Source organism: Cydia strobilella, chromosome 23 (assembly GCF_947568885.1).
Source record: "Cydia strobilella chromosome 23, ilCydStro3.1, whole genome shotgun sequence".
NCBI lineage: Eukaryota > Metazoa > Arthropoda > Insecta > Lepidoptera > Tortricidae > Cydia > Cydia strobilella.
In genome coordinates, this window is record NC_086063.1 from 9,717,682 (window position 1) to 9,825,286 (window position 107,605).

At 37.5% G+C, this 107,605-nt stretch overlaps 1 protein-coding gene across 2 annotated transcripts; it reads left to right on the forward strand.

Moving 5' to 3' along the window:
* Positions 1-19,504: 19,504 nt before the first annotated feature.
* LOC134751892 (neural/ectodermal development factor IMP-L2-like) lies at positions 19,505-104,418 on the forward strand. 2 transcript variants are annotated; one of them, XM_063687440.1, is made up of 7 exons: positions 19,505-19,772; positions 93,149-93,270; positions 94,143-94,303; positions 95,951-96,113; positions 96,891-97,087; positions 103,459-103,585; positions 104,277-104,418. In XM_063687440.1, exons 2-7 carry the CDS (start codon positions 93,165-93,167, stop codon positions 104,300-104,302), a joined length of 780 nt encoding a protein of 259 aa, XP_063543510.1. In that variant the 5' UTR covers positions 19,505-19,772; positions 93,149-93,164; the 3' UTR covers positions 104,303-104,418. The 2 variants fall into 2 exon arrangements, with proteins under 2 accessions (XP_063543510.1, XP_063543511.1); XM_063687441.1 differs by lacking the exon at positions 19,505-19,772 and adding an exon at positions 85,663-85,774.
* The last annotated feature ends 3,187 nt before the right edge of the window (positions 104,419-107,605 follow it).

The window sequence follows — 107,605 nt, forward strand, 5'->3', positions numbered from 1 at the left end:
AAAGGTAACAAAATAAATTTGCGATAGTCCCGATTGTTAATGTGTCTGTGTGGGTGTTGGTATATGTTTGTGCTGTCCTCTGTCCTCAGATGCAGACATCAAAATACTAGACATTGGCAAATTTGTGCCAACTTGGTTGGCCAGACCGCCAATAAATAAAAGAAGAAGAAGAATTAAATCATTTTACGGTTTAGACTCACTTGTTTTAGTCACTCGCGCGACATGTTTCGGAGAGCCTAGCTCTCTTTTCTCAAGCACTAATAGTGCGAGCAGCGTTCACGACGACCGTGTATTACGTACTGTACGCAAGTACGCTGTTGCGTAAGTACGCAATACACGGTCGTCGTGGACGCTGCTCGTACTATTAGTGCTTGAGAAAGGAGACCTAGGCTCTCCGAAACATGTCGCGCGAGTGACTAAAACAAGTGAGTCTAAACTGTAAAATGATTTTATGTTAGTATGTCTCACAACAGTTTAAATTCGAGAAGAAGAAGAAGATTGTAAATGTGATTTAATCTTACTTTAAACAACATAATCAGTTGTAGACAGGTACAATAGCCACCAATTATATTTAATAGGCGTAGGCCGAGTACTAGGAGTAATTTACTTAGAAAAAGTGCTACAAACCAGGCCCAAGCGGTAGGGCCTTGCGTTAACTTGGATTTAATCCAACTGGATTGTTACCACTGCAAGCTAGTTGGCGATGTGGTTGATCAGTTTCAGCTAGCTATTGCAATAGGGTGGTTCACATATTATAGTTATTTGTTATACAAGGGTGCAAAGTTGTATTTTACCCGCGAGTGTGGAATTGAAACATGAGCAAGCGAAAGGATTCTATAGTTGAATAGATTCTAAAATAGAATCCTGAGCGTAGCGAGTGTTTCAACACACGAGAAGTAAAATACATTTGCACCCGTGTGTAACACACAACTTTTCCCCTCACTATAGCGAGGAAAGTGCAACATCCACAGGCGTTAGATCATCTTCATCACTGGAATCACTAATTTTTTTACGATATTACAACAGAAAACACTAGAAATTCAGATTTTTACGTGAGTCGGTGAGAAGAACAGTAAAAATTTTGTTGACAATGTTGACATTTCTGTTCTGACGTATGAAATGTCAACGATGCGTTTTGAAATTGCATCGACTCAACTTGTGCGTTCAGAATTATATTTAACATCATTACAAAAAATCTAAAGTTTCTTATGGAATTTTAAGGTTTATGACTTAAATTTATTAAATAAAGCTAAATTTGGTATTTTTTATTAGATTCTCAAACCATTTATTTAATGATAATTAACATCGAACGAACCATTATCATGAGCGTTTTACGTTTTGTTATCTGTAAAGCTACTTAAACACGCTCCATCCAAGGTCAAATTACTTTCCCCACTAGTGGATAAAATGCGTTTTTCCCCGCTTGTTTTAAAGGATAATAGACGGCTTTCCGAGCTAGTGAGGGGAAAAATATATTAATAACGGGTCACTCACGTGTTTTAAGTCGAAAACGCTCGACATGTTTCACTCCGTACCGAGGAGCGTCATCAGGAGCTTGCGTCGACGGTGACGGACCGTTTTAATATGTCTATGTCTCACGGAAGTTTTGTTAGGGTGGTTCACGTTTGTATGGAATAAAAAAAAATGCAATCTTTTCTCCACAAGGCTCCCCTTTGTTCTATTATGAAGTAGTAATCTAGGTATGTGTCTTACACTAATTTGCTCATTATTTATTGGTCGTTAAACATTGCTTTCAAATTTGATATCTCATACAATAAATAAAAATCACTAATATAAAAAAAATGGGCGGTTTATGTTTTATTTAGTTGTAACAAAACAGGGAAAAATATTATTATATTTTATTACACCCTTAAAACGCCTCCAAGTATTTTTTTTCTTTGATCAAGTTCATTTCATACATTTCAGTATGGCAGAATTGCTTTATTTTGAGCGACCTCTAGATAATTTTTTTTTTTATTATTTACACAAAGGGTACATGCTTACAACTTACAAACAAAATTTATGCATCGCCAAACTGTAACCAGTTTCCTGGCGATTGAAGCGCTCAATAACAAAATGGAATCATGCACCTGAACAAAATAATTAACAGCTGAAACAGATTTGATTGTTCTCACAATTGGTTTACATATTTTTTTATAGACGGCGGCAAAAAATAAGTGCATTCCCGTTACCAGGGAGGTTCTGGGATTATACTGAGCAACTTTTACTATGGGACCAACCCCGAAATCGAAAAAATTTGGCTGTTTTCGTCCACTTGACGGATTATTAGCAAATAAAATATTTAAGTTTTAATTTGTCACTTTCGAAATATCATTTTTATGTAGCATATATTGTTTAGACGTTATCGTTAATGATTGCAATAATTCAATTTTCGTCAAGTGGACGAAAACTAGAGCTGGACGCAATGACCCTACTAGAAGTGCCTATAATATTTGAAGCGTTCCCTAGATTTCTCCAGTATCTAAAACATTTTTTTATTTTTTTGTTTGAAAGTTATCATGACAAATAAAAACATTGATTGATTGATTGATAACCCTATATGTATGCTATGACTTGATGACTAGATCCCACTATACTAAACCTATTGAGCTGTGGGAATTAATTTAGCGTTATAACTTTTTGAGTATTTCGCGCAGCCATACAACGCGATAATTACCTACTCCGAAGTAAGTTGCTATGTCATTTTATAGAATTAAAATATTTGTATGACCCAAATAAAAATTATTCAGAAAACTGATATACCTAATAGTAGTTCACAAGGGTGCTCCTTCAATTAGGAAAGACCCGACTGAGCATGGTGACCAGTGTCATAACAGGTCATGGACTATTTAACAAACATCTTTTTATAACAGGTGTCACAGACAGTCCCCTATGCAGAGGATGCATGGAGACAGAAGAAACAGCCTCTCACGTGGTGCTGGAGTGCAGCGGAGTGGCCCCATACAGGGCAAAACATCTCGGATCCCCGAGAGACCTCCCCGAGGTCCTACTCAACATCAAAGGTTTGATAGGTTTCCTCGAGGAGCTGGGCTGGCAGGACTAGCCCACCCCCATGTCACGCAAAATAGGCGCCAGTCGTCGAGTTGCGGAAAATCGCCCGAACTACAATACAATACAATATACCTAATAGTAACCTTATACTGCAACATTTGCAATATTACATAATAAAATGCCGTGTGATTCGACCTAATTCCCGTAGTTTATGTCTATATACAATCATAACCACACAATATAGATCCTATGTCCACAGTTGTAAGGCTCAAATTGGCTTGTTTATAAGGAGACGGTAAAGAATGGTATAATCTGGAAAAACCTGATGTACGGTTCAGGGATTTCTGACATTAAAGTGAACCACCCTGTATAATTTACAAGGTAGTTCACTTAGTGATAAGGAAAACAGGCAGGAATATTACGAAAAAAATCCCTATTTATAGTATGTTCAGAGGATTAGGTCATAAATAGGGAGATATACGATATATTCACACACCGATACCTCGTAACTACATAAAAGATTTTTCACCACACCCGCTTTTTAGGGTTCCGTACCCAAAGGGTAAAAACGGGACCCTATTACTAAGACTCCGCTGTCCGTCTGTCCGTCTGTCTGTCTGTCACCAGGCTGTATCTCATGAACCGTGATAGCTAGGCAGTTGAAATTTTCACAGATGTATTTCTGATGCCGCTATAACAACAAATACTAAAAAGTACGGAACCCTCGGTGCGCGAGTCCGACTCGCACTTGGCCGGTTTTTATCATTCATAATACGATGATATACAGAGGTGACTATATCGGGTGTCCCTAAAACCAACGCCAAGACTTAAAGGGCTTATGGAACGGCTGACGGGCTACAAGATTAAGCAAATTGTCGGCACTTGCCGGCAAAGTGTATACCTATTACCTAATAATGTATGTGTGTAATTATTTCCGGAATAAAATAATTTCATTTCATTTTATTTTCATTAGGGAATGCAAACCGTTATATTATTAACCGAAATTTCATACAAATAAAAACCGGTTTGCATTCCCTAATGCCTCTATTGTATAGTGTATACCCAGAATTCTTATGAAAGTGTCGATATCTCGAAAAAAATGAGATTTTCATTAAGGGTAATTTTTTTTTTTTTTTTTATTATAAACTGATCGGCGATTGGCCCTAGTCACACCTGATGGAAAGTGAAGACAGGGCCTAAGATGGAGCTCACCGGCCATCTTGTAGCCCATCAGCTGTTATAATAATAAGCTCTTTATGTCTTGACATTGGTCTCCCGCTAATCACGGTGTAAGGGTTCAAAACGTCGGGATTATGTTTATATTTCTTTTATTTCATTGTATTGATACTATAAAAATTTCTTTTTTTGAGAATCTAATTCTTGTATGTGTATGACTATATAAAATAAAAAAATAAAATAAATAAAAATAGTTCATTTACCAAAAAATTATACATTGTTTTATTAACCTATGATCTCCACACTAGGCTAGGCCTGTCTTGTGGAGTCAGTTGAGACAATTCCAATTTTTAATTAACATCTTCCTACGCTGAAGCTTTGACATTGTGCTAATACTAGGTGATACATATAGCTTAAAGTATTATATAAAAATAAAAACTAAAAATAAAAACTAAAAATAAAAACTAAAATAAAAACAAAATATGAGTGACAATAAATAATTATTCTATTCTATTCTTATTTTGGCTAGTCTATCGTCGTGCGTTACAAATATCACCCGAACTCTTTTGAGTCAAGGATAGTCTCGAACTTACAAATTCAAAATTTTAAAGTGCTAACCCGTGGGCTTGAACCAATGACAGTTAGTTGGCAGACCAAACCTTTGCCTTATGCCAACAATAGATATTGTTTTTGTTGAAGGGATCCAGATTTATGGCTTAAAATCTTAGCAGAATTTGATCTACGACATATAGCTGAAAGCGCTTTGAATATTTCATGCATGTCTTGTGAACAGGGGATACCTAAGTAGACGGCCTCGTCTTCATACGAACGTGTATCCCTTTTCTGTTAATAGGAGTTTGCAAAATTGTTACAAACTGTGATGTTACATATATACACAGACAGTGGTGGCGCGTCAATAATCTTTAGGAAATTGGCTTTCCTAATAATATCATTATTTATACGAACTCAAGTTGTTTATACTGTCAGCATTTTTTGTTTTGAAATCGGAGGCATCGCAGCCGATTTTTGGCTTTAATTCTTGCTTCAGATTTTGCTAATTTTGGTGGATACAGAATTACAGAATAGGGAACATTTTAACTGTATGTCCCAAAAAATCTTCCACTGAGTTACGAAAAAGTGTGATATTACATTTTTCGTAACTGAACGGAATGTTGTTTCGAAGTGTGATTTTGTATTTATACTACCCAGAACGAGAATGTGTAAAATTTTATCCATACCTTTAGTCTAATGAAAAACATAAAAAAACCGGCCAAGTGCGAGTAGGACTCGCGCACGAAGAGTTCCGTACCATTACGGATAAAAACAGCAAAAAAAACACGTTTGTTGTATGGGAGCCCCACTTAAATATTTATATTATTCTGTTTTTAGTATTTGTTGCTATAGCGGCAACAGAAATACATCATCTGTGAAAATTTCAACTGTCTAGCTATCACGGTTCATGAGATACAGCCTGGTGACAGACGGACAGACGGACAGCGGAGTCTTAGTAATAGGGTCCCGTTTTTACCCTTTGGGTACGTAACCCTAAAAAACAATGTTTTCAATGAAATAAAACTATGAAAACGGATTATATCGCGTATATTGAATTTATAATACATCCCGACGTTTCGAACTCTTTACAGCGTTCGTGGTCAAAGGTAAAGAGTTCGAAACGTCGGGATGTATTATAAATTCAATATACGCGATATAATCCGTTTTCATAGTTTTATTTCATGAGTAACTATCGCGGTAACCGAAGACAATATAATGTTTTCAATGTTTTTAAGAATAATAATAATAACTGCATCAATAAATTGCTCTGATATTTAGATTAAGGTAATATTTAAAACTTGACAATTTAAAAATGCTTGTTGCAAGGCTTATTTGAATAAAGAATATTTTGACTTTGACTTTGACTAACAGTCCATCTGCCCAGTTACTGGGCACATTACATTGTTAAATTTAACACACTTTTTACTCGACTACTGTAGTCAAGTAAAAAGTGTGTTAAAATAAAAACCATTTACCGACAAGTATAGATTTTTCTGGTTCATTACTGCCTACGCCTATCAATTAACTGATAACAACGTGTTGATCCCATTTACCCCCCTGTGGGGACAATTACCCGCCTGCAGGCTCAGCGGGGAGAAATTACCCCAATTGTGAACGAAATGCGTCAGTTTTTAGATAATTAGCGATGTAACACAATTACTGAGAATACTGAGTCATTCGACACTAGGATCAAATAAATAATGAAATTGTTATTTGATGCACACTGGTGGTGTATAGGTACACTTTTTTTGAATCCGAAACCAAAAAGTAGGATAGGTTGAAGAATTATTTGACATGATGCCAACGGCCGCTTTGTATCCCAGGTAGCAAAATGACGTCAAATGACGTCAGCGACGTCGTAATGACGTAATAATGCCGGCATTATGACGTAGCTGACGTTCTTTTTACGTCATTTTGCTACCTGGGTATCACCGCACCACTGCTCGCCGATGGTGTCGCCTAAATAGAGTTTTGAATGATTCACGGTTAGTTTCACTAGACTTATATTGACCCGGATATAGACCGTGATTACCCTAATAAATAGGCTGAGAACCGGGCATGGCCGCTGTAATTCGCTAACACACAAATGGGGTTGGAAAGATTTTCTCTCTGCGAGTGCGGTCAGGAAGAGCAGACCACTGATCACTGATCACATATTCCAACGCTGTCGCCTTCACTCGTATCCTGGACCAGTTGAAGATTTGGACTCAGTCACGTCTGAGCTGATTACCTGGCTTAGCGACCTCAAAGCTATACTCTGATTGTCCTTCTTTATGCATGCTATACGATTAAATAAATAAATTAAATACCGCTCGCCGATGTAGGATCGTACTTCCGATATCGAATCTCGGATCGGACGATGTGAAAACGCGGCCCAGCCATGTATTACTCATAGTGGGTTCATTCTGTATATCTTACATAAAATGTTTTTGTTGTTGTCTTCATCCATACTAATATTATATTAATTATATTATTATATTAATATTATAAATGCGAAAGTCTGTCTGTCTGTCTGTCTGTCTGTGTGTTCCCTCTTCACGCTTAAACCGCTGAATCGATTTAGATGAAATTTGGCATAGAGATAGGTTGAGTCCCTGAGAAGGACATAGGATAGTTTTTATCCCGAAAATCATCCCTTAAGAAAGTAAAAAGCGGGGTGGAATTGATATAATTAACGAAGTGCCTGCTAATTTGTGTGCATTATATGCTCAAATTGAGATTGCTATGAGAATTTTTCCAGGCGCTATACTTACTTTAGCTGCTGTTACCAAAGATAGATATAACTCCGTAATAGAAAAACGTGCCTCGAAAATCACGAAAATTTGATTCTCGATCAGAGGGCGCCACTAGTTTTGGCCTACACTCGTATAGAGGGCGTTGACGGTTTCGTTTGTTATTTATAATTTTAACGCATATCAGTGAAAGAACATGGGTCAAAATCATAAAAATAATTAATGCAAATAAAAAAAATCATTTATCCATATTTAAATACATTTTATCGTATTTTTATAAATATTTATTTTTAGTTTTAAAGTGTGTCGACAGATGGCAGTGAATTTACTGGGGTTACAAAATTTACTATGACAGTACCGCTCTAGTATAAGTTACTCTATGCTGTTACTAAGTCCACGCAGACGAAGTCGCGGGCAAAAGCTAGTTTAATAAATTACCCGATTTATGGCCCCTACGCATATAAAATAAGGATGATCTGAACATCTGGCCGTAACTTAAGTATTCAATGTGACATTTGAAAGTCTAATCTTATTTGTCTAGCCGTCTAAGATATGTCAGACTACATTTGGGACCTAGAATTACAATTGAACAATATTATTTTTCTTGTTATTGATAGGTACTACCAGAGTAGTAAATAAAAAGACTGACAGCCTTTATACGTGCTCAATGTGCGAAAAGAATTTCCGAAATTCCTATGAAAAGGTCTCCGTATTTTTTCTTAAAGTTTGTTACAAAACCTTACAGTAACATTTATTTATATAAAGAATAACAAAATATCATAAAAAGAAAAATAACTTATGAACTAAATATATCTATGAATAAAACTATATTGAATCTAAGAACCCTAGTTAATCTAAAATTAAACAGCAATATAAAATCTACTGAAAGAGGCCTCACCGCGCAACCTCCGGCGTAAAGGTGCCCATCACACTCGCAGTTAGTTTCGATTTCTATGACTTATGAAATATTAGACACAAACGAGTGACGTACCTAAATGAAGAAGTCGTCAACAGTTAAGAACATTGAGTAATAACGCAAACTTTCTATGTGGAAGCTTGCATGAGAATTTTCTCATGAAAGTTTCCAGAAATTGCGGAAATTTTGAGAATGTTATGCAACTTGCACATAGCCACACAACGCCGCGAGAATAGTCAATATAAATAAATAAATATAATAAGGACACTCTCTTACACAGATTGACTAAGTCCCACGGCGGTATAATATTCACGGTATATATTCGGTCAATATTGTAGATTACTTTACCACTTGTCATGATTTTTTAGTAATTATATGAAAAGTGTAAGCAAATATGAATTTTACTTGGCAATATTCTTAAAATACCTGAATGTAATATCAGGGTGATGGGTAATGTTTAACGACTTACCTGGCAACACTTGAGCACAGGGCGGACACGCTATACATCAAAACTCACTTGCGTTTCTATGTGTGAACGGCACGTCTGTACACGCGGCATGCGTCAGTGTGAGTGTGTTGCTTAAAAATAGTACTGAGCGGCCGGCAAACGGCCGTCAATCTGCCGTCGCGGGGCGAGGTAATTCGAGTCGGGGCGGGGCGGTGCGTGGCCGTTCTGTATGATAATACTATTACTTATTCTGTGACTTGAAATAGCAAGTGGTGTATAAGCGGGAGTTAAAGATACGGTTGTTCAGAGTCGCACTTGGGTTAAGGCCGTCAAAGAAGACGCATCGTAAAGGACTGGTTAGGTCAGAGTATGTTTATACCTGCAAGTACCTCCATTGTTGTGTTGGTTAGTTTAGAGTAACTATGCGAGAGGAAGCAGAACACACTCTTGTGCACAAAATGCAACTGGTGTGGTGAAAAATAATAAAACTACACGCGAGGAACGCGGTGATGGATGGAGGTTGTCAGTCTTAAATATTTCCTAGCTAAAGTTGTGTCGAAAACGTAAAATATGATATCAATTACATTTGAATATAAGTGCATCGCACTTGCTCAAATATGTAGGTGAAAATGCTACATTCGACATTTTATTCACATATAAATCAAATTGATTAATTTGGGTGTCAGAAAATGAATGTTTGATAAAAGTAAATCTTTTATGAATTGAGTCCACGTGTAGGCCTGTTTTTATGTGTTTTTCATGTTTTTTATCAAGCAGTTACGTCTGCAACCGATAAAACAATATTTTCCCTTTTATTTAAAAATTTGTTTTTCGTATATTATAATGTCATCTGCCTACGTAACTATTGTTTTAGTTTTGAGACCGACTAGCTTCTGCCCGCAAGTCGTCTGCGCGGAATCAAAGATTGATATAACTCCGTAATAGATGTTTACAGTCTAAGGAAAAAACGTGCCTCGAAAATCAAGAAAATTTGATTCTCGTTCAGAGGGCGCCACTAGTTTTAGCCCACTGTCGTATAGAGGGCGTTGACGGTTTCGTTTGTTATTTAACAATTTTAACGCATATCAGTAAAAGAACATGGGTCAAAATCATAAAAATAATTAATACATTTAAAAAAAATCATTTATCCATATTTAAATACATTTTATCGTATTTTTATAAATCTTAATTTTTAGTTTTAAAGTGTGTCGACAGATGGCAGTGAATTTACTGGGGTTACAAAATTTACTATGACAGTACCGCTCTATCTTATTATATCCTCTTTGATACAATCTATATGTTATTCCTCAGGCCTCAGACTTTATTCATACTAAATTTCATCTGCATCGGTTTTAGCTGATTTGTATTATGAAATAAAACTATGAAAACGGATTATATCGCGTATATTGAATTTATAATACATCCCGACGTTTCGAACCCTTTAAAATTCAATATACGCGATATAATCCGTTTTCATAGTTTTATTTCATGAGTAACTATCGCGGTAACCGAAGACAATATTATGATTTGTATTATGTTAAGAAAAATGTTATTACATAAGTAGGTAGGTATACTAAATACAAACTGGTTTTCGTCACAAAATTGAGCTAACATCAACGACCGGTCTGGCCTAGTGGGTAGTGACCCTGCCTGTGAAGCCGATGGTCCTGGGTTCGAATCCCGGTAAGGGCATTTATTTGTGTGATGAGCACAGATATTTGCACCTGAGTCATTATATATATCGTTGTCTGAGTGCCCATAACACAAGCCTCCTTGGGCTTACCGTGGGACTTAGTCAATCTGTGTAAGAATGTCCTATAATATTTATTTATATTTATATTTATTTATTTTTAAAAAATAATTTTCGAATTTGAAGTGCAAGGGAAATGCGGGGTATGTTTACATGTTTTAGTTTTTAAATCAAATTTTGAAATTAGAAATCTGCCGCAGGACACCTTGTATAACCACTAAATCACAATAACAAGACATTCTTTAAATATATCAAGAGATATTTTCTATAAATAGCACCAGTTTAACCAAGGGAAGGCTTAATTTCATTAGTTCGTCATTAAAGCTAATGAGGTTCGGATTACGAGGATGCGCAGATTATTCTAACTTTACTTACTGTCAAAGGCTAGTTCATAAAGAAGACTGATATCCCCGAACAACGCGGCGAGTCGTTTATTTTTCATAAAGAACAAGAATTACAATTAAATATTCTTAGCTCTAAATCTTATATTTTTAAGATTATATGGGCTAAGGGATATGGGGATGCAACCCCTGCTTACATTTTTAATTTTTTTTTTATTGCTCAAAATAAATAAAAGTACCTAACAGCATTCGGCCATCTTGAGCAAATGGGAGGCGATCGGGCGGTGAAAAAGCGTTCGAGTGAAAACCGACAGCACGCCGCCCGGTCGGGCGACCTAGGTATCGATGGGCGGATGTGGTGGACGCTGATCTGCGCGAGCTCCAGGTTCAAGACTGGTGAGAAACTGCACAGGACCGGGATCAGTGGCGAACTGTCGTGTTGGAGGCCAAGACACACTTTGGGTCGCTGCGCCGGAGAAGTAAGTAAGTAACACAGCATTACAGTAAAATCAAGGCACTGTGAAACTACAAAATTAAAGAAAAACAAGGAGATTAACATTAGATTTCTTTGTAATACGCTTGTATGAAATGTAGTTTATCATGAATAAATGAATTCTATTCTGTTCTATTCTAGATTTGGGCGACGACGTAACAGCGTGGCTCCGTTGCGTCTGATCTGACTCGGCGTAGGATTCGGCAGTTTATGCCGTTTATATTTGTATCTGTTAATTCGGCGGGTGTAGCTTTATAGGTCTACCGTTGAACTGAGTCGGTTGGTCTTCTCAGCCTGTAACAATAATAAGTTTTTTCGCAAAAATTAAATTTTTGGTACAGTCAACTACAAAAAGATGTATCCACTTTGGGACCTTATTCCAAAGCAATGAGGGCTAACGCTTATGAATTCGCCGCTAGGGGCGCTAGTGTAGATGGTGGTCTTTTCCATAGTTCGAAATGTCAAATGTCACTTGTCACTTCAATGACTGACAGCTTTTCTATAGTCTTTTGGACCACCATCAACAGAGGCGCCAACTAGTGAGCAAAAAAACGATAGCCCTCATTAGTTGAAAATATGGATACATCTTTTTGTAGTTGACTGTACATGCTTTTATCGCTGACTGTGTATTTTTCTTTCTACAAGCAACTAATACTCATCGAGACAATTCTAACAATCCGAAACACAATTAGTTTGAGTTGTTTTAACAGAGTTCCCATGGCCACCTGTTTCCATCATCAAATCAGCTCCATGTCATCATATTATTGCATTCGTCATCCGATTTACATATGTATGCAAAATTTCAGCTAAACCGGAAATCGGGAAGTCGGTCAAATTTAGCTTCCAGGATTTGAGTCATAACTAACTAAGCGCCACTTGCACGATCCCACTAACCCGAGGTAAAGCGTTAACCCAGTGTCAAATTGTACTGGTAACCATGGTAACTCCAGGTTTAACCGGTTAACCCCGGGTTAGTGGGATGGTGCAAGTGACAGGGCAAGTTAAATAAAAGCTTGTAACAAGGCCAACTTAATTTATCTTTTTATTACTACCTACAAGTTGTAGGTAGTAATAAAAAGATAAATTAAGTTCGCCTTGTACATTTTATTCATTTTGTTACGATTGTAATTTTAACTTGTCTTGTGTACACAGTGATAATAAGTATGTACCATATTTTGAAACGAAAAATTGAACTTACTGTCCGCGCGCGAATTCCGTGCACGGCTGAGGAATGTTAGGAATGTTGGGCGTCATGACAGAGTGGTGTCATTTTGTCACTTCCTCGACCTCCGAATGCACGGAATTGGCGCGCGGACAGTACCTGGGTGCGTAGCCAACATTACAGTCATTAACGCTCCGTACCGAACGAAACGCAACTGTCATTGTCGCACTAATATGGAAGAGTGATGATGATGATGATGATGTATTCCTGTTATCCCTCATTAGGGACATAGGGCTCGCAGAAGAATCCTCCATTTGTCACGATCTTGAGCGGCTACTTCCAGCTCTTTCCAGTCGAGTCCAGTTGAGCCAGCCTCTTTCTCAACTGATCGCCTCCATGTAGTACACGGCCTCCCCGACCGTCTACTGCCAGCCGAATTCCAGCGGAGACCCTGCTGTCCGGCCTACGGAGTACGTGTCCGATCTAACGCCGTCCTTTCAAGGATTTCACGTCCTATGGGTTTCTGCTCAGTCATCTGCCATAGTCTGACGTTTGAGATGGTTCGTGGCGTGGCGTGGTGGAAGAGTGATAGGTAGAGGTTATTGGCACGTTGGCTACGCAGCCTGAGTATCACGCGGTGTTTTTGGATGGTTGTCAGTCTACTCTATTTACTAAGCCTCTGTTGCTAACCAAATCCTTTAATAATATTACGTGAATTCAAGGGAATGGTACAATACGATTAAGAATCAGTTTGGGATTTGACATTTCTCGGTATAGGAGGTATGTTCACATTAAGATGTTACTATAGAGAAGCCACGCCAGTGCACGCCTCGAGGGCTAGTACGGCTACCATCAGTTTGGCACTGACATCAATTATGGATGGTATAGAAAGGATCGCAATCTCTTATGGCAGAATTGTTGTAAAAGTGACCGCGTTAAGCTTTAAATAATAGTTCCTAATCTCTCCGGTGGCGCTAGTTAGGCTCTGGGACATGAGTATAACATGAACCATATAAGGCAACAAATAACCCGACCGAATTACGTAGGTTGTTTTTGGTAGTATTTCGGTGTATGGTGGCGCCGCCTAATTACTGTTTTTTGATGGACACTTTTCATACATAGAGATTTGGCTCCTTTATACAGTCTCCATGACATCAATGCTAGCGTGAACGTTACTTACTTTCTATGCATCTCGCTCGTACTGACATATTAGTGTGAGCGAGATGTATAGAAAGTAAATTACGTAAACCATGGAGACTGTATAAAGGAGCCAAATCTCTATGTATGAAAAGTGTCCATCAAAAAACAGTAATTAGGCGGCGCCACCATACACCGAAATACTACCAAAAACAACCTACGTAATTTGGTCGGGTTATTTGTTGCCTTATATGGTTCATGTTATACTCATGTCCCAGAGCCTAACTAGCGCCACCGGAGAGATTAGGAACTATTATTTAAAGCTCAACGCGGTCACTTTTACAACAATTCTGCCATAAGAGATTGCGATCCTTTCTATACCATCCATATACGTAAACGTTAGAGTATATGTCAGTTTTGACACTGTCAGTGACTCGTGGTACGGGTACAGAGGTTTTCATCGATTTTTGACAAGTTTTGAATCGTATCTACTTTTGTACTACATATTAGAATTATACGACAAACCGATATCGGTTCTTCAATGTTTTATCTCAATTTATGTCTAAAGGATTTTAAAAGAAATTAATACTTAGGTATACATATTAAAACTACCGCTCATAACTATTTAAGCACTCGTATTTTTTTCCATACAATTTTATACAAAATCGACTTTCAGAATTATACCGCTAAGTCGCAGTCGGGTAACACTTACAGATAAAGGCTTACACATAAGGGCTTTTTAAATCGTTGCATAAAGTAAACTCGAAATTTTAAAGGATGTCTTTGGCAACAATTTGAGGCTCAATATATTTACCTAAATAAAAATTCAATCTAACATTACATGATTGTAAGAGTGTCATTTGCCCGCGATCGAAGAGTATGATTATAAAAATATTTTTTGTAAACAATTGTATGGTGAAAATGGTCCCTAAATAATTTTGAGCGCTAGTGTAACTGTTCGTATGTTAGAAACTATTATATTATGTGAGAATCTATCTATTTACATCTCAAATGAGATGTATCCCATGAGGTGGAAGTTGTTAGAAATGTGTAGCTCACAAGAAAAGGAATACAAAAGCCCTTTGGACTGAGTTGCGAAGTGTCTGTAAACTTTACGACAAGTTCCTATTTGCTTATGCAAAAGAAATTAGGGTTTTTTTTCCTAGTGGGTTACAAGTATTTATAGAACTTATTTCTTATAAGTAATATTAAGAGGACTATATATACTCAACAAAACTCTCTACACTGAACTTATTTGAAGACTTGGAGCACAAAATGTTTCGTTGCATGATAATTAACTGCAACAGCCCAAAAATAATTGCGAGCACCCAAAGGTAAGAACAAATTTCCTATCACAGATAAGTAATTTTAAAATTATATTATATTATGCGTAAATTGTATGAAAAAGTCGGCACGCTAGGTTTCAATACAAATCGTGGTATTTGCGTCATCTAGCGTATATATTAAATCTGTGACTTGGAGGCTAATTTAAACTTACATTTTGGTACCAAAATGTAAGTTCGTGACACTTCGTTTCTGTGATGGGTATTCGGTGGTCACGTGATGCTTCTAGAGAAAACGAAGTGTCGGACCCCTCCCGCCATAATTTTCATATTCTAGAAATCATAAAAAGTATAAAAATTATGCAATCCTTGTAATCAAAGAGCCGCCTGCTACAGATTTTTTGGAATTGCCGCGTTTTTTCAGGTTCAGTTCAACTTTCATTAGCCAGACTTTATCAAGTCGCCATCAGATATATCGAAGAGGCCAAGGCGCTCACAGATATCTGAACATTGTGACTTGTCTAGGCTCCCTGAATCGTAATCCTTAGCCTAACCTAACCTACAGCTATCAGTGAGACACAAGGGCCTGACACTCTTTGATAGAGAAAGATCATCTTATTGCGATTCCTATAAGAGGAAAGAGAAAATAGTGCTATGATTTGTCCTTATCAGCGACCGGGTGGCATCATAGGTAGGCGATGGCGAAATACCGAAATTTATAAGAGTGAAAGAGAAAAAATCCTATGCTGCCCAAATTTTATATGAATATTCATTCTCTTACCCCCGGTCGCTCGATGGCGCGTCTATAACTACTACTTGTATATACTATGTCTGAGTGAGACTGATTTGATAACGCTTCAAGTGCATTATTACGGGAGACACACCCACAGATAACAGGTTTAGTAGGGACGTTACTGTCGACATTGTGTCGATATCGACGTTTTTGTTTTAAATTTAATAAAAATCTACGAATATTAAATTTGTATTCGGCAGACTCAATGTTGTGAGGCATTATCTATCTGATCGATCAGTCATCCTTATAAGGGTCAATAACTTTTTATTATGATCGAGTTTAAGTATGCGTTTTTAATGTGAACATCAATGGATTTTAAAGGGTTTTTTCGGACCATTATAAGCATGGTGTTAACATAGTTCTTAAAAACTTTATGATTAAAATCTCTATATGTATGATGTTACTCTTAGTCGTTAACTTTTGTATTGTCCATAGGAAAGATGCCAGTTTTCCCGAACGTTTATGACCGATAATAACGGTCTCTCGAACAACTTGTATGACGAATCGGTACCTACATAATATTATATTTTGTTAAACTTAAATGTATTTGCACTGAATCATATTTGGTTTTAACATCCAGACTATCTAATTGGGTTTATGCAACCGGGAAAATACTAAGACGAAATGGAATTTAGGAACCTTGGTGACCAAACCAACTATGGCTAAGTATATAGCTAAAGAGTTTGTATCTTAAGTATCCAGGCAAAATAACAGATAACATTGTGTTCATGGGATACTAGGATACGTCACGTTTTTTCGAATAATGTCACTTTTGGGACTGACAGATCTGTATCATATTGGAAACAGACCGAATAACTAAAACTCTAATTGACCTGACTGTGTCAATGCATCAATAATTGAGAACAATACATTTACACATTCCAAATTAAACAAAATGATGAAATACGGAACTCAGTGTATTAATGTAATGCTAACATTTCATTCATCAAAGCATCGTATGACGAATTATGACGATCACCCCATTTTAATGGTACTGTTCTGTAACATAACATAGCCTGTAAGTTAAGACTAACAACTATGGACTGTAACTGTCTGAAAATAAATTATTTTTATTTTTATTATTATTTTTATTTTTTATTAATTCAATTGTATTATGTTGACGATAACACAGTTATTTTTAATTTTTTACCGTTATAATAATATAGATATTATCTAACAATGACTGTATAATGTTTAGTTTTTTAACCGCAAAAAGAAATTTGTTTCTCTACAGTCTACGTTGACATTTCTTAGCTATTTAGGCTTTCTACTTTTCGTGAATGTAAAGCTAAGTAAAGTAAATTCATTGAATCAAATTAGGTTTAGTGACTATTAATAGTTCTTATTGCATTGGTATAAGGTTTAAAATCGAATGCGCAACTTGCACAAGCATGTTGTATAATTATGTGCTGACGTATTTGCGTATGTGATCTTCACCAATTATTATTTACATTTTAAGTGTATTGACCCAGATTGAGTTTAGTTACGTTTTATATTTTATTGAGAACGCAAACGAGTACCTATACATTATATGTAAATTGCTGTTACATGACTTTATCACGTGACAAATACTGTCTAGGTATATATTTCTATTAATAGAACACACATCATATACCTAAACATACATTATTTACCAAAATCAACCTTTTCCTTATATTAATTACAGTATAAAACAGAAAAGTGACATTATGAATCAGAAATGAAGGCAAGCATGCCTATGGATACGGATTTCTTGATAGTAAGCGGATGGAACACCCTATGGATGCTTGCAACTGAGTTGCCGACGTTATATAAGTACACAACACAAGGACATCGCCAAAAGAACACATCCAGGCTCTTCCTTGCTGTTCCCGTGGCCCCGCTTACTTAAGATTTACACGAAATCTTTATCGTTTCAGGCGGTTCCCTGAGCGAGAAGGCGAAAAATCTCCTTATATGATCCTGTTTTTCTAAGAGGCGTTGATATTTGTAGACGTGGAAAAAATATATGTAGTTCTTGACTATATTATCTTTAATATCATAGCTTCCGATACACGAATTATGACACTTCGCTCGATACAATTAATACCCAAAGTAACCTCTAACTCGGACTTTTAATCCAACTTTACTCGGTTGTTTTATTACGTGATACTATAAACAAAAAAAGAAGAAAAAACAATCTTAACTTAAATAGTAATTTCATAGCTTTCGAATTTCGATATTGTAGGGTAACGTTTTTAAAATAAATAAAAATCGACAAAATTCGATCAAAATTGACACTTGGCGCGCATGATCTTTCCCGTTCTTTCTTGCGAAATGTGACAGAGACAGCGGCAAACCGATGGAACGGCCTTCAAGTCCTAAACTGAGCCAAGCCGCAGACGCACAGAGAAACAGAAAAACGGATGCTTCAAGGTCACAATAACTGGGATATTTTTATTCCTAAAGCGCGTATTAGATCTATACGGTCGCCGGGCACTTGCGAAAGGGGGCCGGTCAACGGGTTTTAAATATACTTAAAAATAAAAAATAATCTTCTTCCACGATCGACATTTATAGTTGAAATTAAGTGTAACGAAATATAAAACGTTAAATATTTTTGGCAATTCAAGATATTTTGTATTTCAAATCTTGTTACCGATGTTCTGATTGTAACGGAAAACTCAGCCCGGCCATCGCAAATCCATGGTACATCAGCCCGTCCGCCCGGCCCGCAGTGCCGTCGTGGTTGGTTTTCATTACGGTTATTCTAGGTACACATTTTTGCAGACTTTATATCTCGGCTAGGAATTAACTAATAAACTCTTTGGTTTACCTCTTCGACCTACTTTAGTTATATGCTCTGTGACTAAATTAGGTACCTACATCACTAGTTGCTACAGGACATATTAAACCGTTTAGTAGATAAAGCGACATCTAAGTGGGTAAATTAGACACATAAAATACCTAGAAGTGCAACGTGTAGGTCTGTGTTAACTAGGACATTTTGATGCCAGCACTACACTTCGCTGTATTTGGCAAATATTCGTGTTGCATCCCTTTTGTTTTGTATGTCAAAGGAAAAAGATGCAACACGAATATTTGCGAAATAAGGCGAAGTGTGGTGCCAGCATCACATGCACTTAAATATTGTAGTAATAGTTCGTTTATTTAAGCCCAAGCCTACTGAAAATGAATACATCGTAGTAAACTACGATGCGCGTTAGCGATAAGGCTTGAATTGAGGATTTTTTTCAGTCTTTCCCGTTAAAGGAAAAAAAAAGGTTCTTTAAAAAGTGCATAAAAAGATGATGTTATAGAGTTTTTTTTTTAAACCGTTGCCTTATAAAGGGGTAACAATATGTAAAACTACCATACGGAAAGTGTCAAGACATTTTGTGAGGATTCTCATAAGATAACAACGTAATTGCCATATAATTCTGGCAAGAGTTAAGGTTAGATACTCACCTTGGCAACTCATTAACTACTTACCATGGCTATTTTGGGTGCTATAGTGTACAAAAGGTTACTGATTAGTTTTATATACTACGAGGACAAGTAGTATTGTTTTGATCAAAAAGGATTATATAATGCTGAATATAGTGTTATAGTATCTCAAACAAAACATGAAAAATTTTTGAAACATTTTTTAATGACACTTTTTTCGCAATTAAACTTTTCGATAATTCGCACACAACAGCACTACCGGCAATAATGTTGACATAACCACCTTAACGTCACCTCACTGATATCGACTCATTGCCCACCGCGCCCTCGCTACAAAACGACGTGTCGCGTTTAAACCGAATAACCGTTAACGTTATCGATAACTGTTCGGCGCATCACTGTTTTTGGCGCGCGTTCCATTTTCGAAATTTGAACTTGACAGTTGCCGATGTGTGCGTGAGTTTATGAACAAAATGATAAATGTTTTTCAACGGACAGAGTATTTTTTGGATTTTGCTATAAAGTAGTTACGTTTGTTAACGAGTTGGTTGCGGTTTCTAGAAGTTATACAGGTAAGTCATATTGAATTTTTTTTTTCATATTGGTGTGTTTACTTTTGAACTTGATTTAGCCGACGGCCGAAGGAGGATTATGTTTTTCAAGGAGTGTACAGGTTTTTAAAGGGTCGGCAACGCGCATGTAATATCTCTGGTGTGGTGTTGCAGGCGTCCATAGGCTACGGTGTGTCGGTGACTGCTTAGCATCAAGCGGGCCGTATTCTTGTTTGCCACCGACGTGATATAAAAAATATACCTACGTCAAATTTTTTAGCACGGTTGACTGCCGAAAGCCATACCGTTTGACGGATTACATTGTATGAGATGTCATTAAGGTCAATATGGAGAAGACCGGCTAACATTTTGAGTTGGGGAAACCGCCATATGGCTAAACTTTCGTATATGTATACGTTCTTAGCTCAGATATAGCAGACAGGAAGAGCTTCACTCCCTTTGCTCTACCAACTTTCTGTAATGGAGTATGTGTACAAACGAAAGAGCTAACTACGAAAGTGTAAGAATGTCCCTGTAATATTTATTTAATATTGTATTGATTTATATTTATTGTGACTGTGACAAGGTACGAAAATACCCCACCGCCACTTCTGCACTCAACCGTTTTGGCAAGAACCCACCAGGGGCCCATTTCTCGAACGATATTAAGTCTAATATTATTAGTGTGTTGTCATGGCAACCCATATGATTTGATAGTTCGTGGACTAATAATATTAGTCTAATAGCGTTCGAGAAATGGGCCTATGGGGCCCGTTTCTCAAAAGCTTGTAACTTGTAATACAAGCGGATGTCACTTTTTGACAGCCTTTGTTAGAAAGGGACTTCCTCTTGTATTACAAGCTACAAGCTTTTGAGAAACGGACCCCAGTACTTATTGGAAGAATATAATCAGTTCACTAAGAATTGAAGTTTTATTTTATTCGTCGAAACCTGCACGGCAGCTACACACACACACACACACTTAATAGATATTAATCTACATAATTTATTATGTAAAGAAGTAATCTATAGTCCACGTGTGGTCTTGGTAGGTAGTATGTAGGTAGGTATCTACTAAATTATAAGTATATTCTGTTTTTTATTCCGTAGACTAAAATGACATTTCATGTGGTACTAAGAAATGTCATGTCTTACACATGAAACGTCATTTTAGTCTACGGAATAAAAAAACAGACCTTAGGTATATTTCTTTTAGAGATTGCAAACCGGATTGATTTTCAATCCGTCCGGATCCGGCCGGAATTTGGCCATAATATAATATATCTGTCATATCTGTCAGTGTCAAAATTGACGTTTCTGGTTAAAGATGTCGCTTTTGACACTGATAGATTATATTCATAAAAAAATTGATCACATTCATAACCTGTTATGACAATCAGAATATGCCTCAGTCTAGCGTTCTATAAATATAATAAGTAGGTACATTTGATTAAGTAACATTTTATTTTAGCACTTATTTACATACAAGATATATATACAGTGGTATTAGGTACTATTAAACTAAATTAATAACTAGCTTAAATCTAAAATAGGCCCTTGAGGCATTGTACCAAGGATGCTGGCGGCATTTCCTCGCTGTATCGCAATGCTGATACGTTGTGCGAGGAAGCCGCCAGCTCTTCGGTCACCAGTTCGGCAACAACTTGTGCGCGCTGGGACCCCATGGACCTAGAGTTTCAACATAACATAACAAAAACAAGTTTGGGAACAAATCAAATTATTTTATTAAATATTTTGATTTGTGTTTTTTACCATCCGGCCTTCACCACTGGCGGGCTTCGTCACTTTTTATTCTATTAGTTTTTAGCGGACAAATAATTACGTTTGTTGTATTGGAGCCCCACTTCAATAATTATTTTATTCTGTTTTTACTATTTGTTGTTATAGCGGCAACAGAAATACATCTGTGAAAATACAGTTCATGAGATACAGCCTGGTGACAGACAGACAGACCGACAGACAACAGTCTTAGTAATAGGGTCCCGTTTTTACCGTTTGGGTACGGAAACCTAAAAATAACGCTTGCACTGCGATGTGCTATCAAAATCGTTGCAGACTTGTCTTGGTCTGACTCCTGGGGCCCGTTTCTCAAAAGCTTGTAACTTGTAATACAAGTGGAAGTCCCTTTCTAGCAAAAGCTGTCTAAAAGTGATATCCGCTTGTATTACAACTATTACAAGTAACAAGCTTTTGAGAAACGGGCCCCTGGGGCCCATTTCTCGAATGGTATTAGACTAATATTATTAGTCCGCGAACTGTCAAATCGTATGGGTTACCATGACAACACACTAGTAATATTAGACTTCCCATGAACTGTATTGTTAAAATGAATTATTTTACCTAAATAAATAATTTTCATTTTTCATATTTTTTTTATTTTCGTTCGAGAAATAGGCCCCTGTACCTACAATACCTGTACATCCAATAAAGATCTGTAGGTATATGTAATAATTTATCGAGAGGTTGATGGAAGGTTGCCACGGATACGATTGCATGGCGATGACGATGCAACTGTCGGAGTCAACGTACGAGCGGCCGGCGGCCGAGAATCAGTTCAAGGTCACAATGGTGCTCTTGGTGCAGTTAGTGATTACTTTAGATTGAAATTTCGCTTCTATAAATGACTGACGAATTCGTCGTGCATTGACATGACACCGATATTTTAATGATATTGGAAAATTAGAATCATATTAAGAGTTTTGAATGATTTACGGTTAGTTTCACTAGACTTATATTGACCGGATTGGATTGTATTAAACGATACAAAAGGTAATCACGGTCTATATCCCGGTCAATATAAGTCTAGTGGAATCATATTAGTTCAGGCTGTTCCATCGGTTTGCCGCTGTCACTGTCACATTTCGCAAGAAAGAACGAGAAAGATCATGCGCGCCAAGCGTCAATTTTGACCGAATTTTGTCGATTTTTATTTATTTTAAAAACGTTACCTTACAATATCGAAATTCGAAAGCTATGAAATTACTATTTAAGTTAAGATTGTTTTTTCTTGTTTTTTTGTTTATAGTATCACATACTAAATAACCGAGTAAAGTTGGATTAAAAGTCAGAGTTAGAGGTTACTTTGGGAATTAATTGCATCGAGCGAAGTGTCATAATTCGTGTATCGGAAGCTATGATATTAAAGATAATATAGTCAAGAACTACATATATTTTTTCCACGTCTACGAATATCAACGCCTCTTAGAAAAACATGATCATATAAGGAGATTTTTCGCCTTCTGGCTCAGGGAACCGCCTTCATATCTGTCATTCGCGCGGGCGTGTCTGCGGGGTATGTAATTTTATTGTGGTTGGCCTTCACATTGGGGCCTGTTTAGTGTCTAGTTTACCTATTGATTAGTATTTATTGCGAGTTTAGAGCTAGACCAAGATAAGTCTGCAACGATTTGGATAGCACACGCAATGCAAGTGTTATTTAAAATGTCAAACTTCTATAAAATTGTGATGTATTAAAAAAACCGGATAAGTGCGAGTTGGACTCGCCTACCGTTACGTACTTTTTAGTATTTGTTGTTATAGCGGCTACAGAAATACATCATCTGTGAGAATTTCATCTGTCTAGCTATGACGGTAAATGATATACAGCCTGGTGACAGACAGAGAGACGGCTAGATGGACAGTGGAGTCTTAGTAATAGAGTCCCGTTTTTACTCTTTGGGTACGGAACCCTAATAACACTTGCACTGCGTATGTCTACTTATCTTATCTTATCTATCTTATTAGAGATTATTACTCAATGTTAAGTTAAGAAACTGTTGACGACTGTTTCATTTAAACATTTACGTCACTCATTGTCGTCTATTTCATTTTACATTTACGTCACTCATTGGCGTCAATTTTATTTTACATTTACGTCACTCATTGCTCATTGGCGTCTGTTCCATTTTACATTTGCGTCACTCATTTCTCATTGGCGTCTGTTCCATTTTACTTTTTCGTCACTCATTGCTCATTGGCGTCTGTTTCATTTTACACTTACGTCACTCATTGGCGTCTATTTCATTTTACATTTGCGTCACTCATTGCTCATTGGCGTCTGTTCCATTTTACATTTACGTCACTCATTGGCGTCATTTCAAGTGTCATAGAAATCGAGACTAACTGGCATTGGCAATAAACGTGCAGAATAAATCCGAGAACATTATTTCATGCTAACTTAGCAATTTTTGAAAATTCTCTGACACATTGCTGATGTGTAATTAAAGGTAATCTTACACGTGGACATGCAATTGACCGACAAAAATACGACCTTGCATTTACTCGGCCGTGACTCGTTACCGACAAAAATCACGTCAACTAATCTTAAGTAATCCTATCCTGTCCCTGTCTAGTTATCGCCTGATCATGCTGTTCCTAATGCGCTGGCGCCGATTCGGCGAGTCGAGTTAGACGTAGTAGAGATAGCAGGGTGACTACCGCGAACCGCGTTTGACGTGTTGCCCCTCTGTCGCACTTGTAAATTCGTACGTGAGTGTGCTGGAGGCAACACGTCGAATGTGGTTCGCGGTAGGCCCTCAGGCGTGGCTCACTTCGCGATCGCTAGGCATAGGTACGTCAAAAATTTGCTAAACATACAATACATGAATCCGATATGTAATATGTTAGTGTAAAAGTACCGTTTCTTCAAACAAAATCGTCACTGACACTGACATATCCGATCCATATCGTTATCTTAAGCACAGAATAAATAATAGTATTACCGTACAGAAAGGAAACTTCCTAGCTTCCTACAAAACCGAAGTTTGATAGCGGTTCAGGGTCGAATCATGCTATGCCTTTCTAATATAATTATGGCAACTATCCCTTTCGGCTATTTAGGGTTGTCAAAATTCAAGTCATTATCTTATTTGTGGTCGTGAACGCAAAGGGACGTCAAGTTGTGCCAACCCTAATTGCTTGAAGCAATGCTGAGCCGAACGGAGCAGAGTTTGCTCGAAGCGAAGAGTTTCGCACAGTCTTAAGCAAATTTTTGACATATTTAAAGTTCGAATCAGGCCGTATGTGATAACCATGGAGACTATATAAAGGAGCCAAATCTCAATGTATGAAAAGTGTCCATCAAAAAACAGTAATTAGGCGGCGCCACCATACACCGAAATACTACCAAAAACAACCTACGTAATTTGGTCGGGTTATTTGTTGCCTTATATGGTTCATGTTATACTCATGTCCCAGAGCCTAACTAGCGCCACCGGAGAGATTAGGAACTATTATTTAAAGCTGAAAGCGGTCACTTTTGCAACAATAATTCTGCCATAAGAGATTGCGATCCTTTCTATACCATCCATAGTGATAACTCTGGAATGTCATCTAAGGCGGAAGACAGGCATTCTGTGACAAGCGTTTCCCATCAAATGTGTGTCAAGCGGTGGTGTGATACTTGACAGTTAAATATCTGCTTTGACTTATTGAAGGGATTTTCCGGTCGAACTTCAAAATGGCAAAGGTTTCTTGAGAATATTTTTATTGTTTTTTTCCTCAATACTGTTGTTTAAAGTGTGTGTATTGATTGCTTTATGCAGTAAACTAATGTCACAGGGCGGACACGGAATACATCAAAAATCACTTGCGTTTCTGTGTGTGAACGGCACGCCTGTACGCGCGGCATGCGTCATTGTAGTTGCTAAAAACATTACTGAGCGGTCGGCAAAAGGTCGTCAATCTGCTGTCGCGGGGCGAGGTAATTAGAATCGGGGCGGGGCGGTGCGTGGCCGTTCTGTATATACAAGTTGCAGTCGGGTTGCAGTCCGTCTGTATCGGCCCTAAGGATTCACACAGAATGATTAAAAACGGAAATAGAGAATAAGTCAACTTCTCACTACTTATAAGACTGCAACGGAAGCAATTTGTTCAACAGTACAAACATACCGACATACTTTAATATGTGTTAGGTATGTTATCTTCTCAGGCAATCGCTTTGGCGTAGGGATAGAAAATAATAATTGATGGATTTAAAAAAATATGTATTACTTTTTTTTTACTTTATTGCACATAAAAAACTGCTGTGAACTTAATGCCTCTAGATTCTAGGTTTTATTAATGGATTCTGATATTGAAAACTTTATAAAAAAATATTTGAAAAATAACTACTTTTTGTTAACCAAAAAATGAAAAAACAATTATTCATTTTAATAAAGCTTACTACAAACATTGGTGCACTTTAATCAATTTTAATGTATAGCATAAAAGGCGGAAATCCTATCCTCAAAATTATTTATTACTAACGCAGCGTTCTACGTAGGCGAACAACAAGCGAACGCGAAGCGCCGCGCCGCCGCCGCGCCGCTTCGCGTTCACGTGTTGTTCGCCTACGTAGCACCTACGCTGCGTAAGCCGGCCTAGCCAAGGTGACAATCGCTATCGCTTCGACAACGAAACGCTTTGTGTCTCTCTATCACTCTTCCATATTAGTGCGACAGTGACAGTTGCGTTTCGATCGCTACGGAGCGTTAGCGATTGGCATGTTGGCTACGCGGCCTGGTTATGAATTAGATCAGATCCATAGCTAATCCAGATATAATTCATAACCTGTAATTAAATCAGAATATGCCTGTTAGTCGGTTATTAATAATAACTATTTTCACTTTATCTTTGGCATCACTGCCATTATTGACAATCAACGGACGTAACATATACAACACAACGGACATATTATATCTGAATGATATATAATTCCTTCCGCGTAGACAAGACTCTGTAATGAGGCAGTTCTAGGTATTCTAACATACGGAAGGTCTGGGATAGATTTGACCCTGCCAATGTTGAGATTGATATCATAATTTTATTGTCAATAAAGAACATTCTTAGTGTCTTTGATTGATACAAGCGCCACTTGCACCATCCCACTGACCCGGGGCTAACCGGTTAAACCGTTAACCCAGTGTCAAATTGTACTGGTAACCATGGTAACTCCAAGTTTAACCTGTAAGTTCAAATAAATAACAATTACTATACCGACGACAAGCGTGGCTCACTCCGCGATTTCGTCGCGTCGCTACAAGTACATGCGGCGCACACCAATTTTGGTGTCTAGCCATAGTGGTTGCCGCGCACCGTTACGGAACGGATGCCTGCTCGCGCTTGCGCCACCTAGCGGTCATATCTGTCGTAATAGACGCGTTTTGTTAGAGAGTGAATCTTCTGTACCTAAGTACTATTATTTATTATGTGCCGACGACGACTATTCTAGGATTATTCTGAGTTTGTGCAATAAAGAGAATTTGTATTTTATTGTATACCTATTTCAACGCAAATTGTGGAAAGTTTTCAAAAATATGTAGAAAGAAGGATTAACGAGAAATAATTGAGTCAAAGCTAACTTTGTACCGACTTTAAATAGAAGAACATCAACATCAACATCAAACATTTATTCAGCTAATAGGCCACAGGGGCGCTTTTACATGTTCCATGTACCAAGTTCGTGCAGCTTTAAGCATCGCTTAAAAAAGTGGCTCGTCGAACGCCCGTTCTACATCTATGGGGAATTCGTTGCACACAAGGTCAGTGCCTATCATTGTAGTCAAGAAAAAAAACTATAATTATAATAAATGTAATATATATATTTTTTGTGACATGTGAATTGACTTTTGTTTTTGATATTAATTTCTAATTTCGACCTTGATTTACTTTATTTTATTCTTTATTTTTGTTACACCTAAATATAAAACCTTAATATAATTTATATTTATTGTTTAGATATTAATTTTAAGTTTTATTTCAATTTATATTTTAACTGTATTGTAATTTTAAGTTTTTTGACATGTAAATTGGTTTTATGAATAAAATGATTATGATTATGATCATGTAAATTTTTACAAACAATAAAATTAACCCAAAATTACAAAAAAAAACAATTACATAACTATAAATGACAAATTACACAAAAAAAACTAATTAAAAAAAATATACAAACAACAGAAGTACTAAAATTGTTTAGAGATGTAAAAGTCTCTAGGTGTCAGAGATAAAATGTATATAATAATAAAAAAGATTATCAAATTATCCAGAGATGTAAAGGGTCTCCAAGACTTGAATTGTTATATAATTAATAAAAAGACAAGATATTAAATCAGACAAACAGACAAGAACCGAACGAAGTGCCTAACGTTAATGCCACTCAAAAGTAAAGTTACATAGGTAAAATGAAAGAAAGTAGGGGAGTGTAAAAATAAACGTCATAATTTCATAAAAAATTTACAACAGCATTTGCAATGACAAAGTGAGGACATGGTCACACTTTGTCATTGCAAATGACATGCAGAGTAAGCTTGGCCTGACTAGAAATTTCCCGTTTGAGAATGGGAAATTTCACTCACCTTCCCAAAATGTGTTTGCCATGCGGAAAATTTTGTAATGTTAGAACCTTTCCGTTGACTCATCAGCCGCAGTGCAACTGGCACATTCGGGTTCGCAAGCCGCAGATATGATAGGAGGTAGAGCTAGAGTTGTGCCAGCGAGAATGTTCTCGCTCTCGGGAATTCCTTCTTTTGGAAACTTCCGCACTTTCTCGATAACATTCTCTTGAATGAGAATTACCGAGAAAATAATTAGCACAAAAGTTAAAATGTTGATGTTCGTTTATCATTATTTGGGTAATTGATAGACATCCGCAAACATTCAAATGTAATAGTATATTATAACGGCGACTTTCTCTTCACTCTCGGGAAATTCCCGAGCATATTCTCGGGAATGTTCTCGACGAGAACATGCTCACGCACACTTCCTTATAACGCGTCCATAGTATTTTGAATACAAACTATTTACTAATGTAGATTTTCTTTGGCTTTGTGATTTTCGTGTCGTACATGTGTTTTTCAGATACTTGAGTTTTTACAAGCTTTTATTTAACTTGCCCTGTTAGTGTGTCAAATCTTGGAAGCTAAATTTGACCCAATTGCCGATTTAGAGCAAGCGTATGAAGCGTACCTATCCCTAGCGTGGAGGCCTCGTTCAAGAAAAACGAGATCACAAACCTTCAACTAGGGAGGACATCAAAAAGATTGCAGGCCTACTCTGGCGGAGAAAAGCAACAAATCGGGCTGGTTGGAGATTTTGGAGAGGTGTATGCCCAACAGTGGGCGCATTTCAAGATGCAGAAGAAGACCTTATTGGTCCGAGCGTTATAGATAGCTAGTATATCAATACGAGTGTCAGATTCTAAACGTCGAGTTCCGTCTCTAGTCGCATACCGATCTAACGATGTTATTATCGAATTGTCGATGACAGATGAATGATGCAAACTAGGAGCTTCCCGGTGTCTGATTGAGCTGAAATTTGGTATACTTCCGTAATTTCGGTGACAATGCATTATGGAGCAGTCGGAATATTACCAAAGGAAAACTCCCAACCACGTTGAATTAGGGCTCTAGGACTTAGGATTTTTTGAGAGAACCGTGATAAGGCCGTTTCCTGAGCCAGAAAGCGAAAAATCTCGGTATATGATCATATTTTTCTAAGAGACGTTGATATTCGTAGACGTGGAAAAAATATATGTAGTTCTGTGTTAAGTTAATGTAATTCTTGGTTATATTATCTTTAATAGCACATATTCCGATACACGAATTTACACTTCGCTCGATACAATTAATTCCCAAAGTAACCTCTAACTCGGACTTTTAATCAAACTTTAATCGGTTATTAATATGTGACACTATAAACGAAAAAAAGAAGAATAAACAATCTTAATTTAAATAGTAATTTCATAGCTTTCGAAATTCGATATTGTAAGGTAACGTTTTTAAAATAAATAAAAATCGACAAAATTCGATCAAAATTGACACATGGCGCGCATGATCTTTCCCGTTCTTTCTTGCGAAATTTGACAGTGACAGCGGCAAACCGATGGAACGGCCACGAACGGTCTTAACGGAAAATAAACTCTTTAGTTATTTTTTCTGCTAGTTCAATTTTTGAAAATTCTCTGCTAATTTAATTGTAATATATCTCTTAATTTTTTTTCTGCTAGTTCCAAGAAGGTAAGGCAAGTTCCCCAATTATGGTTCCTTGCAACAATCCTCGTTCCTTCCTGTTGAGGGCCTTCCCACGCTTGTTAACAAAGCAATACGTAAGGGAACATGAATTAGAAAGAATTGACCTATTTCCCTCTCACAACCGTCTTATAGAGCAAGCAGGACGGATGCGAAGTGCGCAGTTCTTTATACTTTATAGTAAACAAATTTACAATCATTACATCCGACGTGTACTACGCAATATCCTAAAATAGTAATTGATTTATTCATGAGTGCCAATTTGTCTAGTTAGAGCGTTTAATATATAGGTCGCGGTTTAATACATAGGTAGGTTTAATATGGTTTAATGAGGCAGTGGGCGGGCCACATTGCTCGCAGAACCAATGGCCAATGGGGCAGAAAGGTTCTTGAGTGGCGACCGCGAACCGGAAAACGCAGCAGGAAAAGATCCGCAACAAGATGGTCCGCAGGGAGCCGATGGATGAGAGCGGCGCAAGACCGGTTGTTGTGGAGATCCCTGGGGGAGGCCTATGTCCAGCAGTGGACGTCTTTCGGCTGATATACACTAAATTAAAACGGGGCTTTTATGGGATATGAGAACGATATATGCTCGGAACGGACCGGTACACATGTGATAAGAAGTATGTTGTTGTTGTTTGTCCTTCCTAAGGGCACCTCGGAGGTCCTTCCACAAGATCCTTTCTCGCCTTTCTGTCTTGAGCAACTGCACAGGTAAAGCTGGTTAGAAAACTGCGCAGTCGAATGCCACACACTACGCTTTACCTGTGCTTAGTGTGTATGGCCAGCTTCAGTTCTTTACGCTCGACCTCCAGCGGGCGCAGCATGGTTCCATTTTTATCGCCTGTCACTATGCCCGTCACTTTCGCACTTACGTACTTGTTAGAACGTGACAGGCATGGTGACAAGTGATAAAAATGCGACCGTGCTACCGCCGCAGGTGTGTACGGGGCGTTTGCGGACTCGCTTTCCGTCTTGAAGTCGACATTCAAATAAATAAATAGAGATAACTTTCTTATTTTGATCTGATTTTAAATTTCCTATTGATTTCCTGTTTTAATAAACGTGTGTTTTATGAAAACGTTCATCTAATGTCCCCTCAATCCCACATTACAAGTTAAAGAGCTAGTTAGTCGCCGGAGATCACGCGATAAAATCAAAACGGTACATCCCTCGCTCAATTGGTTGCTTGTCATGATCAGTTTGAACAAGGTTTGAACTGACTCGCACTGACTGACAGTTCCATAGCAATAAGAGACTGCTTCCAAAAGATACTGCATTTATAGCAATTTTTTTGACACCACAAAACAAAATAACTCAGATGAAAAACACAAACAATTCATTTCAAATAACGTAGTTTAGCGTAAAGGATCCATCCTCAAAAATTTGACATAGTCTGACGTTCATATTCATATTCATTTATTGCATCCATGGTACACAGGTGTTACATATATAATAGTTTCACATGGGCCCTGGTAGGGCAAGGCAATTATCTTAAATCTAAAGATTAATTTATATATGTACAATATATTTGACAGTGTCTTACGTTTGAGATGGCTCGTGGCCAGTAAATCCCTAGGATGCGTCTCAGGCATTTGTTTATGAACACCTGCAGACGATTGGTGACATCTTTCCTCACAAGAAAGTAAGAGGAAGAAGGCGATAAGTTCGCCTTTGTACTTCCATTACTGTAATTTATTTTTGTAAACCTGTGTTGTGTACAATAAAGTGACTATTACTACTACTACTACTACAAGCCATGTCAGCATGTCACAAATGTGTGGTAGTAGCCTTTAAACGTGGTGAGCGGTAACCGTCTTAATTTGCTCCATCTAGTGATTGGCGATCTGTGGAAACAAGACTGACAGTTATTTGAGAATCCGGAGGAAACCAAATATTATTGGATAAAGAATTTATAAGAACATTTAAGTATTAAGTGGTTATAGGTTGTTAAAGATGCAATTTTCTTCCTTCAAAATTAAAATCACATATGTAGATGTAAGTAAGTGATACAGATAGGTTATTTAACCAATTATTTTATTCCTTTTATTATTGTATTTCCTTTTCCTTTTATTTCATTTCATTTCATTTATTTAATGCAAAAACCATGGTTATAAAAGGTGTTACATAGAGATTTGGTACATGGTCACCCTGCAAGGGCGTAGCAATGTCTTAAAACTAGTTAAAGCTAAAAAGTTAATTTATACAAAACAAGATATGTTTAAATTGGTACTTTCAGTGGAAATATAATAATAATCAATTCGTAGTAAATATATAACATTGAATTGAGATAAAATTATTGAGTATCATATGTCATAAATTCTTGGTAGGAATAAAATGTTTTATTAAGTAGCCACGATTTTAGGTTATTTCGAAATATATTAAAGGTTTCGGCTTGTTTGATGGAGTCGGGGATTTTATTATATATTTTTATTGATTGGTAATAGGGCCCGTTTTTATATAATGTTAATTTAGGCGCTGGAAGAGCTAGCTGATTATTTCGACGCGCGCTTGTAACATACTGGAAGTCAGATATGTGTTTTCTTACAAATAGTCCAACCTCCAGTATGTATATGCATGGTAAGGTAAGAAGCTTCAGGTTAATAAAATGTGGTCGGCAGCTTTCTGGTTGTCGGATGTTAGCTATAACGCGTACGCATTTTTTTTGTGCTATAAATAAATCTTCGACGTCTGTGCTATTCCCCCATAAGACTACTCCGTACCGCAGCCATGCATAGGCATATGCGTAATATGCAGAAAGTGCACATTCTACGTTTGTGTTCCTTTTTAGAACACTTAACGCAAACAAAAAACGTGATAGTTTGTTCCTGACCTCTTCAATATGCGTTTTCCAATTTAAACTCGTGTCAATGTGTAGTCCTAATAGTTTGAATGAGCTAACCTCTTCGATGCCAAGTTGTTTTGACGTTGCGGATAAATCTAAGTCTTCTTTTTGGTACGGATGAAATTGAATTATTTTAGTTTTGCTCATATTCAGTTCTAAACTATGTTCATTTAGCCAATTCGTAATTTCTGCCAAAGTTTCGTTGATATCGCTCTGAAAGTTATGGTTTTTAGGACTTCTAAACAAGAGGGACACATCATCTGCGAACATGATGCAAGTGTGTTTAGTAATTTTAGGCAAATCATTGATATAAACTAAAAATAGGATACATCCTAAAACTGACCCCTGAGGTATAGAACAATTAGTTATTAGGGTGTCTGATTGTATGTTTGAGACTTCACCTGTTTTTTTGTCATGATGTTGGATCTGTACGCATTGCGCCCTGTCTTTTAAGTAGGATTGCAACCATTTGTGCGCACCGCCTCGAATACCTATTCCATAAAGTTTATTTAATAGGATAAAATGCGAAATTTTGTCATATGCTTTCGTCATATCTAACATTAAACCGATAGCATAATGTTTATCTCTTAGATAATTAAGAATTTCATTGACATATTTATATACTGTGCGCGTAGTGCAGTGTTTTTTTCGAAAACCATTCTGATTTACATCTAATAGGTGGAATTTTTCTAAAAACTTGTAGATGCGATTTGCCATTGTTTTTTCGAAAAGTTTGGATATTACAGGTAGTAAGGCTATGGGTCGATATTGGTTTGTATTTTGTGGGTCAGTTTTATTTTTAAGAATAGGTTTTATTATTGCAAATTTTAATTTATCTGGAAAAGTTGATTGCGTATAGGACTGGTTAATTAATTTAGTAATTATTTAATAATATTCTAACATAGTTCTTAAGTAAAGAGTTACTAACCATATTATGTAACCTATGTTTTCTGAATTAAATGATTTTTATTTATTTTATTTTATTAACTAAATGTGAAAGTTTGTACCTATGTATGTGAATGCATCTGCAAATACGATTTTATTTATTTAAAACTTTATTGCACATCATTATTTGCCAGTCAACCATTAAAATTACATTAAATTCGTCACGGTCCCTAGCTCGGCCGAATTTCACCTTCCCATACAAACGGAATTTTGTTTTCATTTTAAAACTTTGCACATACAATAACATGATTAATGTTACTTGGCAGAAATGTCGTTACATTTCGGCCAAGTAACATTATTCAATTCAATTCAATACATTTATTTCATGTAACCAAGACACATTTTATTAGTAACACTTACAAGACTAAGGGGTTAGTAGGTAGGTACAGCTAGACTTAAATTTAAAACAAAATAACACTAACGGGAGAATGCAATCCCTCGCAGTGTGACAAGTAGGGACAGTCAACCCTGTCCGCTATCAATCGCAGAATGCTGTTGGGTTGGGACTGCCGCGCACCCGGCGCACCAGGGATGCCGCGCGCGCGCGTGTACGCTTGGTAGTGTAGAAACAGTCCACGCGCGCCGCCGCGAACATCCCCGATGCGCTACAGAAACGAGGCAGCCCCATCAACACCCGAAACGCATTGTTGTACTGGACCCTAAGAGCCCCATATGCCCGTTGCGAATACTGAGCCCACAGATTATGCAATACAAAAATATGTTAAAAAACTTTCTGCAACACAATAGGGAACCAGCCCGCACACCTCCCTGAACGCGTTGTTGTATTGTACGCCCGCGCGCTGTATGCCCGCTATTATAAATTGTTATTATTTATTATGTACTTAATAATTCCATTAAATGCGAGCGAGATGTATTGTCAACCATAACAAGTACAATACTCATCATCTTCCTCGCGTTGTCCCGGCTTTTGCCTTGGCTCATTTGCCTGGGGTCCGCTTGGCAACTAATCCCGAGAATTGGCGTAGACACTAGTTTTTACGAAAGCGACTGCCATCTGACCTTCCAACCCAGAGGGGGAACTAGGCCTTATTGGGATTAGTCCGGTTTTCTCACGATGTTTTCCTTCACCGAAAAACTGTTAGTAAATATCAAATATTTCGTACATAAGTTCCGAAAAACTCATTGATACGAACCGGGGTTCGAACCCGCGACCTCCGGATTGAAAGTCGCACGCTCTTACCACTAGGCCATCAGCGCTTCACAAAGTAACATACTATCAAAACGAATCAAGATTTGAAAGTACGAACCGGCCTCTTGTATGTGTGCATGAAAGAGCAAAGTCCAAGTTCTGATTGCAGTCTCCACGCAGTCTCAGCGGTTGATTGGTTGCAATTGCATTAATACACATGATGTAATATTGACTGATGTTGCATTGCCAATAGTTTTGTAAAAAAAGGGCTTGACAACGACGGGTTGATTTTACCAGTGTATGCGTATGCACAATGCATATACAGGGTGATCAATCCAAATGGGTCAGTAGGGAGAAGTCAGTAACTATGAGATAGCGACATATGTTCGTAGGAACTATGGCTTCGATTTTAGATTTAATAATAATGGCATTCAAAAAAATAATGGTCAAATTTCATAGCAAAATTTGGTCTTTATACTTTCAGGATCAATTATACAAACAAATAATACACGCGATTACATAAAGAATATTGACCAGGTTCGATTCCCGGTTATGTATGAGAGTTTAAAAAAAAGTTTGAATGTCATTATTATTAAATCTAAAATTGATGCCATGGTTCCTAAGAACAGATAATAGTTACATACGTTTTTGTCCTGTGTTCCCGTTTAGCGTCAAAACTGCTGAGTAAAATTTGTTAACTGTCAAAATTATTTTCGTTGTCTTGTTCCTGACCACTGATCAAACAAATAAAATAGTTGAGTGCTATTGCATGTCTTTCTAGCTGTAGATTATAATTTTCTTGAGAAAAATTTAAAACAAAATTTCACTCCATACTAAAAGCTCCACTCCGTCACATTTTTTGGGGACAAAAAAACAAGACAACGAAAAGAATTTTTACCCAATGATGCAATGAGACTTACATTTACACAGTCAATATTACCGACACTGTGTCTGTGCGTGTGTGTGTGTTTGAGCAAATTGATATTTTAATTAAATGATTTATTTCAGGACACATATGTATGTAATATTAGTTACAAATTTTCTTAAAAACTATGTTAGTAACAACAATATTATTTTTACATTAAATTTAAGTATAAAAGTTATGAAATAAAACTATGAAAACGGATTATATCGCGTATATTGAATTTATAATACATCCCGACGTTTCGAACTCTTTACAGCGTTCGTGTCACCCGTTGACCACGAACGCTGTAAAGAGTTCGAAACGTCGGGATGTATTATAAATTCAATATACGCGATATAATCCGTTTTCATAGTTTTATTTCATGAGTAACTATCGCGGTAACCGAAGACAATATTATATAAAAGTTATATTAAGTAATAGTAATATATAAAAGTAAATAAATTGTTGTTAAATAATTACATTTTCTAAGTCAGAATCATTTTGTCTGTTTTTTTTTACTAACATAATGAAATCTTTATTTGTTGTTAAGGCGCGACAAAAAACATTTAGCCAATTTTTTGATTTATTTAGGTTAATGTATGTAAACGGATCTGCTTTATTTAAATAATTAGCGAAACAACGCAATAACTATTCACGTACAACAAGGGTGTCCTTTTTCACGCCCCGCTGCTAATTAATGTAAAAATAATGGTTCTGACCGTCATAAACCCGCACTTTCGTCGGTAAAAAGCATTGACAGCAACGTTTATGGTGTATGTAGGTATTTAGGTATACTTATACGAGGTGACTAAAAAATAAGTGCATTCCCATTACCAGGGAGGTTTTGGGATTATACTGAGCAACTTTTACTATCTATGGGACCAACCACGAAATCGCTAAAAAATTGGCTGTTTCATACATTTTGGCTGGTCCATTTTCTATGGGAGGGTTTTTTTTTGCGATTTCGTGGTTGGTCCCATAGTAAAAGTTGCTCAGTATAATCCCCAAAGCTCCCTGGCAACGGGAATGCACTTATTTTTTAGCCAGCCTGTATATATTTGTTAATTTTTGTTTAATTATACCTTAAATAAGTACATACTTATTATTTTCGATTTTCGTTCAGGTGCACGGCCGTCCAGTGTTTTAGGATGTTATTGACAGTAAACAGCGCCGGAATATCATTTTGCTGCGAGTTTTGCCATACGCTTGCCCAGGCCGAAGCCTAGTAAACATCACGTAGGTACATTTATAAATCAAATAAAGGAAAAACTCAACGACGTGTCGTATCAGGCTGTCAATGAGAAGGCAGAGGGCCGACACACATGGAAATTGCTTCACAGACAAGAGTCTTACTCTTAAATATTAGATAACTTTTTGTGAAATGTCCGAATCCGAACACGTGAAACGAAATTAGGTAAGGTGCATGGGATAAGATTGGAATGGTTTTTCATGAGGGGTAAGACAAAAAAATCATCAGTATGACGTCCGTAATTTTAAACAACATACATTTTGTGATCACTTTTCTGTCTGTCAGCAATTTGCTCCAAAACTACGGAACCTTGTCTTTATATTAGCAGGGTCCTAAGTATGCGGATCTTCGCGACCACACCACGCGGCGCACGTGTCAAATAAATTGCAATTGTCAATGAGAAACGTCAGAGGCAATCACCTTCAATGGTTTTATTGAGAATGATTTATACTGTTGCTAAGTGCGCGCTGTTCATTGATGAAGTTGTTGCTAGGCTAATTTACAGTGAAACAACTGGTAATAGCGTTTTCACATTGTCCGCGATATCGGATGTCGGAAGTAGAATGTAAGATATATCTGATATATGTGGTTCTCTGTATTTATTTATGCATTTTATAAATCATTATTACTAAAAAACCGGCCAAGTGCGAGTCGGACTCGCGCACGAAGGGTTCCGTACCATTACGGAAAAACAGCAAAAAAATCACGTTTGTTGTATGGGAGCCCCATTTAAATATTTATATTATTCTGTTTTTAGTATTTGTTGTTATAGCGGCAACAGATATACATCATCTGAGAAAATTTCAACTGTCTAGCTATGAGATACAGCCTCATGACGGCTCATGAGATACAGCCTGGTGACAGACAGACAAACGGACAGACGGACAGCGGAGTCTTAGTAATTGGGTCCCGTTTTTACCCTTTGGGTACGGAACCCTAAAAATGATAAATAACACAATAAAAGACTTAATGTGACCGTAGTTTTAATAACAAAACTTCCGTGAGACATAGACATATTAAATATATTAATAACGGGTCACTCACGTGTGTCACTTAAACACGTGAGTGACCCGTTATTAATATATTTAATGTGACCGTAGTTCTGTAGAAACCGAGCAACATTTTTTTTGTAGTGACACCACTTTAAAAAAAAATTCAAACATTTATTTCAAGAAGAAAAAGTGCTTAAAATCCATACATTTGTGTGCTAAATCTCTAACATGAGATTATGTGCGCGGTCACTAAACTCGCATTTTTTTAACTCAATGGCTGTGGTGTTGGTCGTTTTCTGCAATATCACTCTTCTGCAGCTGTTTTGTCATAGGCGCCTTCCGACATCCTATATCGGTAAGGCGCTTCCGATAAATTCAGCTATGTCAGAGCCCCCCGTCAGCTGTCGGACCGATAATATTTGTTTGTGTTCGTATGTGTAGGCATAATGCTTGTTGTTGTAGTGTACGTGACCACTAATAGACGGCTCCCGGACGCGCCCCCGCGGCCTGACTACGCGGATGTCGGATCCTACATCCGATATCGGATCGGACAATGTGAAAAAGCCTCTAAAGGTATCGTTCGGATTCAGACTAAGTACTTTAGAGCTACAGTATATGCCAGTATTGCAGTACGACATTGAAAGTGAAAGTTTGTTAAATGCATTGTAATATGCTTAAATCGAAGAATAAGGACTTCAAAAAAATATATATAGTTTGTCAAGGGACTGTCTCATTTCGGGCGTAGACGGAGAGAGTCATGCTATCTTTGTCTTACAATGGTGCTGGCGCCCAGAAGAAGGGGATGAGTGTAGTTTTTTTTGTTCTTATTTACTGACAAGATTTGCTTGACCAACTATAGTCAAAGATAGATATAACTCCGTAATAGATAGATACAGTCTAAGGAAAAAACGTGCCTCGAAAATCAAGAAAATTTGATTCTCGTTCAGAGGGCGCTACTAGTTTTGGCCTACAGTCGTATAGATGGCGTTGACGGTTTCGTTTGTTATTTAACAATTTTAACGCATATCAGTGAAAGAACATGGGTCAAAATCAAAAAAATAATTAATGCAAATAAAAAAAATCATTTATCTATATTTAAATACATTCTATCGTATTTTTATAAATCTTCATTTTTAGTTTTAAAGTGTGTCGACAGATGGCAGTGAATTTACTGGGGTTACAAAATTTACTATGACAGTACCGCTCTAGTATAAGTTACTCTATGCTATAGTATAGAAACAATCGCGAATTAAGTCCGTTATTATACCACATGCACGTGTTCAATGATATTGTTTAAATCAGAATGATAATCGTAACTGGTTGTGTCAATGATATTCGAGTACTACTTACTATTCAGAGTTGAGTACTTGCGCTACTATTAGCTTTTTGCTCTCATATTTATTTGCCACTGAAAGATAAGTTATAACATTTATAGAGGGGTGTCCAAAATTCCCTGACCGAGAAAGGAGACTTCGAGAAAAAGTAGGCACGGCTGTGACAATTTGTGTTGGCCGACTTGGCAGGGGCACTGCCGTGCCCATAAATCGCATACAATATGATAATTTTAATCTATAATTTTACTTAGGCACGGCGGGTGTCGGTGTAAAAGGTGTCACAAGTGCATTGCCGAGTTTTGCGCGATAAAGTCTGCTATCATACCACATGCACAATCAATGGTAATGTCTAAATGAGATGATAATATAAGTAGTATGAATTATCTCAGATGATTTTTTCGGGTTTGGGCCCTAATCTGTTAAACGAACCCCTTTGTTTATTTTAAGAGCGGTCTTCAGCACGTCTTTAAAAAGCAACTATCGTAATAGTATTAATGTTCAAATTTATGTGACAGCTCATTCAGAAAACACTCAGGGTGGTATTTTCTTTGGAGATAACAAAACGTATTACCTCCGAATGGGCTGTTTCATGAATTTGAACCATATGAATAGGATGACGGGCTTGTTCCTGTTACTTATGTCCGGGCTATTAGCAGTAAGCAGTGTAACCACTGCATAAAGTAAACAATACCTTTTGTTTAACAGATTAGGGCCGGAGCCCGAAAAAATCATCTGAGATAATTCATACTATACTTTAACGGACCGTGTCACTGATATTCGAGTAGGGTAGGAAACAGTGGCTCAGCTCGAACAGTGGCTCAGTCGCCCCAATATCGCCTCTATCATGTTGGAATTAGGTTGAGTGAGCCACTGTACCCGGCTATTTTTTTGCAAGCCACTGTTTCTTACCCTACCCTACACTATTCGGAGTTGAGTACTTGCGCTACTGGCTTTTTGCTGTCTAATATTTTATCTACCACTGATAATTCATGCTTAATATAATCAAAGATAGATATAACTCCGTAATAGATGGATACAGTCTAAGGAAAAAACGTGTCTCGAAAATCACGAAAATTTGATTCTCGATCAGATAGCGCCACTACCTTTGGCCTACTCTCGTATAGAGGGCGTTGCCGGTTTTGTTTGTTATTTAACAATTTTAACGCATATCAGCGAAATAACATGGGTCAAAATCATAAAAATAATTAATGCAAATAAACAAAATCATTTATCCATATTTAAACACATTTTATCGTAATTTTATAAATCTTCATTTTTAGTTTTAAAGTGTGTCAAGAGATGGCAGTGAATTTACTGTGGTTACAAAATTTACTATGAGAGTACCGCTCTATCCTATTATATCCTCTTTGTATTAAATGAAACAGTCGTCAACAGTTAAGAACATTTAGTATTAATCCCTAATCTGAATCTGAACGGGAACTTTCTTTGAGAATTTTCTCATGAGTTTCCAGAAATTGCGGAAAGAAGGGTGGGCTAATTGGCCCATGTGACCAATAAGGGCAAGCGGTATGTCACCGGTTATTCTAGGTTAGTCTAAGTTATAAAACTTTTACTAAGGCAGGTCCCAAATCTTTGTGTGAAAAATGTTATCGCCGAAAAAGTTGTGTGTTGAAACGTGACTAAGTATATAGTTTTTTCGATACTAATTGAGGTTTTTTAGGGTTCCGCACCCAAAGGGTAAAAACGGGACCCTATTACTAAGACTCCGCTGTCCGTCTGTCCGTCTGTCTGTCACCAGTCTTGAAGACAGAAGACAGAAGACAGAAGTCTTGATAGCTAGACAGTTGATTTTTTTTACAGATGATGTATTTCTGTTGCCGCTATAATAACAAATACAAAAAACAGAATAAAATAAATATTTAAGTGGGGCTCCCATACAACAAACGTGATTTTTTTGCCGTTTTTTGCGTAATTGGTCGGAACCCTTCGTGCGCGAGTCCGACTCGCACTTGGCCGGTTTTTTATTGTCGATGATTTAGCGTCATGATATTTTAGTTTTTTATTCGTTTTCTTATGTTTTTTTGTCATATTTTTTTAAACAAAGATTTGACAAGTCTCGCCGTACAAAAAACCGGACAAGTGCGACACGGACTCGCCCACCGAGGGTTCCGTACTTTTTAGTATTTGTTGTTATAGCGGCAACATAAATACATCATCTGTGAAAATTTAAACTGTCTAGCTATCACGGTTGATGAGATACGGCCTGGTGACAGACAGACGGACAGACGGACAAACGGACAGAGGAGTCTTAGTAATAGGGTCCCGTTTCTACCCTTTGGGTACGGAACCTTAAAAATGGAGTATATAAAAAAAACCTTTCCGATGTTATGTCGCTTATTCTTATTGGTTCATGGGCTAGTGACCATACAAATCTGCCTATCCTCCTTTAGAGAATGTTCTTGCCTGCATATTGCTACCTAGACCTAGATCTAAACTACCTATTAGTAGTATTTTTCTTCCTGCCCTTATCCCACGTTATGTGGGGTCGGCACAACATGTTTTTCTCTTCCATTCTCCTCTATCTTTCGTCACCTCAGCACTCACTCCTTTCTTTCTCATATCCTCTTTCACGCAATCCATCCATCGCTTTTTTGGTCTACCATTCGCTCTCCGTCCATCAACATTCATCCCTAAAATTCTTTTGCCTATATGGCATTCATCCCTCCTCATCACATGCCCATACCACGCTAACCTACTACTTATTACCAAAGATAGATATAACTCCGTAATAGATGAATACAGTCTAAGGAAAAAACGTGCCTCGAAAATCAAGAAAATTTAATTCTTGTTCAGAGGGCGCTACTAGTTTTGGCCTACAGTCGTATAGATGGCGTTGACGGTTTCGTTTGTTATTTAACAATTTTAACGCATATCAGTGAAAGAACATGGGTCAAAATCATATAAATATAATTATTGCATTAATATGCAAATAAAAAAAAACATTTATTTATATTTAAATACATTCTATCGTATTTCTATAAATCTTCATTTTTAGTTTTAAAGTGTGTCGACAGATGGCAGTGAATTTACTGGGGTTACAAAATTTACTATGACAGTACCGCTCTAGTATAAGTTACTCTATGTTATTACCTACCTATTAGTAGTATTAGTACCTAGGAACAAACTAGCTACAATCTAGAATCCAAGCTCCATAGTTTAAGCGCTGCAATTATACGATGCACGTGTCATATGACGTACATGCAAATGTGCATGTGTGTGCATGTAGATTTAGTCGCCAGGTGACCTATATATGCGTATGACGGTTTTGGATCAGTGTGTGCTTGGATAGTTTGGTTCCGTGATAAATAAAAACATCTGGGAGACCGAGCTTTGCTCGGAAAACATATAAACACTCAAAAATGCTCGTTCTCCCAGAGATAAGACCTAGCTAGATCGATTTTTCGCCTCCGAAAACCCCCGTATAGCAAGTTTCATCGAAATCATTAGAGCCGATTCCGAGATCCCCGAATAAGATATAATAAATATTTGGGGACAATCTTACAGAGATTGTACTAGCCCCATACTAAGCTAAGTTTTTAGTTTTTACTAAGGGCACGATATGCATACTTATACAGGTTTTGGGATTATACTGAGCAACTTTTACTATGGAAACGCGAAAAAAAAATTGACTGTTTCATACATTTTGGCTGGTCCATTTTCAATGGGAGGGTAAATGTTTTTTTCGCGATTTCGGTGTTGGTCCCATAGTAAACGTTGCTCAGTATAATCCCATAACCTCCCTGGCAACGGGAAGGCACTTATTTTTTAGCCTGTAAATACAAACATACTTAGATACATAGATAACATTCATAACTCAGGAACAAATAATCGTAATATACACACAAATATATGCCCTTACCGGGATTCGAACCCGGGACCTTCAGCTGCGTACTATCGAGTCGCCTAGAAGGCTGTTAATAGATAATCCATACCAAAGATATATGTAACTCCGTATAAGATAAAAACTCTCGTAAATTTAAGTTACACGGCCGCTTATACTTTTTTTAGGTCTTAATGCGTCTTTAGGACCTATATTAAGCCGTGACGGCCAAGGTCACAGGTGCACTATAGTGCATATAAAAAGGTATAGTCTATCCACAAGCGCAGTAGTTACAAGGTCAAAATAACCGGTCCCTAACTTAAGGATCAGTTGCTAAAGGGAGATCTATATAATAACACACACTTTGAATTAGAACTTTTTTTATGATATAGGAAGCAAACGAGCAGATGAATCGCCTGGTAAGCGATTACCGTCGCCCATGGACACCCAACACCAGAGGGGTTGTGCGTTGCCGGCCGTTTAGATGGGAGACTCAGAGCCTGGAATTCTCACGGCAAAATAAATGACTTTCGCAATCTTGCTAGAGTTAGAAACATTTTTTTATCGATATCGATAGTTGGGTAATAGAAGAAAAAACAGAAAATTTACGTAAGGTTTTATAAAATTACATTATATGTACAGGGTGACTTGAAATTGGTAATACAAAACACTTGATTGTGGCTCAGTTAATGCCCAATAGTGTACTACAGTAACTCCGTTGTTAAAATTAGCTGTATTTAATTATCGATAATTATCTGATAAAAAAAAGTGAAGTGTGGTTACACCACGTTAAATACCTAACTGTCATACCTGTCACTCGATGTTTTCAATGTTATAGAAACAGATGCAATTTCTTCTTCGAAATCTACGTCAGTACACACAACAGCACATGACATTATATTTGGTTTGTGATATTGATAGTAGATAATCATTAAATCAAAGATAGATATAACTCCGTAATAGATGGATACAGTCTAAGGAAAAAACGTGCCTCGAAAAACAAAGAAAATTTGATTCTTGTTCAGAGGGCGCTACTAGTTTTGGCCTACAGTCGTATAGATGGCGTTGACGGTTTCGTTTGTTATTTAACAATTTTAACGCATATCAGTGAAAGAACATGGGTCAAAATCATAAAAATAATTAATGCAAATAAAAAAAATCATTTATCTATATTTAAATACATTCTATCGTATTTTTATAAATCTTCATTTTTAGTTTTAAAGTGTGTGATGATCAGATGGCAGTGAATTTACTGGGGTTACAAAATTTACTATGACAGTAACGCTCTAGTATCAGTTACTCTATGATTAAATCTCTGGGAGTAAACATTGCAGTTTCGTTTATCACTATAAAGTCATTAATGTATACTATTACATTATGTATCTGTTTTTATATTATAATTTTATACAAACCTCACAATCAATTTTTTTGAGATTTTGTTTTTATTTGGTTGACTGTCTTTTTCTTCTATTACGCAACTATCGATATCGATCAAATAATGCTGTTTCTAACTCTAGCAAGATTACGACGGTATTTTGTTTTGCCGCGAATATTCCGGGCTCTGGGCAGTACACTATTTACATTTACACTAAAGTTTGACTTTTGAACCGAAACTGTCGAGATTTTTTTTTTATGAAATAGGAGGCAAACGAGCAGACGGATCACCTGATGGTAAGCGATTACCGCCGCCCATGGACACCCGCAACACCAGAGGGGAGATATGTCTCTATTTGGAAAAATACACTTAATGGCAGATCCTTTTGGTGTTATTTTTCAAGCTAGATACTAACTGTACTTACGATAATTAAGTCAAAATTTTGTCAAACACTGTATAATGATTTATGACACATCTCGTGTCAAATAGGACCCTTTATGACAACTAATTGCTGTTGATTATAACTTGGCTTATGATTAAAGCTTCCCATTAAACGCACAAAGTGTGGATCACCACCAATAGAGTCCGCGTTATGAAGTTGAAGGCCACAAGGTAATTACATTTTTAATTAGAGATGGGCCGAATATTCGGTAATTATTCGGTATTCGGCATATTTTTCAATGTTCGTATTCGGCCGAATAGTACGGTTCGAACTGACGAATATTTACCGAATAAACATTTTTTTTTTAGGTTAACGCGGATGCACTTCGCGATCAGGTATCAGACGTTTACGTTTCTTCCCGTTTTCGACATTCCCGGTCGTTCGGGAGGAGAAGGGTCAAAAACACGTTATGAGTGCAGAGGGGCTACCGCGAAAACCGAAATTCGCAAATTGCGGGGATCTTTCTCTTTTACTCCAATGTCTCCTACATTATTTTACAATTATATTATATTACAATTAGAGTGACAGAGAAAAATGACCGTAATTTGCGAACTTCGATTTTCGCGGTTATAGCCCAGACCGCGGACCTAAATGGTTTACTAAATGTTGAATACTTTTCGTCAACTATTGATGCGTTATCTTATCATGACAACTAAATTATCAGAAGACATTATCTAACTTGTTAACAAAGACAATATGGGATTAATGAATTTGGAAACCTTACATTAATATAATTTTCAAGTGTCAAAAGAAGGGCTTTAATAAATTATTTTATAATATTTAGATTTGTGTCATATTAAGTAAAAACGCTTTTTTATAACTTATAAACTAAAATTGATGTAATTTACGAAAAAAAAGTGGCAAAGCCAGAAATAAGAAGGTGAAGTCCTCTAATGGCCAAGGCTAGGATTGATTTCAGTTTAAAAAGATGAATCTAATGAAAATATATTTCCGCGCACACATCTTTGCCTACTTCCCGCCAAATCCATCTGGCAGCCAAATAATATATGTCAATGTATAGCGATAATCAAGTAAAGAAATGTACACACTCTGTGCTGGAGATCTTTCCACAGATTCATAATAATTATGAATCTGTGGAACGATCAAACGAACATAATTATTATGTCCCTCTGCCAAACAGATCTGACAATGTCAAAAATGTCATTTCTTCAACCAAAAAACGTCACTTTTGACACTGACAGATCGGTATCTTACCGCTGTGACTTCTTAAAGCAATGTTCGAATCGGGCCGATGGTGTAGTGCGGTGTGCGGTGCGTATTACAGTCTGGCCAAAAAGAGTAGAAATTAAAAAGTGGCAACACTGTATATATCGTCCCTTTTAAATCAATCTAAGAAAAACGGGACGACACTACAGTGTTGCCACTTGTTCGATGTACTCCTCAATTAAGCTTCTGATGAAGAATGAAGGAACTCCAGGATAGTAGTAATCTTCTTTTAATTAACTTAATAACTAATAGGTACGAGTAACGTTTAGGTGCTCGATAAATCTATATAAATAATTAATATGAGTAGCCGCTTCGGCTGTACGGTGCAGTCTAAATGTAGGTACGCGGAACGGTCTTCGCTGGTCAACTGGTCTTCGCTGGTACTTATGTTGCGCCAAACCACTTTTTAATTTCTACTCTTTTTTGCCAAACTGTACTTCATCTAGGAGGAAAGTAATCTGTGTCTCAAGGTCAGGGCCACTTGCAAGCTTACGTCATACCGGAGCTTTTTCTGTGGTTTTTTTGTTCGCCGTTCAGGTGAAATGCTTTTTTGTTCAATTAGTGGCTTCAATGTTTGTTCGCGGTTTAGTTTTGTGGTTCCGTGAATGATGGAAACAATTGTGGCGCCATTCATTTATACGTTACGATTTAGGGGGGGGGGGGGGGGGGGGGTCAATAATATCTTATTTTTTTACAAGGAGGAGGGAGGGGGTTATCATAGTCCTTACGTAAGATCATAAAGATGCGTTTTTTTTATTTCTACCACGCTCGCTGCTTCCATATTGAATGATAGGCAGACGTTGGATACATAATAAGTATTTAAAATAAATCATCATAACATTATAGCACAATAACACATACTTATTATTCATTTTTGTAACGCTGTGACACTTGACAGAACTCTAGTCAAGATTCATAATACATAACTAACCTGCCAGTATACAGGGTGGCCAAAAATATGTGCATTCCCGTTGCCAGGGAGATTTTGGGATTATACTGAGCAACTTTTACTATTGGACCAACACCGAAATCGCGAAGCCCTGTGTAAGGGCTATATTCAGTGTCCGCTACAGGGAATCCTGTCAACCCTTGTTCCCTAAGCTGAATATACTTACACTGCCCTGCCTTTACATATACGAGGTTTCACTATTTGTTAAGCAAAATCCAGACCTCTTTCCCACACCGGGGAACGTATCCAACAGGTCCATAAGACAATACCAAATGCCAATACCGCCACACAGTCTAGCAGTCAGAAAAAAGAGTGCATACATTTACAAATACAAGTACGTAAGTACCCCAGTCGTGGTCATACTAACTGTAGGTATGTAGTGGATACTGATGCTAGGAAATAGAATGTACCTACGTAGCTACCTACGGAAATAAACTGATGAACCCTCTAAGCCTACGGAACCCTGAAGCTAATAAAGCATCTACTTTCATCGTCGGCCTTCGGCGCGCGCGCACCTGCCCGCTTTTAGGGTTCCCAGGCGAATAAAAATCCCTTACGTCATTATTATCGTCTTATGTAAGGTGAATTTGTAAAAGATTTGAAGTATACTGACTGCATGGTATTGTAATTGTATCGTAGTACGGGCGGGTTTGCGTGACGGGGGTGGGGGATGGGGGGTAGGCTAGTCCAGCCAGCCCAATTCCTCAAGGCGCCATTAATTTATTACGTAAGACGATTAGGGGGGTGTGGGGGGGTCGAACTTGTTACTAGGAGTCGAAGTGGTCGCCATGGTCGAAATCGGCCGGAAGGATCATGTTTTCTTTCAAGGGAGTGGGAGGGGGTGTTCATAGTTCTTACGTAAGATCACAATTTTTTATAAAATTTCTCCCACACTATATGCTATCAAACATGGTGCAGAGTTAGCTTAGACAGGCTCCACTACCTTTGTAGGTACAAACGAAAGTTCAATTTTTTTTTATAAATAAATACTAATACAAACCAAACGTGTATTCACGTTTTACATTTAGATTTACGTAATAAAGGGGGAGGGGGTCGGCCTATTCTTATTTTTCTTACATAGGGGAGGGAGGCGGGTCAAAATTTGAGAAGATTTACCTATACTATACCTAATTTTGTATTTAATAAAGCTACGGACCCCTCCCGTCAGTCGTATCAACACTTTTTTACTTATTTGTCCGCCATATTTTGCGACTGACTCACGGCTTTCTTGAGCGTTGCGTAATCTTTATCTTTTATAATCGTTTTTGGGCTGTCATATGGAGCTTTTTGTAATTTCATCTTGCTTACTTTGTTAACAAAAGGTTTCGGATTTGCATACATTTGAGAATAAATGTCAAAGGTGTGAATACGTTATGAATAAATAAGAATGTGATTGCCTTTAAACTCATACCTATTGACTTATCATATTGCCTTTTTTACACACTTTTATTTAGCTTCACCGCGTATCACTACACTTTATGAAATAAAGTCCCCCCGCCTTTTCACCTAGTAATAGAGTGATTCTTGGGGAAAGTCTACGAGTATGTGTAAAGATAAAGACAGTTTATTATTCAAGTAGGCATATTACAATGCGCTTATGAACGTCAAATAAGGCTACGCCGCCTCTAACCCTACACCTCTGCCTCGAGAAGATTTAGATCCCCCCCTCAAGAGGAGGGTATCCCAATATGGTACCGGCAACAAACTCGGCTTCGGCTTTTCAAAACAATATATCTTATAATTAACATGTATTACGAGTAAATATAATTTGTTATACCTTTAAACGAGCAATTCTTGTATATATCTATCTATGTATATATATTTATATATTTCGGGGATCTCGAAAACGGCTCTAACGATTTTGACGAAATTTGCTATATGGGGATTTTCGGGGGCGAAATTAATTTGTTAAAGCTTTGTGTAAATCAGTGCGAAGTCGGGCCGGGTCGCTATTTCGCTATTTGTATAACATGTGCTTTAAGTCATGTTGCGGCCCGATTCGAACTTTAAGATACGTCAAATATTACGTCTAGATACGATATGGATTAGATATGTCAATGTAAACAAAAGTGACGTTTTTGTTTGAAGAAACGTCGCTTTTGACACGGACATATCTAATCCGTATCGTATCTACACGGAATATTTGATGTATCTTATTCGAATCGGGCCGTAAGTAACTTAAATTTGACCTCTTTCCGGTGTCCGATTGAGCTGATAGGGAATGCAATCTCGAACCAAGATTGGCGATTCGAGATCTCGCACGAAAAATCTGAATCGAGATTGGGTGTTTCGAGATCTCGACCGTCAGACTTTCGAGATGGAGATAAATCTCGACGAGATCGAGATTTGAGAAAGTAAATCAAAATGTATTATTTTGATTAAAAATCTCTGAGAATTCCGTATGTACTAGGTACTTACTTAGGATACGTCATGTTATATTTAAAATGAAAACAACAAATTAAATCAACATTTAACAAAAAAATTACACCAAGAAAAACAAGAAAGGTGTGTTAATAATTATTTTTAATTGTGGGTTCCCTAAGTTGGATTATAACACATACCTAGTTTGTAACGTATTTAAAAAGGAACCCGCTATTTCTTGAAAATTTAAAAAAAAACCGTAAACACGTAATTGTAATAAAACTAAAGCTTTACCGGAAGCGTAATTTTCCTCGAGTTAGTAATTTAGTAAAAATTGCCTAGCAACAGAACTAGCGTAGGGATTGACGAAATGTGTCGATAGTTTTATAGATATCGATACATATCGATATGACAAAATGTGACGTGGCGTCTCCGTTTGGTTATATCCTCTTAGGCGGCAACAGAAATACATCATCTGTAAAAATTTCAACTGGTGACAGACAGACACAGACGGAGTGGAGTCTTAGTAATATGGTTCCGTATTTACCCTTTTGGTACGAAACCCTAATTTCCGTTGCCGCTATAACAACAAAAATACTAAAAAACAGAATAAAATATGTAAATAGAGAGAGATTTAAGAGTCCGCAGCAAGATCGGTTCTCCATACAAACGTAGTGACGCTCACATTTTAAAATGACTAGCTAGATTTCTCTGAAACTTATTTTATTTTTTATTTTATTTTATAAAGGTTTGCCAATAGGTGTAATACATATAGGTATATAAACTTATTGAAAACGTGACAATAAATAGTTGTTTGTGCAACAAGAGAGGAAAGTTGCTTTTTCTTGCGAGTGTTTATTTTGAGTCCCGAGAAAGCGAAAGATTCTATAATTAAATCACGAGCGAAGCGAGTGATTCTAAGGTAGAATCTTGAGCGTAGCGAGGGACTCAAAAACACGAGATGTAAAATAACTTTGCTCTCGTGTTGTGAGAACAAATTAAAGGTTAAAATGTATTTCAAATTCAGAATACACAGAAAAAAAAGTATTATAATATGTACGATACGATACGGGACCGGACCGGACCGGACCGTACCATACCATAAAAAAAATGTAATAAAAGTATGAAGTTCATGGCCTTCACTAAATTAAAAAGCTACATTGTTTCACTCCCTGGAGTGAGGAAAGTCGCACTTTCCTCACTCCAGGGAGTGACGAAAGTAGGCTTGTTCGAGCTGCTGAGGTGAAAAACAAATTGCTCGAGTATTCACCCAATAACAGGCAAACACAACATGCATATGAAAGTAATTGCTTACATAAATCTTAAACTAAGTAGTTTACAAACCAAATCTTGCTTCCATTATAAGCAGTAAATTTAATCACTAAAGTTACATTACATTACATTACAAACTTAGTACTTACAATAGGATAAAGTATATCTAGGTCTGAAATTATGTAGCTTTAGATACCATAGCAAAAAAATACAGCTAATTTAAGTTTTTCATTCAAAACTTGTTTGTGCTCTATTTAGATTTACTTATTAAGATTGTTTTATGTACTAGAACTATATAAACTAATTTTAGACCTAGATATACCTCATATCATTGTATGTGCAAAGTTTTATTACAATCCAACACGTAGTTTTAAAATGAGAACGGAACTCCGTTTGTATGGGAAGATGAAATTCGGCCGAGCTTGCCGGTGAAAAGGGGGCTCCCATACAACACAAGTAAATTTTTTCCCATTTTTATAGATAATGGTACGGAACCCTGCGTGCGCGAGTCCGACTCGCACTTGGCCGGTTTTTTTAAACTCGGTGAAAATAAATGACATTACAATGTTATTCTGACTCATGATTACTTTGCGAATTCCAAAATAGTAGTCATTGTTGCAATTCCAACTGTGCAACTGCATAACTGCAAACATTTTAAATACAATATTAATTTAAACAATTGTTTTAAAAATATGTTTACAAGTAGCGCCATTTTGAGTTAAATTTTTAAAACGTAACTGGGGCATATTTTTGAAATTTATATTATGTCTGAAACAATTAATATTTTTGTAGACTACTTATTTTTAGCAAGAAAACATCTAGAGAGTCACAGCGTTTATCGCCGCCATCATGGAATCTGACCGCCACACCCAAGCGCCGCGTATGCGACGCTAGTGTTGCCACCACTCCTCGTAATAGGGAGGGGCGAACATCAAAAAACCGCTAACATTATGGCGATCGTTTTAATTGTAATATGTATTTACTTTATAAGAATAAAGTATAAGTAAGCGTATATACTACAAAACGAGCATATCTCCAATGTACTGTTTACAACAAATTTAAACGGGTCACAGTAACACATTAAATCACATTATAAGTAAGTAAAGCAAATAAAAGATTGCTCAAATTTTTTATTACCTCAGTTTTGAATATAGTGCAATGTTTTAGGGTTTCGTACCCAAAGGATAAACACGGGACCCTATTACTAAGACTCCGCTGTCCGTCTGTCCGTCTGTCTGTCTGTCACCAGGCTGTATCTCATGAACGGTGATAGCTAGACAGTTGAAATTTTCACAGATGATGTATTTCTGTTGCCGCTATAACAACAAATACTAAAAAGTACGGAACCCTCGGTGCGCGAGTCCGACTCGCACTTGGCCGATTTTTTTTAAAAACAGGTATACATACTCTTTTAAGACCTCGTCTTAAAACACACCTAATACATTTCGACTATTCAAAATAGTCTTGGTTTCAATAATTATTATGTTGTATATATTTCGTTTTTTTAGCATTAGAAAAAAGGTAAACAATCTTGACGTGTATTTTAGCTATCACGGTTCATGAGATACAGCCTGGTGACAGACAGACGGACAGCGGAGTCTTAGTAATATGGTCCCGTTTTTACCCTTTGGGTACGGAACCCTAAAAAGCGAGGTATTATGATTCCAACTTTAAGATACATACGTCAAAAATTTGTTAAAGATCCGACATGGACATATCCGAATATGTCAGTCTCAAAAGTGAAGTTTCTTCAAACAAAAACGTCACTTTTAACAGTTTTAACACTTAAATATCCGATCTATATCGTATATTTAGCAAATCTTTGTCGTATCTAAAAGTTCGAATTAGGCCGATAGTTCGGATAATATCGTCACATCACTACCTCAGAATTTAAATTGAAAATTTGATCACAATTACTCACCAAATTATATTAAAGTTTCATACCTAATTCTAGTTGCGATTACCCGAATTAAGCTATAAATTACTATCATAATAATCCTCAAACAACCCAAAATCAACCTTAAGCTGACTAAATAAGGCTTTTATTCCTTTAAACGCAGTGAGATCATAAATTACGTCATTTATGCCTGGATAGCGATATTACAAAATTATATTTGCGGCCGGAAAGACTACTCATTGCAAATTTGAACCATATCCCGTAAGACTACGGTTTTTCGGTTTTTTTCACAGGCATTTGTAAATTTGTGAATCTTTATTATTTAATGACAGCTCGTCATGTCAGTGATTTAAGAGTGTCCGTTTTTTTAGGGTTCCGAACCCAAAGGGTAAAAACGAGACCCTATTACTAAGACCACTGTCCGTCTGTATGTCCGTCTGTCTGTCACCATGTACCGTGATAGCTAGACAGTTGAAATGTTTACAGATGATGTATTTCTGTTGCCGCTATAACAACAAATACTAAAAACAGAATAAAATAAATATTTAAGTGGGGCTCCCATACAACAAACGTGTTTTTGTTGCCGTTTTTTTGCGTAATGGTACGGAACCCTTCGTGCACGAGTCCGGCTCGCACTTGGCCAATTTTTTTAATTTTGATCGAATAAAGTAAGGGCAAAGTGAAGACCGGACACCTGTGTTTAATTTTGATTTTTTTTAGACAGCGATTGTCAAAGTTTGTGGTTATTAATTTAATAGGTGTTAATTATTTTTGATAGGTTTTTTATTTGAACTGTATTGCACAGTACGTAATATATAGGTATATGACATAGATATAGACATCAATTATTGGTAATTGTAATATTACAGGTCACAAATAACATTTTAGGTACTTAATTATTTTAAATTACTTATTATTTACATACAACTTATTTGTATATATGTATAGTAAGCTGCAGAGATAACTGACCCCCCTGCATATAGTCATTCGTTTGCACGGGGGTCAGTTATCTCTGTAGCTTATTGTACATGTAAAAATAGCAGGCTCGATGCCTAAAGCACGGAATGAATAAAAAAACCGAACAAGTGCGAGTCGGACTCGGCCACCTAGGGTTCCGTACTTTTTAGTGTTTGTTGTAGCGGCAACAGAAATAACTTCATCATCTGTGAAAATTTCAACTATCTAGCTGTCTTTCAGCTATCACGGTTCATGAGATACAGCCTGGTGACAGACAGGCGGAGTCTTAGTAATAGGGTCCCGTTTTTACCCTTTGGGTACGGAACTCTAAAAATAGTATTTCATATAGAATAATGGCTATGCTATCCCTGCTGGGGTGAATAGGGATAAAATGTGATTTATCTGAAAATATCTTGAACTACCCAAACAAATTGTACCATTCGATTGAAAATAATAGCAGATTTTGTATGATATAATTTGTGTGGGTAGTTATTAAGAAATTGTCAGGTAAATCACATTTTAAGTTTTGTTCCTATTCACCCCAGCCATCCCTATTCACCCCGGTTGACGGTACATATTTTGTTTGGGTTTATAACATTTTCTTGTAGTTACTACTGCCTATCCCAAGTCCTAAGCAAACTTACACATCCCTAATACAATCATACACATATGCATAGGTATACAGACATGTCATACGCACATAAACAAAAGTAGGTATATTACATGGGTCTCTATTGGTTCCCATAAAGATTTAAGTCATAATGTATAGTTTGTTCGTTAGTCATAATTTGTTTTTTATCATAAACGCGTAACTTTTCAGGATTGACATAAAACAAACCTAACCTAACCTCTATAGGATAACCTTACGAAAATCCTGAAAAGTTAACGGTTTCAGAGTTATGACTAATGATAATCTGACAATCAGTACATTATGACTTTCAATAAATATGTCAAACAAAGGGACCCCATATTTCATACCTAGGGTAGTAAAGTAAGAAATGCCTCATATCACATTTAATATATTGTGTGATCTGAGGCTTTTTTATTTACTAATCGAGGAGTGTGTACTATTTTTCTGCTTTACGCAGCCGGAAAGCGGCAACTTCGTTTAGGGCAGCGGGCAATTAGACGTTTTCCGGCCGGAGGGCAGAAAAATGATTTCCGTTCGGGTTTCCGCCATGTGATTCATTAGATGGGCCCATTTTTGTTTGGTGTTCGATTTTTTTTCATTAGATTTCGATAAAAGGCTGGTTTGAAGAGCTCTTAAAGAGCAGTTTGCAGAAAACGAAACGAAACGCTATCATCTTCATACATTATTTACGTTTATCGTAGCGTTTAGTTTTCTGCGAATGATTGTCATCTTATTGGCTACGCTCCCAGTTAATAGCGAAACACTTGATGTCCCGAACCAAACGCTCATTACATCCTTTGCACCGGAGTCCGGACCGGTATCCTCACTACAATGTATTTAGAACCATATCCACGTGTTCGCTAAAATAACTCCCTACACGTGTCGTGTATTTCCCTCCAAAAATATCTACACACACCTATACCTTACTCCTTCGCAATAACACGTATGTTGTATAGATATTATTGCCGTACAATAATTACCGGATGATTTAGTTAGTGTTGACCCTGAACTTGTACGAGTAATGGGTTAGTTCCTTAGGACCATAGGATAACGTCATAGTCATCAGTCTATGTCCAGGGTGATAACTAACAGATTTTGAACCTTATTTTTAAGGATACAAGGTTCATGTATGGTCAATTGTGTTGCTGTTGGTACTTGGTGACTTGGTCTGTCATTGGGAAAGGAAACGGGTGACTTAGTACACATGCCGAGAAATTACTTAACAATAGACAAAGGATAAGCCGTTCGGGGCCAGCTAGAAATAGAAATACTATACAGCAATAATATATATGCATTAATATAATAATTATAATATTTAGTTCAAGTTACAGTTTGTATCGCGATATTTCTACATTCAAATATCTTATCAACATTCTCAATTTGATTCGGCTAAAATAAAATTCACGCTCTCTGATGGAGGAAGAAAAGTAAATATAAATAAAACGGGACACTTAATTTAATATAAATACATATAGATATTAGGTACCTACCTAATATACGTTTTATAGAGATTATAAAAATGAGGTAATGGGTTACTCCCTTACTCCAGAATTAATTAGGACTTTTTTAGTGAGGTTCAGCAAATTATAGATAATGATGCTCTATTAAAAATATCCAGTCATTTTTTTTAGCCTATTTTAGTGTCACACTGCTGGGCGAAGGCCTGCCCTCGTTCCCTCCCCTCGACCCTGTTGTGTGTATTCTCTCACCAATTCGGGTAGAATGCGTCCAAGTTAACCCGCCATATCCTTCTCGGTCTGCCTGCAACCCGGCCTGCACCACCTATGGTGTTCCGTGGGTCCCACTCAGTGGCTATTCTGGCCCACCCTTATGGCATCGCATCTTATCTTTTCTTCCAAAATCTCCCAACAACTTAGAGCTAAACCGCTCCCCAAACCGCAAAACCGGTTACAGTTTGAGAAGCGCATGACTCACGGCAGTGGGAATGTATAAAAACCATTTCTTTGCCCTAATCACGCCAGTGTGTGCTCCGTACATATGCGGCGGTGTGTGACGACCTTTATCGCGAGTGCAGTGATGTGATTTGTGTGTAGCTGATAAATAAATAAGGTAAAGTAATTTAAGATAACGTGACGTAATGCTACACTTCGTAGGTTTTGACGACCGGTCTGGCCTAGTGGGTAGTGACCCTGCCTGTGAAGCCGATGGTCCTGGGTTCGAATCCCGGTAAGGGCATTTATTTGTATGATGAGCACAGATATTTGTTTCTGAGTCATGGGTGTTTATTTAAGTATTTGTATAAGTATTATATATATCGTTGTCTGAGTCCATAACACAAGCCTCCTTGGGCTTACCGTGGGACTTAGTCAATCAGTGCAAGAATGTCCTATAATATTTATTTATTTATATTGAATTTATAACACATGCCGATGTTTCGAACCCTTTACAGCGTTCGTGGTTATCGGGTGTCAATATATACGCGATATGTTTTCATAGTTTTCATAGTTTTATTTCATTAATATGCCTAATATGTAAGTATGTACTGGTTAATTTTTTATTGGTAAGCAATAAAGAATGTAAAATGGGGTTAGTAGGAGCAAAACTGACATTCAAACCTCGATAACATTTTATTTTTACATATGCAAACTGAATACAATAAATGTTCCGGACGTTTGTATTTTAGTTTTTATTTTATTTTGGGTAGTTCCGTTTCATAGCTTTGACGATAAACAGGAAAACCCACCTCACCCCGTAGTCCCTCGTAATTGGGGTGGGATGGGTTTTAATACAAAGGAGAATTTGGGAGTTTGATGGATCTTTTTTTTTATTATGAGTATTACTATAGCTCCATTTTAAATTGGAATACATTACTTTTGTAGCAGTAGCCTTAAAAATCCATCTGACCCCCCTTTCAATCCTTCTCTCCCCATTCATAACCCAACTCTCCCCGCGAACCCTACTCATCCCATTTTACCATATATTATATTGTGATTAGTGACCATCACTAAAGATGAAATATGGTTTTCGTGATATTAGGAAGTCCCTATTAGGAACCATGTAAGATCTTGTCAAGACCATGTTACCAGCTATGTAAAACAATGTGGAATTGCATCATCAGAGATAAGTTTAAACCCTTCTTTTATCAAATGTGGTATTTTCTACAAAAAGGGACCTTATTGTCGATGGTGTTTACGCCATTATTAACGGTGCTCCGATATAAAAACAATGCCGCGCGAAGCTGCGCGGCGTAAGCGCCATCGACAATAAGGTCCCTTTTTATAGAAAATGCCCCAAATGTCCATGATATGAATATGAATGCATTACGTCTGATGCAATGCAGACAACCTAAGTCATAATTGCCGTGACCTAGACTCGCTAGATTCCTGAGGAGAAATTACGTCTAGCAATCACCTAGGTCAGTGGTTCCCAAACTTGACTGGGCTCACACAAAAGCTGCCAAATTTGAGACCCACCTTCTCTTGGCCGCCTTTAATAGGAAGCGTGAAATATGATTAGTACCGGCAAAGAGAATATATAGGATACAGGGGTACTGTCATAGTAAATTTTGTAGTCACAGTAAATTTACTGCCATCTATCGACACACGATTAAAACTAAAAATAAAAATATCTAAAAATGTACCTACTTATACCTATATAGGTATATACAGAGTGGCTGAAAACGAAGTGTATTCCCGTTGCCAGGGAGGTTTTGGGGTTATACTGAGCAACTTTTACTATGGGACCAACCACGAAATCGCGAAAAAAAATTAACCCTCCCATAGAAAATGGACAAGCCAAAATGTATGAAACAGCCAAATTTTTTTTCGCGATTTCGTGGTTGGTCCCATAGTAAAAGTTGCTCAGTATAATCCTATAACCTCCCTGGTAACGGGAATGCACTTATTTTTTAGCCACCCTGTATACACGGTGGCCAAAAAGTATGTGTATTCCCGTTGCCAGGGAGGTTTTGGGATTATACTGAGTAACTTTTACTATGGGACCAACCACAAAATCGCGAAAAAAATCAGTCGGCATGTCGTTTTATGTTTCAGGGCACTCAAATTTCTCTCGCGATCCACCATGGGTCGCGACCCATAGTTTGGGAAATGCTGACCTGCATTTGTTCTCGTGATTGAAGTAATTATAGCTTATATTTTATACTAGCTATACCCGTGGTTTCGCCTGTATTGGGTATGGTTAGTGTCGTTTTTCCCGGGGTTTGAATTTCGAAAAACGTACGTGCCATCGAGGTCTCGTTATTCGATCTAATAACTAATACTCGAATTGGTCTGGTAGTCTATCATACGTTCATCGACTGTAGTGTCGTCCCGTTTTCTTAGATTTATTTTTAATTTCTACAATTTCTTGTCAGAAATGTTTCTTTTTCACCTCAGCAGCTCGAACAAGCCTTCTTTCGTCACTCACTCGCCAGGGAGTGAAGAAAGTGCCACTTTCCTCACTCCAGTGAGTGAAACAAAGTAGCTTTTTAATTTAGTGAAGGCCATGAACTGCCACTTCATACTTTTTTTTGTTCCTGTATTATTCTGTGTAATTCGAAATACATTTTAACCTTTAATATGTTCTCACTACTGAGGTGAAAAATTATGTGTGCAACAAGAGAGGAAAGTTGGTTTTTCTTGCGAGTGTTTATTTTGAGTCCCGAGAAAGCGAAAGAATCTTGAGCGGGGCGAGGGACTCAAAATCACGAGAGATGTAAAATAACGTTGCTCTATTTACTAAATAACTATTTCTATCAACGGATGTCATCTGGGCCAAGCCCCTTTGATAAAGTGACAAACATACTACGCACTGCGATTAAATGACGTATCAGGTCATCAAACCTTCAAGGCCCCGATTTGACGTCAGAGGTCCCGGGTTCAAGACCGGACAGGGACTTACGCAACTTAGGACGGTTTGTTACGTTAAACGTATCCGTAGGATGCTGTGGGTTGCTGATTAGTACAGCCCTATTTAACTCAGACGGTTGATGAGGTACCTACTTAGGTAGGAGTTTTGAATGATTCACGGTTAGTTTCACTACTTATATTGACCGGGATATAGACCGTGATTACCTCTTGTATTGTTTGTGAGCTCCCGATATTTCGGCGCAGTTACATGTAACTGTGCAGATGCATGTAACTGCGTCGAAATATCGGGAGCTCACAAACAATACAAAAGGTAATCACGGTCTATATCCCGGTCAATATAAGTCTAGTTAGGTAGGTTTTATAGTAAACTAGATTTTGCCCGCGACTTTGCCTCCACCCCCTTCCCATCCCATTTAGAACTCTTAATCCGTACATTTCATTTAAAGCCGTTCAGGCGTATTGATAACCATTTTTCGACCATGTTGGTATCCGTCCTCGCAACACTCAAGAATCCACTTTTCGAACCAATCGCTATGCTCGTGGTTCAATTTTACAATATTTCGCTTTTTGCTTGCTCGGGTATCAATATTAACACGAGGGGTAAAACCAGTAAACAAGAAAATTATTATTTTATTTTTATTTTACTTTCCTCGTATTAGAAATGAAAAGTAGAGTGTTTAACTCGGTTGAAAGGCATCATTTCAGCCTCGAACTATTGGCGTCCTCACTGCGTTCGAGCGCCAAACTACCTCTGCAGAAATGAGTGCCTTTCATCCCTTGGTTAATAATCTATTATACATGTTTTAATATACTTATCTTAAGTTTAACCATATATACCTTAGACAATGTTGCGTTATTAGATTATTTTAAACCGGGTCACTCACGTATTATTAAGTCGAATACGTGAGTGACCCGGTTTAAAATAATCTAATATGTTTGAGTCTCACGGGAGTTTTATAGTTAAAATTACAATGTTGCGTTCCCTCTTAAAATCTCGTAAATTCAAATTTAGGTACAGTCAGCTGCAGAGAAAAGGTACACCACGTCCATACTAATTTACAGAACTTTGTATGCAGGGGGGGTGCCTTTTCTCTGCAATTGACTGTACAAGACTAGATTTCTTAACATTTTTAGGGTTCCGTACCCAAAGGGTAAAAACGAGACCCTATTACTAAGACTCGGTAGTACTCGGACCGGTAGCCTAAATATCGGTACCCAGTAAAGGGCAATGGCATATGCTACCTAATACAGTATATAGGTAAATAATCATATATGTAGGTACAGTCGCTATCAGATATATCGGAGCGGCCGAGGTGCTCACAAATATCTGAACACGCACTCTAACGCCCTGACAATAGATAGATAGATAGATAGATAAAACGTTTATTTGGATGCTGCAAAACACACAATTTTAGTGTAAAGTGTAAGTAGGTAGTAGGTACATTGCAGTAAGAACAAAACTTATGTACTAAATTAAATTAACAAATTTTTTTTTTACTTAAACACGAAAAATTAGTTTTTAGTGGTTAGCTGCACGCTGTGTGCATTGCAGCAACAACAAAATGGTTCCGACTCAGCTATACGCTCCACTCTATTGAGCGGAGCACTGATATTCTGCCGGAACCCAGATCACGTTACAGTTAGGTAAATATGACGGTGATAAGTATACGGTACTGTAAAAAGTGTGTAGTTGAGTGGTGTTAGAAAGTTCTGAAATAAAATACATAAATAAAACAGAAAATAAGCATAAACATAGAAATAAAAATAGAAGTGGCCATAAAAATAGGAGTGAGAAAGCGCGAAAGGTTCGGTACAAGATCTCATAGCAATACCGATTAGATCCTGAAATCAGCAACCAAAAAGCCGTATGGTATCCCTGTTTTTTGTTTTTCAAGCAGTTGTACAATAGAGGCGTGTTCAGATATTTGTGAGCACCTCGGCCGCTCCGATATATCTGATGGCGACTGTACAGTTTAACAATGACTTAACTATGAAGATATGTAAACATGTCATATTATTAAGTAAACAAGAGCACGTGAACTAATATTATAACTAGTTTATAATTTATCATACTCCACTAATGTACCTATTTTGTTTATTTATTTAAACTTTATTATACAAATGAACAACTTAATGTACAAAAGGCGAACTTAATGCCATGAGGTATTCTCTACCAGTCAACCTTAAGGCAAAGCAGAAAAGATTGTAGGCGGTGCATTTGAAAACCAAAAGAAAACATTGTATCTAACAACATACAATGTACAGTCAACTGCAGTTATATATTACTCTTCGAAGGCCGCAAAAATATGTGACACACGCTTATGGCTCTACAAATAAGATGGTGTCAGATATTTTTGCAGCGTTTGTTATGTAACATATTATTGCAGGTGGCTGTACACACAAATTTATATATATCACATAATTTGGTCATTCTGTTATAATAAATAGTTATACTGCAAGCATGTTATAGTTAAAAGCCGGCAAAGTGCGAGTCAGACTCGTGCACCGAGGGTTCCGTACTTTTTAGTACATATTTGTTGTTATAGCGGCAACAGAAATACATCATCTGTGAGAATTTTAACTGTCTAGCTATCACGGTTCATGAGATACAGCCTGGTGACAGACAGACAGACGGTCAGACGGACAGACGGACAGCGGAGTCTTAGTAATAGGGTCCCGTTTTTACCCTTTGGGTACGGAACCCTAAAATAGTACATTTCGATGCTAGTGCGGAAAGTATGTCATTTCCGCGCGTGTATCTAACGACGTTTTTTAATACAGTTGAGAAAAAATAAGAAAAACATTAAGTAAGGAATAAAAACAATATCGAATGTTGCCTTGTGAAACTTAGCTTGCAGTAAGAAAAAATGCCTCTTCTTTGACAGGCGTTTCGGCAGCTATTCCTACGTAAGTAGTACCTCCTTCCATAGCTATTCTTTTCCATTCAGACAACTTATTAAGAACGGTTTTTTCAATCTTCAATATTAAAAAATAATCGTGTTATAATGAAGAAGAGGTAAGTGTTAAAATATGAAATACCTATGTATATTTTTTGTATTCGTAAGAATATGTAAATATGTTAATGTAAATTAACAGTAGGTTTTTTTTGTTGGTTACGACGTTTAAAGGAAACTAATATTAACTCTCATCAATAAGTAGTCATGAATTAGAACAAGTATAAATTAAAAAAAAATGGAAAAGTAAAAAGCACTAGTTCGCGAATACCAACTTTCCGAACGCTAAACAGCAACGTAAAGTAGCACTTTTTGAGCAACTGTATTAAAAAAGTATATGCGATAGGCCACCTGTCCTCTTTGTTTCATATTCGTCTATTGCAAAACATAAATATCCAGTGACCTATGTAGTTTTAAGTTTAAGATTATCAACATATCACATTCATACAAAATTCGGTCAATAACATTTCAACACGAAGATAAGAATCACATAGTAAAGTCTAACGTCCAATGGTTTCCGGATATCACAAAAAAAAAAACGTAAAAAAAACTGTCTCACCGCCACAAGAATGTGTGGTTATGGTTACTGGTTATCTTATCTAGTGGTGTCCACGATTCTTGGTAGCCGCGCTACATTCCTAGTCTTATGAATGGGCTAGGGTGACCATGCGACGAGAGGTGGGGATTTTTTATGGCTGTGTTTATTTTTTGTGCATTTTACTGGTAGCTTGTTTTAACTTTTAACGTTAAATGAGACGTAGAAACATTCTACAAACATTCGTTAAGGTTTATTATACACTTTAATCTTACGTACAGTCGTAGGCAAAAATATCGATCCAGACAAATGGCTCAAAAATATGTGAACACGACTTTATTGTCTAAGGTGTAAGAGCGTACACATATTTTTAAAACTTTCGGAATGTATATATATTTATGCCCTTGACTGTACCTACCACATACAGTTTATTAAAAAAAACGCAAACATCAGCATTAATTTGAGGGCATTTATTTGTGTGTGTTATCACAAATATGTATTTGATCCAAAATTATGAATATTTTCTGTGTAAATTAACCGTTCAGCAAAATAACGTTTCCAGTGTGATGAGGACATTTGAACCAGATACGAATGGTATGATTTAATTATTTTACCTTAAAAATGATGGAGCCTGTTGCGGATATCATCACTGGTTTATTTTAATTTCATTTACAATCTCACGTAAACTTCTATCTGCTTTTAAAATAAGTACAAAAATCGTCGGATACAGCGTAATCAGGAGCAGCCTTGATCAAATGTATCAAATGAATCCAAAGATAAACCTGCTGTATCTGATATCACTGCAAATATTTAATCGAATTTATTTCTACGGAAATGAGTATTATCTATATTATAGTAGCAGTTTAGAGAAATAGTCTATGATATGAGTAAATGTTATATTACCTACCTATTTAATTATCACACAAAGCATTTTATCTGATAATGTGACATTTTTATTGTCTGTTCCATGCTTCACAAAACTGACTTTTACTATATTGGCGCTTACGTTCCTAATGTTTTATACATAATGAAGTTATCCTTCTAAAGATTGTAAACGCCAAGATTGTTAAACACATGGCAGTATTATATTATCAAGTAATACCTAATCAAGAGTAGCATGAATGGGTGTGGTAGTATCACGAAGATTACATACATGATTATCATTTTGACAGTATCATGTATGCTACACACAGTATTTACTTTTAGCACAGGGCGGACACGCTATACATCGATAATCACTTGCGTTTTTATGTGTGAACGGCACGTCTGTACACGCGTCATGCGTCATAGTGTGAGTAAGTTGCTTAATAATAATACCGAGAGTACGCCAGAAGTCCGCCAGATTTCTGTCGCGGGGCGAGGTAATTCGAGTCGGGGTGGGGCGGTGCGTGGTCGTATACTATTACTTATTCTGTGCTTTTAGTCTACCACTTATCTCAGGTGGTTAGTAAAGAAGTTGTACGGTGATTTTCTGGTAGAAAGTAGATGCGTTTTGAGACTATAACAAGTTTACATATATGTTACATTTTTACTTACTTAACATGATACAAATCAGCTTCATGCACCCAAGCCTTCAACTAGTCCATAACTGACCATAATAATATAATAATCATACAATAATAAATAATTTATTTCATACAAAGCCCATAATAACTTCTTACCAAACGCCTTGAACTAGTGACTGTGAGCTGTAGACCTCGAGATAAGTGTATTAGTGTATATTGATATAGTTTAAATCATTTCAACTGAGCTCATCCCTTACCTGTACTAACAATGGCATTAAATGATTACAATACTATTATCTGCTTTTGTTCTCGTAGACGCCAACTAGTTACTTACAAAATTAGTTAGAAGTGCATTGCATGATTTGCATGTATATTGAATTTTTAACCTTATTCCTTATTTTAAATGGGGTTAAAATGGTCTAAAAAGATAATATCATATTCAATCTTTTGTAAAATCATATCCACCTTAGCCACTTTGAGTGTCGACGGTTGTAAAATGCAAAAAAAGTTATGTTAGTCATTATTTTGTAGTCTATTGTTAAAGAAATAGAGTCGTTAATCTATACTAACATTTCAAGGCGGTTATTATCTGCTTTTACTTCGAGGTAGTTATCCTAATTTGTGATTTACCACTCAATGGTATAATAACGTAATGGTATTCTTGAGATTCTTTGAGTAAACAAGCTCAATTGATAAAATGAACAAAGCGTCGCTAGTGGTATCAATATACACTTAACTTTTTTTAAATCTATTATTTTAATCTACAGATACATATGGTATAGAACATTATAATGTAATTAATATTTCAATCGAATTGATACCCAAAGTATGAACTGCGTAGTATTTCGTGTTTCGAGCCCATTTTTTGCACTTTTTTGTGAACTTGACTCTGATACAAGTTGGACCGGTTTTGCCTCTGTTTTCATTCATAAACTACGCACTTGTCAATACGACGGTTAAACTTAGACCAAGACAAGTCTGCAACGATTTTGATAGCACACGCAGTGCAAGCGTTATTTTAAACTTCAAACTTCTATGAAATTATGACGTGTAAATAACATTTTGCACTGCGTATGCTATCAAAATCGTCAGACTTTTCTTGCTCTAACTCCATTAATTTAAGCGTATGGCGTAATATTGTAGGCAAAGCATAACTTATTACAAGTCGACAGTCAGGCTACTCCGCCAACCGATGTCAGATTGGTGTCAGATTGATATAGAGGTCCTCCGGGCTGCCATGGAAATGTCTCAATGTGATCTTTGGGCATCATTCAACAATGTGCCGGGTAGTTTGTCCTTCAAGGCCACAGTCACAACGGACTCTTATTCCATCCCCATTTGTGTTGCATATAATGCACCTGCCATGACCTGTGCTGTGCTGCTCTTGCGGTACTAGTATTTTCTCTGCAGTGAGAAACCCTTCGGCTTCTGAGTTATATACCACACACCCCGACACAGGTAATTTTTTGCTTACCGGGCGGCTCCATCACCTAAATCATGGCAATTTGTGTTTAAAACAAATAAAGATTTTTGTATTTTGTATTTGTATACGACAGTTTATGTATCATTTTACTCGGCCGAATTTCACCTTCCCATACAAAGGGAGTTTCGTTTAAAACTAGGTGTTGGATTGTATTGAAACTGCACATATAATGACATGAGGTATATCTAGGACTGTAAATGGATAAACCATAGCTCAAACTCAAACTAAAGCATAGCTCTAGTGTATAAAACAAACGCAATAGAGCAAATACAAGTTATGTATGAAAAACTTAATTTCGCTGTATTTCATCATCATATACTTAAGAGTAAGTCTCTTGTCGGTGGAGCAATTTCCATATTTCGCGGTCCTCTGCCTTCTCTTTGACAGCCTGATACGACACCACGTTGAGTTTTTCCTTTATTTGATGCATGTACGCTCTCCTTGGTCTTCCCTCCTTACTCTTTGCTTCAACTTTCCCTTCTATGACTTCTTTCGCTGTATTTAGACAGATTATATCGCGTATAATGAATTTAAAATACATCTCGACGTTTCAAACCCTTTACAGCGTTCGTGGTCAACGGGTACGCTGTAAAGGGTTCGAAACGTTGGGATGTGTTTTAAATTCATTATACGTTATCCGAGTAATAGTTTTATTTCATGAATAACTATCGCGGTATCCGAAGACAATATTAAAACTAGAAGATAAAAATATTTCACTAGACTTATATTGACCGGGATATAGACCGTAATTACCTTTTGTATCACGGAGCTTTTGTTTGTTTTGGAGCTCATAAATAATACAAAAGGTAATCACGATCTATATCCCGGTCAATATAAGTCTAGTGAAACTAACCGTGAATCATTCAAAACTCTAAAAATATTTTAGGACAGTCCCGCAGACTCATTCAGCATGGTCACCCTAACGACAGGAAACACGTGTCCGTAATCGACGATATGACGCAACCGGCAAAAACATTACCCTCCCTTCTGAGGCGGTCGGGTAAAAAAACGGTTTCGGTGAAGACCAGTTTTTGTACTAATTATGATTATTAAATTGGTCGTTACCTGTCGTTACTTTGCGGAAGTCCGTAGTGATTAGTATGTGCTTAGAAGAACGCAAAAAAAATATAATGACTAATTTTTAGGGTCCCGTACCCAAAGGGTAAAAACGGGACCCTATTACTAAGACTCCGCTGTCCGTCTGTCCGTCTGTCTGTCTGTCACCAGGCTGTATCTCGTGATCTGTGATAGCTAGACAGCTGAAATTTTCACAGATGATGTATTTCGGTTGCCGCTATAACAACAAATACTAAAAACAGAATAATATAAATATTTAAGTGGGGCTCCCATACAACAAACGTGATTTTTTTGCTGTTTTTATCCGTAATGGTACGGAACCCTTCGTGCGCGAGTCCGACTCGCACTTGGCCGGTTTTTTATGTTTTTCATTAGACTAAAGGTATGGATAAAATTTCACACATTCTCATTCTGGGTAGTATAAATACAAAATCACACTTCGAAACAACATTCCGTTCAGTTACGAAAAATGTAATATCACACTTTTTCGTAACTCAGTGGAAGATTTTTTGGGACATACAGTTAAGAGGCCGTAGTCGATTTTGGAGCAAAAATTTTAAATTGATAGATTTAGTCGTTTGAAATTATATACGTTTTGTTACGTAATATCTAAATAACAAGTAACGTTTTCTCATCTTGCCTTTTAATAATGAGGTCGCGAGCGTCCGTCACCGGTAATATATGAAGAGAAGGGGCAGTTTTTAAAAATTCATCAAAAAATTATGGTGGTAAATTATACAAATTGATGTATAAGAATAGTTTCAGCAAATGTTGTAGATTGTTCAAGTTTTCAAATTACGTTGAAATTAAGTCGATTTTCAGAGAAATTGTAACTTGTTTTGAAGTAATTTCTGGAGAAAATTGAATTCGTTTAACTTTCATTTTCTCGAACTCTAAATCATATAACAAAAATGTAATCTGATAAAGGTCAAGTACAGAATATGTGTAATACAAATTTACCATTTTTAGCAGTCCAAACTTTACGAAATTTACAAATAAGAGTGACAAAATCAGTGCTTTACGCGCGTTTACCTAAACGTCCTTCAGAAAACTAATCATTACTAATTTAGTGAGTCTGTTTTCAAAAAATTGATCTGATAAAAGGCAAGATAAGAAGACGTGCTAATAGAAAGCAGTACTTGTTATTTCAATTTGGTAATAAAAGGTGTACAATTTCATCGACAAAATCTATCAATTTTACATTTTTGCGATTAAAATCGACACCGGCCTCTTAAGTACATAATCATAATCATTTATTTGCACATAAAAAGGGTTTTACATAGATATTATAAAACTTACATGGTCTAGCCTTTTAGCTGTTTTTGGCAGCATGCAAATGGGTCCTTATAATACAAATTTGTATTACATAATACCTTAAATTAACTTAATTAATTACTAACTACATTAACTTAAATTAAACTAGAATAAGATGCACAATAAGTTAACTTTAAAATACAATACAAATGGGGCATTTTCTATGAAAAGGGACCTTATTGTCGATGGCGCTTACGCCGCACAGCGTCGCGCGGCATTGTATTTATATCGGAGCATCGTTTATTATGGCGTACACGCCATCGACAATAAGGTCCGTTTTTATAGAAAATACCACATTTATATACCTAGTGTGAATCATTGAGTTTGAAGAACAAGGCCCAGGGCAAGTTAAATAAAAGCTTGTAAAAAATAAACTAATAAAATCGCTACCAAAGTTGCAATGCGGTCACACCTTACGTCATCCAGCGGCGGTATCATGGTCGCATTTTTATCACTTATCATGTTATGCGTCACTTTCGCACTTACTTGTTAGAACATGACCGGCATGATGACAGATTATAAAAAAACGGACAAGTGCGAGTTGGACTAGCGCACCGAGGGTTCCGTACTTTTTAGTATTTGTTATTATAGCGGCAACAGAAATACATCATCTGTGAAAATTTCAACTGTTTAGCTATCACGGTCAATGTGATACAGCCTGGTGAAACACGGACAGCGGAGTCTTAGTAATAGGGTCCCGTTTTTACCCTTTGGGTACGGAACCCTAAAAACCGACTATCTTAGCCGTAGTAGGCTTATACGTAATAGGCGTAAATTTTCATTCGATATCGTGACGAGCGTTCGCGTTTGCGTTATGTCTATTTTTGTATGGGAGTTTGTACAGCGCGCCAAGCGGAATGTTTTGGAAACTCAAAATCCCATACAAAAACTGGGGTAGTGGAGTAGAAATTTAATGGGGTGTATTAATAGCAAAGGGTAATACGAGCATGACGCAATAGCTAGTAAAATGTGCCATTTTCATCCAAAAGGGTACTTATTGTCAATAAGGCGCTATTTCCATACCCTTTAGTTGAAAACGTCACAAATGACGGTCAGCCGTAAGGGAGGGCACTATGGACCGGTTTAATGATACACTCATATGGTTGTTAGGAAAGAGGGTGGCTTCACCATACGAACGTAGTCCCCATTTTACTCCCTGATTATTAATATTATAAAGATAAGTTGCAACTGCGGTCACATCTTACGTCATCGGGTAGAAATGGGGTGCATTATCTAGCAAAGGGTAATACGAACATGACGCAATAGCTAGTAAAATGACTGTCAGCCGTAAGGGAGGGCACTGGACCGGTTTAACGATGCACTCATAATTGGTTGTTAAGAGAAAAGAGGGTGGCTTCACCATACGAACGTAGTCCCCATTTTCCTCTCTGATTATTAACATATAAAGTTGCAACTGCGGTCACATCTTACGTCATCTCGAGGTAGAAATGGGGTCCATTTTCTAGCAAAGGGTAATACGAGCATGACGCAATAGCTAGTAAAATGACTGTCAGCCGTAAGGGAGGGCACTGGACCGGTTTAACGATGCACTCATAATTAGTTGTTAGGAGGAAAGAGGGTGGCTTCACCATACGAACGTAGTCCTCATTTTACTCCCTGATTATTAACATATAAAGTAGCAACTGCGGTCACATCTTACGTCATCGGGTAGAAATGGGGTGCGTTATCTAGCAAGGGGTAATACGAGCATGACGCAATAGCTAGTAAAATGACTGTCAGCCGTAAGGGCGGGCCCTATGGACCGGTTTAATGTTGGACTCATAATTGGTTGTTAAGAGGAAAGAACGTACGAACGTAGTCCCCATTTTCCTCCCTGATTATTATCATTATAAAAAATATTTTATGCATATTCATGTATATTATCTATAGCTATAAACAAATTCCATATAAATTTTTAAATGCCCCTTACTTATTATAACTCAGCTGACAACGAAAATAGTTTATAGATATAGATGTATAAGAAATACTAATACATAATTTAGAATTAGTCTTTTAGTCATTTATTCCATATTGCATTGTCATGTACATAATAAGGTGTTACATTTTATATAGCCAGTTCATGACACCCCTGTAAGGGCACACAATAGTACAGTTTTTCTATTCTATTAATTCTAATTTACACATTGTAATTAAGGTAACATAATAAGATTAACATATTAGCGTATCAGTGGTTTAGTAACCTATTAGTTAGTCTCATAAATTAATTTAGTAACTTCAACAATAGCAACGTCAACAATGCACCGATACAATAATTTCTGATTGAATTAACTTGTCAAATTATTATAATTTTCATTTATTTAATGAATGTCAATTAATAGTTAAGTAATTAAGTTTTACTAACCACATTATGAGTGTAACTTACTTGCAATAAATGAATTATTATTATTATTATGTGTATCTCCATTTTAAAACTCGGGTCTTTCGATCCCGGTCATTTATAAAGCGTACGTGGGGATATAGATCCAACACGTAGAGGCCGTTTGGAGAGATTTGATGTCATGTAGAACGCCTGCTGGAACCCATTCACGGGTACATCAATAGATACCCGTGAACCGGTTTCAGCAGGCATTGGAAGCTATTGTAGAGAATATGGACAGAGTACTGGTCTATGGTTTAAGTTTGGGTGAAAAAAAAACTGGGCTATTGCAAATAAGTCCGGACACCTGCCATTATTATTATAATTAAAAATTTAAAAGAATCAAACAAGGCAGAGCTGTGTTTAATATATATATACCTACATCAGATTGTGTCAAATTATTTTCAATAATATTAATATCAAGAGAGAAAAATAGATAAGATAGATAAAAAACGTTTGTATGGTAAGGCGATTTCGGGGTATTCGTCCACTTTCGTCTTAATCTTAGTTTTATAAAACAGGAGCCTAACTTAGTCCAAGCATATTATTATAATTTTCCAAAAAGTAACAGTAGCAAATTGGCTATGCTTAGGGTTCCGTACCCAAAGGGTAAAAACGGGACCCTATTACTAAGACTTCGCTGTCCGTCTGTCTGTCACCAGGCTGTATCTCATGAACCGTGATAGCTATAAAGTTGACATTTTCACAGATGACTTATTTCTGTTGCCGCTATAACAACAAATACTAAAAAATACGGAACCCTCGGTGCGCGAGTCCGACTCGCACTTGGCCGGTTTTTTACTTTTATGAAAAAATCCAACAGGAAATTCTCACGTCTATGAGTAATCGAACCCTCGTAATTCTACGTAAAAGATAATTATCAGTTATCTTAAAAACAAGCCTATATTACTAGTCCCAGTCCCAATAGGGAAAAATCCCGCTACAACCATATCCAAAGAAAATACAACCTTAAAGCTCTTTAAATACTATTCAAAATCTAAAAAAACTATAACGACAACTAGTTCCTTCAAAGTTCATATCTTAAAGCCATTCAAAAACTAACCTTATTTTACCTTATTAAAGCATATTCTCAACTGTGCGATAAATTTATCAATGATATTTTTGAGTTCAGTTAATTTTGAGTTTTAAAACTTAAACATAAGGTTGTTTTTAACCTGTAGAATCATAATATATGTTAATTGGTCTGTCGTCGGGCTGTCTATCCGTGTACAAAGTCACGTAGATGCGATATTACATCACTTTTTCTAAATGGCGTAACCGCCCTAAATTGGAGCAAGTGAATCGCTGGCATTTCTTTAATTTTACCTATTTTTTAGGGTCCCGTACCCAAAGCGTAAAACGGGACCCTATTACTAAGACTCCGCTGTCCGTCCGTCTGTCACCAGGCTGTATCTCATGAACCGTGATAGCTAGACAGTTGAAATTTTCACAGATGACGTATTTCTGTTGCCGCTATAGCAACAAATACTAAAACCAGAATAAAATAAATATTTAAGTGGGGTTCCCATACAACAAACGTGATTTTTTTACGGTTTTTTTCCGTAATGGTACGGAACCCTTCGTGCGCGAGTCCGACTCGCAGTTGGCCGGTTTTTTATACTATGTCGTTAGCAAACAAGCATACGGCCTGATGTTAAGCAGTCTCCATAGCCTATGTACTCCAGAGGAGTTACACGCGCGTTGCCGACCCTAGCACCGCACCCTCGTTGTGCTCATGCAACCTTACTCTCCGGCAGGAACACAACACAACACTATGAGTAGGGTCTAGTGTTATTTGGCTGCGGTTTTCTGTAAGGAGATACTTCCACAGTTTGGGCTCTGCTCTAGATCTTCAATGACATCCGCTGTGCTGTGCCCTACCACACAAAGCGAGATGACATTCACAGCCCATATCTCTCTTAGTGCCCATAGTCTGCATTATACCAGTTGATATAATTCACTTTCAAACTACGCATACTTTAATTCCCAAGCATATACATACGTAGTATATACAAGTAGTTATAGACGCGTCACCGAGCGACCGGGGGTAAGAGAAAGAATATTCATATAAAATTTGGGCAGCATAGGATTTTTTCTCTTTCACTCTTATAAATTTCGGTATTTCACCATCGTCTCCTACCTATGATGCCACCCGGTCGGTGATAAGGACAAAGCATGGTTCTATTTTCTCTTTCCTCTTATAGGAATCACAATAAGACTATCTTTCTCTATCAAAGAGTGGCAGGCCCTTGTTCCCAAGTCATTCGATTGGTGCAAATTTATGTGTCATTTGACTCTGGTGCAAGTTGCATGTGGTGCACAATGCACATGCAATTGCCCTAAGGTTAACTGGGAGATGCTGGGTTAAGTTCGACTTTGCACCCAGATACATTAAAGTTTTTCACAAGACTTTAAAATAGGTTATTTCTTTTACAAGGATCATTTTATTTACAAATATTTTACAAGGATAGCACGATTGAACGGTTAAACAACAACTTTGCCCCTTTGTAAAAACAATAACTATTTCTGAAAAGGCTTAAATTGTATAATTTTAGTTTTTTCGAAATAATTAAATTGCGAGTGTTTATTTTTCCACACTGTATAATAATGACGGAGGGACGGCCAAGGCGGTGGGTCCGTTTATTTATCTTCTCTAGACAAGTATGCAGCGATTTTGATAGCCCATACTGTGCAAGTGTTATTTTAAACGTCAAACTTATATGAAATTATATTAGGTTTTATAATTATAGTTGTAAGTTTCAACATTAAATAAACAAATAAATATTATAGGACATTCTTACACAGATTGACTAAGTCCCACGGTAAGCCTAAGGAGGCTTGTGTTATGGGTACTCAGGCAACGATATATATATATACCTAATATATAAATACTTAAATAGAAAACATCCAAGACTCAGGAACAAATATCTGTGCTCCTCACACAAATAAATGCCCTTACCGGGATTCGAACCCAGGACCATCGGCTTCGCAGGCAGGGTCACTAACTCACTACCAGGCCAGACCGGTCGTCAAACATTAATTCTTATTATTTATATAGTATGTTACATACATATATGGGTTGTAATTGCCTGAAATAAATGATTATTTAAGTAATTTAATTTAAATAATTCAATAAAAAAGACTCGCACAGTCTGTGCTGTCAATCGTTTCAGAGTTATATTGGTTAACTCTACCACTTTTCATATTGAATATTATGTATTTCAGGCAAGTAACCTACCTCTTGAGTATGTTATCGTGATTTCGCGATTACTACGAAATCAACTTAGAAACAGGAAATTACGATACTCTTACTACGATACCGTGTAAAATTACCTAATTATAAATAGGCTGTTTGTCCGCGTGTACCAACTCGCATAGTTTCTAGAAATCTAAGGTATTTTGTTTGAAAACATCTCGCTTAATGGGAATTCTGATCGAATATAACTCTGAATCGACACGTCGGTATTTTGATGCGGATCAGGGAGACATTGTTCTCAATGTATGCTGAATCTACTCAGCTTTTCGGCCCGGCCACGACATCGCGCGGCAGCGGCGAGCGGCGGCCATAGGTTGAAGCGAGACAGCGATCGGACCTTGCGTTCCCACCTATGGCCGCCGCTCGCCGCTGGCGCCGCCGCGCGATGTCGTGGCCGGGCCGTTATGTACGCGTGCTGGCAGCCTGGTCGTTACGGATGCCGCTTTTGTAGGCTGTTGGGACGCAGATGAATAAAATACGTAAAACTTTGACTGTACACTTTATTTATACAATCGTACAGGAAAACTAACAGAATATTTACAAACAACGAGCTTTTTACACATAAAAGAATAAGAATAAAGAATAAAGATCATTTATTTTCAGCTAAAGGTTACAGACATTCCAGGGGTCTCCGCACTAGGCAGTGCCTGTATCGCGGGGAACCAATTATAATTTAAATATCATAAAACTACAAACTATGTGCAAAATTATACATTTTCAACTCAGCAGCTCCAGCCAACTTTCGTCACTCCCTGGGGCCTGGAGTGAGGAAAGTGCGACTTTCGTCACTCCAGGGAGTGAAGAAAGTGCGACTTTCCTCACTCCAGGGAGTGAAACAAAGCAGCTTTTTAATTTAGTGAAGGCCATGAACTGTCACTTCATACTTTTCTTACTTTTTTTTTCTCTGTATTATTCTGTGTAATTCGAAATACATTTTAACCTTTAATATGTTCTCACTACTGAGCTGAAAAATTATATGTGCAACACGAGAGCAAAGTTATTTTACATCTCGTGTTTTTGAGTCCCTCGCTACGCTCAAGATTCTATAATTGAATCACGAGCCAAGCGAGAATGTGTAGTGAACATTAATCGTTTCCACACTACGTCTCTGCCTACTTTGCTCGCTACTTCCCATGCCACTCGAAGAGTGTGTGGCTGGGGTGACCCCTAAGACCCCGTGGTGGAATGTCATCGGTCCCAGTGCGCCCTCACGAACGGCAAAGAGGGTGAAACACCGGAGTGGGTTTAGTGGGTAGGGCCAAATTCTCCCCCCCTCTCGCTAAGAGAGGGAAAAGGAGCGGCGAGTCCCACACACCGTGCGTAATAATAAGTGGCATTCCCACTCCGTCAAAAAAAAAGGGGTATAATACAGACACATATGCAAGTTGAATGAACCCCCACCAATTCCCCCCACACAAGTTCAAGATAAACAAACTCACAATTTATAAAGCTAAAGCTTCTGTTTATTTTTCCAATAGAGAAAATAGTTTAGGTCCGCCGAGAGATTTCTGCGATCGATCGAAGTTGTTTAATGTTTATATTTCAGTCTAATTGATGAAGATGTAATGGTTTTGGGAATATTTTAAACTTAAATAATTATGCGTGTGGGTGGGAAGTCTAGAAAGGAAGTCGAATAATGAAATAATAGAATAGAATAGTTTTTATTCTTAAACACACAGACAATAGACATATATTAAAAGAACATAGTGAAAATAAAGTGTCACGAAATGACCCCATCTCAGCATGCTGCTGGCGACTTCCAGCGCTGATCTTCCGATGAGACCATCAAGTGAGAATCACGAAAGGCAAAGATATATATAACTCCGTAATAGATGGATACAGTCTAAGGAAAAAACGTGCCTCGATAATCAAGAATATTTGATTCTCTTTCAGAGGGCGCTACTAGCTTTGGCCTACTGTCGTATAGATGGTGTTGACGGTTTCGTTTGTTATTTAACAATTTTAACGCATATCAGTGACAGAACATGGGTCAAAATCATAAAAATAAATAAAAACATTGATCTATATTTTAATACATTTTATCGTATTTTTATAAATCTTCATTTTTAGTTTTAAACTGTGTCGACAGATGGCAGTGAATTTACTGGGGTTACAAAATTTACTATGACAGTACCGCTCTAGTATAAGATACTCTATGCGAAAGGTAACAGACAAAAAGAAAGAAACATAAGAAAAGAAACATAAAATATGGCGAAAAATAAATTGCTCACAGTTTACACAAATGAATACAAAAAAGAGATACAATATGACGACATAAGTACATAACATAACATTAAGACATTGAGAGAGAAGAGATTCGTGGATACATGTAAAATGTATCCACGAATGCAGTGTCGATACAAACCCGATAGGGTTTCACGGCACTTTTCTGTCTGATGTAATGTAAGATTTTAATATAGAATAAATAAAAAAATAAATAAAAAAAAGAAGAATTAATTACACGGATCAACCGATGGAATATACCACAAACATAATTTTGGGACTAAGACTTCCCCTTTAGCCTATCATTCCATTGTATTTTAGAAATTTTATTTTTACCAATCAGAATTATATTTGTCTTAAGGGGCCAACTGACTATCAGTCCGCCGGACGATATCGGCCTGTCAGTTAGAACAACAATTTGACAGTTCCGAACAACTGACAGGCCGATATCGTCCGGCGGACTGATAGTCAGTGGGCCCCTTAAGTGTGCTGTGTTACCCCCCCCCCCTTAAAAAGAGGGGTGTTATGTGTTTGATGCCAAAGTCTGTCATAGAAATCGATCCAGCAGTTTAAAGAGTATCAGCTCTTTTTGAAAATGTTGTAAGGCATACATTGTTAATTTAAAGTTAACATAGTACCGACTTGAACAGAACAAAGTGAGACAGTGTCACAATAAATGACATATTATCATTACCACACTTTGTGATTGCACAGCAGAGTTTGGTCCAACTCTAAAAAATTATCAGTAAAAAAACTGATGAAAGATCGCACCAGATGGAGTGTTTCTAGTTTTTATATGCTCTGAAATTTAGGAATAGGGAATAGCATACTTTATTTAAATGGTCCTGTATCAAATTAACCTCATTTTTTATTTTATACTTATGATGTCATTCTGAATTGACAATTCATGTAATTTTGGTGGCAAACACTTTAATATTATAATAGGTACACGTGAAGTTTCATAAGTACACTTAAGGAATTTAATGTTTCAGTGCCATTTCGTACCTTGTCTCAGTGACAATAGTATGAGGTCTCTAGCGACTTTCATATTGATTGTCACTGTGACAAGGTACGAAATAGTACGGACATTAAATTATTTTACTGCACTGTACCTAAAACACGCGGAATGGGATAAAAAGATTTAATAATAATAATAAATAAATAATTTTAATCGTGAAGATGGGTTTAAACTGTCAAATGTGTGGAATCCTGTGATTTTTTGTGTAAAAAACCAGTGATATCCGAATCAAACACGCGTAGTGACACCGTGAGTGTAGTGTGTTCGGACAGACCAACGAGTGTGAACGCGACCGGACCAACAAGTGTGAATGCGACCGTTGGTAACGTTGAAAGTGAACGCAGCCGACGCGCAAGAATGAGGGTAGACAGAGCGCTGTCTACACAACTTTGACACCCACCCGCTATCTTCAGTCACCCGTGAACATGATGCGTGTAACTGCGTCGAAATATCGGGAGCTCACAAATAATACAAAAGGTAATCACGGTCTATATCCCGGTCAATATAAGTCTAGTGAAACTAACCGTGAATCATTCAAAACTCTAATAAATAATTTCTTTATTCAGACACGGTGTTCCAAATTTGTTAGTTTTTTACAACTTACACATTTGTTAGTGTGTTGTGTGTGTTTGTGTGTTTGTTAGTTTGTTGTATTTAAATTTCAATGCTATTAATTACGACTGTACGCCGTGCCGCATTGCTGCTCACAATTGGAACTTAACCTTTATCCTCCCTACTTATATTAAAAACCGAACAAGTGCGAGTCGGACTCGCCCACCGAGGCGAGGGTTCCGTACAAATATAACTTTTAGTATTTGTTGGTATCACGGTTCATGTTATCAAACTCAAAAATGGTCAGATAAAAATAAAAATAATTGATAAAAGAAACAAAGTAATTTAAAAACCGGCCAAGTGCGAGTCGGACTCGCGCACCGAGGGTTCCGTACTTTTTAGTATTTGTTGTTATAGCGGCAACAGATCATCTTAACTGGAAGAAATCCCTTAAAGGGATAAGTTCGCCTTTGTACTGCCTATTTCTGTGCCATATTTTTGTTCTATGTCTTTGTGCAATAAAGAGTTTATACATACATACATACATACAAATACATCATCTGTGAAAATTTCAACTGTCTAGCTATCACGATTCATGAGATACGGCCTGGTGACAGACGGACAGACGGACAGCGGAGTCTTAGTAATAGGGTCCCGTTTTTACCCTTTGGGTACGGAACCCTAAAAAGTAGTCGATAGATTATTAATATGTTGTAACATGACATCACTATTTTTGATCTCACATAGACAATTTACGCACACACTTGCATTTCATTTTTGGTCGCACTTTTAAAGCTTGACAGTTGTTCTTTGTCATTCAGTTCTGTGGTGTAGGTGTAGATGAAATTTCCTTATTACATATTTATAAGTATTTAACCGACTCTCCCAGGGTTCAACTATGACTTCCCCTGAAAAAACTTTATTTATAACTTCATACAGTGGATTGCATACGACCTTGGTGTAGCGACCATTCGGATATAGCGACGTAAATTCAGTCCCATAAATTTAAAGCATATTTTAGTACAAGATTCATGTGGATAGCTCGACTTCGGGTGTAACGCCTAATCCGGGTGTAGCGACGGTTTTTATGAATTATTTGTAGACATGAAACCGAGCGACCAGGGGTAAGAGAAAGACATATTCATGTATTGACAGGTTAATGTAAGGCAGCATAATCCTTTTTCTCTTTCACTCTTATAAATTTCGGTATATCGCCATCGCCTCCTACCTATGCTGCCATAACCCGACCATGAAAAAAAACCCGGTCGGTGATAAGAACAATGGCACTATGTTCTCTTTCCGCTTATAGGAATCGCAGCTATCTTTCTCTATCAAAGAGTGTCAAGCCCTTGATTTGTAACAACACAAATGTTGACGGATTGGTGGCCGCTTTTGGGATGAAAGAAGCGCCTGGCGTCCGTTGGCTCGTTGGGTCGATGAAGTACGAAAAATCGCGGGGCACTTTTGGATGAGAGCCCGGGACCGGGATAAGTGGCGTACACGAAGGCCTATGCTCAGCAGTGGGTGACTGAAGGCTAAAATGATGATGATGATTTGTAACAAATTCTTAGAAATCCCATTCAGATATTGCGACCGAGTCGGTCGTCAAAGGACAAAGATATTTACTTTCATCTTCGAAACGTACTAACGTTTTGGAGTTTAGTTTTTATATGTACCTATCTTTATCTCTCTACCTTTGCCTATAACGACTTCCAGATAACGACCAAATTACGGTGGTCCCTTCATTAAGGGGCCCACCCATACCAAGTCCGCCGGACGATATCAGCCTGTCAGTTAAAGGGCCCACTGACTATCAGTTCGCCGGACGATATCGGCCTGTCAGTTAGAACAAAAATTTGACAGTTCCGAACAACTGACAGGCCGATATCGTCCGGCGGACTGATAGTCAGTGAGCCCCATGGAGACTTTATAAAGGAGCCAAATCTCTATGTATGAAAAGTGTCCATCAAAAAACAGTAATTAGGCGGCGCCACCATTCACCGAAATACTACCAAAACCAACCTACGTAATTTGGTCGGGTTATTTGTTGCCTTATATGGTTCATGTTATACTCATGTCCCAGAGCCTAACTAGCACCACCGGAGAGATTAGGAACTATTATTTAAAGCTGAAAGCGGTCACTTTTGCAACAATTCTGCCATAAGAGATTGCGATCCTTTCTATACCATCCATAGTGAGCCCCTTTAGACTCTGACCAAGTGACTACGCTAGGTTAGCATGGGCTTTGCAATGACAATACATACCTATACATACTTAGAGGTTTTACGAGGAACAATACCAATATAATTGTGTTGAGTACCCAGGTAGCAAAATGACGTAAAATGACGTCAGCGACGTCATAATGAAGGCATTATTACGTCATTACGACGTCGCTGACGTCATTTGACGTCATTTTGCTACCTGGGTAGGTTCTTACTTTTTATAGACGCACCATTAGAACTACGTGAAAACAAGAAAACTTAGTGGTCAGACGAAGCAGATATGCGATGCTAAAAAACCGGATAAGTGCGAGTGGGACTCGCCCACCGAGGGTTCCGTAAGTACTTTTCAGTATTTGTTGTTATAGCGGCAACAGAAATACATCATCTGTGAACATTTCAACTATCTAGCTATCACGGTTCATGAGATACAGACAGACGGACAGTGGAGTCTTAGTAATAGAGTTCCGCGCGTTTTTACCCTTTGCGCACGGAACCCTAAAATAACTTAGGTGTTCAATTAAGTCTTGATATCAAGTTACATACTTACCTATCTATTTTTTTGTATAATGTCAAATAACTCGCGGTTAATCGATATTAAATACTATAACTTAACCTTGGTCAAAGATTTAAGCAACCATTGATTACCTACATAAAGCGATGTTTTATGCAAAAAGCTCGTTTTTGCAAAAAAAGTAAGAGCCACATTGCGCCACATTGACTCATTTAAATTTCTATTATTTTTCGTTTAAATTTATCTTTTTATTTTTTTATTTTTTTATTAAGAAAACCAACAGCGATACAGAGTTCTTTAACCTTATGCTAATTTGTACAATAGTATGGCCAATTACAGGTTTTCCTGTGTAACTTGTATTGTATATAAATAAAACATCGAATAGTGGAAGCCGCTCGACCCCAATTTCAAAGAAAAACTGCAAATCGATGTACAGGTTAGCCGTTTGGCACACGCATACTAGAGGTCAACAAAAAAATTTTGACCCGGAGTTCCTAAAAAAATTTCCCTTAGGAGTGCTAAAACATTATTTTTTTGTATGGAATTTTTTTTTTCCAAAACCTATCGTGTGTGGTAACAAACGAAAGGGCGTTTTAAGGCGATTCTAAAAATATACCACTTACATACATTTCAGCCATTTTTTTTTATTAAAACAAAGAATTTTCAAAACATACCAAGGTTGGGCTCCTCCAGATATGATATGGCTGATTTTTTTTGTACAATATACCACAAATTATACGTGATATCCTCATATACTACCCCAAGAAAGCAATTTAGAAAAAAATATCATTAACAATTTTTTTTTTTTTAATTTTCTATTTTACAAAGTGACCCAGTTCTACTTCAATACCTATTTAACGAGACTTACGGAACTGTACTGCAGATACGGTACATATTAATCATAAAATGATACGTAATATCCATATATCCAACGATAAATACCTCTTTAACTGCGGCTTTTCATCATTTGTGTCAAAAACTAAACAAACTATACCAACTGAAAATTAAAAATTTAAAACCGATTTATTAAAAAAAATACTTTTCTACTAAAGTTTATTTGTAATGATGCCATAATATTTATTTGATACAAAGACAAATTTATTGCATGTACATTTTGATCTACATTGTTGTTTGGAGTTGAAACTCTAGGTCCATGGGGTCCCAGCGCGCATAAGTTGTTTGCAGAAATCGCGAAGCGTCTGGTTGACGTAACTGGTGACCGAAGAGCTGGCGGCTTTCTCGCACAACGTATCAGCATTGCGATACAGCGGGGAAATGCCGCCAGCATCCTTGGTACAATGCCTCAAGGGCCTATTTTAGATTTAAGCTAGTTATTAATTTCGTTTACGTAGTACCACTGTACATATCTTGTATGTAAATAAATGTTGATTTTGATCTTAATTTGCACACATATTTAGGATTATAGTCCAGTTCAGAACGCTGTAAGTACACATCAATGGCGAACCTCAGATAGGTATCTATGGCGAACTTGATCTTAGAAATTGGGCAGGATACCTGTTTTGTGAGACTAAATAAATTTAAAAAAAAAAAGTTCTTACAAAAACAAGCCTAATCCAGCAAACAAATACCTATACCTACCTACCTACCTACCACCCTACCTACCTACCTACCTACCTACCTACTTGTGTGTACCTACTTGTGTGGGCACCTTCATTTTTTTTATTACTAGAACGTTTCTTAAAAAAAAATACAAGGATAAAGTCTCGATTTATGGAATCGATTAGCCAACGATTTGTGATTCTGAATGTAGAAACACGGGCCTCGGGGTTGGATATTCCAGAACATGACGATCTTAACGAGAGGTCGTATCTAATTATGGAAATCGTATGGAGATAAGACGTATTGAAAAGACTCGACAGGTTTAATACTCAATAAGGAGATGTCGTATCTTATTAGGGAAATCGTATAGAGATAAGACGTTTTCAAAATTACTAAACAGTGAAATCCTCAGAACTTTTAGTAATGTAAAGACGTAAGTGTTAGGTATATGCGTTTAAAATTCAACCGTAAGGAAGAGGTTTTATAGTTGAAATTGGGAATAGACTTGTCGCTGATTTATTTCAAGTTTTTTTTTTTATGCGTTTCAGAAGTGGGAAGTGATTTTAAAGGGGAATTTTCTTTGTAAGTTCCTCGCACTTTTAGAAGGACAAGGTTTAGTTTGATACACTGGAATGTAGATGCTTAGAATAACCTCGGTCTAAAAGTATTCGTATTCGTAAGTATAAATTATGACTAAATTCAGGTAGAGATGAGTACAATGTAGTTACTAAAATCAAAAATAGATATAACTCCGTAATAGATGGTACAGTCTAAGGAAAAAACGTGCCTCGAAAATCACGAAAATTTGACTCTCGATCAGATGGCGCCAGTACCTTTGGCCTACTCTCGTATAGAGGGCGTTGACGGTTTCGTTTGTTATTTAACAATTTTAACGCATCAGTGAAAGAGCATGGGTCAAAATCATAAGAATAATTAATGCAAATAAAAAACAAACATTTATCCATATTTAAATACATTTTATCGTATTTTTATAAATCTTAATTTTTTGTTTTAAAGTGTGTCGATAGATGGCAGTGAATTTACTGTGGTTACAAAATTTACTATGACAGTACCGCTCTATAATATTATATCCTCTTTGCTAAAATTGAAGGGATACCTCCCTCCCGCAACATTATTTACGTGTAAAGCCACATAATTTGACTAAGGTGTAGAGTTTGTGAAGTTAGGGCTTGTAGAGTTAGAAGCTTGGCTCTACGAGAGATCTGATAACTATTTGACAGTGCGAGCCTTATGATTTCGTCTTGGCAACATTTTACATGAAAATTTTTCTGGTACGATTTCACTTCTTTTTGTAAAGGGGCCCACTGACTATCAGTCCGCCGGACGATATAGGCCTGTCAGTTAGAACAAAAATTTGACAGTTCCGAACAACCGACAGGCCGATATCGTCCGACGGACTGATAGTCAGTGGGCCCCTTAAGTTGCTTATGACAATTTTCCATCCCCTAATTTAAAGGCTTGGGGTGATTTACTATTAAAAATCCTGTAATATGTATTTGGGGGCATCTTTTATACAATCTGCTTTTTATTAATTCCCCATACAAACTTCAATCCCCATTTTCCACCCCCTTTTCACCCTTACGGGGTGATTTTGGGGTTAAAAACTATTATATATCCTTTCCCATAACTAAAACTATCTACATACAAAAAACTAAATCGGATCAGCGGTTATTGATTAGATAGATATGAATAAAATCTAAAGTATAAGAGCTATGCAATTGAAATTGTTTATGCTTAGTAAGTCCACTATTGACATCATATCCCGAGAAATTAGTTTATCTGGTATAATCCAAACCCAAGTTATGAGGATTCAAAAACACGACGAAGCACTTCGAGAAAAGGTAGTTAGTGCCCTCGCGCTTCGCTTTACTCGTCTTGGCGGGGGCACTACCGTGCCTCCAGATTAAATGAACCAGTCGTCAACGTTAAGAACATTGAAAATATTTAATCCCCAATCTGAACGGGAACTTTCTTAGTGGAAACTTGCTTGATAATTTTCACAGAGACGATTATTTCAAAATTCACAGCTATTTGATTATTTCAAGCAGTTGACCCTATTCAAATACACGTGGTTTGGAATACCCCCGTTAATAAAGATAAGATTAGATAAGGAATGGGTTTACTTAGTTTACTACACCGTGGGATTTCCGTACGGACACTTTAGTTAGTATTTAAACACTTTAAAAGCTTCAGATTATGATGGCCGAAATTGGGTTTAGGGGGATTCTACCCTTGGTTAAAATAAATGTAACCCGAAATGAAATAGGTACTTTTCGGTGATATAGATTGCGAAAAAATAAAAAATGGCTAATAAGTAGGCTTTTAATATGTGACGTTTTCAACCAAAAGGTACTTACCACATTGTCGCTTGTCGATAAGGTTGATTTCAAATTAAAGCTATATAGAAATAGCGCCTTATTGACATACCTGTGTACCATGGATGCAATAAATAAATATGAAATATGAACCGACAATAAGTTCCCTTTTGATTGATAATGGCACATATAGTTACATAGCTATAATTCTTTTTTTCACTATTTTTTTCACACTCAATTTGACTAATAGTTATTTACTATACAAGTGCGGAAAGTAGGAAATTCGCAACGAGTGGTGATAAATCGGCCGAAGGGAGTGTTTTAAATTGACACGAGTCCTATTCGCACGTGTATTGTACAAACAGCAACATTAGTTAACTGTCCATCGTTGGACCTTATTTATTATAAAAGATATAAAAGGTCCACCCATGGACAGTTAAGACGTTAAGAGTGTGGGCGATGATACAACGTTTTACAGTACATTAAGGCCCTTTAAATTTCTGACATCGGCACAGAAAGTGCTTATCCCCGCACTAGTGCATATGTGGTATTTTCTATAAAAATGGACCTTATTGTCGATAGCGCTTACGCTTTTAATAACAAAACTTCCGTGAGACCAAAGATAGATATAACTCCGTAATAGATGTTTACAGTCTAAGGAAAAAACGTGCCTCGAAAATCAAGAAAATTTGATTCTCGTTCAGAGGGCGCCACTAGTTTTGGCCCACTGTCGATGGCGTTGACTGTTTCGTTTGTTATTTAACAATTTTAACGCATATCAGTGAAAGAACATGGGTCAAAATCATAAAAAAATTAATGCATTAAAAAAAAAACATTTGTCTATATTTAAATACATTTTATCGTATTTTTATAAATCTTAATTTTTAGTTTTAAAGTGTGTCGACCGATGGCAGTAAATTTACTGGGGTTACAAAATTTACTATGACAGTACCGCTCTAGTATAAGTTACTCTATGGTGAGACACAGACATATTAAATATATTAATAACGGGTCACTCACGTGTTTTAAGTCGAAAACGCTCGACATGTTTCACTCCGTACCGAGGAGCGTCATCAGGAGCTTGCGTCGACGGTGACGGACCGGCGCAGACTGAGCGCTTACGCTATTACAAACGAAGCTCTGATATAAATACAATGCCGTGCGACGCTGTGCGGCGTAAGCGCCATCGACGATAGACATAGACAGGCATTTATCCATAATATTTTAAATATTACATGTCAATCATTATTCATTAAAATTTTATAAAAAATAATAATTTTAAGGTCCCTTTTCATAGAAAATGCCCCATATGTATTGTAAAATATAGTTTGGCATGCCCTTTCCGTCAGTAATAGAAACAGGTGGCAAATTTAAAAAGCGCAAGGGGTTTTTCTCCCATATAAAATTTAAATGGCTCGCCGTTTTCTACTTACAAAGTCGTTTTGCCAGAGCATATTAATTAAATAAGTTCCTTTAATCTTTAATATACATACATAACATACAAAGTTCCCAATTTTTGCGTAAAAAAAATTAATAAAATATTTTTTTTATCAAAAATCTAAATTTCATTTATAGAGGTACCTGGCACTCATTCAAAACTGATCATTAATATCATTAATTTTACTTAGGTGCGCAGAATTTTGAGGGTTAAACCCAAATCGTTGAAAAATGCAGTTGAAATGCACAATTGGAGCGCGTGCGTTATGAGATTTAAATTTCGAACCACGCACGAAGGCATATAAATAGAGATCGGATATGGACCGGCCCATTTCGTTCCTACCACCCGAGTGCTCAAGTCACAACTTTTAAAAAGTTAACGTTCCGTTTTTGAATTTGTGCAGTGTCCGTTGTGTTTCGCGCGCTTTTTAAAAGGTGAGCTTTTCTTTATTTTTTAAGTTGTTTAAAAAAATCCTTTTATTTCGTTTTAGTGAAATATTCTGTTTTTTGTTTTAAGTAAAGTTTTTAGTGTAAATTGTCTTAAATTTTTAACAAAAATTGCATGCTTTTAAGTGCAAATCTCAGTCAAAATTACAGATTATTTTTCAAAAATATTTTAATTACATAATATACATTCTTACACGTTTAGTTGAAAAATAAATGTATCACAGGGACGTGATTGATAAAAGTTACATAATAAGTAGTAATTATAGGTATCATAAATAAATAGTTATCGCATGTGTAATAAAAATACATGAGAATTTCTCACACTGATAATATTAAATAGGCATTTTAAATTAATATTTACCTAGAACTTATAATATATAACCTTTTTGCAACCGGTGTTGGTACTTGGTTCTAAAATAAATGATCTTAATGTACTTGTATTAGAATATTTACAATAAACCAAAATTGTTAAGATTTAAAATCAAAAGGGTTTTCATTATTAATTATTTATACAACATTAATAGACAACAAAATAATTTATTTTATTAATCATTTTTGATTTGTGTTTTTAAGTAGACACACTACTATATAAAAAAATTAAAAAAAAATGTCATATCACACACTATAGAAGAAAACCCGGGTATGTGAGTGGTCCACGGCGTTAGGTGGCATCCATTAATTGTTTCACACGTTTCGGGGGAGGGCGGTCAAGAAAATGTGACATGTTGTGACAAGGGGGAGGGGGAAGTCACAAATTTTGTGATGTCACTTTAACTTATTTAAATTATTTTAATCGCTGTACAGTTAAATAACAAATTTTCGGAACGATAATCGTTTTTATTCGTTTAATTTTTTTTCCTAATCAGTTATGGCTTATAAAATTAATATTACTAATATTTCTTTTGTCAAAAATATTTTGATCAAATATTAATACCTAATACTTAATTCATTTGCCGATTTCGTTGAAAAAATGTGAAGTCACACCAGGGGGAGAGGGGTTTGCCAAATGTGACCAAGTGTGACAAGGAAAGAGGGCTCAAAAAACCTAGAAAATCGTGTGACGTAATTAATGGATGACCCCTTAGCCGCGTATGCTGAAGATGCTGGTTCGAATCCAGCCTCCGCATTCCCCGCAAATTGGTCTAATTTTTTTAGTATATCCAGTCCAGTTTTTTTTAGGATAGCAACACATCAGTAACTTCCGTAGCCTTTCCAAAAAAGTTTATTTTTTCTTTAATACCATATCGGTGGCAAACAAGCATACGGCCCGCCTGATGGTAAGCAGTCACCGTAGCCTATGGACGCCTGCAACTCCAGAGGTGTTACATGCGCGTTGCCGACCTTTTAAAAACCTACACTCCCTTTTTGAAGAACCCCATACTGTAGCCCCTTCGGGAAAACCTCGGCAGGGAGTTCATTCCACAGCCGAAGCGTCCGCGGGAGGAAATTCCTTTTAAACCGCACAGTACGCGACCATTTAGGTTCTAGGGCAGGGTTTCTTAAACTTTTTGCATTCACGGACCATTTTCACAATTTAAATATTTCCACGGACCCCGGTCAAAAAATATTTTAGGAAAATAATAAAAACCCTTCTCTATATTTTTAAAAATTAAGTTTCATTACACTTGATTTCGTCAAGTTTACTACAAAATTTTCTAATAAGTATATTTAAAATAGGTAACTGACTTACTGCGGACCCCCGATAAACATGCTACGGACCCCTAAGGGGTCTGTGGACCTCACTTTAAGAAACCCTGTTCTAGGGTGTGAGGCTGAACACCCTGCCAGTGCCGATGGTAAGCAGTGCGGATAAAAAAAGTTGTATTTGCTAATAGATAATTTGTATTCTTCTGTAGGTATACTAGTTTAATACATTTCGTTATGGCTATTATTGTCTAATTTATGATATTTTGTAATGTTTATCAATACGAGGGAAGGACTTGTATCCATGGTCATGAAAAAAAAAATAGGTAGCCTTTGCAATCTGAAATAAGATAGAGTACCTAAATTAACAACAACAAATAAAAATATTTATACGAAAATTCCAATGAAAAGCTTTCTTAAAACGTATATTTGCACCAAAACGTGGAAAACTCCAGCCAGTTAACTTCATTATAATCTTATAATAAATATGAATATAATACTTAAATAACTTATTTATATATATTTTTGTGCCAAACGAAAATATTGTACAAGTGAGATTAAAAGTCTTCGATGAAATAATCAAACTTCTTAGAAAAATATTACCTATTTAAACTCATTATTAGTCTCCAAACTTTACAAAAGAAATTTCAAATTTAGAACGTTTTTCGGAACATTTCACTCACACAGAAGAGGAGCATTAGCTATTTTTTAGGGTTCCGTACCAAAAAGGTACAGAAGGAACCCTTATGGTGCGTCTCTGTCCTTCGGGTCCTTCCGTCTGTCCGTCACATTGCTAAATATCTCGAGAACTACTAGCTATCGATTTGAAATTTGAAATAGTCATGAAAACACTAACCCAATTCCCCCTTATCTCCGAAGTTTACGAACCAAAAACTATAAAATTTTTACAGAATAATAACATTATCATAAATATTACAGGAAAATTATAATCACACCTCTATCTTGAATACTTTTTTTTAATTATCAAAAATCATTATGTAATTTAATTTGCAATTTGAGCCTTTGCAGGTGTTTATTATACTTGAAATATCTATGAGATTTCACTAAAACCACATTCTTTGAAATAAAACAAAAATTGTTGAAATTGTTTCACATAATAAAGAATTATCCTAGAAAAACCAACATCAGCACCAACATCCTCACAGATCGCGCAAATTATTTAGCCAATTTGCCGATAGATGGAGCTTTACACAATTACGATTATTACTTATGATTCTGGTCAAAAGTCTTTGTGATTATAGTCAATGAGAAAATTTTAAGTTTGTACGAAACCATCGGTGGGCGAGTTAAACGAACTCGCACTTGGCCGGTTTTTTTTTTCTATATAACAAACAAGGGCTATTTCAGGAATTCCTATTTTTGTACCTATCTAATATTTACGGTAAAAATAAGCGAACAAAGCTTTGAGATCAAAAACCTTTAAAATCACAGCGAAACTTAAAATACATTTTTTATCAAAGAATGTCAAGGATAAATTACTTTTTCTTAGTAAATATTTCTGACGGACGCTTTTGAAAGAAGTTATTAAAAATAGCCGGGAGAAATTGACAGCAAAGAGGATATAATAGGATAGAGCGGTACTGTCATAATAAATGTTGTAGCCACAGTTAATTCACTGCCATCTATCGACACACGATTAAAACTAAAAATGATGTATAAAAATGTATGTATTTATACATATATGGATAAATGTTTTTTTTTTTATTTGCATTAATTATTTTTATATGATTTTGATCCATCTTCTTTCACTTACTTATTTACTTACTGCTGTGGCGCGACGACCCGAAGTGGATCTTGGCCTCCGACACCAAAGACCGCCATGCTACTGTCCAAAGCCGTTTCTGTCCAGTCGACGGCGCCGAGTTCGCTGATGTCTTTCTGCACTTCGTCTCTTCAGCGGTGAATGCCAAGGATAAATTGATTGGCGGTACCTAGGGCGTCCAGACGGTCTTCGGCCACTGGCTCGGCTGGTAGCCGAGCGGAAGATCTACCGCAAGATATTGGGACCCACACGTCGAGAGGATGGAACCTGGAGAGTCCGCATCTTCTTTCAATGATATGCGTTAAAATTGTTAAATAACATGAAACCGTCAACGCCATCTATTCGAGAGTAGGCCAAAGGTAGTGGCGCCATCTGTTCGAAAATCAAATTCTCTTGATTTTCGAGGCACGTTTTTTCTTTAGACTGCATCCATCTATAGGGTGGGCCAGTGATAAATTCTCTTTTCGTATTGATGTCTTTCGTTAAAATGCATTTATCATTGGCTAACCCTACATTACGGAGTTATATCTATCTTTGGTAACAGTAACAGGGCAGTTTAAATAGGTACCTACTATTAAGTAGCAGATCGTATTTTTGGCGATCCCGAACTTACTGACGGCTTAGAACCCCTTCCATGCCTGGGGCCCATTTCTGACCACGGTATTAGACTAATATTATTAGTCCACTGGGCCGCAACAGAAAAAATTCACAGAAACTAATAACGTGCCAGAGAGGAATGGAAGCATTTTAGGGTACACAAAAAGAGACAGAAAACGGGCGACGGAAATAAGAGAGGTCACAAAATTAGAAGATGTTACCCTTAAATCAAAAACTAAAATGGAAGCGGGCGGGCCACATGCTCAGGGAAAAGCAAAAGTGGTCAAACACGACCCCATGCTACAACACAAAAAGAAAAAGAGGCAGGCAATACAAAAGATGGTCAGATGATTTAAAGAAAACTGCTGGTCCACTATGGACACGACTAGCCAGAGACAGAGAGGCATGGAAGGCAATGGAGGAGGCCTTTGTGTCAAAAGGATACGTCGAGCCGACGGGTGTTGCAAGCACATAAATAAATAAATAAATATTGTATTAAATATTATTAACTGTATGTTCGATAATAAAAGGATTTGAAATTTGGAATATTACCTTAATCTAAATATCAGAGCAATTTATTGATGCAGTTATTATTGTTCTTAAAAAAATTAAATTATTATGGATATGTCAAACTTAATAATAAACACCAAAATTGTTAAAAAAATACTAGTCTAGACTTTCTAGAATAAAAAAAAATTCATAAAATTATTAAAACAGCATTTTCAGATACTTCCGACATCGAATTTGAAAATAATCTCAATATGGTATTAATTTGACGTTCTTACCCAGGTAGCAAAATGACGTAAAATGACGTCAGCGACGTCATAATGACGGCATTATTACGTCATTATGACGTCGCTGACGTCATTTGACGTCATTTTGCTACCTGGGTAGTACATCTCATTGGCCGCGAGCTTCATTGCATACATGGAGACTATATAAAGGAGCCAAATCTCTATGTATGAAAAGTGTCCATCAAAAAACAGTAATTAGGCGGCGCCACCATACACTGAAATACTACCAAAAACAACCTACGTAATTTGGTCGGGTTATTTGTTGCCTAATATGGTTCACGTTATACTCATGTCACTAACTAGCGCCACCGGAGAGATTAGGAACTATTATTTAAAGCTTAACGCGGTCACTTTCACAACAATTCTGCCATAAGAGATTGCGATCCTTTCTATACCATCCATAATTGCATATAAGTCAAATAATATTAAATCAAGATAAGAGAATCAGATTTTTTAAGTTCGAATACCGACCCATCAATCAATAGATTTCTAAGAAATAACCACAAGCTCATTCTACACACTTAAAACATAATGATAATATTTCTGTACTAAATGAACGTTGCGTTTTCTATAATTACACCCATTACTTACATTGAGGGAAAAAGCTGACTTACAATGTAAAATATCTATAATTATTACTTATGCATAAGGAAGGAATTGACACGCAAGTCGCAACAAAGTCATAAGGTGACCGAGACTTTACGAATAGGGATGTTGACAATTTTTTGGAACTGTTTTCTTTTTATAGATAGACACGTAATTATTACAAAAAAAAATATTAATTTATATTTATTAATTTTTAATAAAAAATCTACTTTAACTAGTTTTTTTTTTCATGACCATGTATACAAGTCCTTCAGTCGAACTTTAATTAGTTTAGTTTTAAAAATTTCGCCCAAAAACGCTCCGAGCTGTCACGTGATCTGGATGACGTAACGATGTGATAAACAAACTGCTGTCAGTGCCAGAGGTGTGAGAGTTTCAGGTTTGACAACTTGTCTGTGCGTGTTTCTTACACCGTGACGTCACGCGCTCCGACTTGCGTTTGCAGTCACATTATTTTTAATTAATTTATTACCCATATTTACACTTCCAATAGTAAATTGTTAACCAAGGGATGAAAAATACTCATTCCTGCCGAGGTAGTTTGGCGCTCGAACGTAGTGAGAGCGCTAATAGTCCGGGGCTGAAATGATGCCTTTCACTCGAGTTAAACACTCTACTTTTCATTTCGAATACGAGGAAAGTAAAATGCATGTGTTTTTTTTTTAAACATGACTAAGTATAATTTTTTTATAGTATTTCTTGAGGGTACTTTAAATTAACAATTTAGGCGAAAGTATCTTTATTTACGGAATGGAAATTGTATAACAAATCCATTTAAACCCAAATTGCTTATCGTAAAAAAATGAAAAAAAAATCGTACATGGAACTAAAAATGCTCTAGTGCAGAAACGTATCATTTTCTGCACACCTTTTAGACCAACAATTACTCTTTCAGGACATGAGAAATGAAAAATATGGTTTTCAGCATTGTAATATTCCCTGCTATGGTAAAAACATAACATTTTATATATTCGCGATTCATGTCAACATCCATATTAACGAGCAGATATATCGTGTGATGTTCAGCAATAACGGTCGTACATCTGCAACACCAGACAGGTTGCAGTGCGTTGTCGGCCTTCGAGATGGGAGTACGCTCTTATCTTGAAGGTTTAAAGGTCGTATCAGTCCAGAAATACCGCATGCGACAGTTCATTCCAAAGTGCTGTGTGCGAGGCAAGGAAATTCTGGAGAAACGCACAGTCGAGGACCGCCAACCGTTTAAGTATGTTTAAATTAAGTTCTTCATTAACATAAATTAAAAGTGAATTATTTGATGTGGATTAATTTAGTATGGGGTGGCGGTGGCGCATCGTTACCTACTGGTGAATTTCCAATATGACTTGGAACTCCGGTACTCTTACTAGGGGCGCCTACTATAGTGGAAATATTCGCTGCCCTCGGGTGAAGTCTCGGAAGCTCAGTTAGCAGAGCATGGGCTAATGATTCAGTGTCACGCATTCGAGTTTCATCGGAGACATTGAATTTTTCCACTATTTATGTCTAAGCACAGAATAAATAATAGAGGTACAGATTTAGAGAAGGTTCATTCTCTAAAATAACGCGTCTATTACGACAGATGACCGCAAGTTGGCGCAAGCGCGAGCAGGCGTCCGTTCCGTAGCGGTGCGCGGCAACTGCTATGGCTAGACACCAAAATTGGTGTGGGCCGCATGTACTTGTAGCGACGCGACGGAATCGCGGAGTGAGCCACCCGGCCACGCCTGTAGGCCGAGCACATGATTGGCGCGACAGTATCTCGCCGCGAGATAGACTACCCGTCTTTTACTAACTGTATGAATTAAAGGGGGGACGGGTAGTCTATGTCGCGTCGAGATACTCTCGCGCCAATCATGTGTTAGCCCGGCTGGTCTAAGCTTAATAATCGATTGCAGATGTTTTTCTAAAATAATTTATTTAATTTTATTTTGTCTCCAGGTCTCGAATCTCCAAGATGTATGCTCTCCTAATATTAGCTCTGGTGGCGGGCTGCCGGGCCGCGAATGTCAACAAACACATGAGGTTGCTCACAGAACTGGAAAACAACATTGATTCTAATTGTAAGTGGTGTAAGGTTCACTATTGCCCCACAATCTACGCTCTAATAGGGTAAGACCTCCAGTGAATTATCCAAGATTGAAAAATAATTTCTCAGCATTGATTAATAGTTGAAATAATTAACTTTGTACAGGTACATTAAATTAAATAAGCACTTCATTATGTTGCTCCAAACGGACCCTGTGCTTATCTGGGATCTAATTTTTCCATATAAAACTTCAAAAGCAGAAACACGTAAACTTCAAGCACCAGTCACATTTAAACTGGTCGAAAATAAAATCACCGGTTGCCATTGCATAGGAAATAGAGTTGTTAATAAGAAAAAAATTACGACAAGTGGTAGCAATTGCTATATTTCTTATTTAAACAAAAAACGTGATTTTGTTCATTCACTGGGAGGGTGTTTGTTAACAGGAGGGTTTACTCTATTCTCTCAAGATACATCTTTCAAACTTGTCTATGATAAAACCCCTTTATTAAATAGATTAAAAAAAAAAAAAAAAAAAAACTTGTCTATTGACTTGAGCACTAACACGGGACTTAATCGCGTACAAAATTACGTTTATTTATGGCCTGACGTTTCGAACGTGACGTTACGTTCGTGGTCACAGGCAGACTGGCGAGGAATTGTATCAACATCTTGCCGCGCGGGTTTTGCAAACTACCCGCACTTGATCTTGATTATAAACTTGTACGCTAGGGTTGTCACTTTGCCTACACACAACACTCACAACATCCGATGTTATGTGGCGGAATGTTTTTTCCCCCTTACAATGAATGTATTTTTTCAGTACTAGGTACCCCTCCGTGCCTCTCGACGATTCCTGGCCATCACTTCTTTAAAATTACTCATGAATGTACTGTAATGTTTCAGTATTACCTCTCCGCGCGCCTCGAAGATTCCTCGCCATCACCAAGGCACCAGCACCAGTGACGGGGCACCAAGCGGGCACCACCGTGTCTTTATTATGCGAGGCGTTCGGGGCACCCGCACCTACGATACGCTGGTTCAAAAACAACCAGCCGGTTTATGAGGTAGCTATCATCTATCTATCATCATCATTATTACTATATGCAATGATAGATATAACTCCGTAATAGATGTTTACAGTCTAAGGAAAAAACGTGCCTCGAAAATCAAGAAAATTTGATTCTCGTTCAGAGGGCGCCACTAGTTTTGGCCCACTGTCGTATAGATGGCGTTGACTGTTTCGTTTGTTATTTAACAATTTTAACGCATATCAGTGAAAGAACATGGGTCAAAATCATAAAAATAATTAATGCAAATAAAAAAAATCATTTATCCATATTTAAATAATTTTATCGTATTTTTATAAATATTTATTTTTAGTTTTAAAGTGTGTCGACAGATGGCAGTGAATTTACTGGGGTTACAAAATTTACTATGACAGTACCGCTCTAGTTTAAGTTACTCTATGCTATATGTACCTATATAAGTATAAATAATACTTACTATGCCAAAATAATAATATTTTCTCGAAGCATTTACAGTATGGGGTTCTAGGTTTTTAAAAGGATACCCAACTCGCATTATAACACTCCTGGAACTACAAGCGCCCATACGCAACGGTGACCACTTACCTTCAGGCGGGCCGTATATTTGTTTGCCACTGACGTGGTATAATAATAGTATAGTATCGCATATAACATACATATTTATTGGTCTTATTGGTCCCCGGCAAGCTCATTTCTGCATACCCAGGTAGCAAAATAACGTAAAATGACGTCATTTTGCTACCTGGGTACTAACGTAGTTACGCTCTCATTTTAAAACGCCTAGCTAGATATCTCTGAAACTTTTTACTTACAATAGGATAAGGTTTGTAATTACTTTAGGCTTCAGAATTCAGATACAATAGTTAAAAAAAATACAGCGAATTTAAGTTTTTTATACAAAACTTGTTTTTGCTCTATTTCGTTTGTTTTATATACTAGAGCTATAGAAACTAATTACAGACCTAGATATACCTCATATCATTGTATTTATGTGCAAAGTTTCATTACAATACAACAGGTAGTTTTAAAATGAGCACCAAACTCGGTTTGTATGGGAAGGTATACAAGCGATAAAACACTGCTGGTACTGTCATAATATCTGCCTAAAATGCCTAAGCCCGTTTTTACATTGTTCGATCAGATATCTAGCGCAGCCGCTATGATAACCGCGTCAGGCGGCTGGCCGCTCACACGAACCGCCTAAGCGGCCAACCGCTAGTGCGTACCCTAACGTCTTCGCCACATTGCGCGACTGGCTTCGGCTAATATAAGGCGACAACCATACACAGCGATCGGACCTTTTGTCGACCTTAGCCGAAGCCAGTCACGCAAGTGGCCAGGACGTAAGTCCATGGACGATGGTGACCGATCCCATCAGGCGGCTCATCTGCTTGTTTTCTAAAAAAAAACCGGACAAGTGCGAGTCGAACTCGCCCACCAAGGGTTCCGTACTTTTTAGTATTTGTTGTTATAGCGGCAACAGAAATACATCAACTGTGAAAATTTCAACTGTCTAGCTATCACGGTTCATGAGATACAGCCTGGTGACAGACAGACAGACGGACAGCGGAGTCTTAGTAATAGGGTCCCGTTTTTACCCTTTGGGTACGGAACCCTAAAAACCTGCTCAGAATATTTGTTTAAACAAACTTTCCTTCCTTCCAGTACGACCAAGAATCCAACGAAATCTTCGACACGAACCCCACCTCCCTGGCTCGGGTTTCATCTACACTGCTGGTGTCCCGGACCGCGGGCCGCGACGAGTACACCTGCGTGACGGTGGCTGGCGCTAAGACGGAGAGGGTCCATAGCGTCGTTTATAGCACAGGTAATTTGCGGCATTTTCTATGAAAAGGGACCTTATTGTCGATGGCGCTTACGCCGCACAGCGTCGCGCCAATTTATATCGGAGCATCGTTTATAATGGCGTAAGCGCCATCGACAATAAGGTCCCTTTTTATTGAAAATACCACATTTTGTTAAACACTCATTTAAACTCACGATTTTTACTCATTATTATTCACAACGACTCATTATTAGTCCTGTCGTTGTGAATAATAATGAGTTAATTTTGTTATATTAAAGGCACTGATTACCAGTCCACCGGACGATATCGGTCTGTCAAATGTTCGGAAGTGTCAAATTTTTGTTCTGACAGACTGATATCGTCCGGCGAACTGATAATCAGTGGGCCCCTTTATGTCGCTTTGGGGGCATTTCAGAAAAGCGTCGAACACGTGACGCTATATTCTTATTATTTGTGCAAGGAGGCCAAAGCTTCGGTCGATTTTTCTAGAATAAGAATTAATTTTTCAAAAGCTAGGTATTGTGTCTACTTCAATTTAAAATCGCTATCGAATTTGCTCACTCCATAAATAAATAAGAATCCATTTATAATAACAATTAAGCGAGCTTTGCCAAAACTTATTTGTAACTAGAATTAAGCTTAATAAGTATTAGAATTTAAGCGAGTTTCAAACTTATTAATATCTTATACCATACCTTAAACTCATGTATGGAGTAAGCAATCTAAGCTTACTTAATTCTCTATGGCAAATGAGTAAAAAGCCATTTCATAACCAAAACTTTTTCTACTCACCCACAGATGGCAGCACCGACTTAATACCAGACCGGGCGCGCCTCATACCACTCGCGCCACAAATCCTCGTTTCATACAAAGTGTTTATGGACCTCATCGGCAACAACGTGGTTCTCCCTTGCCATGCGAAGGGGCACCCGCGGCCGCAGGTGACGTGGCTGAACAATCGGGGCGCGACGGTCAAGTCGGATCCGAGGATGAAGGTTAGTTCCGCTACTCGGTGGTAGATGGCGTGAAAGTTAATTCCCGGCAAGCTTGGCCGAATTGCACCTTTTCATACAAGCGTAGTTCCGCTCTCGTTTTAAAACTACTTGTTAGTTTGTAATGAAACTTTGCACATACAATGACATGATGTATATCAAGGTCTGTAATTAGTTTATATAGCTCCAGTTTATAAAACAAACGAAATAGAGCAAAAACAAGTTTTGTATTAAAAATTTAAATTCGCTGAATTTTTTTAACTATGGTATCTGAAGCTACATAAACTAATTACAGACATAGTCATAACTAATTACAGACACGTTATATATAAGTTTCAGAGCAATCTAGCAAGTCGTTTTAAAATGAGAGCGAAACTACGTTTACAGTACATATGGTGCTACTTTTTCGCACTAGTGCGGGAATGAGCACTTTTTGTGCATATGTCGAAAGTTTAAAGGGCCATTATGTACTGTAAAACGTTGTACGATACACATGCGAAAAGGTAATTCGCAACTCGTGTCGATTTAAAACACTCCCTGCGGTCGTGTTTTAATTTATCGCCACTCGTTTCGAATTTCCTCTTTTCCGCACTTGTATCGTAAATAACTATTATATGGAGAACCGAGCTTGCCGCGGACCCTTAATATAGAAAAGCAAGCAGAAAAGTATCAGTAATAGGCTCACAATTTCACCATCATTTTGGTAATATTGATGAGAACGACTCCTTAATACTGCAAATTATCACTTAGGTTTTCAAATTCGTTTATATCGTAACAAGCATATTTAATTAGTAACGCCTTTAATTTATTTTTGAAAATTGTATCACTGCCTGCATTTCTTATGTCAATTGGAATTTATACTGAAAGTGATTGTGCTAGTGATGACCTCTACGCAGAGTTTTTATTTATTTATCATTTATTGCAGACAACATTGGTCCATATACATAATAAGCATAACACAATAAGACAACAGTTGCAATTATAATAAGATTTTGCTTAATATTCCCTATTGACTTTTTTTTTCGAAAGCAGGACAAAAATTGCCCACAATTTGGGTATAACCAAAAAAGCTGTAATGGCGCGCCTAGCCGCGCATTACAACATCATGCAACGGCCACGTGACAGACAGCGGAGCTACCTATCGAGCCGCGGCCACCGATCGAGTGCCAGCCCACTCGCCCCACCCGCCGCGCGCCGTGCCGAGAGTATAAAAGCGGCGCGCGCCCATACAACAGCGTCAGTTGGGCTCACCGCCTTCTGCAGTGAGGACAGCTGATCTCCCGGTCGAGCCGGCGTGTTTTCAGACGCGTAGGCACCCGGTTCCCCTCCGACCCTTCCTGATTCCCGTAGCCCAGTCAGAGCCGGCGTGTTTTCAGACGCGTAGGCACCTGGATTACGTAACCCGTCCTACCCTGTATCTTGGTCCGAGCCGGCGTGTTTTAGACGCGTAGGCACCCTTGATACTCCCTATCGCCCTGGTCAGAGCCGGCGTGTTTTAGACGCGTAGGCACCCTAGGCGCTCCCCCCCGATTCGCATATCCTTCCCGTCTCGCCATCCCCTTCACTCTTAGGGGATACCGTTCCCGAATCCGCGAGCAGCTTAGGGTCCGCGCCGTACCGTTGCGATAATTAGAAGCCACCCCGCGTCGTACCTAGCTTAGGATACCTAGACCTAAGTAATCTTGATTTATAATAAACCGGCATAAAAGCCCGCCGATTTATACTACAGCATTAAACCTGTGTTTCCTTGTCTCCCTCTGCACCCTCTCTCTCCTCTGAGCTAACTAGGAAACCCTTGCTCCCGTCTGGAACAAGGGAGGTGTATGAGGCCGCGACCGCCCCGGCGAACGTGACCCCATCACATCTGGCGCCCAACGAAAAAACTCACGTAGGAGTCCATAAGGTATCCTGGAAGGAACCATTGCTCGAGAGAGGACAGAATAAATAAATAAATAAATATTTAACATATACCGCCCCGTGTACTCATATATTCCATACAGCCGCTACACGTAGCATCACCGCACCGAGGCAACTGGGACTGTCGCATCCCGCCCACCCGTAGAGTACACCTAGCCCGCACAGAGGTACACCAGGACCCCCGACACGCTCCATCCAAGTAATAAGGTTAAAAAAAAAAAAAAAAAAAAAAAAAAACACCTTATACCGCTGCTTACCGGTAGGTATTAGAAATGCCTACAAGTTGGATATACCGACTGAAAAAACCCGAATTAATACAAGAAGCCACGGCACGTGGCGTACCGACTGAAGACTTAACCGTAGAGGAGATACGCAAGGGCTTGGTGGAGATCCTGAAAGAGGAAGAAGCCGATAAAATGGCGGAAAACAATGCAAAGGTGATCACAAAGCTAATAAAAGAGTGGAACCTGTCATTTGAGACCACAGACGACGCCGTCGAGTTCATAGAAAGGTTGGAAGAACTCATCAAGGCGAGCAAGATTAAGAAGGAAGATATATTAGCAGCATTACCACGCATCTTAAAAGGTAGGGCACTGCTCTGGTACAGAAATTACGTAGACTCATGGACCGATTGGAATCAATTCCTGCAAACATTTAAGCTGTACTACTACCCGGCCAATTATGAAGAGGATCTCATGGCCAAAATTGTCACTAGAAAGCAAGGAGACCAGGAGAGGTTTACCGACTACGTCACAGACATTCTGACGCTGATGCGTAGGTACGGAAGTCTCGACGAAACAGCGAAGTTACACCGCATCCACGAGAATATGTTACATAGCTACAAGCTATACATCAAAAGGCAAGACTATAAGACTTTACCAGAACTATTGAAATTAGGAACCGAGTATGAAAATATAAGGACACCCACGTACGGTGCAACGACGTCGTCAGGAGCGTGGCGAGACGCCAGCGACAACAACAAATGGAGGGAGGACAAACAAGCAAGCAGCGAACAAACGACCCAAGGTAGGGACGACCGACCCCACAAAGACCAGAAACCGAAACCCGAACCGAGAGACAATACGAGCCACACAGTGCATCCGAAGTATGACCCCAAGACCAGCTGCTGGTCCTGTGGGAAACCGGGACATAATGCAGACGCCTGCAGGGGCAGACGCCAAGTGTTTTGCAGCCAGTGTGGAAGACTGGGAGTGCTAAGCAGGACATGCTGCAAGAAACCAACCTGGATAGGGCAGGAAAAGCTAGGAGCAGCCAACAGCCCACAGACGAGCGACAACCGCATATACACCGATTTACACATAATGGGAAGAAGATACCGAGGCGTAATAGACACAGGATCCACCAACTCGTACATCAACCAGCAAATATATAATGAATGTAAGAACAGCGCTTACCAGAATAAGGTAAAAACAAGAGAAGTAATACTAGCAAATGGGACCAGGACACAAACCCACAACAACTTGTTGGTCGACATAGAAGTCAAAGAGGTAAAAATCAGACACTGGCTGAGGGTGCTGCCGTCAGCGACGGACATTATAATAGGAATGGACGTCCTGAAACGACTTGGAATGTCAATAAAATGGCCAGGAGAGAGCCAAGACGAAGAAGACCCCGATGACAAAGATACCCAGAGAAAAAATCCGAAAAACGGAGAGGACAAGCAAAAAATAGACACGCCAGAAGAAAATCAGAATAGCACAACCGCCGAATCCAGTCAACAGCAGCCAACCACACAGTTAACAAAGGAACAGCACAGAATAAAACTAAAGCACACAGGACCCGTAAAACAGAGATACAATCCGCGAAATCCGAAACAGCAAGAAATAACCGGCAAACACGTGAGTGACATACTTCAACAGGGCGTGATCGAGAGGTCACACAGCCCACATAGTTTCCCCGTCGTAACAGTGGAAAAACCGTCAGGTCAGTACCGATTCCGTGTAGATTACCGTGAGAATAACCAGATATCCGAAAAGGATGCGTACCCGCTACCACAGGTAGATTTACCACATACCAGGAACATTGACCAGATATCCGAAAAAGGTAAATACACAACAAACCAAGTCCCGCACCGCCGAGCAAAAGCGAACCTTACACAACACACACAGAGTCCAGCGATAAAATACAACCGGAAGAAGAAAATTAGAAAAACAGAAACCACGCAGCGCGGACACGAACCGACTTCAGAAATGGAACATGGGACCCTTAAACGTCAATTTAATAGAAGAAAAATAGATATAGGATGGATACCAAAAAGTAAGTTACAGATCGCCAGCCCCCTGGCACCGGCACCGTCCTCGAGACCAGACACGGAGGGCGGAAACAAGAAAAGGACGCGCAGGGCGGGCAGAAAGAGGAACGGCGGCCAACAACACGGCCATACGAGAAGGCCGCGAACGCGGCAGGCGCACCCGCCCTACGAACGTCACAGCAAAAGAAAAAAGGGGGGAAAAGAAGACTAAATAAAAAAAAAATGTATGAAGTGAAATAATATAAAAATATAACAGTGATTATATTAAAGTACCGTAATAAGAAAACCAAATAGTGTAGTAAAAAAAAAACCGTAATAAAGCGTAGTAAAAAAAAAACCGTCAGCAGATTTAAGTACCGTAGAAGCATAAAAAAAAAATGTGTAAAAAAGAAAACCTATTGTTTAAATAAAGTAAAGTAATAAAATGAAGAATAATTACCGTGCAATCAAGTGTGACCAGTAAACCGCAATAGATACTTAATATAAACATAAATAAACCCGCGACATAGTGAATAAATAGAATAGAATGATACAAGCACATAGAAAGAATAGGCTACAGACCAAGTAAGTACATAACAGTGAAGTGCATGGGTAACATTAAGTCAAGTGAACAACAATATAGTGGGAATAGTATAATAGAATAGCAATATATTTACAATAAATAACTTTTAAAAAAACAAGACGCGGGTCAAACAGAGAACGTAGGCTCAAAATAAATAAACGTGTTGCAAATAGGAAGACGAATACTTAGAATAAATACAAAAATGAGATAAACATAATAGCATCCAGTAAATAAAAAAGAATAATAATAAGAATTAAAAAAAAAAAAAAAGAAATGGTATCGTCTTTCAGCCAGCATATTCTAACGGTGATTTTTCCCCATAGGTAAAAATCTCCAGACGGGTGACGGGACTGTAATGGCGCGCCTAGCCGCGCATTACAACATCATGCAACGGCCACGTGACAGACAGCGGAGCTACCTATCGAGCCGCGGCCACCGATCGAGTGCCAGCCCACTCGCCCCACCCGCCGCGCGCCGTGCCGAGAGTATAAAAGCGGCGCGCGCCCATACAACAGCGTCAGTTGGGCTCACCGCCTTCTGCAGTGAGGACAGCTGATCTCCCGGTCGAGCCGGCGTGTTTTCAGACGCGTAGGCACCCGGTTCCCCTCCGACCCTTCCTGATTCCCGTAGCCCAGTCAGAGCCGGCGTGTTTTCAGACGCGTAGGCACCTGGATTACGTAACCCGTCCTACCCTGTATCTTGGTCCGAGCCGGCGTGTTTTAGACGCGTAGGCACCCTTGATACTCCCTATCGCCCTGGTCAGAGCCGGCGTGTTTTAGACGCGTAGGCACCCTAGGCGCTCCCCCCCGATTCGCATATCCTTCCCGTCTCGCCATCCCCTTCACTCTTAGGGGATACCGTTCCCGAATCCGCGAGCAGCTTAGGGTCCGCGCCGTACCGTTGCGATAATTAGAAGCCACCCCGCGTCGTACCTAGCTTAGGATACCTAGACCTAAGTAATCTTGATTTATAATAAACCGGCATAAAAGCCCGCCGATTTATACTACAGCATTAAACCTGTGTTTCCTTGTCTCCCTCTGCACCCTCTCTCTCCTCTGAGCTAACTAGGAAACCCTTGCTCCCGTCTGGAACAAGGGAGGTGTATGAGGCCGCGACCGCCCCGGCGAACGTGACCCCATCACAAAGCTTTGGGAATTTATTTCGTCAGATCAAAGATAGATATAACTCCGTAATAGATGGATACAGTCTAAGGAAAAAACGTGCCTCGAAAATCAAGAAAATTTGATTCTCGTTCAGAGGGCGCTACTAGCTTTGGCCAACTGTCGTATAGATGGCGTTGACGGTTTCGTTTGTTATTTAACAATTTTAACGCATATCAGTGAAAGAACATGGGTCAAAATCATAAAAATAATTAATGCAAATAAAAAAAATCATTTATCCATATCTAAATACATTTTATCGTATTTTTAAAAATATTTATTTTTAGTTTTAAAGTGTGTCGACAGATGGCAGTGAATTTACTGGGGTTACAAAGTTTACTATGACAGTACCGCTCTAGTATAAGTTACTCTATGGTCAGATTAAACACTCACAGACTCACGCACATATCACGCATATTTTCATTATATGCACGACTCATTTAAATCATTGTTTTCCACCCAGGTACTTCGTTCAGGCGAGCTAGTAATCTCGCCTCTCCTGTGGAGCGACATGGGCGAGTTCACTTGCCACGTGTCCAACGCCTACGGGAGCCAGCTAACTACTACTTTCGTTTACCCTGCGAGTGTCAGTAAGTTTAAAACGGATAATTTTAAAAGAAATAGTCATCCAATTTAGATAAATACATATTTCGGAAGTATTGATGAAAATTTAACTCTGTCTGCACTTACTTGGCAAGCACCTGAGTATGGGAGCGAACTCGTAAAGGTCATATGTTTCTATAAAAATATGACGTTTAGTGTTGCAGAACATACTTTGTTGTTGTTAAGTGTCTCACGAGCCCTCCGCCAGAAAGCCGCTTCCATGCAATCGAAGTTATAAATAAAATAGAGGGTGAATTATTTTTGTATGTAAAACGTTTACTCGCTCTGTTTTATTTGTATTACAATTCCTAGCAACCAAAGATGATATAATAGGATAGAGCGGTACTGTCATAGTAAATTTTGTAGCCACAGTAAATTCACTGCCATCTATTACACCATTAAAACTAAAAATAAAAATATATCTATCTTTGCTAGATAGATATTATATGTTATTTGATTGTCTATGCCAAGTTTGATGTCGTTTCAGCAAGTCTTAAGTTCATGCGACTCATAACTGACGTGCAGAATTAGCAAATTATAATTATTCGTTCCAATATTTTACTTTCTTATGTATGAAGACTTTTGGCTGTTTTTCTATGCGATAATGTTCCTCCAGGTTCAAGAAGTGGTTTTCTCAATTTGATGGTAAAATTAAAATTAAATGTTTATTTGTTTCAGGTAGAGTGAATAAAGTAAAGCAGTAGACAATCAAGCAAACGAAGCGTCGTATACTTAACGTGAATGTTCCTGTAGTTAAGTACTTGTTTACTAGTACGCGAGCGAACTAAACGGACCTTCATTTTAATCCTTTGAATGCCACGCCTATTACATATTTAACGCGCCATGGTAAATCCTATTGGAATGCGCGAAATCAATTTTAAACTCAAAAGGTATAAATTTAAAATATATAAATTGTCTAAGATTTAAATTATTTATATTCTTGCTAACATTATTTATAAACAAGGGGTGTTTTTCAATCTTATACAAATAAGTACCGTAAAGTGGTCTTACTTTGCTCCATGGTGGACTATGCTCCAATTAAAAAAAAACCTGCCATGTGCGAGTCGGACTCGCGCACCGAGGGTTCCGTACTTTTTAGTATTTGTTGTTATAGCGGCAACAGAAATACATCATCTGTGAAAATTTCAACTGTCTAGCTATCACGGTTCATGAGATACAGCCTGGTGACAGACAGACAGACGGACGGACAGACGGACAGCGGAGTCTTAGTAATAGGGTCCCGTTTTTACCCTTTGTGTACGGAACCCTAAAAAAGGCCTTAACGTCTGATATATTCAAGCATAATATTTCTATATTATTATTTATATACTCAGATAAACGAAATTGTATATATATATATACCTATTTTGAATACACGTTAGCCATGAAATTAATCTCTTTTTTGGCGGAGCCTATTCATTTGGCTCATAATGGGGTAACTTTGCACCCCTAAGTAAACTATAGGTAGGAGCAAAAATACCCCAAACAATGGGTATCTTGTGCTCCTTATTCATAACTTCGTTTTATATAATACAACATTTCGTAAAGTTGACTTACCGATACAAATATGTTACATATAATGTCCTTCTTAATATTCAATTCGACTGAATATTTAATAATGGACTAATATTGTCTTCGGTTACCGCGATAGTTACTCATGAAATAAAACTATGAAAACGGATTATATCGCGTATATTGAATTTATAATACATCCCGACGTTTCGAATTCTTTACAGCGTTCGTGGTCAACGGGTGACTGAGGAAAAATTACAAAGTGCAATAATACCAATAACATAGTGGGTATTTTTGCACTTTGTAATTTTTCCTCAGTCACCCGTTGACCACGAACGCTGTAAAGAGTTCGAAACGTCGGGATGTATTATAAATTCAATATACGCGATATAATCCGTTTTCATAGTTTTATTTCATAATAATGGACTGTTTAAAAATATTCAAAATTTCCTTAAATTGGAGCAAATATTGGCGCAAAGTATGACCATTTGTGACGTTTTCAAGCAAAAGGTACCGCATTATCGCTAACTATAAGGGCGAAAATTGCGTGTATCCTTGTACGAATAACCTGTCACAGCGTTTTTATGGCAAGCGACAAGGTGGTACCTTTTGCTTGAAAACGACACATTTTACGGTATTAGGTTTTCCTAACAACTCTTTTATTTCATATTTAAGCGTAATTTTATAATTAAGAGTAAAATGATTGTCTTTAAGATTACTCCATGTACAGACAAACTATGTATAGAAAAACATCATATAAACGTATTTGTACGGCTGGACCGTATTTTTTTTAATAGATCGCTCGCGTATTTTTGAAATCGAGTCTGCCTATTTTTTTATTTGTTGTATTTAAAAAAGCCTTTTGTTTACTACGCGGTCTACTTTAAGAGTTAAAATTTAAGAGTTAAAAGAATATCTTCTTACAAGATCTTAATTTAACCTTTATTAACAAAATTATTATAGCAACAAAGAAATTACATTGAATTCTATATTGTGTAAAAAACAAAAAAGTGCTTCTATCATTTAAAGATAGATTTGAACAATTCTTTGATTTTATTTAACTTGAATGTATAATGTATATACTAGCGCCATCTTCCGGGGAGTAGCAGAAAACTGTAAAGTTCGTTTTCTTCTACTTGATGCTAGATGGCAGGAATTAGCAAAACTAATGATGTTTTTAAAGGGTTTTTTTACTGTTAATAACGTAGTTAACAAAAGGTGATCAATAAATAAATCTTAACGAATAAACCATTATGTATAATAATGGTAACTGTATTATTTAATTATTGTGATTATAAACTATTATAATAAAACTGTGATAGAAAATGTGATTTTTATTTCTTATTCAATATCCTAAACCCGTTTTTGTTGTTACAATGTATGTATGTGAAGTTTCAGCCCAATTGAATAATGGGAAGTTGGTCTTTAGCTTGCAAGATTTAACCCGAATAAATACATTACAAACATTGCAAGTTAAATAAAAGCTTGTAAAATTGCAACAAATCCGAAACGTGAACGTCGCTGTCGTAGTTATTTATGTGCATCCAAGGCATGCGAAATTAGGAGACCTTTGGATACCGTAACTCAATCTAACTCTCCGTTTAGAGGTTTAGTGTGGATTTAATGTAGGCACCTACTTGGTTTGCGTACATTACTCGGTATTTTAATAACATGATTTGCGTGAAACACAGACAAATCTACGTCGGTCCGGCAACGCAAAGCAAAGCTAAACATCTCTAAGAACAAATTCATCTCATCATCATCATTCATTCATCTCTCTTCGCTAGCCCGTAATCACCCGAGTTGATTCAGTTAGAAGGTCGAACCATACTGTTCCACCTTAGAGATGGCCAGGGGGCGCCACAAGCCTTCGGGAAATTGTCATATACTTGGAAATTTCGACACATGCCACCGTGAGCCGAGCGGTTCAGGCACCTGTCCGGTAACCCGTTTACCGCTGGTTCGATTCCATCTCTGGACACTGGAGGCTTTGGTCATTTTTTCCTTCGTATATGACATTTATTTCAGTTTAAAGCTAAACATGTCGATCATCTTCGACTTAAAATAGGTGAGTCACTTGTTTTGATATAGGTATTTTTAACACTTGCTCGTAACATGCAAGTTATTGAACAGCTCATAATCCTAGATAGATATTAAACACGCGTTCTTTTTCGAACTTTCCTATTTTTCCTCGCATGTGTGTTGAAAAACGTCGTATAAAACGCGTGTGCATTGGTCATTGCACACATCGGCTTTCTTATTTATTTATTCTTATGGCATTACGATTTATGAGTCGTTCTACAGTTATGTTTATTAATTTACAAATTAATGTCTAGGTTCTTCACCCATTGGGCTGCGTTATCACTAAACGCTATTAAGTCCAGAGACTCCAGAGGGTCACCAGGGTACATTCGTTTTGGGCACTCGTGAATTATATGCTGGATAGATTGTATAAGCGCTCCGCAATCGCATTCCGGTGTGTTTTTCCACCCACA

What these genes read in the sequence shown, in the direction of transcription:
- LOC134751892 (XM_063687440.1), top strand. Translation starts at nt 93,165, where the DNA reads ATGTATGCTCTCCTAATATTAGCTCTGGTGGCGGGCTGCCGGGCCGCG. An exon ending in AAACAACATTGATTCTAATT is followed by an intron (nt 93,271 to 94,142) that starts GTAAGTGGTGTA and finishes GTAATGTTTCAG; the next exon opens with TATTACCTCTCCGCGCGCCT. An exon ending in TAGCGTCGTTTATAGCACAG is followed by an intron (nt 96,114 to 96,890) that starts GTAATTTGCGGC and finishes ACTCACCCACAG; the next exon opens with ATGGCAGCACCGACTTAATA.